The sequence below is a fragment of the Schistosoma haematobium genome, chromosome 1 (genome assembly GCF_000699445.3).
Source record: "Schistosoma haematobium chromosome 1, whole genome shotgun sequence".
In the NCBI taxonomy this organism is placed as follows: Eukaryota; Metazoa; Platyhelminthes; class Trematoda; order Strigeidida; family Schistosomatidae; genus Schistosoma; species Schistosoma haematobium.
The window spans coordinates 29,197,700-29,341,878 of NC_067196.1; the positions used below are offsets into that span (position 1 = coordinate 29,197,700).

The 144,179-nt window shown below is 34.4% G+C and overlaps 5 protein-coding genes across 8 annotated transcripts in view; 2 read left to right on the plus strand and 3 right to left on the minus strand.

The window, feature by feature from the left end:
- Positions 1-92: 92 nt before the first annotated feature.
- Positions 93-16,534, minus strand: MS3_00006923 (uncharacterized protein). Its single transcript, XM_051215163.1, has 3 exons — positions 10,305-16,534; positions 5,605-5,754; positions 93-3,924 (listed from the first exon to the last, which is right to left on the minus strand). The coding sequence occupies exons 1-3, from the start codon at positions 10,416-10,418 to the stop codon at positions 3,790-3,792; spliced, it is 399 nt and encodes a 132-aa protein (XP_051073645.1). The 5' UTR covers positions 10,419-16,534; the 3' UTR covers positions 93-3,789.
- Positions 16,535-23,706: 7,172 nt separating this feature from the next.
- Positions 23,707-68,680, plus strand: MS3_00006934 (uncharacterized protein; the record flags this gene model as incomplete). Its single annotated transcript, XM_012940458.3, has 18 exons — positions 23,707-23,958; positions 23,994-24,228; positions 24,262-24,348; positions 24,798-24,885; positions 27,935-28,013; positions 28,232-28,313; positions 30,707-30,792; positions 34,259-34,390; positions 37,315-37,557; positions 40,527-40,774; positions 48,830-48,938; positions 53,147-53,209; positions 56,652-56,729; positions 58,888-59,049; positions 62,277-62,561; positions 64,311-64,592; positions 66,794-66,952; positions 67,786-68,680. 18 exons carry the CDS (start codon positions 23,707-23,709, stop codon positions 67,945-67,947), a joined length of 2,832 nt encoding a protein of 943 aa, XP_012795912.2. The 3' UTR covers positions 67,948-68,680.
- Positions 68,681-68,786: 106 nt separating this feature from the next.
- Positions 68,787-81,212, minus strand: WRAP53 (Telomerase Cajal body protein 1). Its single transcript, XM_051215182.1, has 9 exons — positions 79,628-81,212; positions 79,462-79,577; positions 78,455-79,418; positions 76,288-76,411; positions 74,718-74,806; positions 73,220-73,310; positions 71,405-71,540; positions 70,389-70,722; positions 68,787-69,483 (listed from the first exon to the last, which is right to left on the minus strand). The coding sequence occupies exons 3-9, from the start codon at positions 79,027-79,029 to the stop codon at positions 68,928-68,930; spliced, it is 1,905 nt and encodes a 634-aa protein (XP_051073646.1). The 5' UTR covers positions 79,030-79,418; positions 79,462-79,577; positions 79,628-81,212; the 3' UTR covers positions 68,787-68,927.
- A 13,913-nt stretch (positions 81,213-95,125) lies between these two features.
- Positions 95,126-105,504, plus strand: MS3_00006956 (uncharacterized protein; the record flags this gene model as incomplete). Of its 2 annotated transcripts, XM_035731445.2 has the most annotated exons (11): positions 95,426-95,518; positions 95,552-95,858; positions 95,890-96,152; positions 96,187-96,280; positions 96,318-96,550; positions 98,882-99,240; positions 100,762-100,945; positions 101,560-102,218; positions 103,365-103,821; positions 104,104-104,256; positions 104,687-105,504. In XM_035731445.2, 11 exons carry the CDS (start codon positions 95,426-95,428, stop codon positions 104,795-104,797), a joined length of 2,913 nt encoding a protein of 970 aa, XP_035586880.1. In that variant the 3' UTR covers positions 104,798-105,504. The 2 variants fall into 2 exon arrangements, with proteins under 2 accessions (XP_051073647.1, XP_035586880.1); XM_051215198.1 differs by having other exon boundaries at positions 95,126-95,518; positions 101,560-105,504.
- A 29,139-nt stretch (positions 105,505-134,643) lies between these two features.
- HAT1_1 (histone acetyltransferase 1) overlaps positions 134,644-144,179 on the minus strand; it is a 9,958-nt gene continuing 422 nt past the window's right edge. The window contains exons 1-10 of one of the 3 annotated variants that reach the window (XM_051215213.1): positions 143,407-144,179; positions 143,292-143,369; positions 141,093-141,183; positions 140,986-141,058; positions 140,822-140,945; positions 140,629-140,770; positions 140,431-140,593; positions 140,163-140,380; positions 138,373-138,671; positions 134,644-137,264 (exon numbers count right to left, since the gene is read on the minus strand). The exon at positions 143,407-144,179 is cut by the window's right edge and continues 422 nt beyond it. In XM_051215213.1, the coding sequence (XP_051073648.1) occupies positions 137,052-137,264; positions 138,373-138,671; positions 140,163-140,380; positions 140,431-140,593; positions 140,629-140,770; positions 140,822-140,945; positions 140,986-141,058; positions 141,093-141,165 (1,305 nt within the window). In that variant the 5' untranslated portion in view covers positions 141,166-141,183; positions 143,292-143,369; positions 143,407-144,179 and the 3' untranslated portion in view covers positions 134,644-137,051. Of the gene's footprint in view, positions 137,265-138,372; positions 138,672-140,162; positions 140,594-140,628; positions 140,771-140,821; positions 141,184-143,291 lie in introns of all 3 variants that reach the window. The other 2 variants (XM_051215214.1, XM_051215215.1) reach the window with 2 other exon arrangements.

Genomic DNA, 144,179 nt, shown 5'->3' on the forward strand with positions numbered 1-144,179 from the left:
TAAAGATGGTGGTGACTTTTTGACTAAGGAATTGACGACGTTGTTTACAAAGGTTTGGGAACTAGAGTGTGTACCAACGTCATGGAATGAGTCGATAGTTGTCCCTATCTTTAAAAACGGTTCACGTCGTTCCTGTAACAACTATCGGGGGATAAGTTTACTTCCGATTGCGTCCAAGCTATTGGCTTCCGTCATTCTTCGTAGGCTGTTCAAAACCCGAGAAAGATTGACTCGCGAGGAGCAGGCTGGGTTTCGTTCTGGTCGAGAATGTATTGATCATATCTTCACCCTCCGCCAAATGTTAGAACACCGCCATACTTACCAAAGGCCAACAATCGTAGTGTTTCTTGACATCAGGGCTGCCTTCGATTCGTTGGATAGGACTGTTCTCTGGGATTGTCTATTGAAGAAGGGTGTGCCTGAGAAGTTTATTAACATCCTAAAAGCCCTATATACAAACACCTCAGGCAGAGTGAGGGCATACAACCACCTCTCTCCATTGTTCCATTCGAGCAGTGGGGTTAGGCAGGGTTGCCCAATCTCACCATTCCTCTTCAACTTTGCCATCGATGACATTCTGGAAACAGCTCTGATGAATGTAAGTAATGGGGGTGTGGATCTGTTGCCTGGAGAAAGACTTCTCGACCTTGAGTATGCGGACGATATTGTCTTACTGTGCGATAATGCCCAAGGCATGCAATTTGCACTTAATCAGTTGGCAATCAGTGTCCGTAGGTATGGTATGTGCTTTGCACCTTCGAAGTGCAAAGTACTTCTACAAGACTGACAGGATTCTAATCCTGTACTCACTCTGGATGGTGAGCAGATAGAAGTAGTCGAGAAGTTCGTGTATCTGGGTAGCTGCATAAGTGCTGGTGGTCGCGTGAGTGATGAGATCAATTCACGTATAGTGAAAGCCAGAGCGGCTTATGCCAATCTGGGCCATCTTTGGCGCCTTCGTGATGTTAGTCTGGATGTGATAGAATTTTTACATAGAGATAGTGTGAAACAATGGACATAAATGAGTGTAAATAACTGAATTACAATAATAACTATATATATAGGACAGGTCAGAGATTAAAAAGGGAATCAATTTAGGGTGGGTGGTGTAATAGTTTAGTGAAATTCATAAATTGTGTGATAATTTTAGCGATTAATGGAATTTAATAAGGATAAGATAGGTTACGTAATAATAATTAAATAGAATTTGAAAAGTTAAGATAATTTAAGAGGATCAAGTGGTGGAAATATGTGAATAAAATTTTTAGTTTAAGAATTAGGTAATAGGGGAGGAGTACAAATATTTTGAAATAAATAAATGAATAAAATAACCAAAACACAAAAAAGGATTACCAGGGTAATGATAAGTTTATTAAAGTATCTTTTTGAATGCATAAGTCCGGTTTAAGTTTTTTGATCGCAATGGCTTCAGCAAAACGGAGAGTGGTCGTACTTCTTTGTCTATTGATAATTTTAAAAGCATGCAGAATGTCGACGGTATGCCCGGTGTCAAGTAGATGCCGAGCTATTGCGCTGTTGAAAGTCTTAGTCCCTCGCAGCCTCAAGTTCTTCGGAACGTGCTCAGAAATGCGAACATGTACTCTTCTCTCAGTTCTTCCAATGTATGTGCTATGGCACGTACATGTGAATTGGTAAATGCAGTTGGAGCTACTGAGGAAAGAGGACTTGTCGATTTTAGTTTGTTTCAGCGAGCAGTTCGTTTACCATAACGTCGTCAGTTTGGCTGCCGGGTAGGCCACTTTCAAAGAGGAATTTATTGTGATTGATAATTCCGGTGACTTCATCTCCTTTGAAGCGCAAGTATAGGAAACAGGTTTTCTTTTCCACTGTAACATGCTTAACCAATTGCCTACGTGAAAATGCATATCCGGAGAAATTCATCCAAAAATATGCTAATACCAACCCTCCGATTAAGCATGTCAGTTGTTTCACACTATCTCTATATAAAAATTCCATCACATTTTTGGTTGTAAGCAGCTGACGAGAAACCTCGAAATATTATGAATTCATACTATTCTGCATCAATGTTTGTTCTAGATCTATTTAAATATCATTGTTATTATTACACTACCTTACACTAATCTGGTCGTTATTGTTCTTTTTTTCTCTTCGAACTCTGACTGTTTTGTGTGGCGCATATATATTTGGTGCCCTCTCGTACCAATATTTATGTGTTCAAATAAATAAATAATGAATAATCAACGTTTATTTTAAAATAAAATTACAGTGGAGATAATTACACCAAACAGTCATCCACAAAAACTGAGAAAATTCACTACTACTAACCGGAATTCCTAGTTATTTTCGAACTTTTTATTGTCGTATAGCATAATTTAACGATTAATGAGTAGATAGCTTGACTTGATCAAATGCTTCTATAACACCGACCACATTTAAAACGATTGATTCAAAACTAGAAACAGCTTCACATCTAGGAAAACCCTTACTACACTTTAGTTTAACATTGACCTATTAGGTGAACACAAATACTTGTCAAAATTTGATACGTAAAATATGATCTGAATTTTTATGGGCGATTATTTTGGGAGTTCACCGTAAAACCTGTAATAATAACACTAGGAAACCTTTGGATGAGCAAATGATGATTTTATCAGTGTGAAGTTGAACGGTAAGTGAAGACAGTTCATGATTCTTTTTCAAGCCATGAAATAACACAGCTGACTCACTAGTTTAATTATTTACATACAAGTAGGTAATTCGTTCACAAAATTTAATATTGCTGTATCGGTACCAAGACAAGAAAAGGTCTCCAGAATGAAACATTTGCAAGAGCGACTGAAAATGAAGCATAAAAATAACATTATAAGAACTTTGAATGGGTGACCTTTGTTGACACCAGCTATGTTAAAATGTATGTTGTAGTCTTGCTTACAAAGAACAAATTCATATTTTACAATCCCGTTCAAAAATCTAACCAGAAATTTTTAAATCTTCTAATAAAGTAAGTAAATTCAAATAAAATTAAGACAAACCTCATGTTTGGCAAAGAAATCGGAAACTTCCAATATAGTTCTCAACTTTAATAATCGGATTAAATAGTTTTGCTATACAAAAAATACAAAACAAAAAGAGCGGTAAATTCATGTTGATAACTCCGAAAGTATGTTGAACATCACCAAACTGGTGTTATCCATGCCATACTTTAAAAAAAAGTATATGTACAATAAAGAAACTAAAGAATGTAAAATCTAATCCATGCCCTGTAATACCATAAGAGGTTTACGATGACGTGTGCTAATAATAGTGATAATCATTATCTTGCAATAAGAAACACTTACGAAATAGAAGCTTATTATGTAAATTTAAGTATCTCAGTGGTTAAAACACTCGGGTTCCAATAATTACGTTGGAGGTTTAAATCAAATTACGTCCACTTCGATATGAGTTACCCAGTAGTATTATTAGTGGTAAGAGTATAGCATATGGACGAGCTTAAAGTAACCGCGATCAATTTTAGCCCGTTGTTAGCAAATCACAAAATAGTTATCGTAAATAAATACTTTATGGAGGGAAAATAGTGACATTACAGAGAGTACACAGATTTCGTATAGTAAATCAGAAAAACTAAAGCATATTAGTTGGTACATAAAAGTGGAGAACATTTTCTCAAACCCTTTTAAGGACGCAAAAGATCTTTAAGAGTTCCTACATCGTTCATAGTTAAAGTAGGTTAAAGCCAAGAATCTAGGGTTAAAGTTTAGAGTTAAGGTTAGTGGTTTAGTATAAAAAACAACCATTCCTATATATTTAAAAAAATGAAACAAAAGCATCTAAACTTACAGCAATTATTTTACGGTGTTGTATGAATAATTTAAAGTGATTTATTATTTCATTCCATGTATGAGTGTGTTGAAAATCTTTTCGAGTGGATTCACCAAAAGTCTGAAATAAATATGAAAGAGCAGGGTCTGATGATTAGTTAACCTCAAGAACAATATCAATATTACAGTAAATCTGGAACCATGTAAATAAAAGTGATAGCAAATCAGTTAATGACATAAGATATATTTTTTCTACTTGGCTGAAGCTAATTTTAGTCCCTAGTTAAAATGAAAAAAACTGGGATGGATCGAAAAAACAATAAAATCACTAGTTATGAATGATAGGAAATGACTGGAAAATAATAAGTTATTTAATTTAATATGATGACATCATGTTAATCAGAAAAACGCAGACAATATACGTCATTGATTAGTTGTACAGTAAACTGATGACAAGTTATTACGTTTCTTTTATTGATTGCCCTTACGATGACAGTTAATTGAATTAAATGTGACCCACTAGAAATTTTAGCATACTATGTAAATAAGCCATTGAATAAATAAGAGGATGAACTTGCAGGAATTTCCCAAAATACTTTGATATATGTCAGCTAGTCAGCCATAGACAACATAGAGACTTGGCACACATGTGCTTTAAATCAAACTCCTAAGCAGAATCAGCACAGTGAGATTAAATTAATTAAATGAATAACAATGGTAGTATCAATGACAGCTGGAGAGAATAAACCGGTCCTAAATGAAACAATGAAATGAAGGAATATATGTAACAATAAATTAAGAAAGCCTTCACGAAACTAGATTGCTCCAAGTAGATGTTCAAAGGCATTTAAGATTCAATTATCAGACTTTTCATGACACTATCCAGACGTAGTGGGAAACGCTGTGAAATTTATAAAGAAAAAGTTTACGCATAATCATAAAACAAGATTTATTTATTTAAACTGTTAAAGAACAGTGAATTAAATGTCTTACTAATGAAGTATTTATTTCTAACCGATAAGATTGTCATCAAGAAAGATAGGTTTGATAAACTTATATTGGAAAATGTAATATATGTAAAACAATTATGGAACCATAAAATGTAACTGCAAGACTTCATTCAAACATATTGATGGTATATCTTACTGACGATCATCTAACATTGATATTATCATATACATAATTTAATTTTAACTATCCTACCAAAAGAATCGAAACTCAATTCAAGTTTACAAGTGCAGTAATAAATATCAAAGATTCTGTTAGATTTGATGCATTTGTACAGGTTAACATAGCAAGTATCAATGTTACTCTTCGGGTTAAAATCCATACACTCATTATGAATGGTTAAAGCATAAACATGTGTTTAAACTTAATTAGATTAATGAATTTCGGTTAGTTACGTAAAGGCTTGTATACTGAGCTATGAGAAACACTGTAAGTAAATAACCAATCACAATTAGCTACTCCTGCTGGAGTTACCATACTTAGTTTAAACCCAATGGTTGAGGTGAGGGTAAGAGATTATGGTCGGTGGTTGGAGATGTTAGGTGGCATACTCCAGAATCAGTCGTAGTGGGGCGGATGCACTCACTATGTGTATTCACATAAACCCAGTTTTAAAATTATTTAGAAACTTTTATTCCGCGAATTTACTTTTCGGTTTAAATCATATCCTTCTATATGACATGGCGATTTGGACCGATATACATATGTGTCAGGTGTTATGTTGTTTATGACTGATTAGTTAAGATGTAAATAACGCAAAAACCACTAAACCACAAGACATGAAATACTATACCTTGATTGCTTCAATGCGAAAACCATACTCAGCCGTTGAGCTAATTGTATCACGCCACTGCAAATAGCGTACTTTCGAAACACCTTTTTCGCGATGTTCTCTTTCAGTCGGTGCATTAGGCGAAGTAGACATCATTTTCAAGTAGAGATCCTATTTTGTATTTTTAAAAACAAGGTTAATAATCCCAGAAATAATAGATAAGAAAAATAAAATTAAACCTGTATTGATTATGAATAATTTAGAATGGTGCCAATTCAAAAGAAATGTTTTGAAAAGGTCTCAATATATTGTATCTAACAAGTATTACCGAGAACTATTTTTTGGAAAAATATGGATTATTATTGCTGGATTATTAACTGTTGATATGTCTAAGAGGTTTATTAAACACACAGCATTTCATTGCATAATTGTAAAAGATGTGGTGTTAAGCGATAAAAAAACATTCAGTTTCATTGGCTATATTATACGGGATACGAATCAAACAATTTTGAGGATCCTGACTAATAGAAGATATAGTACTTCAATAGTATATCAGGTTTATAATATTAGTACCTCCAACTACGATGCTGTAAACAATTTGCAACCCGTTTGGTATGCCCTTCTGAAGTTGGAAAACTACAACCATCGTATTTGAGTATTAAAACAAAAATGTCAGTTTGTGATGCGAATTCATACAGGTCGATTATTTGATTTATTTTATTTGAGAGATACGAGAGAAATACGTTTCAAAATATGAACGGTTTGTTGAAGATTTTGCCCCACTCCTACCATACTGTTAACAGTAAGCGAAAATACTCATTAACGAAAGACCTGGAGCCTCTGCCAGGGAAGTCCTACTCATTGCCTTCTCGTGGCGGGGGTATTGTTTACGAAAATGAGAGGACGAAAAGCGAATGTCCGGCGCTTTAACCGGATTCCAAATCAATGGTGCACATGGGCTCCAGTATCCTGCGGGAACAAATGGCGTATGAACCAATCGTTGGTCACCGGCTACCATGGGACTGCATCTCCTTACGATGCTCCACTGCCTTGTGGGTTAGACCTTTAGGTCAAAGGCTCGGGGAGTGGCCCCCTAAGATAACCACCTGCTTCGGTTTGGGCACCCGGGCAGTATCACAGCCCACACACAAATTGATGAACTCTTTATGCCTATGGAAATTACCTTTCTCGCTTTGAAAAACAAACAATTGATTCAGATTATTATCATTACAATTATTGTCATTATTAATACTATTATTATTATTACTAATATTATTGTTATCATTACTATTATTATTATTATTATTATTATTATTTTCCACATTATTCACCCTCTTTTATACTTATACAGCGGCTCGTCTTCGGTGGAAATTCGACTGTATCTAAACGTTCTCGAGTCACTGTCCGGTTGAAAATTGTATGTTACCACCAAATATGAGTACTGAAGCAGTTTTTCTGAAACCACGTGCACCATTCAAACCGGCTGCCTTCAACGTTCGCACATTTATGCAGGTTGGACAACAGATAGGGCTGGCTATGTCTTTGGAAAGTCTTAATATCGATGTTTGCTGTCTATCCGAGACCCGTATTCAAGACTCTGGCGAAGTACTACAAATTCGATCTCCATCTGTCACTTCGAAAAGCTTGTTTTACGTGCGCTTATCCGGGGACCCTGTGGCATCTTCGTCTGGTCTTGCTGGCGTTGGTGTCGCACTAAGCGCTAGAGCTGAGGCAGCACTAGTCGATTGGATCCCCATTAACAGTCGGTTATGTGCTGTTAGATTAGAAAGTTCCATCAAGGCGAGAAGAAATCGGCGTGAGAAACGATGTCTTTTCGTCATCTCCGCCTATGCCCCGACAGATTGCAGCCCGGATGCAATCAAGGATGAGTTTTACCACCAGTTATCTGTTCTTCTCCAGAAAGCGCGTTCGACAGATATTGTAGTACTAGCCGGAGACTTGAATGCTCAGGTCGGGCGTCTAGGCACAGAAGAGAGTCGTTTAGGTGGCCGATGGGGACTCGTTGGTCGCAGGTCAGATAACGGGGACCGTCTACTGCAACTTTGCACAGACCACAACCTGTTTCTGGCTAGCACTAACTTTCGGCACAGTCATCGCCGATGTGCCACCTGGCGTCCTCCCTCTGCATCTCAAGCCTGGACTCAGATTGATCACATCGCGATCAGCTACCGCTGGCGTGGTTGTGTACAAGATTGCCGCTCCTTTTGGAGTACCTATCTGGACTCTGATCATACCATGGTCTGCGCCAATCTTACCTTACTTTTCAGTGGACAACGAACTGACCGCCATCAACGGATTGATGTTAGCAAGCTGGTTGCAACTTCTGTTGCCAGTAAGTATCGAATCGAGCTAGTTTCTAGGCTAGCTACCATTCCACCGAAAAGTATAGATGAGCATTGGTTGCAATTGCATGACGCCATGAAAATGGCGAGTAAAGCCGCTTGCGGCTTCGCGAAACGTCCCGCTTCAGGCTCCATACAATTCATCAAAGCCCGTCAGTCTACTCCGGGTGACCGTGAGTTTGACAACAAACGAAGGATGTTACGTAAGGAAATTGAGCAAAGCTTGCGTAAGGACCGAGAAGCCTGGTGGTCGGAGCGTGCTAATGAGCTGGAAGCAGCAGCTGCATCTGGTAACTACCGGAAGCTCTTCCAGCTCATCCGAGCCACTGGCAGCAAGAAGTCTGGTGTGAGCGAAACAATCTGCGAGGATGATGGGATGCCAATCACTAACATCCATCGACGTCTTGGACGATGGGCAGAATTTTTCGAAGGGCAGTTCAACTGGCCTGCTGCTCCGGCAACATCGGTCAGACTGTCCTGCCCTCCATGGCCGGTGACGACTGATCCACCAAATGAGGAGGAAGTCCGCAAGGAACTCCAACTCTTGAAGCGTTACAAATCACCTGACCCAGATGACTTACCTCCGGCTCTTTTTAAAGATGGTGGTGACTTTTTGACTAAGGAATTGACGACGTTGTTTACAAAGGTTTGGGAACTAGAGTGTGTACCAACGTCATGGAATGAGTCGATAGTTGTCCCTATCTTTAAAAACGGTTCACGTCGTTCCTGTAACAACTATCGGGGATAAGTTTACTTCCGATTGCGTCCAAGCTATTGGCTTCCGTCATTCTTCGTAGGCTGTTCAAAACCCGAGAAAGATTGACTCGCGAGGAGCAGGCTGGGTTTCGTTCTGGTCGAGAATGTATTGATCATATCTTCACCCTCCGCCAAATGTTAGAACACCGCCATACTTACCAAAGGCCAACAATCGTAGTGTTTCTTGACATCAGGGCTGCCTTCGATTCGTTGGATAGGACTGTTCTCTGGGATTGTCTATTGAAGAAGGGTGTGCCTGAGAAGTTTATTAACATCCTAAAAGCCCTATATACAAACACCTCAGGCAGAGTGAGGGCATACAACCACCTCTCTCCATTGTTCCATTCGAGCAGTGGGGTTAGGCAGGGTTGCCCAATCTCACCATTCCTCTTCAACTTTGCCATCGATGACATTCTGGAAACAGCTCTGATGAATGTAAGTAATGGGGGTGTGGATCTGTTGCCTGGAGAAAGACTTCTCGACCTTGAGTATGCGGACGATATTGTCTTACTGTGCGATAATGCCCAAGGCATGCAATTTACACTTAATCAGTTGGCAATCAGTGTCCGTAGGTATGGTATGTGCTTTGCACCTTCGAAGTGCAAAGTACTTCTACAAGACTGACAGGATTCTAATCCTGTACTCACTCTGGATGGTGAGCAGATAGAAGTAGTCGAGAAGTTCGTGTATCTGGGTAGCTGCATAAGTGCTGGTGGTCGCGTGAGTGATGAGATCAATTCACGTATAGTGAAAGCCAGAGCGGCTTATGCCAATCTGGGCCACCTTTGGCGCCTTCGTGATGTTAGTCTGGCTGTAAAAGGCCGGATCTACAACGCGTCGGTGAGAGCAGTTTTGCTCTATGCTTGTGAAACCTGGTCTCTCCGAGTTGAGGACGTTAGACGACTCTCTGTGTTCGATCATCGCTGTCTACGAAGGATTGCTGACATTCAGTGGCAACACCATGTCAGTAATGCAGAGTTTCGGCATCGTGTGTTCGGGCACAGAGATGATAATTCAATTGGTGTCACCATCTTGAAACACCGACTTCGGTGGCTTGGACATGTTCTCCGAATGTCGTCCCAGAGAATTCCACGTCGTGCATTATTTGCCGACTCTGGGACTGGTTGGAAGAAGCGGAGAGGTGGTCAGTGCATGACATGGTGTCGTGGTATGAAAGAAAGCTGCAAAGGACTGGCTTCTGTTGGTCCTTCACGACTCCCTGGTTGGGGTCTGAGAGATGGTGCTACACAGTGGCTAGAGACGTTATCAGTTATGGCTCAGAATAGAAGCCAGTGGCGATCCTGCTGTAACCTTCTTTTACTTTCTTCATAAAAAGTGGTTGTGTCTCCTTTACCTGAAAGATTTCTTCTGATTGTACCTTTTCGTTCCGTCGTTACTACCACACTACCTTACTCCAATCTCTTCGTCATTGTTCTCTTTTTCTTTTGCGCTCCTTAGTTTTTTTTTTCTACTTCTCTTCGAATTCTCATTGTTTTGTGTGGCGCATATATATTGGCGCTCTCTTGTACCAATATTCATGTGTTCAAATAAATAAATAATACATTATATTCACACCACATAAAATAATAGAAATGAACTTACTTTTCGAATATTTTCTGAAGAGTCTCCAATGACCTCACTTTCTGAAAAAGTACGTTGTCCAATCTTGCAGTCCATTATTGATGGTGATTTAAAATTGTACAGTAAATCCTGCATTTTTACGTAACCTTTGAATATATTGTGTTAAGAAATGAACACAAGTAATAAAATACACATGTTTGAAAAGAACTAATAATTTATTTACCTGCAACACTATGAGAGCCAGCTCTCCCTCTTGAAATGCTCTCACATGTCCATGAGTATGCAGTCACTGCCGGGGAAGTCCTACCCACTGCTTTCTCGTGGCGGGGTTGTTGCTTACAAAATTGCGAGGACGTAAAGCGAATGTCCGGCGCCTTAACCGGGTTGGTGGATATGGATGACCCACCTAGGGAAGTTGAAAAACCCTGATTCCAAACCAATGGTCACATGAGCTCCAGAGTCTTGAGGGGACAAATGGCGTATGAATCTTTTGTTAGTCACTGACTGCCATAAGAATGCATATTTTAACGTTGCTCCACTGCCTTGTGGATTAGAACTCTAGGTCTAAGGCTCGGGGAGTGACCACCCTAAGAAAACTACCTTCTTCGGTTTGGGCATCCGTGCAGTATTTCAGCCCTCACGTGAATCGAATGATTTGTGTGGCATTTATGTATTTGGTGCCTCCTTGTACCAATGTTTATGTGTTTTAATAAATAAATGTAGGTTTGCACCTTAGATCGACTTGTACCTATTATTCGACGACTACAGATAATATCAAACCTAAATAGATGGTGGAGTAAAACATATCAATTTATGGTTAAAACTGGAGCACCTAACAAACTAATCAGCCGAAAACTCAATCATAAGCACATAATATAGCTTCTAATAAAATCCTCTAAGAGGACTGGTTTAGCTGGGTGAAATTACTGAAGTCATTAGTTTACACAAACGTATAATAAAAGAATATTAGTGAGTGAGAATAGTGACTCCCTTTGATTATTTAGTTTGCTTTCGTCAGCAAAAACCAATTACACCAAAAAGGATACGTTCACCATCGAGCAGCTTTTCGCCTTGATATTTAGGGACAAATGATCTGAGTATATCTAGCTGGAGCTGTAGTAAACATTGGGCTTCACTTTGGCAATAACGTTTTAAAACGCTTCCTTTACCATTAGATATTAGGCTACCTGAAGAATCATTAACAAAAAGTAATTGAAAGTAATATGTATTTGACCTTCAATTACTTCAGTGTTATCTAAAGCATATAAAAAACACGAAGAGGTCAATCAAAGGTGTTCTGCATTAAAAAATTGACAGATTCGCTTATTTTCCGCATTAATTAGATGAATGAGGTTTCTTATTAAGTTCTTCGAACGGCAAACATACAAGGTCAAAAACGATGACATATTATTAAACAATGTTTGTAGTAATTCCACAGTCATTACTTATTTCAGTGTATGACATGGTGTCGGGGTACGAAAGAAAGCTGAAAAGGGCTGGCTTCTGTTGGTCCTTTACGACTCACTGGCTAGGGTCCGAAAGATAGTATAACACAGTGGTTAGAGACGTTATCAGATATGGCTCAGGACAGAAGCCAGTGGCAATCCTGCTGTAACCTTTTATTTTCTTCATAAAAAGTTGCTGTATCTTCCTTAACTGATAGAATTCTTCTGGTTGTACCTTTCCGTTTCCCCCATTATTATTATTATTATTATTATTATTATTATTATTATTATTATTACACTACCTTTCACTAATCTGGTCGTTATTGTTCCTCCTTTTTTATTTTACGCTCCTTACCTTCTTTTTTCTCTTCCCATTCTCATTGTTTTGTGTGGCGCATATATATTTGGTGCCCCCTTGTACCAATATTTATGTGTTCAAATAAATAAATAATTTCACTAAGGAATTTCAACCGATTCGTTTATTTTTATTAGATTCGTTTTAGGTTAATTTCCAAAGTAAAGAATCCCACAAACTGAAGCAGTTTCTTGGATTAATAGGTTGAAAAATATAGTTTGTTACAGTGATGTAATTGCTTTATTAAGGTATTCACCAAAAACAAGACAAAATTAAACCTTCAGAATCCTTTGTAATGTGAAGTGGGATATTGGAACTTCATCACACCATAACAATATATGTACGTAATATTAAACCTCGTATTATTAATTCACTGAAATGCCAGTTGTTTATCAGTGTTTTTATTTGAGTCAATTTCATGGCTCCAAATTGATCAAACCTGAAAAATCACCAACTTACAAATAAATTACAGACACAAATTAGGAAGCTGTACAAAAGTTTACACAGGCTTACTTATGCCTTGCATCTAACTTTCATGATATCAAGAAATCTACCAAATAAGAATTCAAACCGCATCACATAGAAACAAGATGGTATAAAATAAACACATTTTCAAAACAATTTAAGTACAGACAATAAAAGTAGATATATTTCCATATTGCATTTAAAAATACAAAATTTATAAAATTATTAAGAAAACGAAACAAATTCCCTTGGAACTATGATAACACTTCTAAAACTGAGGAACTAAACCCGTTTGTTATTATCAAACGAGTATCTAAGTGTGTCTGATAACAATAAGCAGGATCAATTTTTTTCATGTCAAGTACTCATTTCTTAGTGCAGCAAAACTCTATGTACGTACTTTTTTAGTATTAACAGTTCCTAAAAGGAAGGATAGCAAATAAAAGGGGAATTCTCAAAAAAGCGATATTTATTCAAAACACTGACAAACTATCTCGCTGTTCGAAACTAACCTTGATGACCAGACAGTTGCACCCAGCAGGTATTTGCTTGTTTTGCTTTACTATTTGGAGTCCATGATAATGGTTTCAACAAGTGCGTCTTCCAGCTCCTCTTACCTAATTTTACCTGGATAAAAAGTCGTAAATAAAATAATCTAAGGACTGATAACATTTCTGACATAGAAACCACTGATTACTATCTATACCAAGTAGGGCACATACGTACATCGGTCCAAGTTGCCATACCTCATTAGTACAACAAGATAAACACCAGATTCATAGTAGTTAAATCAATGGTGGTAATATATAAAAGAAAGATTGCATATATGGATACAGTACAGGAAGAAAGAATTAGTTAGTAAAAAGAAAGATATAAAGCGATTTTAATCTCATAATTTAAGTGAAGACAAAGAGTTTACACACCTACGCCATTGTGATCGATTCTGAGCCATGTTACCCAGAGCCTCCAACCACTGTTTACGATAGTCACACGGACCCCAACCAAGTAGTCTGCATCTACCAACATGGCTAAGACTAGAAAGTAGTGACTTCAAGCACTGGTGCCATGTTTTGGCTTGCCCGCCCCTAACTTTTTTCTAACCATCACTAAGACTAGTCAGCATTGAGCGTCGTGGTAATCGGTGTTCAGGAATACGTAACACGTGACCCAATTATCTCAGTCGATCAAGATTCACAACCTCACCAATTGATTTACCATCATTCCCTAATAGCTTGCGTCTAACCTCACTATTACCTACCCGGTGATCCCAACAAATACGAGCAATATTTCTAAGACATCTGTGATCAAATACTAGTAACTTACGTGTATCCTCCATTATTAATGGCCACGTTTCGCAGCCGTAGAGTAGAACGGAACGAACTGTTGCGCAGTATACTTGTCCCTTAATTGATAGACGGATATTTCGCCTTCGCCATAGGTCACGTAAGTTGGCAAAAGCCAAACGAGCTTTTTGAATCCGTGCTGAGATTTCGTCAGACACCAACTCATTAGGGCTGATCAGACTTCCAAGATAAGTGAAGTTGTCGACGCGTTTGACTACTTCACTCCCTATCCTTAGTTCAGGTGTTGACGCAGGCCAGTCCTGAAGCAACAACTTGCATTTAGAAGGGGAGTAATGCATTCCCGAACACCCTAACATTATTTCTCAGTGCTACCAAAAGACACTGCATCTTATCAGAGTCTTCACCAAACAGGACTATGTCATCTGTGTATTCTAAGCTGATAAGTGAACCTCCTGGCAGATCAATGCCCAAAACTTCAGTCAACGAGAACGTTATTTCCAACATTATCTTTGTGATGAAATCGAACAAAAATGGAGATAGTGGACAGCCTTGAACGGCACCACTTGAGGTTGCAAATTCATATGACAGTCCGCCATAAGCTCTGACTCGACTAGTAGTGTTCGAGTAAAGAGCCTTCACAAGGTTTATGTACTTCTGAGGTACGCCTTAAATGACAGATATTGCCGCAGAATCTCGCGGTCTACGGAGTGAAATGCTGCTTTTAAGTCAAGAAAGACCACCATTGCCGAGCCACTCCCCGAACCTTTGACCTAGAGGTCTAATCCACAAGGCAGTGGAGCAACGTTAAAATATGCATTCTTATGGCAGTCAGTGACTAACAAAAGATTCATACGCCATTTGTCCCCTCAAGACTCTGGAGCTCATGTGACCATTGGTTTGGAATCAGGGTTTTTCAACTTCCCTAGGTGGGTCATCCATATCCACCAACCCGGTTAAGGCGCCGGACATTCGCTTTACGTCCTCGCAATTTTGTAAGCAACAACCCCGCCACGAGAAAGCAGTGGGTAGGACTTCCCCGGCAGTGACTGCATACTCATGGACATGTGAGAGCATTTCAAGAGGGAGAGCTGACTCTCCCCACCTTCGGCCGTACCAGGACTTTTGAGGGAAACTTACATTTTGATCGCCCTTATTGACTTCCTTCATTATTAGTAACAACAGAACTTCACAAATCTGCTCGGCTATAAAGTCACGGTAAAGGAATCATAAATGTTACTAATAGATTCAGTAAAAAGTTCGTTACCTACGAAGTACTTATCAATGAAATTTTATCATAGCGGAACAGCAAAGCAGTGGTACAACTTGTGTAGCATATACAGCATAATTAAACGTCTATCAAGAAACATCTAACAGTTCATTTTGGATTTCGTTTTCCAATGTCTATTTTACTACCAATGTAGAAGAAAAAACAAAACTATTATGGGATAACTTTTAGTTCTGGTTGAGACATGTTCTGAATGAAAACTTCATGACTATTAGATTCTAATCAAGCTGCCACTATGGTAGGCTAGCAGCCATCGTATATTTCATTCAGCCATACATTAAATGATCACCTGCCTCCACCATGTGACGATAACAGATAACACAGAAATTATTTTCCTCACCAACGACAGAAATGGAAAAACCACAAAGTGGAACTTCGCTAATCCATGAAATAATTCAAGTTGAAAATGGACTGTAGAACTAGAGCTTGAGTATTGAGCAATTTAAAGTGTTTACTGAGCATACTATGATTTCATGTTAACATTGGGAATAAGAATCTCGTAAATTTTTAACCAGTGTGCGAATACACAGAGAAAGCATTCTTATCCAATAACTGCATGTTGATTCACGCCCTCGGCTTTGAATCGGAATACCAGATATTCTATACATCAAATGAAAAAACTTCTTGAGGGATAAGGATCTGCGACTGGACTAGTCCAGACATAAGATAACTGGACATCTCGAGCTAAACAGCAATAAGAACACAAATATTGGAGTCGTGACACAGTATTTTTTCCGAGATAAGTTGGAACAATGATTTCTTAAGTCGTCCTGTTAACGAGATGCCGGTCTTCATGACTATATGATCACACATTCGAGATACCATTAATAACAGTGAAGTCACCAGTCGTTTATACGAACCTAACCCCACAATTAATTTCAGACAGACGACTAACTATTGCTTGGCCATCCATATACTAACATATACAGTCTCAGTATGAAGTTTATATTATATTACGAAAGCTCCCAAACTATGTTTACATGTGTTAAAATATTCTTCACTTTGAACGAATTAACAGAGAACAAGAGTGAAATTCTCTACAAAAAAATTGTGTTTCCAGTCATTAATTACTAAACAAATAAACGAAACAAATCACCATTTATAAACTGTTTATAAATGGTATAACTACTAGTAGTCGTGACTACACAAACAATGTCAAAACTTGCCATTTGTTGTGATTCATCAACAAAACGCCCATTTACACCCATAAAATGCACGATCAGATCAAGGGTATGATTTCAAAATGTCCGCACCACTAGCATGATTACGCAACAACCCAAAACTTTAAGAAACGTCTACCTCGAACATTGCGCTGGACAATATACAATTCAAATTCATTCAAATGATGATGGATCAACAGTTCCTCACTTCAATCTCTTGTTTGCGAAATGTCAAAAAAAGACCTTTTCAGTTTCTCATCTCAAGAAACGTATATGCGGTTAAAAATATTTAAGCTTTTGGATTAATATAACAGGAATTTGCAAAAGCGAAGAATAAATGAAACTTGATAAGAGTTTGCTTAGAAACTGACTGGCATCCGCAGTAAAATCCCTTGTGATAATTTATTCTACAACTTGTATTATCTCTTTACAATGTACTACCCATTATAGAACGTTCGTTTAAGACCTATTTGAATTGAATCTTAGACCGAGTTTATTAAAATGTAAGAGATAACATCTGGTATTCTCCATCACAATCTTATTTCTTTTATCCCTCTAATTCTACTGCCTATTTTCCTGGGTTGAATCCTTGTGAAATAAAGTGAGTTTTAGACGAATGACACTTTCAAGTGTATTGTCTGTTTCACTTCTCCAAACTGCAGGGATTGGAGTATGACTTATTACAACTATCTATCTTCGATGTCATTAGCTTTTTAGCGGCAAACAAACCCCCCAAAATAAGTAGCTCCGTAAGTCTTGGACATTTGATGATGACGATATAGGTTTTGATGGACTCACCTAGCTGAAGGTGCTCGGTCATATACCCGCACCAGATCACGAGTGGGAACGCCGTTCTCAACTTCACCTGTAACTGCTAGCCAGTTTAGATCGGTCATTTCGCGATATATTTATGGTCTAACAAATATGTCTTTGAACGTCCTGGCTTCTGACTTTTTACTTTAACAGGTGGGCGCGATCCAATCATAGTGTTACAGGTTAAATTGTTGTCAAACTACGAATACCTGAGGCGTCTTCATTGATGAGCCAACGTGATCCGGTACATGGACTTGTAAACTGTGGGTCTGTTCCTTCATGGAACTTCACATATCATTGCTTTACTTTAATTTTTATATATTGTGATAATTTTCCCCTGTTTTCAGGCATTTTTCCCTCGTTCATTCTTGTACTTCATATTCGCCATGACCGAACAGACTTCTAAGGTAATCAAGTTAAAGACTATGACTCCACCTTCATGTCAACTAATGCCTTCTTGGCCGGACAACATTGAAGCCTGGTTCTGTTATGCAAAGGCCATTTTTGCGAGCATGGCGTAAACGACACACGTACACAACTCCTCGTAGTAGTAAAAGCACTACTGCGCGATTTCAGCAGGTACGTTACACCTAGTGTGTTTACTAGTGATGTTTCGGAACCTTATGAACACTAAAAAGATCTATTCTTAAACGCGGAGATCTAACCGATCGACGGAGGTAAGATCAACTCCTCAATAACATCGATCTGCAACATAGCTCAGCAACGGACATGGTATTACGAATGAGAGAGATAATCGGTCAAAGAACTTTCGATGATGGCCTGTTTAGATCATTTTTTCTGTCTAAAAGTTTTTATAGACGGTTCATACCAAACTGCGCATTCCTTATGAAATCTCCAACCGACTAACTTCGTGAAAATGCAAAATCCACCAACTTGTTTGATACTGTAGAACTATGGTCTACTATGATATTAGTACTGCTCTAATAATGGACCTAATCCTAAAATTATAGACTTGTCATGATATAACTGCCTAATCTATAAGATCTTACGTGGAAGTTACATCATCGTCTACACCAACTCATTGCATCATAACAAGTACCAATACATGGTGAAGAACAAGCTTAGGCTAGAGATAGGACAATATATTTAATATGGTTAAAAGATATAAGATAACAGGGACCACGCCTGCATGGCCGAGCCATGCCATTTGATCAACTCCAACCCATTCAATACATCCTTCCCGCCTTCTCCATCGTTAGGTATTTCTCCGCGTTAAATATTGAATATCTATTTTCTAAGTTGTCACGTGTTCAGCTTTGTGGATTGTGTGGTTATTGTCCAATGCCACTACAATACCACGAAAAAAGCATTCTCCACAATTAAGGAGCTTATCGCAAATGCAACCATGCTTGCACACCAGGACACCCAAGCACCTATTAGTATCGCAGTAGACGCATCCAACTCTGCAGTTGAAGTTTTATAACAATGGGTTAACCACACTTGACATCCTTTAACATTGCTGTCGAGACGATTGCTCGACAACGAATTCAGGTGTGGCACTTACAATAAGGACCTCCTAACTATATACTGTGCTGTATGGCACTTTCGACATTCTGTTGAAGGCTGAGATTTTACCCTTCTGACTGATCATAAACCGCTTGCCTTCTCTCTAAGCTCATCTTCAGACAAATACTCATCTCGTGAGTCCCGACAACTGGACTGTACTTCGCACTTTACTTCAGACATACGACACATTTCTGGAGCCCTTCAACCATCACTACAAATCGCGGACGCCGGTTTGAATTTGGACTTTTCCGTTGTCTGACCACACTTTTAGGAATCACTCGCTCCCGAACGACTGCCTATGACCCATAAGCAAACGGATTAGTAGAACGCTTTCACCGACAACTAAATGCTTCACTATCAGTTGCAAACATTCCTCAGTGGACTGACGCTCCTCCAGTCGTCCTAATAGGTATTTGCAGTGCAGTGCAAGCTGACATTGAATGTACTGCAGCTGGACTCGTTTATGGAACGGCACTTCCAGGAAAATTGTTGATACTTCATCTTCAATGAATATGGATCTAAACTCATACGTGAGCAAGCTTAAAGACGCAAGCGTTCAGTTAGATCTGTTTTCAATGATGTTTTCGTTCAACCTGAATTACAATAAAGTACACACGTCTTTGTACTTCGCGACTAACTTCGACGGCCTGATAAAACAACACACAAAAGACCCTTCAAAGTTCTTCAGCGTAAACCTAAGTACTATATAACGCATAAAGACTGGACTAATGATAGCATCAGCATCGATTGCATAAAAGCAAATTAATTAAAAGGAAACCCTATTCACGTCGATTTTACTTCGGTACAATCTGAAGGCACGGGTCCGAGACTTACGATACCTCCGATAGCCAACAATCATGATGGTACTTTGCCAGTACCTGAAAACAGACTTCTAACAACGCGTTCCGGAAGAGCAAGATTCCCAGAACATCTAGATGATTACTGCACGTAATACACTACATAACTCTCTGTTGCGTCTCGACTATTTTTGTATTATTGCGTCAAAAACTGGTTATTTTAACATGCTCATGTGCATAGTTTTATTCCAAAAATGTTTTCGTTCCTAATATGCTTGCTTATATGTGTATATCATTATTTTGTAAAAAAAACCGATAATTCATTCTGCTGTAATCGTTTTCACGCTTTTGCATAGTTACGAAACGCATGCACTATCGCTCTAGGTGGGTAGTGATCAGCAGTGATAGATAAATCCCTAAATCAATAGCTCTGTAAGTCCTTGGAATTTGACCTTGACCGCATTAGTTTTAATGGATTCACCAACTGAAGGCGCCCGTTCATGCATCCACACCAGATCACGAGTGGAAACGCCGTGCTCCACATATGTTACGACCGCTACCTAGCGTAAATTGGTCCCTTCTCGACATATGTAGTGCATTGGGCCCTAGACACACAATCCCCAAAGCTGAACAAAGGATAAATGGGACAACATATTATAATATTATAATTACTTCCAGGTCCAAGTTTGCAATCACGAATTCTTAGAGACCTTGCATCTTAAAACCCAGGGTCGTTTGCACAAAAGAAACGGACTTTGTTTTATTGACAAATTGGACCGTAACTGACGGAGATTGTTTTGTGAAATGATAATAGGCTTCATAACACTGTCCATCAGAATGTCCAATCTAAAATTTCTGTCTCAACTGTGAAACTATTAAGGTTCTATACAACTGGTGGAACAGTACAATAATTATATCTGGCATCTCTCATTTGTCAATGACTTATTAGGTTTTCTGCACTACTATCTACCCCTCGTAAATAAATCAAGTCAAAAGTGATCTACAGTTTGGTCACATTGGTTTTTACAGAGTAGGAAGAGCAAGTGGAGCTCGGGTGTATATTGCTGAAACGGAAAATCATTCCGCCTTCCGGCCAAGGAAAGTGGGAAATATTATCTCTTGGTAAAATAAGTAAAAACATACTTCACGTTTCGAGATATAATGTATTTGTTATAAGTGCAGCTTATTGAATGATCTTAATACCTCCTGATAACTTTGGCTGCTACATATTCAAAACCATTAATTTTTTCTAAATGAATTGATTTCAAATAAAAATATCTTAACCCCGAGATAAAGATCCAACCAAACAAGCTTACATTCCGCAACCCGAATAGACACAGAACCAAAAATGTCACAGTTCAAATAAGTCAGCTCAACGTCCAAGTCGGTGTGGTTTACATTTTGTATATCATCCGGTTAAAAAGTAGACACTCGTACTTCCCATAGATGAATTTAAGATACAATGGTAAGATTTGGTACGGTTAAAGATACAAAGATTATACATATATATAATGCGAAGTACTTCAACAAATTACGCTCCTAGGTTATACAACCTAACTGCTTATTCCATAGCATGTAACATGGTCAAGGTCTCGATATATACATCAATTAGTTTCTCAAAAACAGAAAATACCACTTCAATAAACAAGTGTATTGCTGATGAACAAGTTGGCTATGAATCGAACAACTTAATCCATTTAACCATCATCAACACAGATTCAAATATTTTTTAGAGTCATCTTAAACCAAACTAATTCCAATTGTCTCCAAATACTTCTTTGGAAAGCCCCTAAGGCCGAAGAGTTTGATCGCTTTCACTATGAAATAATCCGCTACGAAAGTATCAACCACTTTCAAGTGCAAAATTCTTATTTTTGAGTATTGAAACACAAAATATCTTTCATGTTTTATTGTAATGAGTTCAAATAGTTGACTTTCAGTGATAGTAACGGATGAACACGTTCCCCCACTTTGTCAGATGTTGCTCCAAATCATGCGAAATAGTTCAAGGATGCTAATTACAATCCAGGAAGCAAAGAATACTGCACAGTCGCCCGTTTCAAACTCAACCTTGTAGCTTGTAGTGTAGATTAAATCATCTTCATCATAAAAAACGTAACGAAAGTGAACCTGTTAGCCTGTAAAGCAAAAAAGTATAACAATAAAAGTCCTTGACATAAAATAGTTAATAAATACTATTGACTACCATCTTAAATATTTCGCCAAAGGTACCTAGATAATCACAAGGATAATGATAAATTTATGGCAAGGAATGGCGAACAGTCATAAACTAGGAGTAAACGGACGTTGACTGACCTGGATAGTGAATTACCAAATGTAAAAAGCGTTTCACAACTGAATTCCTGATCAATGGAGAAAACGCTTGCTTGAGATCATAAACCTGTTGTATCAGTGAAATTTCACTAGATACTAGTCACATCATCCGGCAGTCGGGCTGTGAAATTATATTCTAATTCGATTTTAATATATCTATGTTGCTGTTATGATAGACATGATCCCAAAATTGTAGATTTGTCGTGATTAGACAACCTAATCTATAGGACCTTACTTGCAAGTCATAACGTTGCATATACTGATTCGTTTTACGTGGCTATCAGCAGTGTGATGTTTAGTACTGCTGAAAAACACATTTCGACTGAAGACAAAATAATGTACTTAATGAGGGAAGGTATGAGTTTTGTAGAATGATGACGCCAGCAAGGCTGAGTCATGCCACATCGATAAATTGCCCCAGCGTTCACCATCTTTGACCTCCTCTAAGTGTCTCATGTTGAATGTAAACCTTCTCAGTAGATTTATGTTTGGCTTCAAAGGTCATGAGGCTCTGAATCAATGGCAATAAAGTGTCTTTGAATATTGTATAGCTCAACGATTGTCGTCACGATCAAGGACAACCAACGCACGTCAGTTAGTTGCACACCGTAGACTATACCATGTAGCGGTGGTCGCGCTATGTTTATTGTACCTACTCTTACATGAAAAATATGAGCGATGTGAAGAATTATTTTGTTTCAGTTCTGAAGAATATTATGTAGGTTTCACTACTAAATATAAATACACCAAACAAATGGTGGTGTGTTGTTTTAACAATCTCGTACTTATTTGGCAACACATCAATAACAAAATTAAAATAAACTTTGACATGACTTTGCACTATCAGAAAATAACCACAGATAATCACACAAGCATAATAACAAGAAAGTCTGTTGAGTTTAAAAAATTTGGGAAGCAAGATGGTAACTAGGTAGAAGTCGTGGTAACTTTCGAAGCTGCACAAACGTTTTTCATAGTGAATATAACGACCGAACTGTCAATATTCGTTCAAACACAGGACTAACGAACCAAAATTTATTAGATCAAACCAGACTACGTTTTTCTGTATAGCGAAAGAAACGTTTCTGAGTTACTCCTATTAAGTTATATCAAAGCACAAACGCTGTGCTCAATTTAAACGGTTCTAATTTAGTTACTATTACAAATTATATCAAAATACAAAATACCTCAAACGGTACAGCCTGTGCTATACAGTCAAAAGTTTATCTAACACAAATTAGCTTGCTAAACAACAAAAGAACTAGTTAATAGAAAAGAGTCCAATAAATGAGAATTAGTAAAAATATTCTAACTACATGGGATCACTTTTAAGGCTATTGCTACATATATGGTTTCGGTTTTGTAAGCTGACGGTAAGTTTCATGGACTTCTATGGACGACTTTATAAGCTGAATTCTTATGAACTGAGCGACCAAAAATACGAGACAGACAAAAATGTAGAGTCTCCTGATGTTTTTTCTGTTGTCTTACCAACGATGAGTGTTGGTATTCAAGATAAAATTATTCATTTGTTTGTTGAACGGTGAATACAATTGACTATGCAAAAGTAGTTGGAGTCATAAATATACAGCGGAGTCACACAATCTATCTTTTTTTGATTAACTCACTATCGGCTATGTCTGAGGTATACATATGTCGAAATAGTATTTAGCTGCTTTCAGCTGAAATTTTAAAAATAATGGCTGTTTCCGTATGATCGATATTATTTCAGAATTGTTTGCAAACATATAATTCGTTGCAAACTTTGATGAAAATTCATGTTCACGCTCACAATGCTACATCACAGTATTTCTGAACATCATCCCTCGTGGTTGGACAAATGAACAACAAGTTACTATTACTAACAGTTCAGGTGAAGTGTGCTTTAAATAGTTTAACCTAAAAAATAAAACAACTCTACATTTTAAATGAACCAATATGTTCACAAACACTCTTTGGTTCATTTTTACACATTTTTTAATTATTGAGGATTTTATTCGTTTGTATGAACCAACATCATGCACTTTACTCATTACTCTAAAGGCGGTTACCTTGAGTGTTTTCCGTAAGATGGAGTATGGGTACACAGTCTATCCAGATGAATACTTTCCTTCTGCTCAAGAAGAAGAAGAGGAGGAGTGGGATCGTCAAGCATATTTGGATCCAATGTGGGAAATACAGCAGAAAAAGGTACTTCTCAAAATCTGTTATTACATTCTTTTCAGACTTTCACAGCATGGTGCAATTCATATTTGAGAAAAGTGAAATGCTCAATTGAAAATATTGAGGAAGATTTCACTGACGGGCTTAAGCTTATTCAACTGTTAGAGACTTTATCTGAGGAGCCGTTACCCAAACCCGATAGAGGAAAAATGCGTTTTCACAAACTCGCGAATGTTAATAAGGCATTAGAATATATAGAAAGTAAAGGCGTTCAGCTAGTTTCTATTGGCGCTGAAGGTATTGAATCTTTTCAGTGAATTTTATTGCTAGAAATCGTTGATGGGAATATAAAGATGACTCTTGGGATGATATGGACAATAATTTTACGGTTTTGTATCCAAGATATTACCGTCGAAGGTAAGGATTTCACAATGTGATCCCCCTTGTTTTTATTTCTCTTTTAGTGGTGTTTTTGCAAGCGATCCTTTTATGCTGTGCAAATATAAATAAGGTGTATTAGCGCCTGGTTTCTTACATAAGATGCAGAATGTTGATATAGGTTTATTTCTCGCTAAACAATTACCCATTAGTTAGTCAGTGATCCCTTGGAAAGAACTGGTTAGCTAATTTTCTACTCGTTTGATCTACTTTGTATATTCTGTTAACTCTCAAAAACCCTTTCTTCTCGGATAATATATGACCCAAATTTGTATACTCCATTTGAACTAATATAAATATAGGAAGGTTATTTAACCTGTTAAACTGTATGAATCTTTTTTTGCCGAAGATAAACCATTTTTAGTGAGTTTCAAACTGATTCGTGTGAAGAAATAAATAAAACTTCAAACAATTTTTTTTCATTTTAGAAATGTCAGCTAAAGAAGGTCTTTTATTGTGGTGCCAGCGCAAGACTGCTCCCTATAAAAATGTAAACGTACAAAATTTTCACATGAGGTTAGTTTGTTCTTGAGAATTACTATCTACGTTATTACACTTCTTTCAAATTTTTGTAATTTGGTGTTTATAGGAAAAAGTCAAGGTCAAATTGCTGGTTCTTGCACGACTATGAAACGAAGTTAGTGTATACATGAGTGAGTCGTTCAATGGTTGAAAGCAGTTATTAGAAAACTACCTATCGCGCTCAACTACCTAACGTTTCCATACAATTTATTCAGTGTTGTGTCACTTAGATTTCTGACCATCGAACAGGTGACATTTGACCATTTTCGAATGACTGAGTAAACAATATTTTGGTCACTACTCAGTATTCAATCAATAGTAAAGAGAACAGATACATTTTCCCGCCAGATTTTTTAAACCTCATGTCCAGGAAATTGCTTTATTGTTAGGCTGTGACCGACTTTTTGTCTCCATTTACTAGTTGTTTATTTTCTTTATTAAGTAAATGTAAGTGCAGATCGAAGATTTGGATCATCATATTTTATCACTCAAAAAGAAAAATTGATTGAATTTCATCAATCCATGGGATTACATCTTGGGATTTCCAGGTAGCTTATGATTATATGCATACATCGTCATGTATTTGTTGAGCTACTGTCTAAAGGACACAAGATAGTTTTAAAATATAGCTTGAACATAGTAATTACTGCAGGTGGTTATTCTTTCTTGTCCATTTCGCTCGATTTTAAGAGCTCTGAGTCTTTTCGTTGACAAATATCCGAAAAGTGGTAATTTTCAAAGATTTATAAAATAATTACAACAACTAGCTACCGTTGTAAGCTATCTTTGCGTTTCGGCTTGTGAGCTTAGTTGTTTTAAGACTAGCTTTTGTGTTGTTAGACGTTTTGTTAATAAAAACACTTTCTGCCACATCTCCCGCCATAAACATGCATTCCACTAGAAAACTACGGCTTTTTCGATAGTCATTACAATTCATGTTAATCGCATTATTTGGCTCCATCATTTAGTCATTCAGACATACTGTGAATGTGAATTTCGCATTTCTCAGTATACTACCCGACCGAAGCTGCCACCTTGACGCGGTGGTCGGGCTTGCCTATCGTGATGACCCAACTGATCTGCACTGTTCCGTTCAGTCGGACAGCGCACAAACGACTTTCTACTGGTACCCACTCTAAGAGAGCTAGTTCTGCCCTAGGACTCAATGCTATACCTACGCCGGCGAGGCCACGGGAAGCAGAATCAGGGCTTCCAGTTATACGACGTGTGAATCTAGTCGGTTCTTTATTTTGACATGGTGAGGTCAAATGGATGACGCTACTCGGATCCTGCATGCGCGTTTCGGAGACGCAGCACACATCGATGGCGCGGGATTCTAAATTCCTGGCTAAAGAAGCCTGCTGTCCTATTTGGCACAGTGTTCGGACGTTAAAAGCTCCCACGTGTAGTTTAGAGCGTGGTTTCCCACGACCGCGAGATGATAGCAACCGATGGTTAGAGACCCTGAATGACATGGCTCAAAATCGTTTGCAATGGCGCAGGTGCATCGATTCTTTGTGTTCTCTCAAATTCTAATCTTCTGAATTCTTCATGTCCCTTTCTTTTTTCTCTTTCCAAATTTATTTCACTGGATTATACTCCTTGAATAACATCTTCAAACCCTAATTTTCTGATTACAGCTTATAACTTTACTACATCTAGCACTACGGGATTTGAATCGACCACTGTATCTCTGTGCTAATGTGGTGTGGCAACTCGAACTGATGTACATACGTACGAAGTTCTACGTTGTTACCGACCGATCGATCGACCTCGATATGCTACGATTAACGAAATTCCGAGCTGCCTCTTGCTCTTAATTAATCTCGAATAATAAGAAATTCTCAAACAAAACTAATTAGCTTTTCCAAAATATTTTCCTGTTGTGAAGATAAAACAGAAATGTATGGGAAAATATTGACATCATTATTTAATTTTCTGTTTTTTTATAGTTGACTGAATAAAAGTCGGCACGCAAATGCTAGAAAAATACTTCTCTGTATTTGCTAACTGTCTTAAGTGGTGTAAATATTTTGTACCTTGTTACATTTTGAAAACAGATGATTTTTGAATTTATTTGGCTTTATGTATAAATAAGCAGATATATAGTCAAAGTCAGTTTTGATAACTATTCTGTGCAGTAAATCCAAGAGAGTTTCTAGAAATGCTGTTGCCACACGATAGAAAAATAATTTGTGTCGGTGGAGAATTTTGTTTTTGTTATTATGGTCATAGTTTTCTCTTACTGATAGCTTTGTAATTGACTTACTACCTTAAGAAAATTTGAAGTGAAAGTCCATAAATTATAAACATTGTTAAGGATTCCTGATCATTTCATTGGCTTCATTTATTAGCTGGGCTTAAGTAGTTTAAATTACCTTCATTGGAGAAACCTATTCATATTTGGACCACATTTTAACATTTTGAAGATTCGATTAGCGTGTTTTACATACTAACTAGTAGTTATCGAAGCCATTTTGTAATGGTTGATTTATCAGTTATGAAATTCAGCACTGCAGTTAGCTTACATACCAAGTTATATCAATTTTAAACTTTGAGAAAATAAATAATTTCTCTGGTGCAGACCACAAAATTAGTCTGTAGGCTACCCTCCTATTATCTTGTAGGTAAGTTCAATGATCTTATTTCATGCAATTGAATCTATAAGAGTTGGTAAGTGTACACTGTTGTCAGCTTTAAACCGGGATGAAAAAGCTGTTCAGTGTTTTGCAATTTTTATCAAATCGTCTGGTAGTTGATATAACTAATCACTAAAGGTTATTGGAATAGCTCAATCCCATGAAATTACGTGCTGAAATACAATATTTTATTAAACAAAGATTTAATATTTGTATTCTTTAATGTCACTAGCCCCGCTTGTATGATTCAGATATGAACTAGTTAATTATACTCTATATCGTCCGCAAAAAAGAATCGTTAGAGATTAATCAGAAAGCCGCTAATAATTCTACTTGTTATCGAAAAAGATTGAATAAGTTTCTTTGTTTTAACTTCCAAATGCATGAATGTATACATAATATAGTTGGAAAGATGGTTTGGCATTCTGTGCTCTAATACATCGTCATCGACCAGACCTGATTGACTATTCAAAACTCTCAAAAGTAAGTTGCTAGCTTGTTAAAACTTGCATGCCGAAAACAATAATGCATGATTCTTTGACTTTTACCAACGAATGGAAATGAATATTAATCATGAATAAATAACGCATCCAGTTCTCAGTGAACAAACTGTTTTGTATATTTTGTACTTTGTCATATAATTTGAAGAGATGTACATTACCTTGTGGTGTAACTAATGAATTACGATTTTTGTCTTCTAGGACAATCCAATACAGAATTTAAATTATGCTTTTGATGTAGCTGAAAAGCACTTGGATATCCCAAGAATGTTGGATGCTGAAGGTAGGTAAACTTATAATTAATCGTTTAAATTTACTTGTACATCAATGTTTATTGTATATGATGATGTTTTAGTAAACTTTGTGAACTGCTGGTCATTACAACACGTTTTTATTTCCTATAAAATATTTTTTAAAAAGTAAATCACTAGCCAAATGCAAAAATATCTTTATTACTAAAGAGGGTTTCGGAGGTTGTTGAATTTCATGTTTAACACCACAAACTGATTTTAATTAGACAACCATAAGAGATCAGGCAGTGCATAGGTTGAAGTTAGACATGTAAACTATTGGATGCTAAGTCAGTGGTTCAAAGAATAAGTACTCATAGTGGGACCACTGATGGAGTCGTGGCTGTCAACTACATGATATTATCTTTCCAGTAATTCAGATTCAAATAATTTAAATGTTCGCTTTTATCAAACTCACCATATTATGTGATTATTGTTCAATGTCACTGGTGGGGATCCGCCTAACTCTTGGCTTGATTAATCATACATATTATGGCTACTAACTAAATACCCAAGTATCCATCTCAGAGCGAATCACTGATGGACATTGGATTGTGTCTTATTAAAACAATTGTTTAGCTGGTACCTGTGATGACAGAAATCATCGATATGAATAACTTATTGTAGACCAACTTGTTGAAATGAATGACCCATGAACTATTTTATTCAAAAATATGTATTCAGAGAATTATGGGATGATTGAAATAGAATCGTTCGTTGTGCTATGCTTTTTATGAGTCCTTAAAATTTCCACTTAAGTAACATGATCTATTCGAATAAATAAGTGGAAATAAGAAAAGATAGTTATAATTATTTGCTAGTTCTGATATTTTCATGAAATTTATATTTGATCGGAGTGTTTGAAATTGAATCATCTGGCAAATCTATGTAGTTCTGTTTCGAGATTACGCTTAGTTTGTGAACGACGCTAAATTCGGTGGCAGTCGCGCGATTCCTCACTTACTGATATGTCTGACACAATTACCTTTGACCAAACCCATACATTTATGCTTCTAATACTTTCGTTTTGTTGCACTACTGACGAAATCATATGCTTACTTCACGTAAGTATTGTACAATAACAGAAACTGCTTTAATATGAGAAACGGTATCTTATTCGGTATCAGTAGTAACGATGCAACCATATTCAATTCATGGTTATAACATTTGACAAAACAGATAGCTTGAATCATTTAAAAAATATCTGTTGTATTCTATAAAAGACTAGTATTTGAACGAAGAATATTCTATTCGATAAACTCTCTTCAGGTTCTACAATTATATATCCAAATTAATAATCCGAAAAGTGGTCAGGTTAAGGGCAAAGTAAATCGTTTAAAGCATGTGAATTTAGGATTGTGATAAACAAAATAAAGAGAATTTATCGAAAAGAATAAACTTCGTTCAAATACTAGTCTTTTTGTATTCTATAAAGTTAAATTTCCCTTACCAACAAGTTGTTTACAACAAACAATGCTTCGTTACAATATTTAGCATTTCACTGAAGCGAATATTGAGTAAACAACTATAACAGATTTTTTCCAAACATACGTTAAGCCATCTTCACAAGATAAATTTATAAAGGCAAAATTGATAGTTGTAGTCTAACTAGTCCGTTTAACATGTCTTACATAGATCGCAAAATCCGTGATTTATTTTGTATTTTCGATAAGCGAGTTCTTTCTGTAGAGGTTGGAATAGAGATTTTGCTCATTTGATTATAATCAATTTTACCAGTGTATCTTTTATTCAGTAAATAGATAGTGAGGTAAAATTGATAGTCTGATGTGCATTGAGTCAATCAGTATGAAAGAATATCGATAACTGAAAAGTGTCAGCATGGACTGATATATTTATTTAAAGATGAACTCAATATATATAAACGACGTTCAAACACTCTGTGAACACCTTACCTTTAAACCTCTGACTCGGCGTCAAATGTTATACACATCCAGCTTCAACCGATCCGCCATATTGTAAGACAATCTTTTATTGTCCCAATGAGTAGAAAAATTAGATTTTCTACTCATTGGGATATTACAAATATACTATTTATTTATAACAATCTACCCAATGCTCAATTTATTCGAAATTATGAAATCATACCATATAACTGATTGATTATTGACGTGAACCCCCAGCCGAACTAATAATAGGATTTTTCATAACAAAATAACACACTCCAAATATTAATCACAAGAATAAACACTTAAAAGTCACTTAAATAAATGACTGGGACCATAGGTCAATCACTCTCCAATGGAATTAATACCTAATTATCAGATTTAATTTTTCCCCGTCAAATCACATACAGAAAACGTTTTCCCAATATTTCTCTTTTAGATTATTACCAGCCACTTAGACTATTCTTTTGCTTTTTTTCTAGACATGGTAAATACAGTGAGACCAGATGAAAGGTCTGTTATGACTTACGTTTCAGCTTATTATCATGCATTTGCAGGTGCACAAAAGGTAAGTAGAGATGCACACTCTATGGAAGTAAACACAGTATACAAATATTTCGTGAAATATATATCAAACTTTGATATATAATTGCCAAATGTATGTATGTATTGATAAAATTACAGTTTAGAAATGAGAAATAAACCACATCACAAAGCTATGTACCGAACTGGTAATTTGTGATTTCAACTTCAATCACTATAAATGAGACTACTTCTATCCTATTCCTTACAGTTAGATAACTAGGCAGACAAGTTCAAACTTGTCTGAAAGCTTTACTGATAGAGACTTAAGAAGAACTGATTTATATTTAAGTTTATTTCATTGTATATTAATTGCATTTGGTGACTTTGCAAACGAATTCGGTAAACTGAATATATAATGCTTGAATGGAATTCACAGTAGATTGATTAGTATAAATGAAGGCACTTTAAAGGTCAAATGATTGAAAATCACTTAAAATCGGCATGAGAATTCTAAGATTGGTTTCTTCCTCAAACTTTATATTTGAAAATTTCACACCCCCAAAAATTCGACAGACAGGTATCATTACCAAGGTTTGACATGATAATTTCGAATAAATTTGATAGTTTTTATGGATCATAATGTGGAGATAATTTTTGTTACGGAATGATGTCAGCTAGAATAAAAAGGAGCAATAAATAGATATTTTGTTTGAGCACGAGACTGCCAAGCACCGCGCACTCATCTTTCATGGACTGAAATGAAAGTTTTCAGATATTATCCATTACTAAGGTATTCTAAGCTAAGATGATATAGTCATCTATCACTTTCTAGCTTTGAATGAATCTCAGGCTCCTCCCAGTCCATGATACAAGGTACTGGAATATGAAGCTAGTTCTTTAAAACTATCTATTTATTAAATGTTTCTTCAATCCTCCCTCCATATTGCTTCAAATATTTGGTCGTAGGTATTTGAGCAATCACATCCTTATAATCTAAATATTCTCAGTATATAAAGTTTAAAACTATATCTGAAAGGAATAAACGATTTTAAGGCAGATGGTAACAAGAAGGACTATTATAATATTTGCATAATTTTGTTATGAACAAAATCTTCAAGTAAACTTTTCATTGGTGACCAGATTTTGTCTAATATCCATGGATCTTATTGTTATTTACCAACTTAAGTAGAAGGTTTTCAGTTTTTAACCACTCCATAACCCATTCACATAGTTTTATATATTCAACTATGCATGGTGATAACAGAGCGTTCAAAAAAGAACACTAATTACCAAATGGAATATTGAATAAATACTTATATACAAACTTAGATAGAGAGAAATACTAAAAAATATTTACGGAAACATATGTTTCTATATCCATTATCTGATTACTAATTTTATGAATACGAATGATTAGTTATATGATTCATAAAATTAGATTAGGTAAAATTAGTCACGCCTTATAAACATTTATTTGCACAATAACTTTGGTTAACATTCAAACAGAACAGTTAGACTTATAATGATAAGAATATTTGGTAGTTATTGACTGCATGAATTCAGAATGCTAGTATTTTATAGTTAAGTCCGTCGACCGTTAATAATATGAAACGAATTATTCCATACAGTTTACATCAGCACTACCAAAGGAATTTAACATAATGTAAAACAAAATATTTGCCGAAATAATAATCATAATATCAATGATAGTAAAAAGTAAACAGACAAATATATACCCCTACCACCTAAGGTGATCATAGTCTGCATTTTCAAAAATTGACATACTATTCCTATGTAATATTCTGTATTTAACCGTATCAACCTCTAGTTCATTGTAACATATATTCAAGCAATACCTTGAAGACACCTTTTATCTAATAATAGAGACTCCTCTTTAAATGTTAATATTTTGCAATCATGATACAAAGTCCAGAACAAAATATTATCCATTATGGTTACTCTTTTGGTCGAAAAGCAAACATTTAACTTGTCGCGAAGAAGAAACACAAATGTATGATTCATTAACTATTGATAAAAAATCAGTAGCACTCAAAATATCCTTTTGATATTACGATTAGTATTGCCTTCCACTTTTAAATTATTTGATGAACCCCGTTTTCTTTTTGTACTTAACCTAATCAGTTATCTACTCATCTATGTCAAATTACTTCATAATGAAGATATAGCGATCTTTCAAAAAGTATATATAAATTCAAAGTACTAACTTGTAGGTTTTCGGAATATTAACCCATATAGTGTCATTTTATTTTCTGTCTACCTCTCAGTACGTATACAATATTACATGTAAATGACAATTTTACATACCAGTATAAATCATAAGTAACAACAGTTTGACTTTTATTGATTTTTGTTATTCTTATCATTTTGTGTTAAAATTAACATTTGTGTTAACAAAATGTCAGTGTAACCACATGGGTGTTTTTCTGTCCTAAGATAATCGGTTTAAAATCAGTTTGATTGATTTATTATAGACTAGTAACTGAACTGTATCCTCCAACTTTTCAAATTGTTTTTCATTGCTTGACTCCATAGATTTATATCAGAATTTTTTTATGACTTTAATACAATTAATAATTTTAAGAATGATCTGGACTTATGTTAAAGCATTAATGAGAAAATTTGTATTTCCAAACTACTTTTGAAGTCGCGAATAATTTCTGGAAATACTGTTCTCGAAAATATCATAACTCAACTAACAAATTACCATAAGAGACAGAATTGGCTAGAACCACAAGTAATTGTACATGTGTTCAAGTTGCTGTAATTTGTAACAAGTTAGAAATAAAAGAACATCAAAAAGGAAAAGATCTCTATAAAGAGTTAGGGAAGACATGTATAAAAGTGGGGGGGGTTAAAGGTAGCTAGCATAAAACTCTAGACCTAGGTTTTACGTTAGCTAGGACTGGACAGCAAAGAGCATCAGTGATTTTCAGGAAATTGATGCCTTATGTGGGATGCAAACTCTCATTATCCATCTTAACATCCTGAAATTATGTCACTGAACTGTTCCGTAACATCTTAGACTGTGAGGTTGGTTGACGTGAGTTAGAATCCTGCAGAGAATATCAGTCCCTTTAAAATCCCAGGTTAGCCAGATTGACAAAAGTCAACTAGTACGAAACTTATGTCTTCCTGACTACATCCAAACACTTAGTATTCCAACATAGAACATGTGAAACCAAGTCGCTTAGACTATTATCCACATTGTGACCTGATTGATAAGATTTGATCATCACTAAAGGACTACAAAAATATGACATTAGTCACTCGGTATTTATTCAGTAATCATTTGTAAGCACATATAAATTACAGTATGAAAGTCACTGAAGAAATATATATTATCACAAAATAATTTGGAAATAATTTTCATTTTCACTGATTCTGATGATCATCTATCACCCAAAAGCGGAATACTTATTGTTAAACAAATTTTACCTATCCAATATATATATGGTCATTTTTGCTAATACATTCATTTATTTATTTAGGCTGAATCAGCAGCTAATCAAATTACGAAAGTTTTAAAAAGTAATCAAGACAATGAGAAATTAATGCGAGAATATGAACAACTTGCATCGGATTTATTGGCTTGGATTGAACAACAAATACCATTTTTAAAAGTAAATTATATCTGTATATGCTTTTCTTAAATTGGTAGTTCTGATTTTAACTCATGTAATGACTTAATGTATTTTAAGAGCTTTGGGGTTAATATAAGTATATTAATAGAATAAACAAGTATTACACATTTTTTAAAATTAATTACAGTCTGTTGACGTTACATGGGTATAAGATAGGATTGGACTTTGAATTTATTTACTTAGTGGTAGTAATATTAGTAATATATTCATCTCCAAAGATTGATGAACTGTTCCGTTCTTTGTCTATTTAGACATTTATTTTAATTTGCAGTTATTTACTAGTCATAATAAATGACAAGTTTAAAACATCGAAAAAGACAATACGTTAATGTTATTCCAATGTTATATAATCTCAAGAATTCAGTATTTCTAACACGATTCAACCGCCAGTTAGTTGTTCTTATTGAAACACATCTACAGCTATTTAGAAATATAAGATTATGCTCATTTGTTATTCTATAACGAAGTTTTGGTAATTTCTTATTTGTACTGTATTATTTATTTTTCCTAATACAAAATAATGACGAGAGTAAAGTCAGTTTGCAAAGCACTCAGTTATGTTCATATTATTACACAGTATCAATTTTTTAAAAATCACAGACCGTTAATGTCAGCCTTGCATGAAAATTTATACACTTTAAAAATGTTAAGAATCAAGAGTCAGATATCTTGAAATGATATAGTCTTGAATAGATGACACTAGCTCAGATATATAACATCATACTACTTTTTATTAATTTGTTCAATCATATCTCTAATGTTTGTTATATATCAATTATATGAACAGTTGTTCCCACTACTATCAGTTCCTTAAATAATAATAATTATTATATGAGCGATGGCACAAAAAGTCATTTCAAAAGACCGAAAACAATACTGTACATATTTATGAAAGCTAAAAATCATGTTGATAAGTTAAAAATTATTCACAAATTATGCAAGTTATTCATATATTCCATGTACATGTAAAGTAAACAAAACTTGATTACTGATAAGTGAAATCGATATTTCGCATTGTTGTTTACTCTTGTATCTTTTGTTCTGTTGTCCTCTGTAGATTAACTAGTTATAAAAATCAAAAGGGTTAATACCATATATATATATATCAAAAGAACGGAAGGAGAGAGTATAAACCCATAAAGTTAGGAATAAATAGACATAGAGTTGTAGAATGTTGATAATTTTTGGATGCATTTGGCTTATTGTGATTTCATTTAAATTTTCCCACTGACAGTTTTCAACTACTCACATCTAACACCTTGCGATACTCCATTATTTACGAAAAATATATACCTGTTGCTTTATTTCAAACGTTCACCTGTCAATTATAACTCGAACTGTTTTCATTAAGTTTGATATACTTTTGGTTAAATCAATTTATATTTATACTTAATCTTAAGTTCGTATAAAACTGTAATATAACTAGAGAAAACACTATTCCTTTAAACCAATATGGATTTACTTTAATCTTTCAACAGGCTTTACAACTCTAGTTGAAAATATTTGTTTTAGCTATCTGAACTGTTATGACTGATAGAATTAAAGTACAAGTATATGATCGGTGACCACATAATTGCTTGAACAAGTAATGCTAATAATGACTAATGCAATTACCATTTTCTTGTACAATGTATACACCAGCACTTTAATTCTATAAAACAAAGTGATTTCAAATTTACTACATGTTTATAACTATAATTGTAAAATGTCTAAGGATAACTTTTTTCCAAAATGGATATTTACTGCAATTACATTTCTCAATATATGCATATATACGAAACAATTTCTCCGTTCGGTAAATTTAGATTACGTGAGAGTGGCTGAACACAAATCTAAATGGATATGAAAACAAATGAATTCCAATAAATACCTTCCTCCATTGATAAGCATCTAGGTGAGATCACCCATTAAGGTTCACGTTGAACCAGCCTTAGTGAAATGTTATCTATAAAAAGATTTAAACCCACTTAAACTGTTTAAAGACAGTTTGTTCTTACCTTGAACCTTCCCTGATAACATCGATTTATTATTTTTCGGAGCGTTGTGATTCACATTACTTTCCTCACTATCTTTAATTCTTTTTCTATCTTCCGATATGTCTACTTTGACCTTTCATTTGTCATATAAAAATGGCTTGACAAGTAAAAGTGTGGTCATATTGATTGAAATATACGGCGCTAATAGATCACATCGTTTTGATGGAAATTCGTCTTCTCATTCCATTATGTAAATATACATATATTAGATGATGTAGTACATAAAAACTTACAAGTTAATTAAAGCAAAGATGGATGCTTGTAACTTAAGGCAATACGCACATATACTAATAAGAGACTGATCGATTGCAGTCCTAAACATCAATGGGAAAATTCAAGTAAACAATACCAATTAAATCAGTTTTTTAAATACAAATAAATTTTATCAGGAATTTCTGTCTGAATCATTTGTAACTAAAAGAATATTTTCCAGTAAAATGAATTTCTATTCCGATCTATACTAATTATTTTTCATTGTTCATATAAAAATATTTATAAACGTTGTTCCGCTAGAAATAAAAAAAATTATTTTCCTTCCTTTCTCTTCAGAGAAAAAGTTAGCAAACCAACAAAGTTATTTATGCCATATGATGGAAAAAATCGATTTATGTTAATTAGGGATTTGTTACATTTTCTGTACTATAATAAATGCAACACATTTTCTTCTTTACCAGTTTCGCTTTTATTAATCATACATTTGAATGTCAGTTGACAAAGTTCTTTTTTTTAAATACATAGTTAATGTAGGGACGTGGGTGTGCACATTATTGTCATTTTATTAAATAGTTGTATAAAGTAAAACTATCTTGTTCCGAGCCATATTTGATTGTTCTTTAGTGTTTGTGTATTGATTCTTTAACTATTTAGGATCGAACAACTGATGGAACCATATCTGGAGCCCGTTCAAAATTAGATCATTATAGAGGTTATCGAGGCTTTGAAAAACCTCCTAGATTAGATGAAAAAACATTGCTAGAAAATACATATAATACACTTCAAACAAGATTACGACTGGCGAATCGTCCATCTTTCCTTCCAACTGAAGGACGTATGATCGAAGATATTGATTCAGCATGGCGTCAGTTAGAAAACTATGAGAAAGGTTTTGAAGTAAGCGAATGGAAATAATGTTAAATATCTCAATTTTTTATTCTTTTGTGAGCTTTTTTCAAAACCACAAATCTGACACCAAAAATTTACACGAGCATTTTTGAAACCATTGATATTTATCAATATAATCATTTGCTTAATTCCGTTTGGTGTAAATACAGAACCATAGTTTTTGTATTCTGAAGTCAGGTCTATCGTTGAGGTGCCTTAATGGCCTATGTCAAACTGTTCTAACCAGTTGAGCTAACGAATAATATGCGTCGAAAATAAAAAAATATGAAGCTTTTGGATTGTAATTCTGAGATGTAATTTATATTGTTTTGAATTTTTGTATTTTGATTTTGTTTTTCAAATGAATTTGTAAGGAAAATAGACAGCTTTAGAGCATGCTCAATTTTAGAGACTCATTTGACTTCATAATTCATTGACCCTCGATTTATGAGTCTGGTGAATTTCATGTATATTCTCAGACTTGTAATACAATGCGCTATTAAAAGTCGAGTACGAAATGTTATCGGGAATATTATGTTTTAGAGGAGCTTATTGGCAAGCAATCTGAGAGAGTATATATACGAATGCAGCAGAGAAATTAGCATACCAGCTATCTAACCGAGAAATCTTGCAACTCAGTTTGTATAGGCAAACAATGTGTATTCAAGTAATTGGACAAACGTATACACACCGAATTTCACACATATATGGAAATATACAATACAGTTATGTGAATTATGGAAAGCAAATTATAAGGGTGTACAAAATAACTAATAGGATTAGAACGATTTGTCTCTCATATGCTTGTATCCTATTATTTTAACGACGTTCAAGTAGATAGGTAAATAGACTTGGTCAATGCACATTTATGGCTTCTAACTAAGGCAGCCAATTATTAACGTTGTTACTTAATGTCATTTTTTTTACTAGAGTAAATATCTTCACTTTGATCATGCTTAGCACTTGTTAAACTTACCGAAAGATTTAGTCATTGAAAGAAGTACAAACCAATCAATCTATGACACCTTGCAATAACTTGCGAAATGCACTGAAAATAAGCCAATCAACTTTGACTTCATTTTCAAAGATGTCCTCATAAACATTGATTTACTTTAGTTCTTTTCAATATCTTGACGTTTGTTAGTTCATTATGACATCGTTTTTACACTTGTTGCCGTTAGTCTCTTGTGTGCCAAAATTTACAACACATACCACGTGCTACTAAACTGAAAATAACTTAAGATTCTGTTCCACTTAATCATTGGCATTGGTGGAAATTTCTGATTTCAACACGACGATCCGTAAAGTGTAACTTAAAGTTTACACACAAACGAAACAGTTTAAATAACATTTCTAGGAATATTCTACTTCTCTAACAACTTCCATCGTTATTTCATGTGTTAAATGTTTGATACTTGATTACTTCAATTTGACAAAAGTTTTCCAGTACTAAAATTCTATAGAGCATTCAGCTCAAACATAAACGACGCGAGTTTAAGTTTCCAACACATGTTAACCGCACACATATCTGATAACTTTCAGAAACTTGAAACTTGCCTTCAGGCAACCTGCCGATCCCTCTTAAATATCTGATACGCAAATATTTAGTTTCTAACCTATATTTCATATGAAATTTAAATGATTGTGTTAGTGTTTCGAAGTATGGTATGGATACATAATACAACTTAAAATGTTCCATCATATTTCATGTATCCATAAAAATTAAGCATAACTACTGTTCTCTATAGCCATTTTGCATTTATTTTGCGCATTTTTCGATGTTTATTCATTGTAATGTTTGTCTGATTTGCTAATTTTACTGACTTCCTAGTTATTTTTTGTCTAGGTTCAGTGATGTTTTCTTTCCATAATGGAAAAACTGTTGATTACAGACCACAGTTTTTCCAAACCCAGCTGAACAACGAAGAGACATTTTCATTCATTATGTAGGACTGTTTATGTGTAAAAAATTATCTTGGGGAGCGGTTTTTTTCCGGATTTATTCATATTCCCAGTCTTCTTCGTTTAAATAAATATATAATAAATATTATTTATGAACAAAACACATAATTTATACAACCTTTGTTTATAAGAAATATTAATAGACAAGTTTGATAGGTTTTATGGTACTAGTGTTTATAAATACTATATTCTGTATAGATGTACTATGTAGACTTTTTAAAAAAGATTGATTGCCATGCACTAAAAGTGATGAATATTTCTGTAACTTAACATCTAGACACATTTAATGTACTGGTGTTTCTGTTGTTTTTTAATTCCAGAACCATCCGACATTTAGATACGCTGAAAACAATGTCGGGTGAATATTTGTAATTTTCTATAAGTTTCAGCCCTAAATGACGTTGAATGTGTTCACCGTTGAACGGACTCGAACTGTACAAAATTTCGAGAATTCATCAGCTATTGTTAAAATGTTGTAGGAATTACCATATAATCATGAAAAACTGACATGACAATCAGATAACAGATTTGTAATAAGGTTGCCTAGTGAATTTCAGTTGATTATTCATAGCGATCATTTGTATATTAAATGGATTTGAGTCATTTTAATCTCTCATGATTTGCTGTTCAATATAAAACTATTCAGTCTATTAGAATTCGTGATTAACTATTGGTTCATAGCTTTTTTCGTGTTCTAAATAGTTATACAACTGTGGCAATTCATTACATTACATTACATCATTGTACGATTATATATATATATATCATTATAGACAACGATTTATAAACAAACCCGAAGTAGAAAATTTTTATTATCAAGTATAATTAAAAACCAGGCGGTTCTGATTACCGGTCCAATCATGTGTGGAGTTAAATATGCGAATTGATGTACAATAACCATTCACTCTTTATAATATTTATAATATGTATTTTTATTGATATGATTAAGAACGATATGTTATTAAGTTTATTATTTTTAAACTTTATTGAAATTCTATTTATTATTTGTGTTATAGGATTGGTTAGTTGCTGAAATTAAACGACTTGAACAAATCGAATATTTGGCGAAAAAATTTCGTTTAAAATGTTTAACTCATGAAGCATGGGCAGATGGAAAAGCAAATGCACTTTCGTTAGAAGACTATGAAGGGGCTAGTTTATCGGCTTTGCGTGCTTTAGCACAAAAACATGCTTCATTTGAAGGGGATTTGGGTGCTCATCAAAATCGAGTGGAACGTATTGTGGCTATAGCTGAAGAACTGAAGTAAGTAATGGGTCATTTTAATAGGTTTTTATTATAGTTTTGTTTTATTAAGAACCTTTATCATCAACATTATATTTTTACGTTATAATGTACCCTAATGTATATAATACAACTCTTAGCTTGAAATAATAGAGCGTTGTCTATCGATATGTGAATTAATACGAATTACTTTCATCCTGGTTTAGTCACTAAACATCACCAAATAATATTTCAATTTAATGCCTAACGACATCATGAGGTTGGTATAAAAAACCCTTATTTTAACATAAATACCCACTTTAATTCATTAACACGGTTAATGATATGATACGGTATCATGGTCAGTATCAAAATCACATGACGTATCCCAGAAACAATATACAATGTTAAATTCTAAAATATAATTTAACTCAATATAATGATATGATATTAGAGTTTAGCTTATTTTTAGCTTTATTATATGATCTATCTGGTTCTCCGTAGTGTGGTCCGGTGAGATTCATGTAGCTTTGTGCATGCGTTTGCGTGGGAATATTGTGCTGCATATTACCATTTTGTCGAATGCATATAAACTTGGAAATCTCTCGCCATTCTCGTTCCTTTCTCCCAGTCAATCCATGTCGTCCCGTGATATCTTCATATCCGTTGTTGTCCATTCCGACTTTGGCGTTTGGATCTCCCATCAGGATGGTGAGGTCGTTTCTTGGGCACTTCTCTATGATTGATTGCAGCCTCTCATAGAATTGATCTTTAATGTTGTCGTTGCTATCATTGGTGGGTGCATAACATTGGATAACAATCATTATAATTCCCTCCTTCTTTGTTTCGAATGATGCTTTGATGATTCTAGATCCATGACATTTTCATCCAATAAGTGCTTTTTGTTCTTCCTTGGGCAGCATCAATGCAACTACCTGAGTGTGTGTAGCGTTTTCCTCTTCGTGACCGCAGCACAGCAGCATCTCTCTCGTACCTAACATTAGCTGTCCAGCTTGGGTCCAAAGGGTTTCGCTGATTCCGACAACCGCCAAGTTGTATCTCATCATTTCCGTAGCTATTTGACTGGTTCTCTTGGCCTCCCACATTGTCCGGACTTCCCATGTACCTATAATAATTGTTACCCTGGTTTTTAGAAGGGGATAGGGCCTTACAACTTTCGAAGAGTCTCGGCTTTCATCTTGAGGCGTGATAATTTTTCCTTCAACTTCCATGACAGAGTTTAAATGTTTAAAATTGTTTGTTCTGGTTAGCGTTTTTTTTAGCAAGGTTGTTTTTTACAGAATGGGGTTGCCGATCCCAGGGACGGGCAGTAGCCCTAGAAAAGCTAAGGGCGGAGTTCAAGTTTACTAAGTTAATATGAATTAGAGAAATGTCACTGAGATTATTTTTTGAAGAAAGTATTGAGATATAATCATAAAAACCTAGATAACTTAGACTCTTTAAGCAAATTGTTCCTCAAATCATCTTCAAAATGAACTAACCTGTACACATTATTATGTTGTGTGTTTTTAACCTGTTTCAGTTTATTTAATTTATTTACAAAATAAACCTCCAACTATATCATTATTCTGCCCACTTGTATGTTTCAACCACATCTTTGCTTGTTGAATACAACACTAAATTTAGAAATTCATTGTTATTTAAGTTACAAGGGCATTCCCCATCCCAGTGATTAAACTAACATTCTCATTGGTAGGCTTCTCTGATAATACATTTCAACAATGTACAACATATTTGTTTAGTAAAGAGTGGAGAAAATTTCTAGTACGTAACAATCTATCACAAAGTGTACTAATCATGTTCGAGTCTTTCACAAGCGTTAGATAGTGTCGATAAGTTAGAATCGAAACGATTTTATCATACTTGAGCGCCCAAACCGGAATTCACTGATTGTTTCATTTTTAATTAATCAGCTCTAGTAGACGCACAGCAATAATACTAAAGGTCTCTTATTTAAATTCTTTGTAAAATCACCACATTTTAACCAATGTATATTGTTGTTCTGGCTCCCTGAGATATTTCTTGTCTTTAGCTCACTCCTATTTGATTATGTCAAGTAGAGTGAAGTTTCATGGTTAGAGAGAAAGAACACAAGATAAGAGGTTATATTCATAAATAAACGCATAAAACTTCGAATGCTAAGGAGACTGTTGTCACTATAGAACACAGTTATCGTTACTCGTATGTTTAAAAACTCAGCATTTTCACCATGTTATTGATATCTTGTTGTTTCTCCCTTAGTGAAATACCTACTTGGGAAATGTTTTATCACAGTATAAAATTCGCGATCAGTAATCGATTGTTTTGATGGAGTTTAAAGATACCTAGCAGTTCTTTTTTATGCTAATTAAAAAGGTTTAACTTAAACTACATGTAGAAGCGAGGTAATAATCATACAATTGATGGAAGTGTAACAGGTCATAGTTTTTCTAACTATTTACTCATTATATTTTGTGAATACGTAACTTTACTCTAATTTTGTATCACCACAAACATTATGTTGTCAAATCGAAAAATACGAAATGTCAACACCAATAGGATTATTATACACTACACATTGAATTACTTAACAAACTGTTTATTGATTAGTACATACAAAAATATTTTGGTATTCAATATAAATAGTGATGTAAATCATTGCGTAATAACAAGTTCGTCCACTTAAGATAGAGCTACGGTGTTTTGTGTGATACATAACAACACTTAACCGGTTCCTCAAGTTAAAATAAGTCTAGCAGGTTTAAAACTTGTAACCTAATAATTTTAACCAATAAACTTCCAAATCACTAACATCTTCACATAACTAGTATATGAATTGTATACATATACAACATGTCACCACAGTTTGTTAGTGAATTTCTCAAATAATTTAACATAAATTTCAAAGTGTATATGATACACAATGAAATGTAATGAAATCAGGATGAAATGATTTCAGTTAGAAACAAAAAAACAGTAAAATAATTGAAAAATTATAAAATTCGATAAATTTTTCAGTATTGTGCTGTAATGGTTTTACGGAAAGTTTATAAATTTTAATTACTTTCATGTGTTAAATCAGGATAGTTATTAGTTGTACTTTTTGTATTTTGTTTTCCTTGGAGTGTAAATAATTTATTCATTCACAATAAATCACACAATTCATCTGTGTAAGTTTACTGACGGAAAACTCACATTTATTTTTCTTTTCTTTTCCTGTACACATTAAACAGAGGAGTTGTTGAATATTATTAGCTAAGTCATTCATATATTCATAAATGTTAAATAATGATGATATTTAGTGGATATCATATGATTTCAATGAATTATTTGTAATGCACTGCACTTTTTTAGTTTAGTCAGTTGAAAAAATAATTGTGCATTTTATAGCGGGAGAGGAAATATGACAAAATACATGTCTTAGTATTTTATTCCTTGGAAACTGTACATTATTCGATAGTTTGTGGAATATAATTTATTTTTCACTAGAATACATAGACCTCTAATAGATTGTCGTTAAAATAATGCTTATACATTTGTAACCCGATGATATCAGTAGTCCTCACACAAACATTATAGTTCAAGGTCTATCCTTATTTCAATATTTTGCTACCATATATATCATGGTGAAGACAACTATAGTTTGTTGTCAACAGCGATTAGATAACCTTTAGATTGAACACGTTACATATATATGCATAGGGTTATTTATTACCTTTCACTTTTTGACATATCACATCATCAGGGCACTTGTTGTTAATCGGCTTTTTTATAATTGGTGTATTGTGTAACGTAAACCCATAGTCAAGTTAAAAGAGTAGAGTACTTCTATTTGGACTGGTTTGAAAGTTTCCACTTTTGTTTATAACGTTATGTATGTTTAGTTAGCTTGACTGAATTATAAAACCAGGTGTCGAGCTACGAAATTTTTTATTATAAAAGTTGACTTAGTAGACAGTGTATGTGTAGACGACATATTTCCTCTCTGTTGTCTGTATAATTTCTATTGAATTTACGACAATTCATTTTCTAGTGTTTTCACTGGGGGCTTTTACTTCTTTGCCCACTAGATTCCATTACAGAACACTAAAATCCCCCAAACTTTGTTTATAATAATTAAAAATACAAATTATTGTACTTCAGTAAACAACATACTTACCATGATCAAGCATGAATCGCTTAAATGAATTCTGAGATATGTGGTTTGTGTGGATAGTTGTAAATTTCTACATTCAAGAACGATAACAAGCTGGTAATTGCATAGATAACACAAGTCATCCACAGAATACTCGAGAATGCGAGACCTTAAAACAAATTAATCACTTAGATAGGTTAATAAGTAATCAATCAGTGATAATAATGAGATAAACTCTGACTAAATTATAAATGAAACTTCCTATCATACTAACTTCGTAGTGTCCCGTGTATTGACTATAAATAGTTGTAGTTGTCATTACCAAGGTTTGACTTCTTCTTTGAAGAAGTGGCTTACACTAAGTCACGAAACGTCAGAAAATCTAGTTTTTCTACTCATTGAGATATTACAAATATATTATTTATTTATATAAGTAGTTGGTTTGTTAGCTTCATATTTTTAAATGATAAGTTTGCAACGGAAATTATAGGTTTGTAGAGTATTCAATTTTATGGCAAGACATGAAGATTGTGCACTTGAAGATGGTTTCATCAAGTAAAACTTATAGAAAGTTATCGTTTAATTTTTCAGTTAAAATTTATACATAACAAGTTGTATCCAAATTTTAACAGGTAGCTGCAGATAACTTCACATGTTTAAATTTAAGCGCATTTCACATTGAATGACTTATTGTGAAACCATATTTAACATCTTAATATGATTAGATGATGGTTTAATTTATATTTGCTTTGTGACCTTATTTTGATTCCGATTATTTTCTTAAGGAAACCTAGACAATATGAACAAGTGAAATTCGGAAATTCCAACATCCAAGATACAGATATAATTTTATTTCTAATATTAAGGCTATTAATATGAACATTTTCTAAATTTATCTCATGATTAACCATCCTAATTTCTAATCACGTTACAAGCTGTCATTGAACAAGAAAAAGAGAAACCAGCAAAGAAAATTTTCTTTTCGATGAAATTATTTACTTAAGCTGTACATTCGTATATGTATGGTTATACGGAAAATATATGTCTATCAGTCAGTCAATCAGTAACAACGTAGAACTTCGTACGTACATACATCAGTTCGAGTTGCCATACCACATTAGCACAGAGATCCAGTTTCGATTCAAATCCCGTAGTGGTAGAGTTAGTAAGAGTATAAGCAGTAATCGGGAAGATTAGGGTTTGGAGATGTTATTTAAAGAGTATAATACAGTGAAATAAATTTGGGAAGAGAGAAAAGAGACAAGGAGGAATCAGGAGGTTAGAATTTGAGAGAACACAAAGAATGTATGCACCTGCGCCATTGCAAACCATTTTGAGCCATGTCATTCAGGGTCTCTCACCATCGGTTGCTATCATCTCGCGGTCCCCGACCAGGTAGTCTACACCTATCAACATGGCTCAGTTCACTTGTCAGTGACTTAATGGATTTGTGTCATGTTTTAGTCTGACCGCCCTTAGCTTTCTTAGAACGTACTCCTACACCAGAAAGCATCTCACGTCGGGTTAGTCGGTGGTTGGGCGTACGTAACACATGTCACAGCCATCTCAACTGATGAAGTTTCACTACTTCATCAATGGATTTGCCATCCTTGCCTAGTACCCGTTTCCTAACAACTGCATTACTTATCCGGTGGTCGCAGGATATACGAGCAATGTTTCGAAGACACCTACGATCGAATACTAGTAACCTACGAATATCCTCTACTCTTACCGGCCACGTTTCACTGTCATAAAGTAGGACGGTACGAACTGCTGCGCAGTAAACACGTCCTTTGGTTGATAGACGGATATCTCGCCTACGCCATAAATGACGCAAGTTGGTAAAAGCTAGTCGAGCCTTCTGTATCCGTGCTGAGATTTCGTCACACACCAGACCACAAGGGCTGGTGAGACTTCCAAGATAAGTGAAGCGGTCGACACACTCAACTACTTCACTCCCTATCATTAGTTCGGGTGTCGGTGCAACCCAATCCTGTCTATAGTAGGAAAGAAGAGATTACATCATAAAGTGATTCGAGACTAAATAAAAATGAGGTTACGTACTAATCAAGAGGTAAGGAAGAAAATAATTTACGTGTCAGATAATTGTTCAGTTGACAGATATGAAGAAAAAACGACAAACATAAAGGTCATAATAATCGAGAAAACTTGTATAAGGTATTAGTAATAATAATAACTGATTAGAGTTTAAAATTGAAACCAAAAATTCAATAATAATCAAATAAAAGTGCAGAAAGAAAGAAAAAACAACCCAGAAACATACCCATTAAGGGAGTTATAGCCAAGGAAGAGTGAGAGGTTGGACGAATCTTTTCTGCACCCAAAGTTCGGGCTTGAGTTCGTGAATTGTCAATTCCTCAACAGTGCATAAAATATTGATTCGACAACCCTTCGATCCAATTCCTTTGACTCTATAGATTATTTTAAAAGAATCCTTTGGAGCTCTGTGTCCACAGTTGATTAAATGCTCCTGTATAAAACTAATAATTGTTTTGCATTCACCTTTTAAAAGCAAAGCCAAATAGTGTTCTGAGGTGCGTTTGGATAGTGATCGCTTTGTGCAGCATATACATCATACCCCACATTAGCAAGTAAATTTATAGATACACATTCATGTAGCCCAAAGCGGAAATTTATCCTTAACGCATCCAAGAATGGTAGGCCGGCTTGAGCTTAGCTGCGTAGAACGTTTTATTCAACGATTTTGAAGTCCGTTTATTTAAGATTTCAGAAGCCGTGTCTTCTTTAAACTCCATATTCATAAACAACATTTTTCTTCTGTACTGTCGATGCTTTTTCATGATGAAGTCCAGGTGGATAACCGTTTCTAATGAGAGTCTGTCGAAGTTGAAATAGTTACTCATTTATTGTGTCAGTGGAACAGATTCGCTTGATCCGATAGGATAAAGAGTGGATTAAGTTTCTCTTTGTACTCAGTGGGACCCAACTATGAAAATTCGTTTAATGTCCATTCCATGTAGGTTTTTTATATATAGGTCTCTGCAAAAAACTATCCGGCATTCTCTTCAATCGAACATCAAGAAAATGGAAATCATTGTTTGCCTCTGCTTCTAAGGTGAATTGAATTGAGGAGTGACCATTATTGAAACTATTGAAAATTCCATTGAAGTCCGTGACTTCTTCACAAATAATGAAAGTATCATCCATATATCTCTTATATAAATGAAACCTCTCAATTATTGGTCGAAGTATAAAATTTTCTAGATTAGCAATGAAACAATCAGCCAAGAGAGGATCTAATGGAGAACCCATTGCAACTCCATCTGTTTGTCTATAGAAATCATCATTAAATCTAAATTGTACGTTGAGCGTACATCGTAGAAGTAATTATTTTAGATAATATTTTGAGATACACATAACAAGGTTGCTGTTTTCAATATAGTCACATAAAAAGCAAATGGTTTCTGCAAGACGAACATTTGTAAAAAGAGAAGTGACATCTAATGAGATCATTTTCATAATAATTTCCATAGTTCGGTCCCACTGAGTAGAAAGAGGAAATTAATCCACTCTTTATCATCTAGGACCAAGCGAATCCGTTCCACTGACACAATAAACTTGATTTATCTCACTTATTACATATCTGATTAATATTGATATTTTTTAATTGATATCGTAATTCATCCCAATAGCCTTCGTATGGTCTGTTTAAGACCTTTTCAATATTAGATATCAATAAAAAGAGAAATTAAAACTAATAAAATTTATAAAAATTGTTAATTATTTCAATAACATTATAATGTTAGAATAACATTAAGAATTATGAACCTGTTACTAATGTCCCATGTAACAGCTATTTCGTATTGAAGTATATAATCATAGTTACATTTGTCTTACATTTTATTTCATCATCGTTGCAAGTTCATTCTAATTTATTTCTCTTTGTTTTCTCTTTCTTAACATTATGTACGAATATAAAGTCAATTGAATTATGATAAAGTTCAGTCCGTGAATGAACGTACTCAAAATATTGTAGAACAATGGGATAATTTGGGACGATTATCAGAAATCCGGAAGCATAAGATTCAGGTAAATAAAATTAACAATATTTAACCTATTTTCTTAATGTATGTATAATAAGCAGTTTGTATGATTGATGTATATGTAACCTCTCATCTAGTATTTACGTGTTACAGTTTAATTTGAAATCTAAGTGATATAAAATTTGTTTTTCTCAGAGACATATAAATGGAATTGATCTAATTTTATAAAATTTTCGTATTTCCACTTCATATCAATGGGTTAGGTACTAATATTTTAACCGATTACTTTTTTTAAATCGGAATTTGTTCAAATAGAAATCCAACGATGATAATAATACTTGCTTTGTTCAATATTATATATGTTTGATTATAGTACAGAACTGTCAGCATAGAATGTGCAACGAAACTCTTTTGTATAATCATTTAACTTGTAATTAGTCAGAAAATTCATGCATACAGCTTTTAAATGGCGCTTATTTGTCATTTATATTCATCTGCAGGTGCTCACTATCAGTCTTGTTCCCATGACATCTTTTCCCGTTGCCGAAAACACTTGATGCACAAATTCCGTGGTAATTACCCTTCATTTTTACAAGAAACAGATAAGTGAGAAATTGTGAGAACTACTCTAGTGGTACTTCATGAGTTTCAGAGTGATCAAAGTTACAATAAGTTATAAGCACTTTATCATAGTATGAAAATACACATGGCTGACAGAGAAATTTAAAAGAGAAGTATTCATGGCATTGAACGCACAATTCGAACAGGCATCTGATATTCTGTTATTTCTAATGTCAATTACTAAGTTTCTGAGTGCAATTTGTCTGCAGCTTCTGGTAGTTTACAATAAGTTGAACTTTGTCCACATTTATTAACATACTTCATTCTAGCTTTGTAATAAATACCAACAGTCAATCAATCATACACAAAATAGAAACTGAAAAATCCTTTTCGGGATGTCTGTTGAATCCCAACGTGATGGAATAACATCGATGATCGCTCGCTCCAAATTTACTGCAACCTGTTTCCTCATTTTCTATCAGGGTGAATGTGAAAGCTACTCTGTCACTGAATACGTTTAAAAAGATCGAGCAAACTTAATCAAAGTTAAGTATTGCATCTTGATTAATTGATTTTTAATCTTTTTAGAGAATTATGGTTTAAGATAATTAATTGATCAAATTACGATACTAACCAAGCTACAGTAGTCAGTGACAGCTCCACCAAACTTTTTAAAATAGACTGTCATCCCACCTCACCATAACCTTAGGGTTCATGTATATCTAGCATATAAATACAGCCCAGATAAAGCGGATTCTGCCTAATCAATTAGATAGTGACTTGTTCTGGATTTTGAAATAATACCATTGCAATTAAGCTATATTTATTCCCTGATAAACGATATGTGAATCTGCAGATAGAGATTCATATTAGTTGTGTTTTTTAAAAGAGTCCTCAAAATTTATATCACGCTGATGATAGCTCTTTGTGTTTACCCACGAAGTTTTGTGAAAGCTTCTGAAGAGTTATTACTGATTTACTTTCATCTTCTTATCGACTTGTCAAAATGTTGCAGACAGATTTTGTGACATCTTTTATTCAGAAACATTGATATAACCTAACCAGATAAAGAACATTAAAATATAATTTTAATACTTCTCTAATGTGATTAATTTAATACATCCCAGTGTAATTTACTCAGTTATTTGGAATACCTAATATAAAGTTAGCTTTCTGAAAATTCTCTATTTACTTTTTGTATCCGCGTTGTTACTCTTTAGCCTTAGTGAAATGATGCTAAACACGATTTTGAAAAATTAGAAAATTGACATTTCCCATCCTCTGATATCTGTCATCCAGTTGACTTATGAGTCTTCTTATTATAGAATAAGTCTTATTAACAGCAGCACAAATTAGCCTTCGACTAAAATACCTGTGAATAAACCTCTTCAACGCGTATTTCACCATCCACATGGGGTTTAACAATTTTATTTATTTCACTCCATCATTTAGCTTAAATTACTATATCAACCATGGAATTTTTCGGTTTTCTGAACTCATAAAAATATCAATTCACAGAAATTTATAATCTTAACCATGACTGTTTTCATGGTGTCTTCAGATTGTGTAATTATAAATCGTAGGAGGGAAGTTTCATTTCTCTACCAAATTGTTTTTAATATTTATCTATGCTGTACATATTACACATTCTATTTTGTGAAAGCAACATAAAATGAATGTGTAATATTTAATTAAATTCAGTTACATGTATTCATTAAAGATTGTTCATTAGAGATAGACAAAGCTATAAGTTATTTCTTCTTTCTTGTTAAAGTTGACGAACTACATTTTTCTTTAATCTCAATATCACTTTAGCAAGCATGCTGATTAGTACATTTTTGGTGAATTCACTTATCTAAACATAGATAGATACTTTTTTCACGCATACTTATATTTGCTAATCAATCGGGAAGTTCAGACGATAAAACATCACACGCACCTGCACATACACAAACACTTAAATATATTTTCTTATACTTCAGGATAACCACATGTATATAAGTATACTTCATTTAAGTGTTAAGTATTTCTTGAAAGAAGAGATAGTATGGGTAAAAATAAAATCATATTTGCCTCACACATCTAAGAATAAAAAGTATTTCTGTCAAAAATAATTATTTCTTTCCCTTTTCACATTTTCGATTGTAATATACATGTCAATTAATTTATTTCAATATCTGTTTCTATCATCTTTTTCTGAGAAATAATGATTTTTCTGAATGTAAATTTTCAAAAAAATTAATTTCGGAATCCACTCTCTTCTTATCAATATAATAAATACCGACCACGCTGTGTTGTATTTTTTCTCCTTTTTATATTGATATTGAAAATAATGTTGTATTCACTGTATATTATAGGACAGTTCAAAAGTACGCCAATTATATGTAAATGTTACAATAATAATTTACATGTATTGGTTAATCTACTTTAAATAAACCCGCTTGGTTGTCTGTTACTGTAGTTGTAAGTTTATTGTCACTGTGAAGTATCAGGATTAGACTTGAGATTTGGTGATCGATTTTCTATTTTTTTGTGATAAGAAAATTTTCAGCGACTAATAAATTAATCAAAGTCAGTTCATCATCAAATATTTTGCTTATTCCAACAAATAATCTGCTCATGTTATTACTTTCTGAGTACTTCTTGGGAGTTTCTTGTTATCAAAAATGGTTTATATCCTAGTTTAAAGTATTTATTTCGTTAATAATATAACACACGAAAAGTTGACTCTTTCCAGCTAACAAGAGGACATAATTTTTTATGTTTGCATATGCGGTATTTCATTTAATACTTATGTATAAAAAGTGTTGTTATATACAATCATAATAAAATGCTCAATGATCTTTTATATAATCGTGGTTTCACGCTGCGAAAGATTCCTCTTCTAGGATGAAACATCTTTCCAGTACTTTCTGGTTTTCAATGGTTTTTTAACTAAAGTTAGTCTGTGATGTAAGCTATAAAATTCAACATTTTCCACAAACTCTCTACATTAGTTTCCAACATAATAATCAAAACTTTATACATTCTAGTAATTAATAACAACAAATTCTTAAGTTCATCAAACTTAATTCGTTCAACTAATCAGACAAACTTGTGATAGTTCAATTTACTTGGCCCTGAGTTAACAAAACTAGTGAAGAAATTAACAAGATAAAAGAAAGTAGTAATATGTATTCCGGTGAAAATATAAACCTAAGAAATATAGTTCCAAAATATGAAATAGTATTAATATAAGAATTTCGGAGAAAATGAATTATGAATACAACTGAATCATTAAAAACAATCATGAAATATGTCATGGATTACGACTATTACACCGGCACCTATAAGGAAATCTGAATTTTTCAAAGACAGTCTAACAATAAATAACTTTATAGTCTGATTCCACATATTTGTTTGGATGTCCCTAGCTTTTTCCAACATACTCTTATCCCAGTCAACATAACGAGTTGGGATATCTAGGTTTTAGACATGTATAAATATACTTTCAATATTAATAAGCTCATGAATCTACTCAAACTGACTATAAATGAACTAGGCTTCAAAGAGTCGGGACATCTATCCGGAGTTCAAATTACTTTTATCATAGTTTTTAATTACTTTTAAAATTTTTTAGTATATATTTTTTTGTTGAATAATTATTCTGTGTGTTTGGACGAAATATTTAACCATTTTATGCACTTTTCTTAGGGCATCTTGGATTTGCTTAATCAAATTGATCATTTGCATTTATCAATTGCCAAACGCATAGCGGTACGTTTCTTTTCCTTTTTCACCTTCTTGATGTTCATTACTGAAAATAATGTTTAAGCTATATGTTTTACAATCATAAAATACTGAAGTAAAACATTTTAATGACTGTTAATTATCGTGTTTTCGTTATTAAAGACTTGTAGTTTTCTAAGTTATGACTTCGAGACCTGAAGTAAAAACAACTGTATTCGACAAAATTCAGCGTACATCAATCTTGACATCTTCAACACACTCAAAAGATTTAGGAAGTTACATTTGCTCAAACTCTGTTTCTATCCGTTGAACACCCTTGAATGTCTTCCAAACCATGCTACTCAGCTAATTTAGCTTTTCTTTTTTTCGATACATATATTCAAATAATCAGCCACGCAGTGACTAAGTGGTTTAAAAATCTCAAGCAACTGCTCATATCTGATGATTTTTTATCATCACAGGAGGTTGATTGCCCTTCTATCCTTTCACCCTTCATGGTCCTCACCGAGATATATACTTGTTAAATAGAGATGTTTTCTTTAATGTGCTATCGCTAAAAACAGTTCTTAATACTTCAGGTGTTGCTTAGAAATATTGGCTCCACTAGAAACCTCAGTTGGTCTGTTCCTGTACTCATTGAATAGACCACTATTGTACTGTACTGGATCGACGCTAATTAAAATCAGCTGTCATATCAACCAAAAGCCCCTAATTCTTTGATGTGAAACATAACTTTCTTAAAATTAATATTTATAGTTCAGGCCAGTGTTTTAGCTAATGTTGAGTTCTCTGAGAGTTTAATTCATGTGGAGGTTAAACACTAGTGATTTTGCGTAGATAGTGAATGACAGTTTTGCAATTAACTCATTGAGCTCCAAAAAACTAAATATTATCAAAAGATATGTCTTTAACATGATTCAATAGCTTTTTTATTTTATTTTCACAATGATAACACTTTAATATTGAAGACTTTGCTTAAACTGCATATATCATTGATTTAAACCTTTCTGATAGAATTTTATAAATATTCTCTCCATTAAAGAAGTATTTTACTTGATCTGACAGTTTATAGGTGGTAGTAAACTGGTTAATTTTGCTCTAGTTTTCAGAAAATAATTTAACTATTCACCCATATAAAGTTGATTTTACTTTATTTAGCATTTTCTAATTAAAAGTATTCCCACAAAATAACTAACTACATTTGTACAAATTAATTTTATGTCATCATAAATGTTTACTTGGCAACTTTGATCGTTTACATCCATCTTTCTAGCTATCATGTGTTTGATATAGATATATTTTCATTTGAATGATTTATTTGTTATTTACCGTTTCTCTTTTTATTGGATTTCAATAATTGACATAATTTCAATCTATACTTTGAAAAAATATCTGTTTATATATTGACTTGGGCGTCAAGATATATTTATTATTTAGTCGAATAAAGAAATGAATCCGTTGTAGACAAAATGGTAAACAACTAGGATATTTTAAGTTTCATATATCACATTATCTAAAAACATCTAACTTTCTAGATCCAAACAACATGAATATTATCTACTTTGAAGAGACAATCGGTTAGAAAATGTAGACCTAGGTTTTATACTACTTTACACTCGTCGGCAAGAGGTTCCTATATTCTTTAGATAATTTATGCTCGTTGTTGAATTCAAGCCAACGTCATCTAATTTCACAGTATTTGGCCCCACCACTGACCGAATGACTTGCTTTTGGGCTAAGATGCCCATGGTGATTGATCACTGATGTCTAACACTTTATAATGATCACCTCAAGTTACATGACGTCGGAACATAATGGAAGAAATATTCAATCAATTAAAGTGCTGGCTACATCGTAACTTGTTTGCTGAAATTCAATCAGCACTGAGGTCCAGACAAACATGATATTAACTGTCACTTAGTGATCAATCAGTGTAAATTCTGCATAAGTTTATTTAAGTTTGCTAAGACCGATTTACGGCAAAAAACAGTGTTTTAAAAGTTTTAAGCATTTCCCTATTATGAAAGTTAATCCGCTTGGTATTAATCCCCACGTTGCTAACTTCATACGTAAAAGATATCATGAGAAATTATAGACTGATAACTTCAAAACAAAATGAAACATAATTCCAGTACTCTATAACATGTTTCAATGATGTTCAATAAAATTAGTTTTTAACAGTCTGAAATCTTTAATGGTTAAATGTAGTGTCACAACTAGATATTTCGACTATAAATATTATTTCATGACAATTTCACAGATTTGTCAATATATGATGAGTCCTATGCTAGGACAGAACAGCCGTTCAGTGCTCCCAAGTTTTCAATGGTGGTCTAACATTGATCGGTTCGTGATCTCAATTAAAACTCAACAATCGACACAACCCTATATTAATATAAAAAATAGATAAATTGGAATTCTACATAAAATTTCTTTCATTCACCCTATTCATTTACAAAGTTGTTTAAATTCCGTTGACGTTTACCATTTAAACTCCGGTATTTACCCAATCGATCTCAACTGAAAACCTCTATATTCTTCTAAATCTCACAACTGATTTATTACTCGTCATCTATTTGTCACACTTTAGTTGTGTCATTTTTCAATTTATTTCTTTTATACCATTACAAAATACTCTAATTTGAATTAAATAACTTTAGTTAGTTTGTTTACTTTGTAAGTTTTAATTACCAAACTAGTTCATCATAACGTAGAGTTATAAATGGCCTAAATTGCCAGACTACAATACAGAGAAATCACACTGACAATTCGGATACTAAAGGAGCAGAAATAGTTGTAATTGAAACGGTAACAAGAAAAGCCAAGTATTGACAACATGGTTTGAGAAGAAAGAATAAAAAGGTATGTATGAGGCAATACTGGAACTCAAGATTTAGAATAAAGTAAATGGCAAGTTCATCTGTGTCACTGTGAACTATTCTGAATCGTTCCACTCAAATTTCCCTATCGCTGATCGCGATTATTACCTAGATCCCGACCAGATAGTGTACAACTATTACTATGGCTCGAACCAGAAGTCAATGATTTTGTGGATTGATTCCGCGTCATTGTTTGACCGCTCATAACTTTGTTCTGCCTTACCTCTACTGCAAACAATATTGCACGTCTAAATAGATGCTAGTCGTCGATAAGTAATACAATTCCCAGTCACCTTAGTCGACTAAGTTTCACCGTTTTATCAACGGATTCACCAAATCTGCTTAGTACCCGACAGTGAACATCTGGATTGTTCATTTCGCTGTTCCATTATGCTCAACCAAGGATAAGCAAAAACTAAAAACAAATCGACCACTTTATAAATTACATATGCATATTGATACATTCAAATGTCATTTTCTGTCCATGACTCCACATACTTATCCCACATGTTTTAATCAAAATTGGATAGAAATTTAACTTCTAGATTTTTTTCTGCTATGTTTATCTCTTCTAACTTTTTTCTATTTAGCCTTTTAATAATTGGTTAGAACAAGTGCATGAAGATCTTCAAGATATGTTTATTGTGAATAAAGTTGAAGATGTAATGGTAAGGAGAGAAGGAAACTAAATATTCATGTTTTTTTTCAATTAATTATCTTTTTTCATAACTAGACTATTTTGAATGTCTGTGTTGTGTTTTTAGACGATAACATAAACATCGTAAGTTTATAATTCTGAAGTATGCTTTAATATAAAATGATAGTTTAATAACAACTCAGCAATTTTGATCAACTATTTAGATTCTGTTGCCCAGACTACTCTAATTACATTATGTTGTGGTAACTAATAGGTCGATAAAAAGTTTACAGTAAGATCTATATAAAAACACTGGAAGATTTAACTTTTTATTTATTCCTTCTACACATTTACGAATTATATGAATAATGGACAGCTATCCAAGTTTCGTATTTTTCTTTTTTGTTTCTGTTATTTAAAGGTTATCCCTTGAAACTCGGTATTTTTACTCATAATCACAAATGAAAACATTCATATTTTTATCTTAAATTTTATATATTATGAATTTTACTATAGTTCTAGTGATTTAACTTGAGACTTTAATACCATTAGAACACTGAGGAACAAGGGTTGAGAATAGCACACAAATAATAATAATAACTGCCAATTTATTGCAGAACATGAGATACACTACTCGTTATTACTAAACTGTTAAATTCTCTACTGACCTCCAGTAAGACTGAACTGTTTATATTATTCACTCACTCATTCATAACTAATGTCATATTTTCTAATTCTTAATGCTTATCTATATGAAGCAAAGTCGAATAATTTAGTTTAGTAGATCACATTGAAAAATTGGAAACTAGTGCTCCGTAAGCATTAATGATCACGCACTACTCATTGATCGATTGGGGTAATTTTTGTAGGAATTGCAAATCGAATCAATAATTAAAGAAATTATAGAGGACGGTTGAAATTTTGTTAATAATGTAAAATTGATTTGTTCATTTTTAAAATATGAAATTGTTTTTTGTCTAATTTTTGCCTACACTGTATCTTGTTAGTTCGATCAGTAAGCTGGTGAACAATGTTATTTTTTGTCAGACTGTGCAACTATGAATGGAATGTTACATTGGATGTACTTTTCACTAAAGCAGAAAAAACTTCTTACTTATGACATTTTACTATATGTATAAGATAATTGTCCCTATACAAAAAATTACTGTCCAGCCTATTGTAAGGAATTTGGAATTCTGTCGATCTTGGGAGACGTATAGTCAGCTGTTCAAGATATTTAGGTTAATATTTAAAGGATAATATCATAAGACTATTTAAAATGCTTTTATGTCTATCATCTTTAGAAGTTAGCACGAATTCTTCTGTCTAAATTTTGTATATTTAAGTACTCACTGATTTGCTAATAATATTTTCATATATATGAAAGCTCTTAGCGTTTTACGGAATCGAATTCACACTACACAACGTCTACGAAGACTGCTAGTACTTGTAAAAGTTGGAAACAATCACTTATAGTTTAGAACCATGTATTAGAAATGATTGATAAATATCAATCGATACAACGTTCTAGTTTTACGACATGACAATTGTAGTCTAATAATTAAAGAAAGACATAAAAATGTATGTCTAATGGTTAACAATAATTATCGCAAACTCTCGTGCAAAGGTACTATTTTTCGGATATTTAACAAAAAGTCACATATTCAATGAGCAAAATAGTTAATTTGAATGTCTCATTTTAGAGAAAATATTGTTTGCTTTAGACACTGGATTGTAATCGTCAATATTCACTTACTTATTACTCTCCAACAGTCTATAGTTATCAAAATATTTATGATAAAAACTACTCTCTTTAATAATGTAGAACATGTATGAAGTTTGTTTCAATTTGTAATTTATGTGACAGACCGACTTCATCCACGAGGCCTCAAGAGTTTGACTTTGATGGAATTTTGTTCTCCAGCTCAGACAGCAAAACTATCGAAATCATCCACCTGACCTACAAATCTTTTCCACCATCTCGAGTTTAACTTAAATCCCTGAAGAGTTTGTGAGTGCGTATTGCTGTAACGTTCTTCAGTGTTTTCCAGATCTCAATCATTGATATTTTTAAATGATATTATGTTTACTTACCATGACATATTTTACAAGATAAAAATGCCGTAACTCAATATCTTTAATTTTGTTTTTGTTTTTCCAATACTTTAATATGTCTAATCCTACAATAGTCTCTTATTAATGGACATGAAAATTTCAAGAAAACTCTTCCAGCTGCACAAAAAGAATTGAATGATATAATCACAGAAGTAGAACAAGTGAAAAAACTGATTAAATCACATAATTTATCATCAGAATTATTAAAAAATCCATACACCATGATTGATTGCTCTGTAAGTTTTTTATTCATTTTTACTGGGAATTTATTCTTGACTAAATTATAACATCATGATGGAAATGAATACCTTTACTATGATAAACGTCTTCTAGTATTTCGGATACAACTATGAAAAGATTAATAAAATACACGGTGATTTTTGGAATGTCGTACTAAGTATCTAATATTTAAAGATAAAAAACTAACTCTACACCAATGGGGAAGATTATTAAACTGAATTTCATGTCGACAAATCAAAAACTAAGTTACTGAGATATAGATTTAAATACATCTCTGATGTATGTAATAATGACCATATAGTGGATGTGATTGATTATTTAATCATTTTCAAGCTAATTGTTGTAAAATTATTGAATTGCTCGGATCATTTGTTATATTTTAATCAAGGTAGACAGATAAAAGAAAATTTCAGTGGATAGGTAAAATTTTATGACATTTGATTTAGATAAATATCATCATTAGATTATGGTGTAATCGATAACTATTTCTTTCATGATCACTTCCTCGAGAGAACTAAAAACAGTATGAAAGGTTTATGTTGATTTAACTAAATGTCCTTAATATTTAGCCTTTGAGTTGAATGCATAACGAACTATTCCACGTCGATTTAATTTATATTCTTTTAAACAAGTCATCAAAACTCAACGTTTGGTCTCCCTTTTTTGACCTTTCAGTGCGTTTCTATTTTCTAATCATTTCTGAACAAAAGTGATAGAGATGAAAATCACCAAGCATTGCTAACTTATGTGTACTTGGCTATAAGCTAATATTTGTATGTGCCAAAATATTCTGATATAAAATCGTAGATAATGTTTATTTAACACCTCCATACATTCATTCCGTTGCTTTGGTTAAAATTCTCATATTTAATTTTTGATCTGGAACTAAAAACCGAACACAAATTCAGAGCAGATAAAAAATTCTTTATACGCTAATTCTATGAATAACTCTTCATATACCAAGTTTTATAGTAGTGATCATCTAAAATATCCGACAGTCATGTTTAGTGACCATATGAATGAAATTGCATATCATTATAGTTCATCTGTTTGACATTTTCACATTACATCAATTTAGAGAAGAAAATTCGTAAAAAAATAGAAATAAAAGATAAATAAATTATCTTTGAACTCTGTTTTCAATACTGACTTATGTCATATCTAATATTTCCAGCATGTAACGTCAGCCGTTTCTGGGAATAGTCAACAAGATTTCACTATTGTACAATAGAAGTCTGTGAATATACATAATTAGGTGCTTTACGCATCTTTAACTAATATGTCTTTTCCGCGGAACAGCCAAATGATAAATACACATCTGAACTATGTTTTCAGCTTTGAATAATATCGCTAACTGAGAAACTTATCAATGAACAATCGTGAATCTCGAAATTCTATTCAAATTGACATTTCTTATTATTCGTGTCGGCGAAGAATCATTATAATTGATTCTAAGTGAATGTATAACGCATTTTTTTTAACTTAAATAGTCTACACTAGGTTAAATTAAACATTCTTTCCAGAAATTTTTCCAACCAAACTTTCTCATATTCTTGGCTATTATTACCAAATTAAAAACCATATCTAAATTCAAATGGAAAATAATTAAAAACCAAAGGAGTATTGGACAAATATTTCATCTTATTTAAAACTCTTAAACAATTCACACCCACGACCTTAGACATGACTGAACCAATAACTTTCAAGCCTTGTTTAAAAGTAACAAATTATTCTCCGAAGTATAATATTGTTCTGTGAATAAAATCAATAGTTTAACGCCTCTTATATTTTCGTTAATTTTCCAATGGCTATCAGATCTTACTGTAAATTCCTTCCATAGTATACAAATCCCTCAGTATAACTGTTATAAATGAATACTATTTTAAATTTTTCCGACAATTTATATCCCCCCCTCTACACATATAAGTACATGATCACTAACTAGAAATCATTTATACTATATAACAGACATTTGAATGACTCATTATCTATTCAATATTTGTTTACATTTATTGAATATAAACACTTATTCTCTGACAAAATTTTACAAGTGTTCCTCTTTATTTTTTATATCCAATCCCCAATTTCATAAGTAGTATACATGATCATTTTTATAAAAAAAAATGTTTATATCAAACAAATAAAAATGATTTACTTAATTTTGATATTTAAATAAAACACTAAACTTTGTTCAGTATTAATAATAATAATACAAAAAATAATTCTTTTTCAAAAACAGTAATAACTTTCATACTGTTTTAGATATAAACTGGTGATATTCTTTTCTTTAGTATATAAAAAATGTTGTTTCTATCCAATATTGACATATTATTTGTTAGATATTTTCATAATATGATAAGCAGGAAAGAAAAAGGCATAGATAACTAGGTAATATAATAGAGGGGGGAATATGAATTGTTTGACAAAATTGTAACACTGAAAATTTAAATTAACATCTCTTACCTCTTTCTATTGAATTATATTATCGTTCTGCATCTCTTATTCTTGTGCATTTGTAATTGGAATAGGTTATGGATAAGGTTATTTTGTTTGATCGAATGATGATTTATTGTTGTATTGTGGGATATCCTGTTTTGATACTGACGTACAAGCTTACTAGGTGCAATCCCAACTGGTTATTTGAACGAGAAAATAGGGAGCGAAAAGGAAACTTTGTTGGTTGAACCGAATTTAGAAATATCCATACACTCATTCATTCATATATATAGTCCACATGTTCAGCCAGTAGTGTATATCTCGTTGCTACGAGAAAAGCCAACTCTTGAGCAATAACGTACGCTTATCGTTTGACCGTTACCTGATTTGTCAACTGTATCATTAACATAGTGAATAATACAGAACACTGACAAGTCTTTTTTTTAAAGCAGAAGTTATCTTCACTGTGGTATTGATATTCATTTCCTGATGAACTCTCGGAATCATATTCATTTACATATCGATTTATTGTTGATTGATAGTATTTGGAGGCTATTTGAAGCCACTTGTAGTAAACGTAAAATTCCCTCTATAGGAAAACTCACTACATTAACGTTATATAATATCAATTTGTTTCGTAAATCTTAAACTAAATAATCTATACAAAATACATTTTCATATAAAAGATAACAACTAGCTAGAACTAACATAAATTTATTTATTAATGTTACTATGTTAGATTTTAACTGTATGTTTGTTTTTCTGTTCATTTACATTTATTAAACAGACATTACAAAATAGATGGGATGCAATGTATTCATTGATTAGTGGAAGAGATGATGCATTACATCAAGAACTTATTAAGCAACAAGAAAATGATAAAGTCAATACTCAATTCGCTCAATTAGCTAATCGGTTTGGACCATGTTTAGAACATAATCTGGAAACAGTACATTCTATTATAACAAATCAAAAACTATCACTAGAAGATCAATCACAACGCTTAAATAAAATTGAGGAAGATTTAGAAGGATGGAAATCAACAATAACTGAATTAGAAAAACTCCATCAAGTATGGTTTAAATTGATAAAATAAAATGATTTCATTTCTCGTCTCATCTATTTGTTGTACGTTCTTATTTTCGACTACTGATCCTTATACTTTGCGAATTTTTAGAATGATGAAGTAATGGTTTAAGTGGACACCGATATTTACTCACACTTATACCATATGGTCAGATGATTAGTCGACTTCTGACATTTAAGTGGACTTAACTATATAAAGTTAAAGATATTTCTATTATATTTACTAATAAAAATCTATGATAGTTTAGTAGCAAGTACCAAGCGCATAATCCCGTCAAAAATATTTGTATACTATAAATAAATTATTATTAATATTCGAAGTTTTATTTCAAGTTTATCGAAGTATCGTGAAAATTTATGTTATTCCATAAACCCTAAGTTCGATTTCCTTTATGTCAAATCTACAAAAATGTGTCTCAAGATGTATTAATCAATTTGTAATACTCAAGTCTTCTAGAAAGCATAACTGATTATTGTCAGGATTTTCAATGACACACCATCAATGATTATTATATTGGTGTAGAACTTCCAACCAATCACCAAGTGATATCTTGATAAAAATTGAAACTTTTTTGTAACTATTTAATATTTAATGAACTATAAAAATCCTTGCTTTTTTTCGTTACACCTTAAGTTAACTAGTTCAATATATGATGATATTTGATTAAAAACATTAGGTGTTTTCTAACAGGATGTCAAAACTTTTCTCATTTCATATTATATTTCCTTTATTTAGGAAGGGAGAATTATGTAAATGAAATAGTCACTTACAACTAACTAGTACATAGTTTTTAATCAGTGTTCTACTTTTGATTATAATGTATAATCTGACAAGTCTATTTGTAATCTAAACTCCTGAAACATAACTTTCAAACAATCATTCATGACATCAAATAATTAATTGACAATTCAAAGATGCATATACATTTTTTATCAAAACTTGTATTACCCTATCACTGACAATTTTTTTAAGAAATAAGACCAATCAATTCTCTTGTGATAAACAAGCTTTTCGTTCATTTACTTCAAAATTGTTTATCAACTTATCAATGATGAAGGATTTAACCGATTGAAAAGTTTTTAATAATTGAATTCATGAGTCAGTTGAAGCTAGAACATCATGGACGAAACTGAAAAATGTTTATCAGTTTCTTTTTTTTTTCTTATTAACTGGAACAATCATGACTGATTTTATAAACAATTTATTTTTGATTGAGGTTATGAACCGATTGATGTTAGACCACCTTTAGGAACCTGGAAGCACTGGAAGGCCGTTTCGTCCCATTGTGGGACTCCTCAGCAGTGTGCATCCGCGATCCCGTTCGCGGGAATTCGCTGAGTTCTAGTGAGAAGCCGTGACCAGTGGAGCTAGTCCATGTCGGGTAGAGACAGGTATCTGCCTCAGTACAATGGAAAATGGTCGCGCAATTTCGTGGATTGGTTGATGTTAGACACTATCACCACTGGATGCCGGCTCAGTGGTCCAATGGGTTAAGCGTTCGCGCGCGAGATCGAAGGCCCTGGGTTCGAATCCCACAGGGTGCGGAATCGTGGGTGCACACAGATGGGGAGTCCCACAATAGGACGAAACGGCCGCCCAGTGCTTTCAGGTTTCCAGCGGTGGTCTAGCATCAATCGGTTCATGATCTCAATCAAAAACTTAATAATCTCCATAACCCCTATACTAGTAATTTATTTTTGCTTAATTATTATTAATTTTTCTTTCGAATCATAGAAACAACAAGAATTTTTAATTACACATAATCCTCATACACGATATACAATGGAAACGTTACGTGTTGGATGGGAACAATTGAAAACTAATATAAAACGCAGTCAAAATGAAATTGAAAATCGTATAACAGCTAATGATTATCGTGGTGTTACAGAACAACAAATTGAAGAATGTCGTAGATGTTTTAATCATTTCGATAAACATAGAACACGTCGATTAGATCCATTAGATTTTAGAGCTTGTCTTGTATCACTTGGCTTTACAATACCGAATAGTTCACAGGTAAGTTAACCACTTTTTTTCGTTTACAAAAAAAATACATCTAAAACTCGGTATCCCGACTCTAATTATTTTAATAAAACAATTTTTCAGCGTTTCTCGAACTTTGACATTCATTTGTGAAAAATTTAAATAGCAACGATTAAAATCAAATCAACTATGAACTTAGAAAGAATAACGTATTTAAACATCGAAAGAAAGAATAAGTGTAAGAATAACTCTTCCCATTACAGTTTTATTAATCTATTCCAAATAACAATACAAATATAAATTTCCTTCTCTAAAGTACTATGGAAGTTGTTCAACACGAACATTAAGCGTGTGTCAGGTGATTATAAGTAGTCAACAGGAATCATAGATCCAAGTTCCGGGCTGTTTAATACTTATCACTAAGATGTACCTGTTATCTTGATGTAGCTGATACTCCCTAGTGAATTCGAACCAGCTAACCCATCTAACCACTTAAAATCTCAAGATATTACACGCGACGTCAAGTCGTACAGGACATAATCCATGTCACAACTTGTTTGATGGACTTCGATCATCTCTAAGTACTAGAAAAAATGACTGAAGTTGAAGCATAAAAGTCTCAGTTGGATGGTTTATTATCACATTCAATCTCTTATAGGAGCACCAGATGTAAGAGTAACCTCTAAAATGATATTCTGATAAAATCACCGGATTTTCCTACTTTAGTCAAATTATGAATTTAAGCACTTAAATGAGCATATACAATTAAACCACTAACTCAATAAAATTCTCTTAAAACTAAATAATTTACTACATGATATTAGTTATTAATAAGTGATCAGTTAGTCGTCCTTTATCGCCTTGTATGATTTTTCTCCTGGTTTATTTCTACCTACTTTGAATGCATAATCATTCATCTATATAAATCTGTTGATTGTTCACTATTGGATATAAACTTCACCATTGGGAAATATGAAAAATACTGCTGCTGTAAGTTTTCTTATAAAATGCTGTCAATGTAATAGTATGCAACACTTTCTTCGAATTATGATATGTATCACATATACTGTAAGAAATAATATAGGAAAATACATTTAGATAGGAAAAAAGGTTATTTTTAATCACCCTGCTTATACTACTACACATGTGTTGTATCACTTTACCAAACAAATCATAATTTCTGGGTTTTTTCATGCATTTATCTTTCTTAAAAACTTATTCGATCATGCACAATGGATACATTTGTTTAAGAAATCAAGCTAATCTATCTTAGGTGTGTTTCTGATATTCAACTTTCTCAATCCCAATGTTATATATTTCTTAGGTAAAATGAATAAAAACTTCAGTACTATTATGTCAACAATTTTAAAAAATCTTCTGAAGTGTCTAGTAGAAACACTATGAGCATACATTCAAAGCTAAAGCATTTCAGGCTATAGGAGACATCACAGATTGATATCAGTTGGGGTACCGTCGAAAACCGAGAAGCACTGGACAGCCGTTTCCTCATAGTATGGTACAACTCAACAGTGCACACATAAAAGGTACCAAGTCACAGGTATTCATCTTTTATGGCGGACGCTAAACCATTAGTAATAGATTCATTGAATTCACTAAATGATATTTTCAAAACTAATTTGATCTGTAACAGTATAAAACGAACCAAAGATTGTTCAGGCCAAGTAGCAGAATGAATCAGAACCAAAAGTAGAATTTCTACCTCACTAATCATTAGTTAAGTATCCATTTGTGCTTTATTCGCTTCTCTTCACATTTCATTTGTTCTTCTATTAAAACATTACTCTTTATGTCCAGTTTTTATCTTGTTAATTTGTTCTTCTCGTGGCGATTCGATGTGTAATGATTTGAATTGATGCTATTCCTAACCAGATTCTCCATTATTTATTAACTAACTAATATGAATTATTTATCTTATCTATTGATAAGATTCGGGACATTCTGACACAGTTATTGTTAGTGTATATTATTACATAAAATTTTCTACGTACATCTAGTTGATATTCGTTTCGACTGTCAAAAATGAATGAATCAATATATAAATATTGTGAGTTTGCTTAAAAAACACTATCTGAATATATTCTGATCGTTACTTTCTTCCTTTACTAGGCAAATTCCCTCACTTTATTACAGGAAAATAAGTACATTTAATTGCTTTTCTCTTTTTATTATTTAATTGGATATTAAATTGCATTTATATTGTTGATTTATCATAGGGTGAAGCTGATTTCATGCGTATTATGAAAACTGTTGATCCACATTGTACTGGCTATGTGACATTTGATGCGTTCATGCAATTTATGTCACAACAAACAATGGGAGCTGATACAGTTGAACAAATGGTTAATTCATTCAGAACTTTAGCAGGTGATACAGTAAGTTCGCCGTTTTTTTTTCTTTACTATTTCATAATTGTAATATCAACGTAGATAACTTCACTTTCCTAGTAGACAAATATATACGTACCGAATAGTATTTTATATTAAAACTTATCTAGACCGATTATATTGGTTCTAGAAACAAGCGATCTTTACTAACTCCGACTAAAATTCGTAAATTTGTATGTACATCAGTCACTTGACAGACAAATATCTAGATTATAATTAATTTACTTCTGTGGAAAAACTGAAGTATAGCTTTGTGGAACTTATCATATTGCACTCTGAACTAAATCAAAGTTATTGACATTAAATCCTAAGTATTAAAACAATTATTAATCTATTTCACAAATCTCCATTTGAAAAATAAAACACCATTTCATATTTTGAAGGCTGTGAAATTCATCGAATCTGCTGTTAAGCATCACTTATTTAGCCAATAAAGGTTTTATTAAATTGAAAAGATTTGTAGTTGGAAAATATGTATGATTTTAAAAAAGGAGAGGAAATCACAAAGTGCACTGGACTTTCACATATTCAATAATAAACTCTTTTTTTATGAGAATACACAGTTGTTTGTCGTCGCTCTTATTGCGTGAGAATATTAACATAAATTAATTAATTCGGAACACTTGTAAAGTAGAGTCAAACATTCTCATTCAATGTTGTTGATTATTCATGTTATTTAATTAGCACCTACAATAATTATCTTACAATTTATGTAAGTGATTTGTCATAGTCGCTTTTTATCAGGCTTTTAATAGCCCTTTCCTACACATACACACACAATATTTCTACAACTTTCTCTTTTTTTTCTCGTTTGTATAAAGCCATACATTACAACAGAACAATTGAAACGTGAATTGGAACCTGAACTAGCTGATTATTGTATTAATCGTATGAAAGCATACAATGGACCAGGTGTCGCAAATGGTGGCGCTTTAGATTATACCTCATTTGCAGCAAGTCTATACGGTGAATCTGAATTGTAAGAAAATTAGTCGGACCATATATTAGCACAGAGAGATATGTCATTTCTATGTTTTTAAAAAAAAAACATTTTATGAGCTGGTAGAGTTTGTATTTTCATCATTCAAATATAGATAGATTTAGTTATATATAAATATAATTATATATTTGCGTAAAACATCAAAGTAGTCTAATTCTAAAACTGAAATGTGTTAGAAATTCCTTTTTCTTGAAGATGTGAAATAATTTGCATGATTTTGATGGAAATTAACATTCAGTACATGCACTCGATTTTCAGAAATAAAAACCCATATCATTTTATTTGGTATTTTCTTCCATTTGAAAAATATATTGGGTTGTACATGACAATCAGGGTATATTGAACCAAATATAAATTAACTAAACCCTAATTCTATTCTATCTATGCATCTTAGTCAAAATAAAAAAGGATTATAATTTCATATTTCAGAGACAGTAAATGATAGTTTGTTAATAAGAAAAAACTAGCGAAATTCCTAAGTTTAGTTCTTTTTTAAGTGTGAATACGCCTTCGACATGTTTAACATGATAACACTCATGTCTAATTACTTTTTTTTAAAATAAAAGATCAACATTTCGATGGTTGGCTTCGTAAATTCGATTTGAATGTGATTTCATTTAGCCAACTATTTGATTTTATCAGTATGAGGTTATGGTAATTATTAAGTTATTCATTAAGGTTATGAATCGATCGATGCTAGACCACCATTGAAAACCTGGAAGCTATTGATTAGGATAAAATATGTGATTGTCGATTAGCAAATTGAAAATTGTCGAGTTGAAATTATCAATTTAGTTTAAATAAGTTATGCAATACATATATACGCTGTTTTACAACTTTAAAAACTTGACGCTTAATATAAATTAATAACATTAGTATATAAAAAAGATAAATCTTTTTTCTTCTTATATATATACAAAATAAGAATTATAAAAAAAAAGAAATTAGAAATTAAGATAAAATTTATGTAGTCACTAATAAAGGAAATGTCCATAGATTTAAACGATTTTCTCTTGGTAACAATGTTAGTTTGCCTTTTAAAGCTAAAGGAAATTCTTCAACTATTGGATTAGTTTCATTTTCACCGGATGATATTGTACTACTACCAGTAACTAAAATTGATGGTGTCATTAAAACAGCTTCACTATCACTTAAATCTTTCTCATCACAACTACTATTACTAATACTACTCTCACTGTCACTGATGTCTAATGCTGATTGATTAGATGAAATATTTTCATTCAAATGAGGGTGTTGAACTTCTAATGTTGTTTCTATTGTACGTTGCTTTTTACATACATTCTTTAAAGTTGGTTGTTTAATTCTACGTTGACCTGAGGAAGTAGCTATAATAGGAAGGCTAGGATGTACACTAACACCATTTGTACTGTCAGAATGTGCTCGCCAATTTGAAGAAGAGCAGGTATGTCCATTTTCAGAAAATTGATCAATACATTGAGGTAAATCGTATACACAAACAACACCAGTTTGACTGCCAGTAAATAGATAACGACCAATGCTATAAATAAAGGGAAATAAATTGCAGATGGAAGATTTGGAATGCATTTATTCAAACATCATGAATGTAAACAGTTTAAAGTATGGTTAAAACGTTAATAATACTTTAATGTACTAAACAGAAAAATATTTTTCCCTATTTTAACATCGATAACGTTTAGTTTTTCTGTAAGCAAGTGAATATTATCAAATACCAATCCATACATGTATTCACGTTGATAGTTACGGAAAAAGCACACCTATTTTGGTAACTGTTACAGTGGAGTGTTATCTCCTTAAAAACAAGTAATTTGACCACTTGAAACTGAAAACGTGAGAAAATTTGCACTCAAATTTGATATTCAGCACTAGTTAAGCGGCTACAGATTTTAGATTGGAATTGGTGTCTTAGATACAGTAGTAATTCATTAACAGATAAAAATCGCAAACCTAACTCAATACAATCATCACTTCGTAATAGACTTTCAATGTATAAAATCTTATGTTTTCACTTCAAATATTACACAAAACAAAGTTATGAGCTATCAGAACGATCTAGAATCGAAATAACTAAAAACTAATTTTGTGTCAAAAATATCCAAGTGTCCTAGTGACAGTGTTTTATAAGTAATCACTACAGCCTAGTTTCGCTCTTTCGAATGAATGGCTTTTAAAGTAACTTGAGTTAAACTTTTGTGACAAACGTATACTCTTATATTAAAGATAGCTTATTATTCTTTTACCTAAATAACATACAGATAATAAGTAGGCATTAAAAATTAGACTGGTAAAGATAAAGCATTTATCTATTATCATAGAATGATCGAATATTTTAACCAGAATAACAGTTCTGATAACATTTACTGTGCCAAAAACAGCAGGAGAACGGAATATGGGAATCTCAACAAAAAAACATAACAGACTTACGGTTCTACATCAAACTGAAATTTCTGATGATTTTCAATTCGTCGATGAAGTATTGTGATTGGATTTACTAGATTTCTTGCATCCCAAACAAATATACGCGAATCCATTCGACCACCAACAAAAACATACCATGGTGCACCATTTTTTCCTGCAAATGTTTTTGTCAACGTCACTTGGGTAACTCCAGATTGATGACTAAATAAACGTGTTATCAGATTACCAGGTTCAGAAAATATACATACAGTCCCGTTATAGGAACCTGTAGCGTAGATATTTCGACTAGGATCATTCAAAACACCAATACATGATATTATACCACCTTGGAGTGGTTTTTCTATTCAGTATTAAAAAAAGTTGTAATAATTTACAATATAATTTAAGCAAAGATTAACATTTAACTAATAATGAAATAAGGTAACAAATATTCAGTAAACGCTTGATTTGTTAGATATATTTTTCAATTAATACTGACTAAGAGAGTAACATTCAATAGATGAACTACTTAGTACTCACCAAACGCTACACATATTATCATCGAAAAAAATAACAATGACAATCTCTATATAAAGGTAATTCATAAGATATCTGTTTAAATACTTTATAAAGAAAGGTATTTTGTTTGTTTGAATTTAAACTTACAACGACAAAGTAATATTTATGTTCCTATTCAAATATTGAGATAGTCTGTTGAAAATTAATTATACAGATAGAATGTGTTGGAATTTTTAAAAGTGTTTACTTAATTAAGAGAAGCTGACTTTTTCAATGTTCTAAATTACATTTATGAGGTGCTCAATTTTTCAAGAAAAAAAATGTCGATGTTGTATAAATGTTCCTTATGAGCATTTCTTTCTACCAGTGCTATTTGAGTCTCAACTAGTTCAGTTTCATGCACTCAGTTACAAATACACAGTAGTTAGAATGATTACAAATATTTAGTGAGAAACTTTTAACGATATATATATTAACTAGTGGTATATTCTGTTAAACAAGGCTAAAATTTATTTATTCCTTACTTCCAAGTTTTGGTCGCCTGACTGACTCTGTTCCTGGACGAGAAACATCAAACACTTGAATGTATCGGTGAAATCCAGCGTATAAACGTTGACCATTCGAAGAAAATGATAAACTGGAAGCGGAAACAACTTCACCCTACGGAGTAAAAAAAATAAACAGTAACAACTTTATTAAACTATGAACGCTTGGATCAAAGTAGCTTCAATCAGCTTATAATCTTAAAATTTTGTAAAATGCTCAAAATGTATTAACAGAGTTAATATCAGCTTGGTGTCATCGATGTAAAAGAAAAGAAAACCTATCGCTTGTATATTTACTTGGCAGATAATTTCCTGTTTATACATTTAAGATAAGAGCAACTACTAATAAATATCATGAATACTTTATTCTATTACTCTCATTTAGTTTTATGTTTACTGATGGGTGTTGATATCAGCAAGATACAAAATAATAATTCGAAAATGGTTCAAATTTAAACATTTAGGTGTAGAAAGTTAACATGTGTTCATTTCTTTTTCAACAAAATCTGTTAGTCTTCGTAACGAACAAATTCTCGTTAAGAGTAAAAAGACATCATTCAGAAATTATTATCAACTCATAATATTTAAAGGACCGACAGTAAACTATTCATAAAGGAATGGCTATAGTCTACAACAACTGAATGGTTATAAGCAGTGATTGTTAGATATAAATGCTGTGAGAAATGTTACAGTCACTCAGCTATCAATAGCGTTAAAGCACTACTAGCAGATACCCAAAACACTGAGTATAAAATATTGAGGTGAAGTGTAGTACTAAAAAAATAAGCCAAGTTAGCCTTGAAACTGTCAAGACTAATATGCTCAGTCTGTGTGTTACATATTGCATATTATAGTCTGTCGTTAAGCTTGATCATAACAATAAGGACAAATAACATTTGAGAGAGATATAATACTAATAGGTTAAAAAGTCACTAAATATCAGTTTTGTTTATTCCCTCTTTATATATTGTAAAGAGCTGTAATTATTTTGTGAAGTAAAACACTTTGAATAAATTCTACGATATTGAAGTTATTCACATATAGTTGATATTGACAAATGACTCTGCTATTCTTAGGTTAATTGATTTTTACAACGTTTAACTCGAAATAAAAGTTTTAGTATTGATTGAAAACAGTCGAGCAATTTCGGTATGTAGTTAGACGTAACTAGGATTTTAACTACATGGAAGTCAACTACCCCGTAACATCCACTCAAACACTGACAAACTAAGTACCAAAATGTATTAGCAGTAACGCCTTTTTAAGTATAAAAATGTAGAGACTGTTGAATTTCATTAAAATCATGAACCAATCTAAGTTAGTCAATCGTTGAAAACTGGGAGCACTGGACGGTCGTTGTGTCCTAGTATGTGACTCAGCAGTGAGCATCCACAACACTACATGCGGAAATCGAATCCAAAACATTCGGTCTCGCGCGGACACTTAACTTCTGGACCACTGCGGATCCAACAATGTTAATGTCTAACGCCCTTACAGCTACGAAGTTGAATCATGTATGGATATGGATTCCTGAAGGGACGTGAAATTTCTTTTTAAAGAGTATTTAACAAAAAGACACAGAACTCAAGCCGAAGATTCTCACTAGTTGCTTGTAAACTTTTTATGTTTTAGTTTGTTTTAAATCTGAAACTAAACCGAATTCTTTTTAAAAAAGTAAAAACGGAACTTTGAACAAATTCAGTCTACTTCTAAGTCAATTTCCTACTCATTCAAACTTATTATCAGTGAACAATTAGCGATTTCACATAAGTACATTCATTATATTAAACTTACCAAATGATTAATAGGAATATAAGTTGCCCGTATCACTCCGGTAAATGCATCCCACAGTCGAATAGGATTTCGGCGACTAGTACTAGCTAAACTTTAATCATGGTTTATATATTTTACAAAGAAATAATAATAATGTTAAACAAACGAAACCTAACATTCATCTTTATCAAATGAAAACAGATATAAAAATTAAAATAATAACAAAGGAAATCTTCATTTTTATGATAGAAAATCGACAAAACTGAGCAGTAGCTTAGTAATTAAGCGTCATCCAACTTTTAATCATAAAACCTCAAGTTCAAACCTCCTTCTATCTACTTTCATTTGGATAACTGAGTAGCATCGCTAGCCCTCAATATTTAAAGTGTGACTAGAAGTGAAGTATAAAAAGTTGTACCTAATAAATGAGTTAATAACCATATCATATAACCAAGTAAATATCGTACGCTCTAAACAATTTTATTTATTATCCGTCAGATTATTTTTTTTTAAAGTGACCACGAAGTTAAAGTGGAAATAAAAACAGAAAATGCCTAGTTAAATGAACGATTATATTTAATTTATGTGAACGTAACAAGTACATATGATTTCATATTTTTTATTACATTAATAAGTAAGTTATCTCACATATTAATTATGAATCAAATAACAGAAGGAAACTTATATGGTGAGTGCCAGTTAAACAATCCAAAAAATTGGTTATAATACGTTATAAAATTTGTGTTCTTACGATATTACTCATGAGTAACTGGTTTTTATCGTACAATTTTCTTTCTTGCATTTCATTAGTGAACCATAAACTGACAGTTCCATCAGTTAGTATATCTTTTTATCAGTCCACGATATTGAACTGCGTATTTTTGTTGTTGCATGTGCTGAGAGATAAAAGCTGTTGCTGAGTTTGCCATTGTGAATTGAAATTCTGACCTAAGTTAACTATTATTTAATGCAAAGGCATTTATTTACATATATTTGTAAATAAATATTCCGAGAAGCTAAGACAGTCTTCTGACTTCCCAGTGAATCTGACAGTAGAACTATCTGTTCTCATACAAATCATATCTTGAATCACAGTTTAACAACCTTTTTGGACGACCTATTTTTGTTTTTGTACTATTTTACATCAACCTGAATGGAGAACTTTTACCATATCCGATGTTTCTCACTGTTCTGTATCTTAGCCTGTCTTTGCAATGAAATCCAGTATCATAATATATGAAACTTCAATACTTCGTCAAGATAAGTAGAATTAAATCAGATAAACATGAAAGAAACATTAACTCATTTATCTAATATCTAAATCAAGTGATGTAAAACAACACTGGATATTTATTTGTACAAGAGAAAGTGACTGAGAGGTGATGAAAGCATAAATCCTGTTCGAAGTAACAACCTTGGATGCCTAATTAATGTTAGCTGAACGAAATTACAACTAAAACTTCCTATAATTCATATATGAAACAGATAAACGATATTAAGAATGATCGATAAAGCTTACCAACAACTAATTGGATCAGCAGAGCACATTAATGGATACCAACAGTAGTCGTAGATTAATTCTTTTTCACGCATCACGAGAACAGATCTCTGAAAACAATAACATCATTAAGTTTTTAACTGGATTGGTTTACACATCAAACCACACACAATAATAACACCAGTCAGATTTGTTTCACTTTCACAGTAAAATTAGATCAATATATATTTTTAGTATTTGAACAATAAAAAAATCATTGCAACTGATTTCCAGTTCTGCAACATAAATCATTTGACCGTGTTTTTAGTATTTCGAGAAATTCACTAAAAAGCTGGTTCTCTACACATCTCATACTCAAAAACTCCTACCCTTGTTAGCAATATATATTAGGATAGGCAGTAGTTAAGCAAACCCCACACACATTATAAACGTTTCAATTAATGAAGATACACTACTCCAACACCTGACTTATCTTTTTTTACCTACGTCTTTACATCAGAACTTGAGATAGACGATCCAATCGTTATATCAACAGCACAGATGATTTAAGAAGAGTCGTAAATGAAAACCTGGACCCTTTTTATTTTGTCTATATTTAGTCTAATGTAGTTAAGTATCCCACACTAAGATAGATTGATGCGAAGTGCTAAACTTTATTCCTATTCATTGTAGATAACTATTATGGAACCACTTGGATGAAATAGTGTAAGACGACATGTAGATCACATTGTCAGGTGATTATACTAACCACAATATGTCTCTGTCAGTATCCCTAATATCGACTCTACTTGAGAAGTAGTGTAAATCATAATCAGTAATTAAGGCATGAAAAGTGGCAGTGAATGAAGTACAATTCAACAATAATCAGGAAGTTTTGTGTACTAAACTATAAATGTAACTTAGTGTGTAAAAAATACACAGTGAATTCAGAATAGGCAAGGTAACAGATTTGAGATACCATTTGAACCAGTCATCATCATCAATGCTTTCGCTCATTTTTGATAAACAATCTTACGTTAAAATCGGACAATCATTTTTTGAGGCGAGAACATGTATAAAAAGTCAGTAACAGTCAGGGTTTCTCGGAGCTGCTTTACCATTTTTGCACTGCACAAAAATTAGTTCATAATAAATAAGACTCTGTAAATAAACACAAATGCTTTATAAATGACTGGCAAATTTCCATTACCGAAAAATTGCAATTATAATCTTAGGATGAACAATATATACTTACGAACAGTAGCCCAAGTTATACTTTTTACACTAATTACAATAGGTGTATACTATTTCTGTGACAATAAAATCAGTGAACTAAGATAAGTGAACGTCACGATTGAAAAATGATGCAAATAGCAATCAGTATGAGCTTGGTTGTCGACAGTATTCATTCAGTATAAAAGCAGCTAATGCTGCTAACACCATGATACTATAGTTAAAAGTTAATTGCCAAAATCATTGGGTTTCAATAAGAATCAAAAAACAACAAAACGTTAATTACTTACTTCCTTAGATACATAATTTGAAAATTTAAGCGGCTAAACATCAAACCAAAATTAAGTGTATTAATAAACAATAAACGAATAAAACGTACCATTTCTTCTGGTTCGGAAAAGGAGAGTTCTGCACTGCTATTTTCGAAAATTGAAGAAGGGAGATTGAAAAGACGAAGAATATTATCGTGACTGTTTGTCAAAATACAAGAACCGTCTGGAGACCTAAAGAAATTTTAATAATAAACAAATTCACATACTATTATTTACATAGTGGATGAGTAATAATGACAGACTGTTAATATATTGATAAGGTAGTAGGAAGTCGGTGAAAACGTTATGACTGCTTTGTGCTCCACACGTGCGCTCATATCAATACGCTCACTATCAGAATTAAATCTTTAGAAGTATGTTAGCTTTTGCAACGGATGAGATAGATGGACTTTTAAATGTGGTTTCTAAAATCAAAGGACGTGTAAAATTAACTAATATTTGACCACATGTTTATTTAAAACATGTTGGAACAGCCGTGTGAACAGTCCCAATTTAGTTGTAGTGTACAATAAAGATGGGAGAATCAATGTCTGAGACTGTGAATAGGTAGGATAGGACATGTGTTATACATAATCAGTCACTGTCTATCGAAAAGCTAGTTCGCGGGGTAGGTTGGAGGAAATCTGGGGACTCCTAAACCAAAAACGTAGGATTATACCGCGAATTCAGTTAACGGTGTGAACCATGTTGGTAGATGAGGATTATTTGGTTTGGAACAGCATAACGACAGTCATGGATGGTTGGAGATGTTAGGTAACTTGACCCAAAATTGATCGTAAGAGCGCACATGTACTCACCATCTGACCTACAGTCTTGATTTAAAACTTTATTTCCTACTATTTACCACCTTATTTCACACCTTTTAATCAAAGCGTACTCCCTATGTTCATAATTTGTAACGTCACCGATAACCCTATTGTTAGGAGTCCTTTAGTATTTACCTCATTGATTTCGTTTGTGCTGATTTGATGCGACAACTTGTGTTGGTGCATATCTTTACCAAACCTTGGGTTCAGATTTTAATAAATGCACCTTAATCTTTGAACCAAATACAAATCCCCAACCTACAGCTTGACTACCTTAGAAATATCCTTTGTTAAAAATAATGACGTTAACTGCATATTCATTGTGGAAAACAATGTATGTTTTCTGAAAAAATATTTTGTACGCATTTTAAATGTTGACAACCATCAGAAATATGTAAGTTTACACTAAACATTACGTAATTCAACATTCAACAAACCCAAAACTTTTTGTAAATCAATGACCCAAGGCTGAGCCGTGATCTAAACAGTGGGAAAACGTTACTATTCATTTGTGATAAGAATAACTTAGCAGAAAGAACCATCAAGAAAATGCATAAATGAATTAAAGTAGAATTAAAATTCAAACTAACACGATCATACGCAACTATTTATTAGAATATTTCATCAACATACTTAACACAAAACAAACTATACCGAGAATAAACGTAAGGACATAACTTTTAGCCATCCCACTACAATGAGTCATTAAAACAAACTTGTTGCGACCACAGAAGTTCTTGTATTCTATTTAACGAGGAAATGTGATAAAGTTAAAACACCGTTGCGAGACAAAGAAGTTTTTAGATGAACCTTTCATGCTACTCAAAAACTAATCTTTGGACTTGAATGGGACATGAAGGTAGTACAGAGAATAACACTTCACACTGCATTTCTAACTTGGCATCGTCTGTAACTGTAGCATAAAATAGCACTGAATATTAAGTAACGTATAAACTCAATTTAATGCTACTAGAAATTAGTGATATTGTCAACTCATTTATTTCTGTATGTCTTCGGGATTCCCTGAATTTGATCATTTGGAATAACTTAAGGAAACACCACGTTTCCTTTTTTAGTCTTCGTTTAAACTAATCTGGTAAGTTCAAAAGAAACCAATCGGAATAGCGATAAAAATTAGCGATTTCAGATAGTGAGGCTGAGTTATATGAATGGTCAACATTTTAATTAAACCCTTCTCAAAATTAACATATGAAGGAAAAATCAGAGTGTAGGCTATGACTGCAAAGATTACTCAATAACATATACACTCTAATTGTATAGGAAGTAGTCTCAGCAATTTTGATGTAATATAAAACTTATTTTCACAAATAAAAAGAATTTTTCTGACAATAAACTAGAATACTCAAAGAGTAGATCATTTTAAAAGTATTAAGGAGTTCAAGCATACCATAAACAACCTCGAAGGTAATTATTAAGTAAAGGCAATTTTTCCGACATTTGAAACTCAGAATCAGCATAGGCAATCACTTTTGGAGAATACATCCAGTTTACTTTTTGACGTTCAAGAACCATAATATTTTCTGATTCATCAGCCTGTACATTGGTGCATTCATTTATTTCAAAATTATCCGGTTTATTTTCTGAATCACTCTGATTTGTCACGGCTTCGAAAAATAATTCTTTTTCTGATTCTGTACCAGTTTGAAAAGAGTTATTAACCTTGGCAAAGTTTTGTATAGCTAGTGAGTTTGGACAAAACTCAGACGACAAGGAGCTAGAATCCTTTGGTGAAATGTTACTTACAACTGAAGCATCAGTGGGAACGCCGTAACCATCACCCTTTTCTGTAATATCCCCAATTGGTTCAGTAGACTTTAGTTTTGAAAACAAAGAATTAGTGCATTCAAAAGCTTCTTTCAAAGATAAACCATTATTTAACACGACAGTGTTTGCAAATTCACAGTTCGTATCATTTTTAGGGAGTTCTTTTATCATCAATTTATTTTCTACAGGTGAATTCATAACTTTTGTCCAGCAGAAAGAACTGAATTCAGACTAGATAGTTCAATGATGCTATAAAAGGAAAGAATCTTGCATGAGAATGATTCCCCTTCAAATAAACGTTAAATTTTATTTAAAATGTAAAACTCTTCAAGATATTTGGTAGTTACTATATTCGAAGCAATTTACAAGTGCTAGACAAAAACGTTGATTAATTAAGAAAATAGTTTTGTCAGTCAAGTTTAGTACTGAATGAAACACCGCAAGAGCAACTTTTGTCAACTTGTGGATTGTTAACAACACAGAAACCAGATCGAATCAACTCATCTTCATAGTCGATTGTTGAACCCTTGATAAATTCGAGCGAGACATCATCAACAACTACAACGACGCCATCTTGTTTGACTACTCTTAAATCCAATCAGATAATCCTTTTGGAATTATAAAACATACTTGTCGGTTTCTTGAATTTTATCCACAAGTTGAAATTTATACTGGAATCCTGAACAGCCTCCACTATCCACTAAGATTCTCATAAGTGATCCCTTTGCTTCGATTTGCTTTAGTCTCTGACGACAGAATGGTGAGTAAATAAATAAATATTTAGACTGTTACCTACCTGTATAGAACTTTCAGTTAAAAATAATAGATGCTTCGTAGAACACTTGCGGACTGGAAGCGGTAGCTGGCAGAAAAGCTTCCATGATAAGGTTTGTAAACTCCTCTGTATTGAAGGTTGCATGAGTTAGCTTACTGACTACGATAAAATTTACTCGGACGCATAAATGTATCGACTAGTTTCAATGGCAAAAGTCAAACAAATAGGCCAACGCTGGCAATATTTTCATAATATCTGTTTCACAAAACGAATAGACATTGAGTCATTCATACAGTAGAAGCATTCAAACAAACAACTGGTAAAGGAAATATTTCTTATATTGTTTGCGAAAACCCACTTGTCTATTATGCACTGTCTGACTACAGGGAGAGAGCATTTAAAAGATTTTAGAACGAAGCAACTGACGTAAATAAAAAGCTTAAATTCAAATGCAAAAATGTCATAACTATAATGAGAGTTGATTATACTTATCTTAAAAAGACATCTTTGATGTGGACACACAACCCACTGCTTAGTGTCTGAGTTGCATTATTAAGCAAACCAGTAGTAGCTTTATCTAAAATAGAATAGACGAGAAATTAGAGACAACTCATACTTCGGCAGTCTAAATTAACATTAGTGAATACAACTAGCATCATGAAGCAGTGACAGGAATTAGACAGACTGTATGTCTCTTGAGGAATGTGAGTTGAAAAGTGAGGTTTTTTTAATTTATATAACACCTGGGTATCACTACACATCAGAACATATGAGTTAACTGTCAGCTGAGGTAAATTGCCCATATACAAACCAGTATTGAATTGGTCGTAGTATTAAGCAAGCTTTTTCTCCACGATAAAAGTTTATGATCCTTGATGACAGCCAATACAACTTTTGGAATAGTTTGATTAATGGTTCAAGCCAACTATGATTTATGTTATTTACGAAAATGACTCAGAAAATATTACCTAGAAACCAAAGAGCGTTCATAATTAGTTATTCGACAGCTTAAACTAGTTTCATAGCACCATGTCAGTGCTTGCCTTGAGAAATCCCTCAAGAATTGTGATTTGTAAACCGAAACAGAGAAACTGATCGATCTACAGTATGTAGAAAAAGCAGCCGGATTCAGATGGGGCCTCTTAATTTTCATGTCAAATGTGTCTATATCTGTGCTTACCAAGCATTTCTGCATTGTGAACGATGTCGGCTCATGATGATAACCAGACCCTATTTATTACCCGGATTCCTAACCCTAACCCTAATCCCTAAACCCAACTAGCAAAACTAATAAAAAACGCAGCTCAGCAAGGTCACTTTTGAAATGACTGAAGGTCGTGTCTGTTGAAAAAGTACAGTCTTCAGTAATAAGGATAATAGGTTGGTTAACCTATGTTAATTCCGACGTATTGCCTTCCAGTGAAGGTTCAGATTCTCCTGGAAAATATTCACTGATAGGGCTGATACCACTTGTTCAGGTAAGGCGTTCCAGTCATTTACTACTCGTTGAGAAAAATGGGACCCAATTTTAAATTTATTATTATGTCACGGTTTGTTAACCTTCTTGCTATGACCTCGAAGATTATTAGTGTTGTAGGGAGCAAACAGAAAAGGCATATTAGCACCCGAATCATAATTAAAGATACGAAATGCAAGTTTAAGGTCACCTCGCGTCCTACGATAGGACGAGGGGAAAATGTTTAGGCGTTTTATGCGCTCATCGTAGGGAAATTTAGAAAGGCAACTCACTAATTTTGCTTCCACACGCTGACCACGCTCAGGTGAGTTAGTATTTTTTATCAGACATGCTCTAGCTGCTTGGATACAGTACTCTAAATGTGGTCATACATAAGTGGGATATAAAATTAGAGACATGTCCTCGTCAAAGCATTTGAATGCTCGGCGAAGTAACCATAACGCACGATTACCTTTGGCAGTGGCTGCGTTGCAATGCGCAGTTGTTTTCAAGTCATGATTTATTGTTGCTCCTAAGTCTTCATGTTCTTGAACGCATGGAAGAGATGTACCATCAATAGTACAATGGTTACTAATACCGTGTCTGATACACATTAGCACATTCTTCCTAGAATTAACTTCAAAGCCCCAACCTCGAGCCCATATAACTAAATCGTCCAAGTTAGCTTGGAGATCGAACTGATCAGCCTCAATTCTTATTGTTCTCCGGATTTTTACATCCGCAAACAATAATATCAAAAACTTAAACAACAGCTGTAATTCATTGACGTAGAGAAGGAAAAGTAGAATGCCTAAAATGGCGCCTTGAGGCACACCACTTCTGACTCGCTTCCATTCGGATGGCGTTCTACTGACCCTCACTCTCTGTCTGCGGTGAAATATGAAGTTTCCTATCCATCCCTATACAGCACATGTTAATCCGAAGCTCTAGAGCTTCTGTATAAGACCTAATTGTGAAACCTTGTAAAATGCTTTGCTAAAATCTGTGGATTTCACATGGACAAACAGACCGTTATCTAAGGCTGCTGTCCAATCCTCTCTCGCAGTAAGTATGTAAGTCAAGCATGAACGCTTGTTACGAAACCCGTGTTGGTCGGGAGTTAACAGATTGTTTGAATCTATGTGACTTAGAAACTTAACCCGAATTATCTTTTCAACTAACTTAACGACTATGCTGGTTAGACTGACAGACCGGTAGTTGGATACGATCTGCCTCTGACCATCCGTAAATATAGAACTGACTACAGCGTCTTTCCAATCTCTAGGGAGTTGGGCAGGTGGAAGTGACATGTTGAAGAGCGTCGCGAGCGGTCGTGAAATAATATCCGCAAGAAGTGCCACTAGTCGTGGATGTAACCCGTCCGGGCCCTGTATCTCACAAAGTTAGAGGTTAGTCATCGATGGAAGAACAGTTTCCTCAGTCACGTGTAGAGATCCTATGGCTCGTATCTCGGTGTGTTTGGAACAAGTATTTGTAGCAACGCACGTAGAGCAGACTTCGCTAAGTCTGAATTTTCGTGTAACAGTAACGGGAGAATACCATTACTACGTTTTGTTCGCCGTTTAACACACGAAAACAATCATTCCAGAGAAGTACGGCTATCATATACCAACTTTCGTTCGTAAATAGTACGGGATATAGTTATGGTATTTTTACATAGATTACGGATATTTTATATTCACACTTAAACAGTGCGTGTCCTGTCGATAAGCATAATTCCTAGAAGTGCTTCCTGAGCTTCAACTGCTTCCGAGTTTCCTTATTATTTCATGGAGAACAATGTGGTAGCTTACGTGTTGACCATGGGATAAACGGTGATGTTACGAACTCTAAGGTAGCCTTAAACATATTCTATTCGTCTTCGAGTAATCCAACTGCATCGACCGACCAGTCAGTCAAGATAGCAAAGTCTCGGATTATCGAAATATTAGTTCGCCGAATATGGGGACCGAGTGGAGCAGATACAAATTGCGTAATGTGTGTCCTAAACATAAAGTAAAGTACAACGTATCGGATACATTGGACTCCAAGACTTGACAACCCGAAAACCCTTAATAGTAAGGTTCGTTTTGCCATTTACCTTTCCAGTTCTTAACTCCGTAAGAGCGTTCTTCCACTTGATTTGACCCTCAAGCGACCAATCAGTTCGGATACGAATATTTCAGTCACGAGTTTTGTGTGCGTTATTCAGTATTATGTCTCTTTCTTCAAAGGTCCCGAGTACCATCTTCAAGATCCTTTTTAGTTGGATCTCGCCTCTAACCTATTTACCGAGTCGTATTACTTCAGTGATATGTACACCGGAGACCTCTTCAGGTAGTACATTTCTGATTACAGATTCCACTGACTGCAGATTGTGTACGTGTCTTTTAGCAGGGTCGTTATCTTCCAATTACTCTAGACTCCAAAAATTTAAGCTTGGAAGGGGTTTAACTTCTTTGAAAGTCGTGCTTACGGCTTTCGGCCGTGACGTCAGATAACAAAACAGCTGTAACATAAATAATAAATTCTTGAATGCAAACTGTTATGGTTTTCATTAGTGACTCATATTTTGCACATATATGTTTCTATGTTCCACCAGCTCATTTTTTCTGTAGGTTTAAAAGCATAAACTGAGTTAAGGTATCTTAAAATTTGTAGTGATCCACCACAATGCGCTTGTTACTCACTTTTTATCACAGTCGAGAAGATTCCGATTTAGTAGTTATTCTTCATCTGCGGGGATGGTAAGTAAACCTTAAGCTGACTATTCAGGCCATCCAGAACTGGGAAAAGCAAAAACATGGTGTTAATCAGTTCTCCGGTAGATCATCGTTAGATTATTCGAACAATTCTAACTCTGAGTAACTATTAAATATGGTTGATCACGTTAACGGGCGTCGACTTCTACTTGCTGATTAGTATAGTCGATGAGATTAAGTGATGGATTTTTGTTAAACACTTTATACGTTTCTTAGATACGACTTTGAGCAATTCTAGTCACTGTCGAGTTGCGTTGATGTTGTCCAAACAAGCACAAAATGCACTTATAGGATGGGAATCTCACAGATCCAGAATCATCAAAGCATCATTCAAAACAAAGAAAGGGGGCATATCAATGTACGTCATCCAATGCTATACCCCTATCAACGACTACAATGAACACGCTAAAGATCAATGCAACAATAGGCTGCAGTCAATCGTCGAGAAGTACCTAACAAAGGACTTGACTATTTTGATGGGAGACCTTAATGCCAAGGTTGAAATGGACAGCATCGGATATGAAGACATCATGGGACGACACGGACTGGGAGAAAGGGACGAAAATGGTGAGAGATTTGCAAACTTATGTGCCTTCAATAAACTGGTCATAGGCGGCACTGTATTCCTACATAAACGCATTCACAAAATCACATGGACTTCACCGGATCACACTACACAGAACCAAATCGACCATATCTGCATCAACAAAAAGTTCAGGAGGACGTGAGAAACAAAAAAGCTGATATAGCATCAGATCATCATTCGCTGGTCGCCAAGATGAAATTGAAACTCAAGAACTACTGGACAACGGTGCGGACAACATCACAATAGTTTAATACAGCTTTTCTTCGGGATACTGACAAACTCAACAAATTCAAGACAGTCATCAGCGATAGGTTCCAGGCCTTTCATGATCGAATCAATGGAGAGAGAACTACCATGGAGAGCAACTGGAAAGGGATAAAAGAGACAATCACTCCATGTCATAAGATTTTGGACCACAAGGAACGAATCACTGTTGATACACTGGATAAGATTCATGAAAGGAGGAACAAGAAGGCAGCAATCAATACCAGCCGAACAAGAGCAGAGAAAGCCAAGGCACAAGCTGAATACACAGAAGTAAACAAGCAAGTGAAGAGGAGCATCAGAACTGACAAACGTAAATATGTGGAGGATTTATCAATGACGGCGGATAAGGTTGCAAATGAAGGAAACATGAGATAATTGTATGACACAACAAAGAAGCTCGCCGGAAATTATTGTAAACCAGAGCGACCAGTGGGAAGCAAGGAGGGCAAGGTAATCACGAACATTGAAGAACAACTAAACAGGTGGGTAGAACTTTCGTGCCTTAAGGTAACCCTCGTGCTATTGATAGAAGAAACCAGAGAAGTAGTAAATAGGTCCTTATTTCGATCTTCACGCAGTCACAGTGGAGCGTGGGACTACCTGTGCAGACAAACAAAGGCTCTCAACATTCAATATAAGATAATAGGAAATATAACGCTTATAAAAATAAGGAAGTGAATGAATACTTGAACAATACTGTTTTGGCATATGCTTGGTTGTTTGGGGTCAACTCAACCAACCAACCTGAGCTGTTACATTAGCTTCCCCCTAGAATCGACTTCCGTAGGAACGTCGGTTCGATTAACTTATCTATCGAAAACACCTTAGTTCTATTTCTCATCCCAAGGGAAAATTATCAACTCGCTCACTTTTTGACTTACAATCAATTACGACTAACGCTGTCAACGATTGTCCATGGATGTCTCTTCATTTACTAGCTTGTCATCTTATTTTAATAATAATTTTATTCTCAAATAACAGTTTGTTACATGAGGCATGCCAGTTTACAGGCAAGATCAAATTGATACAAATGATACAATATCCACTGTAGTAAATTACATAGCTGGGTTGATAATTTATAAGATATGAATGTTGATGGTTTTAATCAGTACTACAGTTGGCGCGCTTCACGAAAGTTGCGTTGCGAATGTGCAACTGATGGTCAAGGATAGGTCCATTGAAGATTGGAGCTTCTAAATGTCGCAACCTTATGTCCCTTTGGAATGTCTAAGGCTTTGAGGATGGTGCAGGATGAAATCTTTCGTTCCATATCACAAGGGGGCTGAAAGAGGGAGCAAGTAAAAGAAAGGATGAGAGGTAGAATAGCCAATATTCATGAAGAAATGTTTAAGGTATGATTACTCAGTCTAATTTTCTTTTATTAAGGTATTTGTTAAGAAAGAGCATTTTAATAGGTTAAAGAAAATAAGTGTTAACAAGGTGTGAGTGGACATACAACTGACAAATTGAGGCGATTCCGAAAGGAGCTGAGAGTATGGGGTTATGTGTGATTATAAAATAAAATATAGTGCTAGAAACAGTATTGTGATATACAATTGGCTGTCTTCCCTTTTTTTATCGAAGCTATTAGAGCCCCTTTTTTGTATTATTATTTTTTTCAGGTATTATAGGGTCCTGATTAGGCTTCGTATATTCGCGAATTGTCTAGTTTGCTTGTAATAGGATTACTGGGTAAGAAGTGAAACCAATTCAACGTTCGTAACACGATTTAATGAGGTATTTTGCGTGATAAATCAGCATCAATACCATAAGTTCGTGACATCGCACTAAACCATAAGGAGCCGTAATTAAACAAAATGTTCTGCCCTACAGACATGGGTGGATTGAATTTATCTCCCCACCATCATGTTTGCTGGTCAGTAACGCCACCCTCCCTCCTTTTGTGATGTTAGGCTCTCTTACGTTTGCGGTAAGTATGAATACTGCTTTAATCAAAGCCGATAGTTGGAATACACTGTCCCTACTAGGTCCATGTTACAAGCAAATCAGATAGTTGAAAAGTTTGTTTTATGGGTTAGATGTCCATATAGTATATCACACTGCTATGGAAATAACTAATGGTTTAAAGAAGTAAGGGCTAATAGCAAATCAAAAGATATGAGAGGGTATAAAATTGTAGAAAAAAATTTCAGGGTAAGACAAATAAAGCATTGAGAAACTCACAAGACTTTGTGGCCAAATTTTGGGCTTTGTATGATCGGCCTTGGTAGATCAGCATCCATAAGATTGAGCTATCTATCTACTTGCAGTAGAAAAAAAGCGTGACTTTTAGGAAGAATAATGTACATTTAACCTGTAGAGATTTGGGAACTGAAAGCTAGGGTTAGGAGCATAAGGCCATGATTAATAAACAATGAATAATAGGAAAGGATAAGCCATATATTCTGTGATTTGGTTATATTCGTATTAGTAACAGTCGAACTTGTTATAATCTTGTTCTTTCTAGATACTAGGCGGTCCGTAATAAAGTGCCTCATCGGTGGGCGGGAGTTCAAGGAAATGTTGAAGCTCTTTGGAGTCTAGAAATAGGGTTGTTAGCTTTTGAATCTGGTAAACGTATCACAGTTACGGATAGGCATTGGCAGCCTGTTCCACAATAAACTATACCGTACTGTAAAAAACTTACAACGCATTTGTTTTTGGTGTTTTACGGTAAGTAGTGTATATGCGTTGTTTCTAAGTCTATAGGCTGGGTCGTGGGTGATAGTCGGGCAGGAGGTTAGAAAGGAGAGCCCATATATCGCTTTGTAGAGAAATATTAAATTGTTTTTTAGCCTACGGTGCCATAAAGGTTCGAAAGATAGATGCTTACATCTGTCTGTGTAATCGATATTCGAGTTACATCCTAGTAGTTGACGTGTGAAACGTCTTTGAACATCTACTCTTATCTTGTCTGCGATATTCATATTAGAGAAGACAAAAGAGCAGTATTCAAGGGAGGGTCGTACACATATTTTGTAGAGAGTAAGTTTACCCTCTGTTGTGAAAAAGTTTTTCATTATAAAACCAATTAGCCGTCTAGATTTAGAAATAATAGAGGAGGCATGTTCTTCAAAGTTCAGGCTTCCTGTGTAGTTAATTCCTAAATCGTGTACTGATTCGAGTGTTTGGACTCTACATTCATTTAAGTGAAGTCGCGGTTTATAGGGACGCTTTCCAAAGTGCATGATCCCGCACTTGTTGAGGTTAAATGGTAATTGCCATTTTTCACTCCATATAGTTAAGTTATTGAGGTCCTTTTGGATCTGGGATACACTTTCGCTTAGTGTCTCAGGCTTATAGCTGTATACTATTTTAGATCATCAGCATATAAGTATGGTTTCCCAAATTCTATGGTGTTACATATATCGTTTATATACATAAGAAACAAAAGTGGACCTAATACGCTTCCCTGGATGACTCCACTGGTGATTGGTTTAGGGGACGAGAGACAGTCATTGTACTTTACCATCTGTTTACGTTCTGTTAAGAACGAAGCAAACCATGAGTACAGTGGGTTGTGTATTCCGAAGGACTTTAGTTTGACGAGTAGCCTTTTGTGTGGGACCTTATCAAAGGCTTTCTTAAAGTCTAGGAATAGGACTGATACAAGGAGTCCGCTGTCTCGTTTCAGAGTTATATCATTCAGGTAGTCTACTAGGCATGTATCGCATGATCTGGACCTAAGAAATCCATGCTGGGAGGTCGATATGAGATTATTAGTTAGTAGATGTTGGACTACAGCCGCCTTAACTACTTTTTCCATCATTCTGGATACCACTGAAGTTATGTTTATAGGCCGGTAATTTTCAACGTTTGCTTCAGGTCCTGTTTTAATTTTGGGAATGATATGTGTAGTTTTCTAGGCAGTAGGGTAACACGCTGAAGAGAGTGATATCGCGAATAGTTTGAGAAGCAAAACACACATATCATCACCTCCACGTTTTAGCATGCTAGATGGAATACCATCTGGTCCATCAGTGTAGGAGTGTTTCAATGTACTGATTGCCTTGGAGATATTTTGTACACTGAATTCTACATTAGTAATTTCACAGGGAGTTACTGGGATTGGTTCTGAATCATTAAATGGTTTTTCGTTAGTTAGTGAGAAACAAAAATGTTCACTAAATAATTCTGTGATAAGTTTGGGATCTTCGTATACTTGTTTGCCTTTAATGAATATACTCCCTCTCGATTTAAAGCGTTTAAGTTTATTTTGGAGTAGTATGGTGAGTGCAGAGGAGTTATTATTAAGTTCAACTGCACGTTTTTCCTGTGCTACTGCTTTTTGTTTACTTATTGCCTCTGTTCGGACAAGTATTTCTGTCATCGTTACTAAAGAGGAAAAGTCATTTAAGTTGTGGAATCGAGTACAATGTCTTTGAAGACGTCTTCTTGTACTGACCGGTATATAGAGGTCTTTGGAGAACGTAGGTTTACAGTATTCTAAGGGTGCGATGTTGTTGATGATACTTTCGATGTTGTGATAAAATATATTGGTTAATGTGTCGGTATTGTTTGAGGTAAAGAAAGTTCTCCAATCAGTGCTTCTTAAGTAATTGTGGAAGTTATTCCAATCAACCTTGCGATAGTTTCTACGAACTGTTACGGTTTTACTTCTATCGGTTGTGGTATTTACATTGAGGCTGCATATGACAATGTTATGATCACTACCTGGGAAATTTTTTCCAATATACAAAGTATTGGGGATGAGGCCACTGGTAAAGACTAAGTCTAAGATGTTTTGATGTCTGGTAGGGCTATCGACATACTGAGTCCATTGTCCAAGCTCTAGACATTCAATAAATGATTCATAGCGTTTCGGCGCTTTGACTGGCAGCCAAGAAATTTCGGGCATATTGAAGTCACCACAAATGAGCTTGCCTGTGAATGAGAGTGATGATGCTAGTGTGAATACCTCCGATAATACTGCTGTTTTACCTATTGATGCGTTAGGTTGACGATAAACACAGCCAAGCAGTAAGGTAACGGAATTCGACGGCTTTAATACAATCCACACCGAATACTTCAGTTTGTTTAGTTCAGGCATATCACATAGCAGTGAGTTTAGGCTAGAGTGAGCGTAAATAAGGCATCCTCCGCCTCGTCCATTCAATCTATCGCTTCTATATAGAAAATAGTTATCAAGAGATATACTTCGGTCGGAAATATTACTGTTAGTCCATGCTTCAGATATCATAATAAGTGGTGTCAAAATTACAACAGAGCCTGCTCACAATTGTTCGTCTTTTGATGTAGATCGGTCCCTTAATCTCTGCATCATCTGCAGAGAGTAGAACAGACGACTGTGCTAAATTAAGTGATGTGCGTAAGGCATAAAAGGAAGAGGGCTAATGATTATACCTTGTGGAACTCCACTTTTTACAGATTCTCAATTTGATAGTGTGGTGTCTGCAAATTATACGAGCAAATAGTAATATATGTCGATGAGTGGAAGTAGGATTCGTACTGATAGGAGAGGAACATGATGAGAAGAGAAAGAAAAACAGAAGCGGTCCGAGGAGCAACAGGAATGAAAGAACGGACGGAGTTTGTAAGAGACAAGTCAAGAAAGATGCGCAAACGGTGTATTCGATGTGTTATTTCCAAAATTAAAAAATGCAGTATATGATTCTACTTTGTTTGCTGCAAGAGTCATATTTACCCGTACCTTCTGTCCACTATACGGTTTGCGATTTCGCAAAAGACCTCGAAACTTTCTAGATATGATTTAAGATCCAGGTGTGGGGGTCTTAGTCAAAAACTTTACTCAGATATATGAAAACTGTAACTACTAGAGTATTACTATCTTTCGCTGCAGCCCAATCTTATATTTCAGTGAGATTTACCAAGCATGAATGGTGTTTTTTAAAACCACATTGTTCCCCGGTTAAAAGATTATACCCTATCATATAGCTCAGAATGGCTATTTGGATAACCCTTCCCATTGTTTGAAGACTACAGTGGTTAGACTAAATGGTCGATAGTTACCAACTAAGTCTCTACGCCTTGCTTTATAAATCTGACCGACAATTGTATCTTTCCTGTCTCTTGACAGTTTGGACTTCCGCAAAGTCATTTCAACCGGTAATGTCAATGAGTTAGCGATCACATCTGCCAGGGCTCTCAAAATCATAGGATGAGTATAGTAAGGGCCACTGGACCTACCTGGTATGAGATGTTCAAGTGTTCGTAAGACAGCTCTTTTCTCAATAACCGCTAGATCAGTCACCATTATGATTAACTGTTAGTCTTCCACCGCCGTCGATAAAAAGCACTGCTAAAATATTTTGATAAGGCTTCAGCTTTTGCAACATCATTTCTTGCTAATCTCATTGAATGTTTCCGTACCAAAAGTGGTGGAGAACAAAAACATCCTTTTCGAACCATTTCCACAATCCCTGACCAATTGTTTTTCATAAGATGGTCTGACTGATATGGTAAGTCAACCAGAAGTAGCCTAATGAGGAGGCTAGTCAATGGCAGTCAAAAGTAACCTGAAGGGGAAGTGCATTTCATTGACTAGGGAATTAATTAATTTCCTATGGGGTAGAGTCAGATATATATAAATGAGTATTTGTGCGTTTTATTCGGTAGCCTAACATACTTTCTCTTCCAGTCTTGTGTTCTCTCTCAAATAGTCGGTTGGAGATTAACATATGACACGTCATCTATCTATCGGACACTGTCCATTACGACACTGGCCTTACTTATCAACGCTTCGCATGCGCACTTGGTCTTACAATACGTGGATTAGTATTGTTCGGAGCCAGCAGAGACAAGAACATTCCAACGCCATCCACATATTTCCTCAGGGTACATTCTGATCATACACTGTGTCACTAGCCCTAAACATGAATAACAAAATATGATCGCTGCTTGCTAACGGTGGGAGAACATTTAGATAGACAATATACTCGGTCTCAACAGTTATTGCTAAGTCTAGCTAAAGAAATCGGTTGTTTAAACCAGGACGTATGGACTCGAAAACATGCTGTTTTTAAACATGCTCCACTAGTCATGAGGAGCCTACCATTAAAGGATTTTTCGGGCCACCTCTATCCAGCTAACAGCAGATGCACAAAAATATCCGTTATTTTTATTTCAAACTGTTACGTGCTCTAAAATGAAATCGTCAAACAAGCAGAGTGAGCTATGGTAGATGACACCGATTATAAATGTACAGTCTTCAGAGGTGAGTTCTCAGCTAATGACTTCTTAAACTCCACCATAACGAGGCTCGCAAACACGGGAACGGTCATTTATATTATACGTTGTGTATGTAAAAACCTGTAGCGTGGAGTCGAGTCGAAATTGACTATGAACACCGCTACAGAGAAACACGTGCCAAATGACTCCAAAATATTTGCTGGCGATCTCGTGGAATCGAAAGGATACCGAGATCGTGCCAGGATACAAGCTTGGTTACAGAACGTAACCGAATTCGCGCGAAGTCACAATCAAAGTGTGTGAATAATGGAGGCTTTTTAGCACAGTTAAACAAAAGCACATTGAAACAGTCACTGGTACAATTGGTTATAATAATAATTGTTTTCAATAAACCAACCGTGTTCTCGTGATAAAAGTGAGTCACTACAAACCCATCACCTCTCATGGATCTATTCCTACCACTTCTCAGGTAGCTTTGTCCCGATAATTCCGTTAGATTTACAATCGAAACTGCGAAACTATCTATGGGCATTAACTTTTGTCTCTTTTGATCGGTAATAATAATTCGCTGAGAAGTACTCAATGAAAGAGGATGATACATATTTGAAGCCAATACACATTGTCTGAAAAAGATATCCCACAGTTAACAGGGTGACAACCATTTACAAATATATAATGTAGGACCTGTGCCATCAAAATAACGTCGGTGCTTCTCAGCAGGCCTACAGATAGCCTAGTACATAAGAACTGATTCGGCCAGACTAATACCTACTTATTTATCCACCTCATATCTTTTCGAATGCCTGACGCACAGTAAACAATCCTAAATTTTTTTAATTTTTCAAGAGGAACATAAAATTTTCATTAGCTTCAAATTACAATTGACAATGCATATGGAATTTCCAAGTAGAAACATAGATTTGACTTGGTGGCAAAGCCAACCATGAAAGTAGACCCCTTATGTTCCTTCATGTATTAGTCATGTATGATTTTAAGTGAATCGAAACCCTTACAGTCCAGAACGGCTTTGCAAGAGAAAGAGGTTGAATAGGGAGATGGTCAGGTTAATTCAGCTGATATTCGTGACTTTAAAGGTCATTACATGCCACCCCTAGGCAGAAGTGATCACTCAGTTTTAACTTTTGACTTCCATATAACTGTCAATCACGAGTACGCGTTAGCTCAATCCAGACCTAACGTCTGAAAAGCAAACATTCCAGATATCATGCATTCAGCATAATTAGTAGATTGGACAAGAGACCCAGAGTCTTCAACTGAAATGGCTTGGGACGCATTCCGAAATGTATACTTGAAAGTTACTGCATCTCACATCCCTTGGACTATACCAAAGGGGTCGAGAAACTCTCCACCATGGTTCAGTAGGGAGGTCCGCATCCTCCTCCGTAAGAGAAGAAAAATGTGTGATAAATTTAGGTTACTGGGGGCTGATAAGACAAAACCTCAGTATCGAAAAGCTCGGAATATCTGTGCCTCGACCCTCGGTAAGTTTGGAAAGTTGTACGAAGAAGAAATTGTTAAGGAATCCATAGAATGTCCTAAACGCTTGTATTCCTATATAAACCAAAGGACCATAAGAAGAAATATTCCTACACTATGGGGAGACATTACTGCCGCATCACTAATGAAGGACGACTTTGGTAAAGCTCAAGTGTTCTCGAACTACTTTAGCAATGTATATACCATAGAAGCACCCTTCGCGTCAGCGCATACAAATCCCTCCACACATACACTGGATAGCGTGACCACTACAGAACTCGATGTCTTTGGTCTGCTAAATAAGCTTGACATGGGTGAATCCACAGGGCCCGATTAATTGCACCCTGTGCTACTAAAGGAATTACCTAACTTCGTTGCAAACCCTTTAAGTATATGCTTTAATCTATCCGTAACGCAGGGTCGTTTACCGAAAGACTAAAGAACGCCATTATAAGTACTGTCTTCAAAACAGGTGCGAAACATAAACCTGATAATTACCGACCCGTTAGCCTAACTAGTGTGTTTGTTAAAATCTTAGATGAGATTATTCGGAAGGAGCTGTTTAAGTATCTCGATAAAAACCGGATCCTCTCGGAGAAGCAGCACGGCTTCAGAATAGGTTATTCTTGTCTCACTAACTTATTAGTGGCTCGTGAAAGCTGGTGCGCTCTTAGGACCAAAAGCTACCTGTAGACGTCGCCTTCATTGATTTCAGTAAAGCTTTTGACAAGGTTCCGCACAACCGGCTGTTATATAAGTTAAGAAATGTCGAGATTGGAGGCAATTTATTGATGAGGATAAAAGACTTCTCAGTTGGGCGTCAACAAAGAGTGAGGGTGAACTCAAAGTTATCTAGCTGGGAAACTGTGCTTAGTGGAGTGCCCCAGGGTACAGTTTTGGGGCCAGTGTTATTCCTCTTGTATGTAAATGACCTTCCTTGTCTCCTATCATCATCGGTCTTGCTATATGCTGACGATGTCAAGATATGGAGAACGATACGATGTAAAAGTGATAGCTTGAAAATTCAAAATGACCTGAAGAAGTTATCTGAATAGTTTCAAACCTGATAGTTGCCGATAAATACTTCCAGGTGTGTTGTGACACATATTGGTCATCAAGGTACAGGTACATACACGATGAATAACACTGAGCTACCTGTCTTCCAGACATATAATGACTTAGGAGTTATCGTTAGTCAAGACTTAAAGACTACTGCACTCTGCCGTGCAATAGCCGCCAAAGGTTTTAGAACCTTATGGTCAATACGTAGGGCTTTTAGTCATGTCGACGCTAAAAGGTTTTTGACTTTGTATACAGTGTTCGTTCGTCCTAAACTTGAGTACTGCATACAAGCGGCTAGCCCCTGCCTAAAAAAAGACAGTGAGCTTCTGGAAAAGGTTCAGAGAACGGCGACTAAGCTGATTCCCGGAATAGCAAAGCTTCCGTATGATGCTCGACTGGCCAAGCTAAACCTGCACTGCTGGGGAGTCCCATAATAGGACGAAACGGCCGTCCAGTGCTTCCAGGTTTCCGAAGGTGGTGGTCTAACATCAATCGGTTCATGATCTCAATCAAAAACGTAATAATCTCCACAACCCCCATACTAGTAAACCTTTTCCTGTTGTCATATCATAGAACTAGAGGCGACTTGACTACAGTTTTCAAATTGCCTAGTGATGAATTTGCACCTGATATGCCCTCGTTTTTCTTGTCCTCCAAAACAGATAATTTACAAGGACACTCAAAAAAGTTCACAAGCCCTGAACAAATTATTTGTCAGTTGACTATCGACTTTCCCATCGAATCATCGAGTTGAATTCATTTCCTCAGCACATGGTTGAGGCTCTGTCCGTCGACTCGTTCAAAAGAAAGTTGGACCAACTGAGAGACCACCATTGCCAAGACTAACATAGGCCATCGGGCCTCCTGTCCTTTCTGAACTGAAACTGAAACTGATTTGGGGTCGTGTTCTAGTAGCGCGTAATACGTTGTTGGCGTGTCGTCACGCCGTTTTTACTAATGATACTGAATTGGTCACAAAGCCAAATTCGTGTTCAAATTAATTATTAGGAACTGCTGCGATGAATGAAGGACTTCTGAATGGTCTGCACATAGTGGATAACGAATGGCCAGCTTTAAATGAGTTGAACAAAAACTCAGGAAGTAATAAAAGAGTATGTCTTTATGATTCATATATTTTAAAATAGTTTGTTACTAGACTTAAATCCAAACAAAAGTGGGAAGATCTGCCCGTTCAGCTTACTTTTTCTAAAATCCAAAGTTCGTTACCTTCAGAAAGCAACCTTCCTCCAGAAATCGGGTATCCTGCCTATAAGGATTTAAATGATGTGGATAAATTTGAGGCTCCTGAATGCACCGAACCTATAAAGAGTGTAAATCTAGATAAAATCCGAAAGTTTCAAAGCAACTGCTCAAACTCTCAATGGTGTCTATACGTCAACCCAAATTTTGCCGGAGTGGAGCTATGCTACTTAGTGCCTCGGCCAGGATTTAGTAAGTGTGTGTTTGCTGCATTTCATTTTAGACCCTCGCGTATTGTCACACTACCGACACCATATTTCTCAAAGCCAACCATGTAGTTATGATACAAGTGAATGTGTGGCCTGCGTATCTGAGAGGCTTTCCAGGATCAGAAATCAAATAGAATACTACTTTGGTGATAGGAACTTCACCCGCGACCGATACCTCCAAGAAAAAATGACTGTTGATGGATATGTGCCTTTAGAAGTTATATTAAACTTTCCCAGGATGAAGCAGTTAGATGCTTCGAAAAACCTTATTATCCAGGTAACACCAATCTCATTAGTTTATTACAGTTTAGGCTTGTTGTAACAGCAGTGTTGTAGAAATTGATGCTGGTAGAGGACTTATAAGACGTCGGCTAGCCGTTTCTGAAAGTTATGGTGTGTCAGTCGGTAAGTTGAGTGTAGTTTAAATATGTTCAAAACATAGAATCCACAGTTTTCACTCAACATGCTCCTATTTCCACCTCGGCCACTACAATGAGTTCCTCGACATACACATCTAATGCACCTCCTTCAGATACTGTTAGTATGGAAGTGACAAACTCAACATCCACCATCGCGGGAGAAATAAACGATGTTAATTGGTTGAAGGTGGAACGCCGTCAACGTAGTCGTCTCAAGACTCTGTCTTCATCCAATTCAAATATCCCTGTTACAACGGTAAGAATTCAAATTTTCCAAGATGTATTAATAAATCCTTGTCAAAGCTTAGCGTTCCCATACACATACATACTATTCATGCCTTGTACATAGTTTTAACAATACAAGGTTTGAATGCAAACAAGCCATTGTATTCTTTAAGCATTGTAGAACAGTTATTTAGATATAATAATAGCTAATTCAACACTGACTTTAAAAAAGATTTGTGTTGTTCCTAGTCAAAAATTGGTTTTCCTGTCCATTTAAAAAACCCAAAAGTCCCTCTTCGGTGTCAAGTCACAATGCTTATTCAAAGCAAGTCTGGTCAAAATAGTCACCTATTTTTTAATTTTTAATAGAGTTTATTCTTCAACGATTGTTAGTTTCTTGGTACATAATATATGAAGATAACATCAGTTGACCCCCAAACGCCCTGGTATGGCCGAGAGCAGGGTGGGTTCGCCCTCCCTCTCAAAATACTCTCACACGGCCGCGCGTATACAGCCTCTGCCAGGGAAGTCCTACTCACTGCCTTCTCGTGGCGGGGGTGTTGTTTACGAAAATGAGAGGACGAAAAGCGAATGTCCGGCGCTTTAACCGGATTCCAAATCTATGGTGCACATAGGCACCAGTATCCTGCGGGAACAAATGGCGTATGAACCAATTTTCGGTCACCGGCTACCATGGGACTGCATCTCCTTACGATGCTCCACTGCCTTGTGGGTTAGACCTTTAGGTCAAAGGCTCGGGGAGTGGCCCCCTAAGATAACCACCTGCTTCGGTCTGGGCACCCGGGCAGTATCGCAGCCCACATGCAATTAATGAACTGAAATTGTGTGGCGCATATATATTTGGCGCACTCCTGTACCAATATAAATGTGTTCAAATAAAATAATAAGTAACATCAGTTTAATAACATACAATAGTGAATGGACACGGTAGAAATAATTGCTTCCAATTGAGATTTCATGGAGCTTGTATTTAACATAAACTGGATGTAGCTTGTCTTTTTGATGCTGTATGGTACCGACAATTTTCTGTAAATCGAATGAACGTGGTCAACTAGATATTACGGCTTGCCTTCCAACGTATACATACTAAACTGTCAGATAATTTCATCTCTAGTTCCTTATGTTCGAAGAAAGGTTTGTATTCTGTTATCGAAATAATCAGTTGTAGTGAGACTGAAACGTTATGGGCAACGGACCACAAGCCTTATGCTCCATGAGTATAGTCACTTAGTGTTTTAAGCCTGATATGAAAATCTTACTATATGTTTGCAATATTTACGTTTACAAATTTCATCACAAAATCGGTCTTAATCCCTACTCAAATTTGGCTGTGTCAGATTAATTATCCATGTTGATGGAATACATTATTTTTCTTCCAAACTGTTGGCATTCAACAGTAAGGGCTATCAGATAGTCAAAAAGGAAGAGATAGAGAGACAATAATATTGGTGAACGTAAGTAGAAAGTAATACTTCATCCAAGAAATATACTTCACAGATAAGCGTAATTTTACAAACGCGAATGGTTTTTGGTAAGATTTCTATTTAAAATTAAGAATACTAAACATAACTTTTCTACGTTGTTTCTGATTATGAGTTTTTGTTAAATCCACTATTCATACTTCCCTGGATCCAGTTCCATCCTAGCAGTCTGATGCTAGGAAAGCTTCAACTCCAGTGGTTTAGTAGCTGTAATTTAACACATTCAGTAAGCGTAAGAAATCGTTCTGTGTAATATTCCATTCAACTGTTGTCCACTTTAGTATCGTGTTTATGTTCTGATCAGGAACCTTATAATCTTCCGGAACAACTAAGATTTCATTGTAGCGCAATTTATACACGATGTACTTGTCGCAAACGTTATGGTCATGAACATAGTTTTTTCTTAGTATTTTCTTTCCACTTACCCTGGTAACATGTAATTCTTAAAACTCAATTTTGGTCTATTTCAGGGCTTGGTCATCTTGGCTTTTTAGGTTTGTGAAAAATAAGTATTCATAATTTTAGTCAAACTATGCTAACTCTCAGCCGTCAGGTAGTATCATTAGTCCTGACACATTAAACGTGATCCAAATCTCAGTGCCTGAACCTCTTCTTAATAAACAATTTTGTCGAAAGTCTGTACAGCTCGAACATATCGGAATCAGATTTCTTCGTGCGTCGTCATGATACGCCAATGTAAATTATCTAATGTCTCACCAATGATACCGGACAATTTTAGGTTTATCTAGTTATTCTTAATGACTATATAGTCCTAAACAATCTTAACAGTGGAACTTGAATAACCAGTAATAGTAGTTCAAGGCATGCTTATTTATTCATGCGTATTCCTAAATTTTTAGACTAGTCATCGTCAAAGGAACGAATCTTCGTGTTCTGAGTTCAGTGATATTGATGAAGATGACCTCTTGAATTATCTAATTGTTATTGTCCCTGAAAGAGCGGGTGGACGCGCTTCTGATCAAAGCACTCTCAGCGCAAAAGCACATGTATCAAAGCCATCTCGAACATCTGAATCGTGGATTGAAAAAGCTGATTTCGAATCCGGTCCATTGAATACTACACCTTGTAATATTACAATTGACAAGAGTCAAACAATACATAGTGGATACACATCTTCTGAACATGCTGCCAATTCTTCCCGCCTTTTGGCTAAACACCCATCTGGTGATCGCCACCCCAATCCAGATCATCAGTCTCGGTAACTAATTTGTTTTTTATGTACATGTTTTGTTACTCTGCTAACATTTTCGACCTCTAGTCTATTTATGTCGTAAAAATGTAAAGTCAGATAATAGCACTTGTTCAAAGGTTATTACGATATCTGTTGTGGAGTAACGATAAATATGGTATTAATTCTAAAATAGTGGTTTCACTTGGTATAATAATGTTTATTTTTAATTCATGTCTCATGTTTGCTATAGATATTAGCGATATGTTTCCGGCCTATTTTAAGCTCACTTAATGATTTGAAGTAATTATTTCTTGTCACTTCTCATTATGTACTAGTCATGTGAATATATGTGTACTTTTCTATGCGTCACATGAATGATTAACCAGGTTTTATCACTGACCAATGCTGTCCATACGAAGAAAGCAACCTTTTTTGTACATACTTCAAAAATTAGCAATATTCCTAGTTTTACATCAGATTTTACTACAAAATAATAATAAACGATTATTCTAAAGTTTGTATTTTCCGGTTGTTACTTAAAACTGAATTCCAACCATTCTTTGTTGAAGTATGTGAATCCTGAGCAAATACCTTCTTAGTTACAAGCATAATTAAATTGTAGCCAGTAGTAGAATCCGGGATGTGCGCTTTTATTTGGTATTTGCTACTCATCGGTTGGTATAGTCTCGATACAGATATCAAAACTGGAATCTCTGTGCATTCTGTTGACAGGTCCTGACGAAAAGAACGTCCTGAATTCTACTTCTAACGATAATCCAAATATACTAAAGGTATACTATGCTTAAACAACATGTTTCCATGGTTACTTTCAGAACATGAACCACAGTAAAGTAGCTTTACCATAATTCTTTAACTTTAATTATCAATCACGTGCATAAGAATCAGAAATGTTTGGTTTCGAGTAAAGTATACACAAGACTGGTTCAGTTTTCAGGTCATTAATGCGTTCACCTTCCGATCATCAATTCTCAGGTTAGAGCCTCGCTGCACATAATTTTCTGGAGGAATCCAAATAGTGTCATTAATTGTTAAGGTAGCTCCGCAAGTTGGTATTCACTGAACAAGGTACAACACAGGAAATCTGGTCGTTGATAAACACGTATTTTTAATCTGCAACAGTCTGCTATTCATGAAAAGAAAGATCAAAAGTAAATGTTTAGTCTCCGAGGGGTTGATTAATGACTAAACTGAACTTTGCATTGTATAATGGAATGGTCACTCAGTAGTAGTAACCCTAGTCAGTCAATCGTAAATATATCATTTCCACAAAACGTTAGTCGCTGCTTTAATAGTTCAGTGGTAAGATTTTTGACTATGAAGCTGGGTGAGACAGAATCGAGTGCATCAGGAAACATAAGTTCTCAAAATTACAATCACATCTTACTGACCAGTGCCAATTAGCACGAAATCAATACCCAAAATTTTCTTCCAACTGCCTCCAATCACCACATTATTTAGCAGTTTTGTCGTTTGCTTTCTAGATGATAATATTTCTCTACTTAGTTGACACATTTTTTACTCGTTTAGTGCCAAGATTCATGCAGATATGCTGCAAAGAATTCGACTGGGACTTGAGGATTATGAACAAAACGTGAAGCGCGAACGTTACACCTCTATTTGTGAACTTGGTTTTGAAGATGATGTTGAAGAACCGAATATCTCACTTTTATCTGATAAGTCATCCAGTCAGTCTCTTACTCGCTTGGAAAAAGTAAGTCCATTTAATCCAACAGAATCAAGTCATTTCATCATATCTACTTTTTGCAAGTTTCTGAAAGTTTTCATCAGCTTTATTACCTTAATACGTCTACAAACACTAGCATGTTTGGTGTTATGGAATTTAACGGTCAAATGAAGTAAACCGTATATTATCAATCACATCCGTTTTCGCTCGTTTACTCAGAAATTTTGATATGTCCTCAAGGATTTCTGGAGGTTAATGCCTAATGTGAAAATAATCTCACTTTTCGTTTCTAGTTGATCACTAACTAAAATCTTATCTTGGTACTTCACATATCATTATGATATGCAATCTTGTCATGAGTGATATATATATATATACCATTTTTGCGACCATCTTTTAAAGTCACGTTCGGGCATCCATACAAATGAAACTTTTTCTGTCCAACAGTGCTCTCCTGCATAGTTGACTCGAATTAAAAAGTACAGCAACGCTAAAGAATAGCCTGAACGTACACCTCATTCTCAAGAGTAATATCCATTAACGTGCTAAAAACTACGCTACTAACGTTTATATGGTTGTTAACTTATGTATAGTTTATTTAACTAAATGGATTAATTTTTCCTGTTTATTCGTCTCAACAGATCAATCTTGTTTCACCGGAAGATTTTGTCAGCCTTAAAGAAGCTGCTGCTTCCGGTTCAACCGAGCGACCAATCTATGTTTCTCATGAAAATGTCAACATATCAGAAGACCCACGCTTAAATTCGGCTCGATTAGAAAAAACCAAAACCCAGTCTGTCGAAAATCCCTACCCAACATTTCCTTTTTATTTTCCTAACGTGTTACCCCCTGAACCATCACCCTTGGTTGCTAATTCCTCATGGATTCCCTCATATCCTATTCTACCACTTTACAATTCTGAAGTACTTCCGTGTTCGTTAGACATGGGGTCATTAACACCCAGTCAAGTTGAACAGCAGTTGGAAGCAGAAAACGCGGTGGCAGCACTCGTTGCTGAAGTTTCCAGGGCTGCTGTAGCATCCGCCTCTCAAAAATCTGTGGTAACTGACAAACCTAAAAACAAACATACCGCAAAGCGTCGTATGACCGGCTTTTATCCTGCAAAAGTAGGATCTACTGGTACTCGAAAACGAGATGAATTAGACGTCGGATTCGCGTTTGATCTTTCTGCCCGACCTTCAGCTAGAACCACAAGAGGTCAGACCTCCAGTGCTACTTCACATGCTACACTTGAAGACAGTCGTAATCGAACTCCAAAGACACTAATATCTATGGCAAGGTATGTGAGTAGCGTTTCCCAACGAATAATTCATTTTTTATATATACTTAACCCCCAATATAGTTTCGGAAAATCAGTTTTAAGTAACATCTCAATAATTTAGACCGTCTTTTCTTTGACATTATTCAACCCTTTTCTATAGAACGTTTAGTTTTCTAACGAATTTTCGAAAAGAAACGTACTTAATATTTGTTATTTGACTCAACCTCTTTTGTAGAATACGTACTAACAAATAAAAATTGTCAACGTGTGTAAATGATTGACGGTCTGTTTACCATCTTGACTTATAGACAACTGCGAAACGCAAGCTATTATTTCTATTAAAAGCAAATGTAAATCTGATATATAACTTATCGGCAAACCATTTTTACACGTAAAATTATCAATCCATCATATTATTCACTTGTTTTCTCATTATTTAACTCCTGAAAGCAATATTGCACAAAACCAGTTTATTTTAAACAAAATATCTAATATCAAATAACACGTGTATCAGCTTCTTTTTTAGACGTATAAATGTAAATGTACTTGTATTTCCATGTTAAGCCTCGTCTTTCATCATTCTCAGTGACTCCAGTTATCCTAAACGTACACACTTCTAGTTCAGGCGTTAAATAATTTTTAAGCATATTTACATTTTTTGTACCTCATTGACTTAGGTACTCGTTTTAATTCAGTTGCCAGACAGTTGTCTATCCACCAACTTTTCGACTGTATAGTGTATCATATAGCTCTACAAAAGGCTGAGTTCGAAGTTCAGTACAGGAATATATGCTGTCGTTAAATCACACCTGTTTATCTTCGCAAGTGGAAAGTCATATTTCCAACAGAAGTGACTTACGTAATATTGCTTAATTTTTCAATATTGCAAGTACAACAATTGTCCATAATAAATACATTTTCCTGAGTACTTTTATTGCGTTTCACAACCACCACAGTCTCGGTTACTCATTTGTTTCATACCCCAAGGCTATCTTCAATCATAGTAGTAATAATGGATTAAGTTTGTTATATTGTCTGTTACTCTCAAAACCACTTTCGCACAAATCATTTTAATTGTGAATAATATGAATAAGCGCTGCCCTCATTCATCTGGCGTAACGTTTACACTTCGTTTAAAAGCATTTTTTATTATTTTTCCGTTAGCGATGTTAGTACATCTGGAACTACTGTGATCATAACTACCGAACATGCAACTGACGAAGATAATAAGCCGAATTTCGTGCCAAATGAACCTGTGAAAACTAACCAGTCCCAGTTTTCTGTTCATAAACAAACTCCTTATACTTTTGGAAATCATATGAGTCAATCATACCTTCGAGATAGCGGCCTAGCATCTCGTGAGTATTTCCGATATCGTGCTGCTTGTCTATTAGATCGTGAAAAATCGGGCGCAGGACAGTCACAAGAAATGAACACATTGTATAGGTTTTGGTCATTCTTTTTACGAGACAACTTCTTCCATGGTATGTACAAGGAATTCAAACGTTTGGCTCTCGAAGATGAAGCGTCTGGTTATCGATATGGATTGGAATGCTTGTTTCGATTTTACTCGTATGGTTTGGAACGTCGTTTCAAATGGTCTCTTTATAAGGACTTCCAGGTAAATTTTGTAGTGCAGTTTCCTCTGTTTACATATCCCGTTTTTACCTTTTTATGATTTTGAACACTGCTTCAACTTCATAAGGAAACTATTTAATGTTACTGTCACATCATACATATATTTCAAAATAAATTTATGTCATAACCAGCTCAACCACATTACGTCTCGTGTACAAGTAATGTCCTCTAATTCACACATTCACTAATGCATATAATACGTTTCTTGAACATTTGCACCCTTCACTTTCCACTTGCTAACCTGTAGTTTTTATTTACCCCATAGGAACAAGCCTTGAGAGACTACAAAAATGGACATCTATATGGGTTGGAAAAATTTTGGGCTTTCTTGCACTATAGTGGACGCAAAGTAGAAGTCAATCATGCACTAAAAGAGCTACTGCAGAAGTACAGGACTATTGAAGACTTTCGTGTCAATGTAAGATGTTTACAGTTTGACTTTTTCATTTGGTATAACCTAGTTCCCCTCATAAAGTCTTCAAATCGTTAAAAAATCTTGTACTAAGTGAATTTACTTGTTTTTAAACTTTTTATGTTCTGTTTTTAACTGTATAACACTGCTTAATTAGTTATCATTTCTGTCCAGCTGTTTTAACGTACAAACATGTTTTTACTATGCAATAGAGCTTCCAGAGTAAAGAGTTAGCTATTCACAAAGAAACAATCATTATGACATCTGAATTTTGTCAAATTAATTTTCCAAAATAAGTTTTCTGCTGAGTTGTAGCTCACATACTTGGTTAGGGTTAGCGAAGAGTACTGTTTGTTGTATAGAAGCAAATAAACGAAGCCTTTTCCACTAAACTGCACAATTAATAAGTTTTCTTTTTTTTTGTTTTTTTAATCAGTTTGAAGTTCCTGATGGATTTTTTGGTTATCGCAAAAGACTTCCTTCTACATCAGCTTCTGTGCCTTCAAATTTATCCTCCGATTTTCCTATTCAACCTACTTCTGTTTGAGTTCTATATTAATTATTATATTCCCACTGCAACCAGTTGGGTGACTAATGTTCTAATTGTTAAAGATACCTTGTTCATTTTGTATTTAATTAATTTTCTTTCTAAACGTATCATTAAACAGTTTCCAGTAATTTCAAACAACACAGTAATCTAATGCGACTCACTATCAGGAAGTTTTTGAAATTTATTAGTATTTCCATGGGTTATATGGGATAAATTAATATTTACCCCTAACCAATATATTCAGAGCATTTTTTTCAATATGTGGTTTCCACTGTTTGAACTTTGTGTTTAAATTTTTGTGTACACATTTTTTTTACCTATGTGATAATAATACCGTACATTCTCTATTCTGAAACTTATCATGTTTTTTGAAACAAATAAATCCTTAATGCGTAAATAATAACAGTTACAATGTAAAATGATGTTATTTTTCCTTACAAAATGTCAGGTTAAATTTGGCTTTTGTCTGGTAATAAATCGTTTAAATACATAGCTATTGCACATTTTAACTTTTTATTGTTTCTCAACATCATTGCAGAGGTCAATCTTCAGATATATTATTTTCCTCTTGAGAGCTGTTTTGATAATTGCATGTAAGTAATTTTGTAAATTCGACCTTAAAATACCATAGTATTGTGGATGAACAGTTCTATCTCACTCTCACAGACTTATAGAACCTTTAGTAGTCCATGTAATGATTCAATGTCGTATTATATTTCAAATTCATTTTAGCTAATGTTTATCACAGGTTGACGAAAGTATTTATGATTATAATGTTGGTGGGCCAACATTAATTGAGAAGTCCGTGTGTGCTGTTTCGATGTTGGGTGGGTTCAGTGGAAGTGGTCGATTCAGGAGTTCATTGAAGTGTTCTACCCACCTGTTTCGATGTGGTGATTACTTTGCCCTCCGGCGAGCTTCCTTGTTGTGTCATACAATTATCTCATGTTTCCTTCATTTGCAACCTTATCCGCCGTCATTGATAAATCCTCCACATATTTACGTTTGTCAGTTCTGATGCTCCTCTTCACTTGCTTGTTTACTTCTGTGTATTCAGCTTGTGCCTTGGCTTTCTCTGCTCTTGTTCGGCTGGTATTGATTGCTGCCTTCTTGTTCCTCCTTTCATGAATCTTATCCAGTGTATCAACAGTGATTCGTTCCTTGTGGTCCAAAATCTTATGACATGGAGTGATTGTCTCTTTTATCCCTTTCCAGTTGCTCTCCATGGTAGTTCTCTCTCCATTGATTCGATCATGAAAGGCCTGGAACCTATCGCTGATGACTGTCTTGAATTTGTTGAGTTTGTCAGTATCCCGAAGAAAAGCTGTATTAAACTATTGTGATGTTGTCCGCACCGTTGTCCAGTAGTTCTTGAGTTTCAATTTCATCTTGGCGACCAGCGAATGATGATCTGATGCTATATCAGCTTTTTTGTTTCTCACGTCCTCCTGAACTTTTTGTTGATGCAGATATGGTCGATTTGGTTCTGTGTAGTGTGATCCGGTGAAGTCCATGTGATTTTGTGAATGCGTTTATGTAGGAATACAGTGCCGCCTATGACCAGTTTATTGAAGGCACATAAGTTTGCAAATCTCTCACCATTTTCGTCCCTTTCTCCCAGTCCGTGTCGTCCCATGATGTCTTCATATCCGATGCTGTCCATTTCAACCTTGGCATTAAGGTCTCCCATCAAAATAGTCAAGTCCTTTGTTAGGTACTTCTCGACGACTGACTGCAGCCTATCGTTCATTTTGAAGGAGACTCTGATGATCCTTGGTCCATGAGATTTCCGTCCTATAAGTGCTTTTTGTACTTGTTTTGACAGCGTCAGTGCAACTCCTTGTGTATGTGGAGCATTTTCTTGATGGCCGGAGCTTAACAGAAGCTCCTCTGAAGCTAGTCCTTGTCCAACCTGCTTCCAATGTGTTTCACTGATTTCGTTCACCTTCAGTTTGTACGTTTTCATTTTTCAGCAACTTTGATGACTCCCGGTCTCCTGCATTGTACGAACATTCCATGTACCTAAATTAATTGTTTACTCTGGTTGTCAGAAGGGGCATGGGCCTCGTGACTTTCGAAGAAACTCGGCTTTCATCATGAGACTTTATAGCTCTTCCAGATGAAGACTTAAATCCCAGGGTAGAGTTCAAATGTTTTGAATTATTTTTTCTGGTTAACGGTTTTTAGCGAGTTAGTTTTCTACGGGATGGTGTCGCTAACCCCATGACCAACCCTCCTGCTTTATTTGGGTTTGAGACCTGCAGTACCCCCAGAGGGGCTCCAGGCAGAGTTATATATTGAACATAGTGAGACCTAATTGACAGTTTCTGTCGAATTCGTCTTGTGTAAACGATATTCAAACATTGAAATCTTCATAAACAAATAACGACTAATATGCCCCCACACTAACTTATATCAAAAGAAGATTAAATTATAGGTAGTTCCTGGGACCTGTTTATAGACTTTTGATATATATATATATATATATATCCTTTGAGATAGCAATAAGCTCATCGAGTTCAAGATTGCTCTCGACAATAAGTTCCAAGTCTTTCAAGATCTACTAAATGAGGAAATCACTACATAACACAACTTGAAAAAGATTATAGCGGCACTAACTTGAGTATTTCGGTAGGCACTAAGCCCAAAAGGGCAATATCATAAAGAATGAATCTCTGTTGATAGTCTGAGGAAGGTTTAAGAGCCAAGAAATAGGAAGGCAAAGTCAGAAATACCAAAAGAAATTACAGGTTGAATATACTGAAGCAAACAAACGCGTGAAGAAGAGCTAAAATGCGGAAATATGGGGAAGGCCTAACAAAAAAAGGAAAAAGAAAGAGCTATATTGTACAATAAAGCTAGCAGAAAAGTACAGTAACCCAGAGCAACTAGTCAAAAATTAATCAGTGAAGATTTAAAGGACAGGTACAAGTGGGTGGAGTTCTACGAAGTAGCATACACAAGCTTCCCTATAGATGTTATCGTACCAGCAATCGAAGAGTTCAGTAAAGTTGTTAGCAAAATCAACAACGGTAAAGCAGCAGGATCCGACGCCATGCCAGCCGAAGTACTGAATTCAAACAGTGATGTAACTGAAAAGATGCTCCATGTTCTCTGAAGAAAGACTCAGGATAAAGAACAAGTCCCGACTGAATAGAAATAGGTATACCTCATTAAGGTGTCTAAAAACGTAAATCTTAGTAAGTACGAGAACTATAGAAACTTATGACTACCATCAGTACCAGAAAACATTTTCAATAGTGTTGCTTAACCGAATGTAAGTTTCAGTAGACGCCTAACTTCGAGATCAACAAGCTTAATTTCGTACGAAAAGATCATCCACTAACCGAATCGTGGCACTGCGTTATAGTTGAACAATCTTACTTACGCCAGTTACTCCTAATGGAGCATAGGTCGCCGACCAGCATTCTCCGACCCACTCTGTTCTGGGCCTTCTTTTCTAGTTCCATCCAATTCTTGTTCATTTTTCTCATGTCTATCTCCATTTCTCGGCGTAATGTGTTCTTTGGTCTTCCTCTTCTCCTTTGGCTTTGAGGATTCCATGTAAGGGCTTGTCTTGTGACGCAATTGGGTGCTTTCCTCAATGTGTGTTCTATCCACTTCCAGCGCTTCTTCCGGATTTCTTCCTCTGCTGGGATCTGGTTTGTTCTTTCCCACAGTTGGTTGTTGCTAATAATGTCCGGCCAACGGATCCGAAGTATTTTGCGTAGACAACTGTTAATAAACACCTGTATCTTCTGGATGATGACTTTCGTAGTTCTCCAGGTATCCGCCCCATACAGTAGAACTGTCTTGACATTTGTATTGAAAATTCTGACCTTGGTGTCGGTTGATAGACAGTTGGTTTGAGTTCCAGATGTTCAGTCGTAAATATGCTGTTCTTGCTTAACCGATCCGCGCTTTCACATCTGCACCAGATCCACCATATTCATCAATGATGCTGCCCAAATATGTAAAGGTTATTACATCTTCCAAATCTTCTCCGTCAAGTGTGACTGGATTGGTGCATGTTTTGTTGTATCAGAGAATCTTGCTTTTCCCTTTGTGTATATTGAGACCTACTGCTGCTGCTGCTACACTGGTCGTTTTCTCTTGCATTTGTTGTTACGATTGCGATAGGAAGGCCAGATCATCTGCGAAGTCTAGATTGTCCAGTTGCATCCTAGATGTCCACTGTATCCCGCGTTTCCCTTCAGATGTTGAGGTCTTCGTGACCCAATCGATCACCAGGAGAAAGAGAAAGGGTGAGAGTAGGCAACCTTGCCTGACACCGGTCTCTAATTCGAACGAGTCTGTCAATTGTCCTCCATGCACAATTTCGCAGTTTAATCCATCATAGGAATTCCGTATGATAGTGACTATCTTCTGAGGCACGTCGTAGTGTCGAAGAAGCTTCCATAGTGTTGTTCTGTTCACGGTATCAAATGCTTTTTCGTAGTCAATGAAGTTGATGTAGAGTGATGAATTTTATTCAATTGATTATTCCACAATGATCCGTAGAGTTGCGACTTGGTCTGCACATGATCTATCCTTACGGAATCCTGCCTGTTGGTCTTGAAGTTGGGCGTCTACCTGATTGTTTAGTTGAACAATCAGTTAAACGAATTTCGTCACTATATATCCACTTCTTTGATTACGAAATAGTGCTTGATGGCTTGGATAAGAAAGCCTTTTGGAATCTTCCTTAATACTGTTGATTAATTGAGAGGACCATCACCATCACATGGAATTCTTACGACGGATTACACTGAGAAGTCATGCATGAAGGGCAGTTCATAGATACGTTCACAGTGAGAGGTGATGTCAGACAAAGCTGTCTACTCTAGACTATGAAAACCTCCACATCTCAAAAGAAGCATGGAAACACGTAACACCTTAGAATCAGCTGGATGCCATGAACTTTGCAGGTGATCTATCACTGCCGTCCTACACATAGCATCAAATGCAGAAGAAAACAGCAAGTGCACCGGCAGTTTCAGCAACAGTAGACCTCGACATTCATAAGGAGAAAGCAAGATCCCGAAATACGGCATAGTGAACAGCAACCAAATTACACTTGATGGCGAAGGTGTGGAGGATCTATAAGCCTTTATATACCTAGGTAGTATCATTAAGAAACATGGGGGATCTCAATATAGAGATCAAAGCATGGACTGCGAAGGCAAGGGTAGTATTTCTATAAATGAAGAATATCTGGACTTCAAAGAAACAATCATTCAAGGTCAAAGTCAAGACTTTTAACACAAACATTAAAATAGTTCGGTCGTGCGGATTTGAAACTTAAGGAACTATCTCCACCATCACTAAAACAGTACGGTTATTTATAAACGGTTGTCTATGCCCGGTACCTCAGATACACTGACCAGAGATCATCAGCAATAACCCACGTTATCAGACAACGAACAAGTTGAAGAGGAAACTAGGGAAATACACTAGGAGGTGGACATGGCACACTTTCAGGAAACCATCAGGTTGCATCTTATGGCATGTGCTTAGATGGGATCCCCAAGGTAAAAGAAGAAGTAGACTAATGAACACATGCCTCCAAGATTTAGAGTCAGACGCAAAGACCCTGAACTTCACTTGGCAACAGATGGAAATCAGAGCCAATGATTGAATCTCTTGGAGATTTGTGTTCGATCTAGACAATTTAAAAATTCTTCGGTCTCTAGAGTTATGAATGCAAAATTATTATTGTATTACAATAGGCAAAGTATTTAAGTTGGTTTATTTCACTTTGTAAATTGAAGGTGGCTAATTTCTCATCGATTAGGTTTTAAATACCAGAAATTACTAACTAGAACAAAATATCATTGATAAAGCCAAGAAGAGGTCATACATAAAAAGTAAGAAAAATTGTTTGCCACAATGTGATAAGTTCTAATCAATGAGCTAAAATCGTGTATGAAAAAATCCATACAAAATAGGAGTTGGTATGTCGTAGGCTTGATAATAATAATAATAATAATGAGTGACGATATTAAGAATAATTATTAACAAGAATATCATGTAAAATAAGAAAGATGGATGTATAATTGAGGATAAGAAAAAGTATCTTGGATCGAAGTACAAATCTCAATGAAGGGGACGAACCGAAATTGGAACGAACAATGAAACGACTATAATATGGACCAAGATAAACAAAAGGTTGTATGTATCTTTTTTGCATTGAAACGAATGACTTTAAATATTTAGAGTAAGCGTAACTCTGTATCTTTTGGTAGATTACTAGTAAATTGATATTTGACTGAAAAAGAATTTTCAATTTTAATGTTATATTCATAATCAGTTAGATTGTAAAATGGCACTATTCATAGATTTCGCAACACCATTTCCTTACCACTCTGGTGAGTATTTACAAAGGCTTAAAAATAAGAACTTTTAGGTACGACCGATATAACACCACAGGAACAGTAAAATTAATAAACATACATAGATGAGACTATAATTTGTGTCTTAATTTGCTGGCCTAGTATTGGCTTCGTTGAGAAAGTTACATGTGATGTAGTGGTATTAAAAATTTTTTAATGGATCTGCTTATTCAGCTCATTATAATCTCATTTTCAATATCGCCTTTGAAATCACGTTGTAGGTATCAAGACTTAGTTTCAACTAGAGAAGTCTATGTTTCGCCTTTAGATTCAGTTATGCATTTATTTATGAAATTACTAGGGTACCTTTTATTTAATAACCGTACCAAACCATGAAAGCTCCAATATATTGGCAATCGTCAAATACAACTTCTGATCTCCTCGATTCTGTCTTTTGATTTCTCTTGGTGGGTACGAGTTATATTAGAAGGTGTTACTGGTAAAGGCGTGGTCAAACACTGAATACCTGTGCCATCTTTAATTGTATCGTGTCCATAAATGACAAATGTACATAGTTTTTGATGATTGAAATGATATCCTTATTGGAAATCATTCTCTTATACACAGCTTTTACCCATAAAATGAACGGAAATATGATCAGAAATCCTAAATATTACACCTTTATTAAACGTTGTAAAATAGATAGTTAATCGCATATATATTTACTCATTTTATATGTTTCATTAAACTGATTGTCTAAATAACTTTTTTTCAGTGACAGTTAATTCCAATAATAGTGTTTAAATCTCGTGAGTTGTTCAGTAAAATTCAAGTACTCTTCAGAGTAAATCACACACACACAAAATGTTAACAATTATGAATGAGTCAGTTTGGGTGTTTGAATATGTACAATTTTGACCTTGACACAAATACATCATCGGATAGTATTTCTTTCATGTTACAAATTATGAACTTTTGAAGATTAGTCTGTTTGTTATATAGAACCGATATAATAAATCAGGATGAAACAGTTTTAACGGAAACTGTTTTCCGCATTAACATGTCTAATTTTGGGAAATGAATATACAATACCCAAAAGATTTTAATACTGAAAATTAATAAGGATCTGTTTCATTAAATACAGTTGTATTATTTGTTTAAGTTTTCCTAGTGATGTTTAAGACTTCAATTGGCCAGTCTGTGTTTCATTAAATATTGTGTATATAGTAAAATGAAATCAAAATATTGAAGTAAAACCTAGTCATCTGATGTGGTGAACCCAATATTACTGAGTTCTCCAATAGTTTCATTACCAATACACTAAATTTTTAAGTCTATTCAAAAAGAACGTAATAAATATTTTAGCCTTATTTTAGTCTTATTCTTCCAAGACTGACTGATTATTTGCTTTTATCTTCCCATTGTTGTTTAGGCCTGCAATTGATAAGTCTCTTATTGGTATATGTGCATCCTGTGCGGACTGCCTCGAGTTACAAGCATTATAAACAAAGATGAATGGTGGCTAGCAATGGAATCCATGATGCGTGTTTCATCCTATTTGGGACTTTGCCACATTGCACAAGCAGGTGGCTATCAGAACTCAGTAGCTAAGTGGATAACGCGATGACGTTTGAAGCGAACGGCACTAGGTTCGAGCCCCAGAGTGAACACCAACTCTAAGATGCAGGTACATCCAGCTGACGAGTCCTAAACAGGATGAAACGCGCATCCTGGATTCCATTGCTAGCCACTATCCATCTTTGCTTATAAAATTTGTAATCAGCAACAAATGTTTGCATAAATCTTTTTCAACTATTTACTGACTTTAAACAAAATATATTTGTAAACCGAGATTTCCAACTTCAAAATCCGACATTACAGTTAATTAACAAAAGACCTCTCATCTGAGTTTTGTCTACATTGGTATTCAGTAATATTAAAGAACCATATGATCTCCCAAGGGCAAACTCTACTTACTACTAAAGTACAAGAATTTTCTCTGGAATATTTAGGCAGTGATTTAGTTTCTGATATTATTGATTACTATATTTGATGGCTTTATTACAAACTTCATCAACTGTCTACAGCCAATCCTGTTAACTAGGCAGTAACTCTCCATGTATGACGGAGCTGTGTTCCGACACTTCAATCATTGTATGTAAAATACGACAATAGAAAAATAATAGATATCCAGTCACGTATTTTCTCGATAGCTTTTCAGATATAAGCTTATTTTATATGTACTAACTTTCAATAATATCTGAAATGTCATATGACAAATATAATGTGGTGTGATGTGTTTAGGTGTCAAGGTCATAATTGTTAATGTAAGCATACAAGATTAGTTCAAAAATTTTCTTCACTGTATCCTCTTTAGTTTTATTTAATGACACAATGAGTTATTTTAATTACATAATCTTTGTTTTAGTAAATGGTAATATTTTAAATTGATAAAGTGACTAGTTATAAGTTATACACTAATATCATTGATCGTATTTTCCTATGATATTACTTTACTTTCTCACTGTTATGACATAAATGATACACATTTTAGGAGATGAGAATACAAGGGTGAGTAATTATCCATGTTGGATTAATCGAAGCTCCCGTTATTATTAATATCATTATTATTATTCAAAAAATTTGTGAAATTCAAAAAATCTTTAATTATCAGAAGGGGTTTGTGGAGATTTTTAGAAATTTTCACAGATTGAAATCATGAGTCAGTTGAAGCTAGACCACCATTGAAAACCTGGAAGCACTGGACGGCCGTTTCGTCCTAGTATGGGACTCCTCAGCAGTGCGCATCCACGATCCCTCACCCCACGGGGCTCGAACCCAGGACCTACTAGCTTCGCGCGAGCACTTAACCATTAGACCACTGAGCCGGCATCCAACGGTGTTAATGTCTAACTTCAACCAATCCACGAAGTTGCAGGCCTAAACAACAATGGGAAGATACAAGCAAGTTAGATATGATATTGTTAGGTATGAGCGGTAAACTGTGCATTCTGGTTACTTAACAAGTACTAAGAATATGAATTGTTTTCTTCTAATGAGTTGTTGAAATCCTACCAAAAATATACCTAAAATTCTGTTCAGTTAATTTTTTTAAATTTTTTAGTAAAATCGATGGCTAGAAATGGTTATTAAAAGCTTTTTACAACTATAACAAAATACAAAATTTACATTGATAAAATAGTTTTGTAGTTGATGCTATAATTTCATGTGTTGTCATCATGGTGACCAGTTCATCTGTTCCATAATTGTCCAAATAGTTCCAGTAAGCTTTTCTGTTTTAGATTTGTTTAAACTGCATGAATACGAACTGCGTACTGAAGATGCCACAGGTACTTGGAGTTTGACAACGCTTTAACCAGTAACACTTAATATGAATCGTACCCATCAAGTGAAATCAAAAGACAGAAGCGCGAAGGTCCAAAGATATATTTGATAGGTTATCAATATATCGGGGATCGTCTGATCTAATCTGGCTAGCGATTGCAGTAGATGTTGAGCACGACGTTCCCACTCGTGATCTGGTGCGGATGCATGACCGAGTGCCTTCAGCTAGGTGAGTTCATTAAAACTAATGTGGTCAGAATCCAATGTTGAAAGCTTACAGAGTTATCTATTTTGGGGATTTATTTACCGCTACAGTACTTACACGCTTATATGAAAGATTTGTTATACATAAGGATGTTTAGTACTAGAAGAATTAAATGAAAACATTGAAATTTTTGATTAATTTTCCTTTTTATGCATCCCTTAAAGAAACATGAGATAAATACATTGGAATTCATGTATTTTATTTATGGTGAATGGAAAAAATTATTTTAGCAGTTAAACTGGTAAGAAACTCTCCTGAATCGAGTTAGGTTATAGATATTGACCACTGAAAACTTTCTGAAAATACAACTTTGAATGAGTAGAAATTGATTGCAATATTGCAAATTACTTATAGTAACAAAATTTATGGGATTAAGTAAGTTAATTTTCCTGTTTTAGTTGAATAAGAACACGTAAAATCCAACCTCTTATTAGTTGTCATTAGAGCAAACTCTCAGACAGATAACACTTTCACTTCAGTTATCAAGCAATAGTTTTAGTTATTAATCACTTTAGGTATATAGGCACATAGTTATAACCTATTCATTTGTAACATTATGGAGGACTGGTTATTAGAATTTTCTGGAAATCTGTAAAAATAGTAGAGACAAATGTGGCTCAGTTTATTTAATCAAAACTCAACTGGTAAGTTAACTTTTTTTCGAAAATTTCTATTTAATTATAAGTAATCTAAATGTAATATTCAAGGTTGATTTAAATCATCAAACGAACCACTGAAGGCCAGTGTAAGTGTAGCAGTTTCGCCCTTTTTTATTCTTTATCTACGAGCACCCACAACGCCACATGGAATCCAGTAAGAGATGAACTTCTGAATACTCCTCAACCGATGTCTCCTATATATTTGTGTTTCATTGATGACATGATTAACACTGTCTTATGGTTTCTAAATAGAAGCTAGTCAGTTTTTGGTGAAAATAGACCTGGAATTACATGAAATCTTTACAAAGCCACCCAAATTAATATATATATTTTTTTATTCAATTAAACGTCAATGAATTTATTGATAATCGATTCGAACCTTCTTCTTTATTATAGGTAAACATTTGACCTGTCTACTAAACAGTCTGATTTTTCTAGCCAATAAAGTTTACTTGTTATTTTCTTATCGTTGACGTCAAATTTACCTTTCTGTGTTTTAGTTTGTTTACGACGTGATTTGTTTATTATGGTATTTTATGGAATTTATGTTGTTTTCATCACAAACTGATAAAAGCTGGATAATCAAAGGAACTCAGGAGGTGTTGGATAGCTGTTTCGTCTTAGTTTAAAACACTTCAACTGTCAAGACCAAGGTCTTTGTCTGTTCATGATCGGTAGAATATTGACTTTTTTGATAAAACTGTAATTTACTTAGTTCATAGTAAAAACGTGAAGAAGAATTGTAACTGGAACAACTGTACTGATCAAAATATCTAAATACAACTGAATAATCCTCCAATAGATTACTATACAATCACCGAGTAATAAATGTTCCTTAATATGAAGTTTTGTACTTATTTACACTGTCTCTCCATCCAAGCTCTTCAGTATAACGATTACAATTAAACAAATGAAATCACAGCTACTCAGAGAACAGAATTGAGTAAATTCAAACTTTAAATGTTATCAGTTGTATAAGTGTTCAACAAGTATTCATATCAACAAAAACGAGAACATCAACGAGTGTTCATAACTGCATATACAGGGCAGACTAAGCAATTTCAAATTTCAGCTGAAACAATTATACTATTAAGAAGATAAATTGAATGATCAATAACTCACATTTTCAAGCCCGTCTGATTTATATGTATAGAGAGATCTAACTTTGAATGTTGCACCTATTACGTAACAGGTATCTATTTTGTCCTGACTTCTGATTTAGCTATAACTTTTCCCTTCCAGCATTTTATCATTTCCTTAACTGATACATGATTATTATATTATACATAAAAATGGTGTAATTAATTCTGTTGTCTATTTTTTAACTCAATAATCATATGATATAGTTTCGTATCCTTTTCTTCACTAAACTAATTTATTGGATATTGATGACAGAAATGCACACCTACGATTCGACCGGGGGGGTAGCCTTACAGTGAGTCTAATACATTTAAACCATTAAGTTGGGATTTAAAGTTTCACATTTCGAACTTCGGTCAGTTCGCCCTATTGTACGATCATTATTTATTATCACTACTGATTACTATCTCATGTTCAACACAACCAAAATCCATGTAAACGTTTTGTCACCAGAACTTCATGGGCATTATTTAAGGTCAGCCATCAATCTCCACATAATACTGTCATTATCAATATGAGACCACATTATTTCCTTTAAATATAACTCAATAGATCATATCGATTTTTTAAACCTAATTAGCATGTCCTTTCATTATATTGATATGTACTTTTGTAGTGGGATCATGCATAAATCTACCAAAGACGTGTGTTATAACTAAATATAAAAAGTCCAATTAGTATTTGAACGTAAGACTTTCGATAATATTTAGGTACAAAAATCCAAATTAAGTATTAGTATTAAACCCTGTAACCTGGATGATAATCTGTGTATCAAATAAAATTATTCTAAGTTTGGTGATACTGATCAACGTTGAAAAACAGTCAGTTTACTAAACAAATGCATACAGCAGGAATTCGTTGAGCACCTTCAACCCAATGAGTTTTTCACAACATTTTAATCGTTTAAAGATCTCTATCACATTAAAAGACTAATATTTGAACGAAGAATATTCTATTCGATAAATTCTCTTCAGGTTCTACAATTATATATCCAAATTAATAATCCGAAAAATGGTCAGGTTAGGGGCAAAATACATCATTTAAAGCATGTGAATTTAGGATTGTCAAACAAAATACAATAAAATTGTTAATGTTGATATGACTCATATAGAATGTTAACTTGAATCTGCATATATGTTAAGTGAAGTTGAAGATCCATGATCAGAATAAATATAGGTCAGATAGAGTGAGAGAAATAATAGTACAATTACAATTCGATCAAATGTTTTGTGAAAAATTAATACTAACTAACTTGATAAACTAAAGATTGATCACTATTCAATGAATAATCAATGGAGAAATACAATGATTTGTTACTTACCAAATATATTGTTTATTTACGTTTATTCATCACACTAAATGTTTATTGGGATTAAAACTAGATTAACACAATTTTTAAGAATGCGAATAAATATAATCAAACACAGTGTTTTAAATCTATGAAATCATCTCCTTCAGTTTGTATACAAATAAAGTTATTTTCCATGAAATTAACTAATTCAATATAAAACAAGATGGAACCTATACATTCAACTGAAAAACTTGTATTCTAAGAAGGGACAACTAAATTTGATCTTACTGGATCGGTTGTGATGAAACAGGTCATGCTTTTAAGAAGAACTATATTCATCTATAAATAGCAATGACCTATAATTTCAAGAAAACACGTTGAAAGAAGGCCTATATAAGTGAACAAAGTAAATAAATGCTAACAACCAGATAACCTTGATACATTTTAGACAAAAAGTACTCTTAAAAATAGACTTTGAAAGGTCACATTTTTGCCTTCAATCATTCTATCCTCAGATAAATTAAGTTATGTGTTAAATCCTGGCTGTAAATAGTTTTGTGTAAAAATTATTATTGAATAATTATTAATATAGTAATTGTAATTATCAACAACATAATGAATTTAAAATCACAACTAAACAAAAGAAAGATGAATTAAGGTAACTTAAGTAAAACATGCAGATTGCAGTATTGGTGAAATAGGTGAATGATAGAAAAAATTGAGAATGTTAACAACACCATTTTAAGCATAAATCTTTGTATACAAGAATTTGACGATGTGGAAATGAATTACAACAGCTCTTTCAAAATGTGACAATTTGTCACTGTTATTTGATATTATCAATCCTTAATAAGATTATCCGTCGTCTTATCCATCAATTCAAACTATAGATACATCATCTATTCAATGTTTAGTTTATATACGAGTCCAAAACTTTTCGTTTTGAAAATAATTTGATATGAGCACCAAACAGGTATGATGTCACTGTAAAGAATCGCACGGCAGTGAATGCTCACACCAATTTTCGGAATCGAAGCGAAGGGCTTTAGATACAGACGCAAGAACTATATATTTAGATCGTTTAGATGGACTGTTTTTTTTCTTTTTTGAGGACTAGGATTCTTCTAATTAAAATAGAGGATGTGTTGTCCATGAAAATGAACTTAGTATACAGTTTGATCGATGTTTTTCTTCTGAATTTCAAAGGATGAATGAATGGTTCATTAAATAAATGATAATTAAATTCATGTTTTCCGTCACTAGTATTAATCATGATGAATCAATCTAATTACTGAATGAGGGAGTGATCTTAATTATTTAGAATAATGTACTATACTATACTACATGAGATTTCTGAACCCTACATTTTATAATTAGAATATATAACTTGATCGAATTATGTTGGTTGACACTGAAAACAGAAGTATGATGTAAACTTATTACCTGAAAGTTATATTAAATTAAGATTTTAATTCGATTAATAATCAGTCATAACCGGGGAATTATAGAAATAAACAAGAGTCAACTCAAAATTAAACCTCCATATAATGTCTAATTACTATTAACAGAATATTATATGTAATATATCATATTACTTGTAGTGGTAAATAAATCCTCAAAATAAATAGCTCTGTAAGTCTTCGACATTAGATGCTGACCACATTAGTTTTAATGGACTCACCTAGCTGAAGGTGCCGTACTCAACTTCTCCTGCAACCGCTAGCCAGTTTAGATCAGTCACTTTTCGATATATTGATGACCTATCAAATATATCTTCGAACCTCCTCGCCTCTGACTTCTGATTATAGAAGGTGTTATTGGTTAAAGTGTTGTCAAACTACAAATACTTGTGGCATCTTCATACTGTTAAATTATTCTTGTCTTAAAACTTCAGTGAAACGCATTGACACAGGAGTACTGTACTGCATGGAAATATTTTGCCATTTATACTATATTAATAAATAACTGAGCCAAGCAAATCTGAACAATACCAGTTTAGACATTGATTTATTAAGTTAGTTTAATAGTGATTTTCATCTCAACTAATATAGGTCAGTGAAAGAATTTAAAACTTGACAGAACTAGGCCACCTGGTGGAATAATAATTTTATGTCACTAGTAATTAGTTTCCAGATTGTTTTTTTGCGAGGTTTTTGTAGGAAGCCATGTCTTATGAATTTAATCAAGTCACAATGATATTAGATGAACATCAACTCTGAGGTGAAGGTACATCCAGCTGAAGAGTGCCAAGTTGGACGAAACGCGTGTCCTGGATTCCACTGCTAACCACGATTCATCTTTGGTTATAGAACTTGTAAATTCAGACAATATCGAGTCAATCCGCACAGAATGCACATATACCAATAAGAGACTGATCAACTGTAATCCTGAACAACAATGGCAAAATACAAGTAAACAATACCAAGGATATTAGACGGTAGTTGACTGAAATTTAAAAAAAAACCCAGGAATTCCTAAGTTACAAACTAGGCTACAATGTTTCATCAATGCATTTTGGACATCCATTCAGTTTGATTAAAACCACAAATAATCCACTCTAAATATGCTATAACCTGTTATATTTGATTAATCTGTACATTTTATCAAATGACTCATTTCATCAGTTATCAATGAGCTACAATCAGTTAACAAATTTTTTCACTATTTACTCTCATGTAAGTTGACTTACAATCATTTTACATTAAGTTTTGTTAATTAACCTTAACACTTAATTTATTAATCAGGTCACTGAAACTATCATCAATTTTTAGTTTCCATGTGTTAACAATCATGTGATATTATGAGAACTAAAAATTCAATCTTCCTATAATGTATTTCACCTAATATATACCTACCATTTTATGATTAAAGAGATACTCATATTTTGAGGTAAACACATATTTTCATTTACGCCTGTTACCCCTCAACAAGGAGCACAGGCCGCCCACCAACACTCTTCATTCAACCCTGTCTTGAACAGGCCTTTCCAGTTCTTTACATTTGCTATTCATCCTTTTCATGCCTGCTTCCAATTCTCAGCACAGTGTGTTCTTTGGCCTTCCCCCAGGTTCGCGCTTGCCTCGTGATGCAGTCTGGTGATTCCCTCTATGTATGTCCCATCCACATCCAACGTCTTTTCCTAATTTCCTCTTCAACTAGAAGCTGGTTTATCCTCTCCCACAAAACATTCTAGTATATATAATGTAAATTTAAGACTGTGGGTCAAATTTTTTTTATCAGAGTTGGTTAGTGGCTAGTAGTGAGATCCAAGATGTGCAATTCATGCTATTTAAGACTAGTCAGCTGGATGTACCTGGATCCCTGTACCGATGTTCATACCAGGACTCGAAGCCAGTACGGTTTGCTCCAAACACCTAATAGGTTTTTCACTAAGTTGCCAAGCCCAAAATGGTCAATGGCTTATGCAAAGGAGTAAATTTTAATTCATTTTATTGGTTGTTTGAAGCGAAAGGCATTGGGTTCTAGCCCCGATGTAGACACCAACACTGGGATAAAGGCATATCCATCTCACAAGTAACAGATGAGGAGAAATGCGCTTTCACGAGTTCACTGTTGTCCACTATCTCACTATCCTTAATATGAATAGGAATATCGACACAATCCACACAGGATACACACGCTAAAAGAGACTAATCAATTGTAGTCCATAACATTAGAGGGAAAATCCAAATAACCAGTACAAGTGAAATGAATATACTAGTGTTCCTAAAGTTTGAAATGACCAGTATTTTAAAGATATGTAAATTAAATTACAATTCAACCAAAATTTTCAAACAAGTCGAAATACATATATGTGAAGTAGGATGAGAAAATAATAGTAATAATAATAAATGTAATAACCATACTAAACGTTCGGCAAGAGGTTACGTAATTCATGAGACGATACAAATTAAACGAGAAGTAGTCAGTTGATGATGAGTATATGAAGATAAAATTTATTTAATCAGATAAATTTGAGTTTAAAGAAATGTGGAGGCGAAGAGGATAATTAGACTAGACGTTGTGAATTACCTTGTAATAGAGATGACTATTGACTTAATTGGACTGATGCTACCTGAGGTAAGGAAAGAGACTGAATTTACTTCAAATTCGTTTGAAAGATTCGAAGCCTAATAGCTTTTTGTAAGATAATATTAGCACGACAGATTATTTGAAATGAGTGGTTGATATCCTTCGTAAAAAACATTTTTTCTCAGTGAGTTAAGACCTAATAGTTTGTAGTTTTAACTGAACCTTTATTCATTCTCACCACAGAATGTTTATTTGGGTGGAAAGAAGAGATTTTATCACATTGAACAATCTGAATTACTCCATAGCATTAAGTTAATTAAAAAATATAAAAATAAGTGGCTGTTTTAAATAAACCAACTTTCAGTTCTTGTATTATTACGCAATAACATTGATTATAGTTTTTCCAAATTTTAAGTTTATATCCTAAATTTAAAGGAACAATTTACTTCAAATTTTATTGGTAAACCGAACTGTAAAACTTGAAGAGAATTTATTATTAAGAGTTTTAAGATAATTTACCAAACTTAATGTTCTTCATTAACTTAAATCTAAATGAAACATTTCAATATCACCAAAACACAATCTCTTTTCGACTAATAAATAAGTCGATTTAAGTTCAAGTCTAAAAGTAATAAACTGATGTCAAATTCGTGAAAAATACAGTTAACAAGTTAATAAATGAAACTAAGTAACCATATAAAGATTTTCATTATTTTTGTTACACGATTAATAAGATTGATTGGTAGACAGTCCTAGATTTTGGGGCTGTGAATGTTGTAACTTTACGAGAATATCAATTCTTTACTCATAACAATATAACACTAAACAGTATATCACAATTGCCTAGTTTAATATTTTGATAAAAGATTTAATCGATACTATTCGATAGACAAGAGGACCTAAACAACATAACATTGATGACCACTTCGTGTAATCTTATTCATACCCACGGTCCACATTGTTGTAAACATTTTATCTTGTTACATGTAAAATTCTGTTTGTAATAATATAAACGATTGGAATTTAGATATGAGTTTGTTTCATTTTCTGTTACAGTGAACTAGTGATTTGTGTGTCGTTATCAACTGAATGTGACGGGTCAGCAGCTATGTTCAGTATGGTTTGAGAGTATTGTATTCATTACTAAGCTGTTATTTACAAACTTTGTAACCGACCACATTTTATTCCTAATATAGCATATGAATTCAAAACCATATGTTCGGCCCATTTCCCCTCCCACCACTTTCTCATTTGACTTAAATCCAACTGATGGTAAATCAAGGTGAGTATAACTAATTGTTTGATCTGTACTTTTATTCTTATTAATAGTATTATCGTTTAATCTAAGGTTAAGCAAAGTTGACCTCTGTTTTATATCTGGTTCTTCATGATTTTTCTTCCTCCATATATGAATGCTGTTATCACATATTCACTTCTTATATGGACAACTATGAATACTATGTTAGCCGACATGATTGTGTTAACGTTAATAAACTGATGAATTAAAATGCTTCTATTGTATCTATACTCATATTAATTGGTTTAAATGTTTACATTAAAAAAATGTTCAGTGTATAGTTAATTAGTGCAATGAAGAGATATGAAGATGATTTTCCACATGAGTTGATATCAGCTGGAGAGTCATTTGTTTCAGGTCTTTAGTGATCACTGCTGACTAGTTGCAAACGGGGATGAAATAGCTATCTTGTGTGCTCTGGTTTCCAATTAATTTACAATTGATATCAGCTCTTGACGGGAACTTATGCTTACGAAATCTTTATTTAGGGAAAACATTATTTTTTATAGTCCATTTCCATATAGTACTTAAAGAGACAATGTGTTTGTGTTTTCAAAATAAAATTGTGTCATTTTATAAAAAGGCCTTCACTCTACTTAAAAATGGATTTAACTGCCAACAGCGTAATTCATAATATCGACACTATACTTTAATTCTCGATTATCATTAACCAAACTGTGACGAATTTTTGTAAATGGTAAGAAAGTTATCTATAAACTTAAGTGATTAATATTTCCAGCTATCTGCGAATAGTCGATTCTGAGTTAATTTCATAACAATAAAAGTGAATCAACAAATAGTCAAATACTCATTATTATTTAAAATTCACATTTTCAAATGAGTGACAAAACGAATTGTTATTTATTGATGTTACGCTATTCAATGATGATAGCTTTATCAAAGTAATGGTAAACTAGAATTTACAAGAATTTTCTGCCTACATGTGGTAACTTCATCAAGAATCATCATGAATTAAGTAGTGAAATATAATAATAATAATTATAATTATAATTATAATTGTAATAATTATTATAATCTCTATCAAAAACTTGATAATCTCCACAACCCCTATACTAGTAATCAACATGTGCACACTAGTGAGGGAATTCTCGGAGTTCTAGTGAGAAGCCGTGACCAGTGGAGCTAATCCATGTCGGGTAGAGACAGGTATCTACCTCAGTACAATGGAAAATGGTCGTGCAACTTCGTGGATTGGTTGACGTTAGACACTATCACCATTGGATGCCGGCTGTGGTCCAGTAGGTTAAGCGTTCGCTCACGAGGCCGAAGGCCCTGGGTTCGAATCCCACAGGGTGCGGGATCGTGGGTGCACACTGATGAGGAGTCCCACAATAGGACGAAACGGCCGTCCAGTGCTTTCAGGTTTCCAGCGGTGGTCTAGCATCAATCGGTTTATGATCTCAATCAAAAACTTTATAATCTCCGCAACTCCTATACTAGTACTACCAAAATTGTTTTATTATACGAGATGGAAGGTGGTTAGCAGTGTAATCTAAGAAGTATGTTTTGTCTCATTTAAGATTCCTCTGGGACTGGAACCTAGTACTGTTCGCTTCAAACAACATCCTATTATCCACTTTATTAATGAATCCAAGTTGTCATTGGCTTATTCATCTTAGCTTATAATGTTTATAACTGAAGGTAATATCGAGGTGATCAGCACAGAATACACATATGTCAATAAAAGACTGATCATTTGCAGTCCTAAATATCAATAGGAAGATTCAAACAACCTATACAATTTTATTTAGATTTTTTCACTCATCATTAGAAAATAAAAATTCCTAGTAATAATTATTTGTATATTGACTAAGTTTTTGTTTCGACAGTTTTTTTTCTAGTTAAATGAATAGTCATCAGATATTTAAAAAATTTTTTTTATTTGAATGTGAATATGTACAAGTTGAATTAAACCATGCACTTTCTGAATAGAAATCAGAAATATCAAGTTATAATAATCAATATATGAACTTCATGAATATCATTAAGCGATGGGCTATTTTTGTATTATTTTTTTAACAAATTTATTTTTCACCCCATTCAAGAAGTTTTATCATCCGATTTTCCAATATTTTGGTTAGTTATGTCTTAAAATTGTTATAAAATGTCAGTACTTGTCGACAAACTACATTTCAATCATCATTATGGAGGAGGGTAACGTGCCATATCCAAGCGCTGTTGTTACTCACGTTGTCACAGAAACGGAGAACGTATTTTTGACTACATTGTTTCTCGTTGCATTCCAATCAGTTGAAGCGTTAAAGTCCGCTATCAGAACTTATGAAAGATCTACGTACTGTCATTATGTGGTGAGAGATTCTCATTTGGACAGAGATCAGAACTCGTATATGAAATTTGTATGTTGGAGAAATGACCGTAGAAGATCTAGCGGTTCGTCACAGCGGATTAGACGAAGGAGGTAATTTGATTAGTGTTATTACATTTTTTTAACGAAGGGCTTCCATGAACACTCAGTGTCCAGCCTTCATCGTTTGTAAGTTGATAGAAGGTTACTGGACTGTTGTACGTGGGAATGTGCGTCACAATCACGAGTGCAATTCCCTGAGGTACGACGGTAATTCTTGGGTGCGCAGGTTAACGGAGGCAGAGTTTGAAACTGTGCGACCACTCCTGATACCTGGTACCGCAACATTCGACATTAAGCATTTTGCTTACCATTCTTATGGAAAACGTTTGAATCATCAAGATATATTTAATATGCGGTACAAAGTGTTCTCACACGCCAACCTTCCTGGTAAGCAATTTGCCAATTTATAACGTAAATGATAGGTGATTACGCTAAATTAAAAGCTCACATAACATCTTTGGGTGGACTTTGCGAATACGAATTGTCTGTCGTATTTTTTCTTCACGACTGCTGATCAAATGAATTTGGCAGCTCGTTTCTTTGATGTCATTGGTTTCGACGGGACGTACAAGTCAAATAACGAGAACATATATTTATATCACATAGTAGCCCTTGATATGAATTTTAAGGCAATACCCGTTTGTATTGCATTTATAAGTCGCGAAACACTGACTTGGATTTCTCGATTCCTGTCGTTCTTCCAACGGCTAACCAACAATCGATAGGTGGTAGGCATTGTAACAGATGATTCATCTGCAATAGCTGCTGCCATCCAAATACTCACCACATTTCTTGTCGTGTACACCTTATTCGCAATGTTATAAAAAGGGTAAGTGTTTCGTTCATTAACATCAACCCATTAACCGTCATTGTAGAGGGTACGATCAGAAGTGATACGACTGGTTTTTCGCTTGATGTTCACTCGAACGGTTGAAAGGTAAATCGAAAGCTACATAACATTATCTTGTAGTTTTAACAATTTATTATCGTTGATCGAAATATCCGACGAAACGTCTTCCCGGTATGTGAGAGACCACTTACTACCAAAAAAACAAAAATGGTCTACTGCTTTTCAACCAGCTGCGACGCTACTTCAACAAAATAATGCCAACTTCGTTGAGACAACTCATCGAATTTTGAAGATGCATAAGCTGAATCGAAAAACACCTGTGGTGAGGTCTATATTCAGTGTGCTACTTCGCACTGGATATTGGATGGAAGCAAGACTACAGAAATATACATCGGACTGTCGGATGAAAGCCAATATTGGTCGGGAGTCACAGATACGTAGACTTCAGAAACAACTGACACCAGCTGCATGTCACTTACTGAAGCGACACCTGCGCACTCCGATAATAGAGTTTGTAATGTCTGTCGATTTGTTCACGGCTATGGACGCAACAGGCACTTACACTGTAGACCGCAATACCATCCGCTGCTCGTGTACTTTTTTTATTGAAAACGGAATGCCATGTCGTCACATATTGGCTTACTGCACACACAGTAATACTGATGTTAACGTAAAGCCAATTTGTGACAAGTGGTTACGGTCAGCTACTTGGGTTTTTTGTCCTTGCAAAGCAACGTTCCATTGGTTGTGACGCACATTCCCACGTACAACAGTCCAGTAACCTTCTATCAACTTACAAAAGATGAAGGCTGGACACTGAGTGTTCATGGAAGTCCTTCGTTAAAAAAATGTAATAACACTAATCAAATTACCTCCTTCGTCTAATCCGCTGTGACGAACCGCTAGATCTTCTACGGTCATTTCTCCAACATACAAATTTCATATACGAGTTCTGATCTCTGTCCAAATGAGAATCTCTCACCACATAATGACAGTACGTAGATCTTTCATAAGTTCTGATAGCGGACTTTAACGCTTCAACTGATTGGAATGCAACGAGAAACAATGTAGTCAAAAATACGTTCTCCGTTTCTGTGACAACGTGAGTAACAACAGCGCTTGGATATGGCACGTTACCCTCCTCCATAATGATGATTGAAATGTAGTTTGTCGACAAGTACTGACATTTTATAACAATTTCAAGACATATCTAACCAATTAGAAAGAATTTAAAACTAGCCATTTAATTGGACGAAACGAGATGAAAAATTTTGGAAAATGGGATGAAGAAACTTTTTTAATGGTGTGAAAAAAAAACTTAAAAAAAAACTAAAAAACTGTCGGTCACTTGGTGATATTCGAACTTAATGATGTAAGCAGTGATTTCCAGTAAAGAAAATACTTTTTTCTTCAATACCAAATTATTTCAAGTTGTAGAGATCACTTAATAAGAATTCCTGACTTACGCCTGTTACCCATCGAAGAGGAGTATATACTACCCACCATCAGTCTCCATCCAACCCTGTCCTGAGCAATCCTCTCCAGTTCTTTATAGTGGTTATTCGTCATTTTTATATCTGCTTCTATTTCTCGACATAATGTGTTCTTTGGCCTTCCTCTTTTCCGTTTCCCTTCAAGATTCCAAGTTAGGGCTTGCCTCGTGATGCAGTATGGTGATTTCCTTAATGTATGTCCTATCCACCTTCAACGTATTTTCCTAATTTCCTATTCATCTGGAAGCTGGTTTGTTCTCTCTCCGCCTGTAGCTTTTCTAGAGTTACTGCCCATTCCAAGCCCGGGTAAAGAAGGAGGGTTGGGCATGGGGTCGACAACCTCATTCCTTCGAAAAAAATCTTTCTAAAAAGACGCCAACTAGAATAAACAAATTAATTAGTAAAAGTCATAGAGAAAATCATAAAATGTTGGGTAATATTTAACATACTGTTTGAAATGATTTCAATATTTGTCTTCATATTCTTTTTTTTATCCACAAATTCATATCTTGATTTAGATCTGAAAGAGGAATGGCTGTACTGTCTAACCATTAGCATTCATTTAGTTTACTTTAACAACCTATCAAGCTAAGAAGTTTAATTGTATTAAGAGGTAGTTAGTAAGAACAATGATGGTCTTTTTGTTATCTTTACTCATATTGTTGTGATTTACAAATCAGATGCAACTAAAAATCAATACTGTCACCAATTGCGTTAGCTTCTTAACTAAATTCATGTGATAAATGTACGTAATCTTATCGAGAACACTAATTAACAGACTAAAGGTTTAGATACATAGAATGTTTAAACGAAGCGAAAACAATGATATTTGCAAAATACGATAAATTCATTGTATTTCGTGGTTTCTTTTCAGCTACACACAAGCCAATAATGGTAGTTGGTTCAAAATATTAAGACGGAATTTTCAGGAAATGAGTTGTTATCAGAGATTAGTAAAATTGTTTAAAAGTAAAAATCTTAATGATGACTAAAGCTTTCGAGGGCGTTTTTATAAATAATTATGAACCTATAAACTGGGTAGTGTATCGATCACTAAGCTACAAAGATACCTGAAACAATAAGGCGAATACTGAAAATTCAGTATTTTGTACTTAAGCGTTTCTTGTTTCTAATTGAACTAACAATATTAAAACCAAGAAGGGCTGGTTGTTTCCAAAAAGCAGTGAATAAATTCTGATCATCGAGGTCATTATATAGTTGGTAAAATAGCGGCTGAATGAAGACATGATAAACAAAATCAAACCACTTCAAGAATTTCGTCTCGTATTGCTAAGAATGACGTAAATTACGCATCTACAATAAAAGAAATGATAACTATGCTACATAGTATAAAGATAATTCTAGAAAATAACCAAATATTACAGCATTCGAAGTAGATAACAACTTAGAAAAACCAATCAATGAAAGTTATACAGTATTAAATTAAGAAGCATGTGAACTAACCAAGTCCATATCTAAACTCAGCAGGGAAGATACATAAAAAGAATGAGGTACAAGGATAAAAAATTTCAAGATTATCTCACAAACCTTTCGTAGTATACAAAAAGTACTACAAACGCCTATTAAATATGATGTGTAGGGTTTTTAGCTTGAATTGACATCATCTTCATTAACTAGAGATAACGAGTATTAACTATTTTTAGCAGATATTATCGGATATGATAAGTAATATCAAATGTTCTGCTTCTACGTAATATACTAGAGACGTTTTATAAAGTCCAGCTAATCAATGAGCTAATTATTTCCATTTCCAAATCAAGAAAGGATAAGCTCGATAAATCATTGACTGAGTTGCATATCAGTACGTTCGCTGCACCCTTCTCGAGAAAAAGAACTGAAACGGTAGATGCACATAGAGATGATAAAATCAGGTCACTTAATATTTGTTTTAGAAATCGCAATTAGTCGACTAGTGAATGATAAACAAGGATTTTTCTCATGAAACTTCCTATTTACACCTTTGCTTAATCTTTTGTCAAGCGAACCCTTGAATATATCCACATTAGCTTAATGCTATAACAATAATTGATTCTTATGAACAGTGGTCGTCAATAATACCCTATTTGTTTTATTTTTTTCTACAAGGTTATCGAAACAATCTACTTTAATCAACATATCGTTAATGAAACGTTTAAGGACATAAATCGGCCAGATATAGACAAAAAATCCTACACGTATAATACTAATAATAATCATGACAATTCAATCATTTTTCTAATAATTCACACCTTAAACCAACTTATTGGTTATGATCTATTAAAAGGTAGCCTATTGAATTACCTGTTAGATTAAACTTTTTGAGTGTGAAAATGCTCTAGTTGGGATTAAAATTCTAATTAATCAATTAATTAATTTATGGTTAAAGCACCCATGGCTTGAAATCGATAACAGTAGGATAAATGTATTTATTCTTTATCGTTCCTGAAAGCCTGAGTTTGATTATTATTATTATTATTGTTCCTGGATTCCATCTATTGTATAAAATCTATAGAAAAAATGGTTATTTCTAGGCAACCCACACACTATACTCATATACCAACAAAGGCTGATCGAAATTCAGGCTAGATTGTCAACAACGAAATGATTGAAATTCTTGATCGGCTGAGATAACTAGGACATAGAGTATGTTACGATTGCTAATTTTTAATTGCCAACTCAACAATTTATTTAGTTCACTACTACCTACATTGATGTACCATGTCTTTAATATTTGACCCTAATTTAATGAGTTCCAATAGAAACTATATGGTAGTGAAGGAAATCCATTTTGACGAACGATGACATTCACCGCTTCGCCTACAATTTGCGAATATAAAGTTATTTACTAATTTTATCATTATTTATTGACAAGTGTTCATCTAATTTGATTAATCATCTCCACCTGTACCTCTTCTGTAGTTGCTGCGGTCTCAAGCCCGGGTTAAGAAGGAGAGTTTGGCATAGAGTTAGCGCCCCATCCCGTAGAAAACTAACTCGCTAAAAAAACGCTAACCGGAAAAAAATAATTCAAAACATTTAAACTCTGATTTGGGAGTTGGAAGGTCTTCATTTAGAAGAGTTATGACGCTTCATGATGAAATCCGAGTTCCTTCGGAAGTCACGAGGACGATGCCACTTCTAGCAACCAGAGAAAAATTTTTTATAGGTTAATGGAACGTTCGGACAATGTGGGGGACCGAGAAGACCAGTCAAATAGCAACGGAAATGAGGAGATACAAATTGACAGTACTGGGAATCAGCGAAACCCATTGGACCAAGCTGGACGGTAAAGGATAGATATCGGAGAGATGCTGCTATGCTCCGATTACGAAGAGGAAAATGCTCCACACACTCAGGTAGTTGCTCTAATACTGTCCAAAGAAGCACAAAATGCACTTGTAGGATAGGAATCTCACGGATCCAGAATCATCAAAGCATCATTCAAAACAAAGAAGGAGGGAATTACAATGAGTGTTATCCAATGTTATGCACCCACCGACGATAGCAACGACAACAATAAAGATCAATTCTATGAGAGGCCGCAGTCAATCATAGCGAATTGCCCAAGAAACGACCTCACCATCCTGGTGGGAGATCCAAACGCCAAAGTCGGAATGGACAACAACGGATATGAAGATATCATGCGACGACCTGGACTGACTGGGAGAAAGGAACGAGAATGGGGAATGATTTGCGAATCTATGTGCATTCAACAAATTGGTTATAGGTGGCACAACATTTCCACACAAACGTATACACAAAGCTACATGTATCTTACCGGACCACACCACACAGAACCAGATAGATCACATTTCCATCGATAAAACATTCCGAAGGACAATGGAAGACACGAGGACCAGGAGAAGAACTGACAGTTTCAGATCACCATCTGGTTGTGGCCAAGATGAAAGTGAAGCTAAAGAAACACTGGACAACTGGGGGAACAGCATTACGAAAGTTCAATACAGCCTTCCTTCGAGATACTAACAGGCTCAACAATAGGTTCCAAGCCTTACACCATCTACTGAAGAAAGAAGAAATTAACATGGAGGACAACTGGAAAGGTATCAAAGAAGCATCAACTTCAACGTGTCAGGAGGTTCTGGGCCGCAACAAGCATCATCATAAGGAATGGTTCTCTATAGAAACACTGGACAAGATAAAAGAAAGGAAGAACAAGACAACAATTACCAACAGCCGAACATGAGCAGAGAAAGTCCAAGCACAAGCTGAGTACACAGAAGCAAACAAGCAAGTGAAGAAGAGCATTAAAGCCGACAAGCAGAAATACGTAAAAGAACTAGTAACGACCGCGGGAAAAGCTGCAAGAGAGGGAAATATCAGACAACTATATGACACGACGAAGAAACTAGCAGGGAAATATAGTAAACCAGAGAGATTGGTCAAGGACAAAGAAGGCAGGACAATCACTGAAATTGAAGAACAGCGGGACAGATGATTGGAGTACTTCGGGGAACTCCTGAATAGACCGGCTCCTATGAATCCACCGAACATCGAAGCAACACACACAGATCTTCCTATAGATGCCACTCCACCAACGATCGGAGAAATCAGGATGGCCATCAAACAGACAAATCAAGGTTGGGGAAGCAGTCGGATCTGTCAATATACCAGCTGAAGTACTGAAGTCAGACATCGAAGTAACTGCAAACATGCTTCACCTCCTATTCAAGAAGATTTGGGAGAAGGAACAAGTACCGACGGACTGGAAAGAAGGACACCTCATCAAGATTCTAAAGTAAGGAGATCTGATCAAATGTGGAAACTACAGAGGCATCACACTACTGTCAATACCAGGGAAAGTCTTCAACAAAGTGCTGCTGAACCGGATGAAAGACTCAGAAGACGCCTAACTTCGAGACTAACAAGCTGGATTCCGTGTGTCGGTAGTGCACAGACCGAATTGCGACACTACAGATTATCGTGGAGCAGTCAGTTGAGTGGAACTCGTCACTATACACCAACTTCATTTGACAGTGTAGATAGGAAAACATTATGGAAACTTCCTCGGTACTATGAAGTTCCTGAGATGATTGTCAACATTATTCGGAGCCCATACGACGGACTACAGTGCAAAGTCGTGCATGGAGGACAGCTGACAGATGCATTCCAAGTAAGGACCGGAGTCAAACAAGGCTGTCTACTCTCTCCCTTCCTTTTTCTTACAGTGTTCGACCGGATTATGAAGACCTCAGCATACACAAAGGAAAAAGCACGATCCTCAAATACAACCCAGAGAACAATAACCCAATCACACTTGATGGTGAAATTTTGGAAGAGGTGGAATCTTTCACGTACCTGGGAAGCATAATCGATGAACAAGGAGGATCTGATGCAGATGTAAAGGCAAGGATTAGCAAAGCAAGGGCCGCATTCCTACATATGTTAAGTAGATAAACTACCTGTAATTAAATGAAGTGTTTTTCAAGAAGATTTGAACCTGTACGTTTTCAATTAGAAACATGTTGAAAAATACAAGTTGTGGATTAAGTCAACTATAACAACCTGTTCGTCACACGGCATATTTGCTAGATAAGGTATTGTAGAGCTTTCGTATCTTTGCTTCAGCGCATGGGTTCTAATGCATTTACGTCTCGTTCTACCAGAAGATATGCAAGGAGAAATATATGAATGAAGTGGATAGTTAGTACTTAATAACACAACACCTGACAGGATTTTGTAAGACTAGATGTCGATCTACAACCTTATTAATAAGGACCTCAAAAGATTCACCATACACCCTGCTAACTGCCTTTAGAACTCTCCTCAATACAGCAAAGGCTTTGCCCAAAAGCCTGGGAAAGAATAACGGAGAACAGTAAAGATTGGTAAGTAATATGTAAGAATCGACAAATTGTAAGAGTAAATATCGAGTAGTGCCAAAATTATGTAAACTCTTTATTTAGTCAGTCAGATGGAACAACAGCAGCATGTAAGGTGCGTATCTTGCATTTGTAAGCAAACTGATACGGATCAATGTGCATTTTTAGTGGAGGCTGAGGTGGGAGTATCAATAATTTTTCAATTGTTTTGAGAAAAGGCGAAGTTGTTGCTATGGTTCTAAATTTCACATTCTAATCGCCAGATACTTTCTTAGGTATTGGGATTAACTTTATCTCTCGCCACATTCTCGGTATGAAATTAGTTGCGGATGATCTGTTAAAGACGCTCGTGAGTGGATAACACAGAACGTCAGCAAACTTTTTGCAAAGGAGGTTTGGGATTTCAATGAAGGCGATTTAAAGAGCTGCGTTTCTAGCAATAGAAATTCAGATAAATTCAACAAAATCCGTAAATCATCAAAATTAATGGTTCCATAGAATGTGTGATTAACAGAAATCAATCAACAGATTGCCTGGTAGGATGAAATATTAGAGAAGCTGGTCTAGAGAAGTATTTATAATTCTTAACTAGTTACAATATTCTTCCGCTAGTATGTAATTTGGAAATTGTTTTCTTTTAAAGAAACCTTGTTTTTCTCTAGCTATGCAAAACACTGAATAGAACTACTTAAATGTATTTCACTATAAAAAAATTAATAGGTGATGTTGGGTTACGAACAGTTGCTTGATACATTCCACAACATCAATGATTGCCTTAATTGTAACTTAACATTTTAGGTAATCATTTGGAATCCGATATCCATTGAGAATAAGAAATTAACAGATTTTAACTGCTGATTTTCGTGTTAGGTTGCTGGAGATAATCAGCAGGAAATCCTGGACCTAGGTGTTTTGCTAGTTAATACTTATCAACAAGGTGTACCCTCAATCTTCAGAGAACTGGAGGTGACATCTCAGACTGTAAATTGAGTGACCCTTATTCGAATTCACAAAGGAGAGTCAGCTCCCTCGAAATTTCAGGTATATCTTGCCAGCGAGCACCAACTACTTTCGACCACCTAGCTTCATAACACATCACATGATGTCAAGTAACATAGATTAATTATAATAGTGCAGCTTGATCGACAGAATTCCATCATCACCCAAAACTAGGCAAACATGAAATTGGTTGTTGCCCAACAACCAACTAATCTAGATAGTTTCAAATTGGAAAATCCAGTAGACGTAAAACAAGCGTTCAGGATTTTAGGAAAAAGCAATAGAATCTGACTAACAACCAAGTTTACTCAAAATAAAGAACATAGCCAAAGTGGGATCTCTTCACAGTCAATTCGCAGAGTAAAAAATGACTAAACCTTGAAGAGTTAAAGCAGTTAAACACATGTCGATTCACAAATATAATTGGAAATTCAATATTTAAGTGTTAGTTCCACAACTCAAAACAACAAAAGGACTAAATAAAATATCAGTAGCAATGGAAAATAGTACGAAAATAAATTTGCCAGTAAAAATATGTGTATATACGAAACGACGCTAATTTATGGATAGGTGGAGTAGATTTAATAATAACCGTAAACTTGAAAGATTTTCTTCCTATTCAAGTGAAAGGTAACATTAACTATAAAGTGAGTATTCTTGAAAACCATTCTATGGAAAATCTCAAATTTATGAATAAAAACACTTACTACTCATAAGTAGTAAGCGGTAGCTTTCAAAATATTATATACATCAAACAACGCAAACCATCTCAAAGATGCCATGCTGTAGGATACCAAACATACTTAACTATCTTTTTGTCCAATAAAGCGCAAAAATACTTCTTAAGTGAGAATGAAATATTGTAAAATGATGTTTTAGGACTTAAATTTGATTGGGATTGCTGTGGAGATACATTTACAAAGTCGTGGTAATCATGAGTGGCGAATAATAATAACCATTTCATATACAGTACAATCAGTTAGCTCTATGTATTTAAATAAATCAAGGACAACAACTGATTCGGAATAAGAGAAGCTCATTTTTAGTTCATGGTCTCTTATCGGTTACTTACTACTGCGTATTCATGCAGAAATAAAACAATATTAAGCAATAAACAGCGGCGACGGCAAAATTGAAATGACCAAGATTATCAGTACCGTATATATATAAACATGTGTAAGGTCATTTGAAGACATAGAAAGTATAAGGAGGGTGGGGTAAATGTTATATAGAATCAGAAGGTCCATAAGATAAATTACGTAGTACTTATATATTTGAAGAATTGAGTCTTTTGTTTAGTTATTTTGAAGGACTAAAGAATATAAATAATATTCCTATCGGTTAAATATAGGCTGATTGGGCTCTTTAGCGTTGTGTGAACTTTTAGTTCCAAATTCTCTGAAACATCGTCAGAAATATAAACATGTACACTTCTCTTTTATTTCAATGTAAGTATTTGGCAAGTAGATGTAAACTGAAAATAATGGTTAAATGCATTGAGAAAAGAGGATTTGTCGACTTCCAATACGTCATCTGTTCTGATTAATTAGTCCTATAATTTCATTCCTAATGAAAACAAAATGTGAGGAGGTGGTTTCGAAAGGGCCTCAACTGTATGAGTTGATTATTCAAAAGCAGACTCCCGCATTGACAAATATCTTAACTATAGTGACTTAGTCACATAGTTGATAGACCAGTTACATTGGAAACATAAAGAATGCAACTATGACTGGTGAATAACAGTTATTAAATGGCCTTTATAGTAGATTAATATATCAATGTAACTTAGTTAAACTACAGTAGTTGGAATGTCTATCTTCTTGAATATGACTGGAATATAGTAAAGTGATGAAGTTAAGAAACGCAGTACACAGAGTAATCGAAGCAGATATGATCGTTTTACCATTGACAATTTTGAAACCAATAAGTTAAACAATAGAAAGCCACGTGCATATATATAAAATATCAGTAGTCACGTATACACAGTTTTCATATACATAATGCCACAGATCATCTACTCGTAAATTTTTAATTACTATAAGGCTCGAAGTTAAATCTCAAAATCTCAAAAAAAAGTTAAAAGATTCCCTCAGCCTATTTTAACTTTGAGCATACGAAATCATGACGATTACAGCTCCTAACGAAGTTATCCAATAACTTTATGGTTATCGTACATAAACATGCGAGGCTCATCATCGTAACGATTCTAAATTGGAACATGCTCAACAAAATACAATTTTTACTGAGTAAAAATCTTGGTACAATACTCTTTTCAGGAGGAAAAACAACACAAGGGAACATCTTACACAACACTAATTACGACTGTTTTTTAAGTGAAGAAATGAAACGATCAAGTTTATATACAATGTCTTGGTAGTTTTTCAACAAGGTAGAAACTTCTTCATGCAGTTGACTTTCAAAATATTCGTCTGCAGCTTCATCAAATGCCTTTTTCAATGGATTATAAGAAGAAGGACCACTTGTTTTAGGTACCAAAGAAGACCCTCGCATAGCATCTGGTCGAACCCGCTGAATCGTATTTAAAAAACACAATACAAGTGAATGAGGAGCTATGATACATGACTAAGTACATAATAATAACAATAATAATCATACTCGTTTGACGAAGAAGCTGTAAATTATAATAATGAAGTAAATAAGTATAGACAATACCATATAAGATGTTATTCGGTCTTATTTTTAACCGTCTATGGTTTTTATAACATCAGGCAAGGAATTTACAGAATATTAGATTTCAATTCAAATGAGTGCGAAATTACTAAATAACTTTTGTGAATTAAACTCTCGTTGGTACTTTGATCTTACTATACCATTGTGATACTGCGGGCAATAACCAACACTCATATTTGAAAGGTCGTCTAGAAAAAATAGTTTGGCAAATCATAATAGACGGTGAATACTGAGGCAAGCTTTAGAATGATAAAACGAAATTTTTTACCAAACTAGACTGCTAGCATATTTAAGGACAGCTTTCATTAAAAGTTCATACGGGATACTTGAACTGTCTAATATGACGTATAACACTCTCTAATTCATGAAGGAAGCTGGCGTTTCTAAGTTTTTTATTTATCGTATTCAATTTGTGGTCTATAGCAATTTACATTTGAAGATCAAGTCAAATTCCAATACTAAGTGGGATCACGATGACTATTTAGTGTTCTAAGAGTCAAAAATTTAAGTACTACACAATAAAATCATTATGAGGGATATTGAAGAATGTGGTAGAATGTCCTTTATGTTGGAAATTTACAATTACTGAGTAGATCCAAGGCTTAAAAAAGTCATAATAGCTATAAAGTTCGTACTTGTTTTTGAAAGAAGCTTTGTTATATAAAACAATAACTTCGTCATTAGCTACTCAATTTTCTGAAAGAACAGCTCTAAAATGGAAATTATCTTTATTGTTTAAATGGCTACAAAGTAAACATACCAAACTTTACAATTATACAAATCCTAATAATGTCTATTTATTGAGAAAAACCAAGTGACTGTAGTAAATAATTTGATATTCTAGTGTACCATATCTATTTCATCATGAATACATGGGATAACCATCATTAACGTTGAATTTACTCAAGGATGAGTTCAAATATACAAATACAATAATACAACATACCTGAAAGTATGCAGTGGCACGCTTAGTTAATGCGTCAGAAAAAGATTTTACATATTCATCTGTACGAGGCAACAAAAACAATCGAAGAATTTCATACACTCGTCGACTTTGACAACGATTTAGTTTTAACTTTGTCCTTGAAATTTCTCGGAAGCGTATTGCAGAAGACTTCTCACTAATAATTTGTCCGTTCACACAATTAGACTGTGTTATAGTTTGCATTACTTCTGGGGTTTCCAAGCACCGTTTGCAGTCCAATAAATCCCTAATACGCTGAAATTCAGGTGATGGGTCTTCAACTATAATAGAACGAATTAATAACATGTGAAAAGTTAGCACATTTCATTAAAAACAAAAAGCTGCCACTACTAAGGGTAAAATTAGATCATATCTATGCAAAACTAGCTGTTAATTTAATTCTTCTATTTTGTCTAAATGATATTTCAAGTCTGCATTATCAAACAAATGATTCAGAAACAAACTAAAATACTACAATTAAAAATGTTAATACTAAGCAGTACCCTCAAAATTATCAAGGACCAATCAAGCTAAGGATTGAGAGGCAGAATAGTCACATGTTTGATGGACGGTTGAACTGTTTGGTGGCTCCACTCAATTGCCGATAATCTATCATTTCTCTCGTGTTAAGATTCCGCTGCTACTAGTTGCTATTCCATAAATATGTTTCCAGTTATTTTTAATGGCTTACGTTTCTAACCGAAAAGAAGTCCTACATAATTCAACTGAAGACACTAATTAGCTTGTACTTTATTTTGAACCATACTTTTTTATGTGAGGTAGTAACGATACTACTCAACTGCCTTTACCGAAATAGGTGAAGAGAGGTTAGAACCTGAGATCTATTGGTTGAAACCCGAGTATTCTAAACACTAAACCATAGATTAACCTGTAAGCTTTGCTAGTCACGCACTGATGAGTTGACTTTACAACAATCATATTTACCTTGAATATATATTGTTAAGTTAAATAGGTTTTTTTGGAAATAAGATGAACTAAGAATACTTGCTTTGTTCGTTAAAGTTACGAATCAGGTGACAGTTATGTAAAATGGTAGTCAGTCAGTCGGCTACAGAGTAGGACAGGGCACATACCTCATTAGCACAGCAGGATAAAGACCGGATTCATAGAAGCAGTTAACTCAATGGTGGCAGTATATAAAAGAAAGACTTGGTATGAGGATATAGTACAGAAGGAGAGAATTAGTTCGTAGAAAGAAAGATATGAAGCGATTTTAATCTCATGGTTTAAGGGAAGACAAAGAGTGTATACACCTACGCCATTGTGATCAATTTTGAGCCATGCCACCCAGAGTCTCCAACCATTGGTTACGATAGTCACGCGAACCCCAACCAAGTAGTCTGCATCTACCAATATGGCTACGACTAGAAGTTAGTGACTTCAAGCACTGATAATTATTAAAATGAATATAACTTAATTACATAATATTCTACACTACTACTGATACTGTTACTATTTCTAATACTTTGGAATTTATCTTTATACAAGTTTATCTTGTTGTGCTAATGTGATAATGGCAACTTGAATCAATACACATATATGTCAGGTACTACGTTGCGTATAACTGACTGAATTTAAGTGAGTGTAGTCGATGGTGTCGACGAATGAATCACATGAATATATATGACTGTTAAGTGAGAAATAACGACCTAAATTTGCACAAGTTTTGTCGATAACTCTGAATAATTTATCACACATCGTTTTTTAAAAACTAGTTACGATGTTTTTTTTTATACAAATAATGATCTCACCTGCTATATCAATGACATTCGACATTGGTACAAAATCACGATAAAAAGTTTGTAAAAGTTGTGTAGCATGGCCATTGTTTCTAAAAGGCGGAAGGATCAGAACTTGGCTAACACGTGGTCGAAGGTTTTTGGGATAAGCATAAAACTTATAAACTGTCATGTAACCAATAAATCCGTATTTGATTTTTCCGTCATCTGTTTGACCAATATTTTCATAACTAAAAAGATCGTTATTTAAACAAAAACGATAATAAACTTAGTAATTTACATCACATAATAACACCACTGAATATCTTCCGTAGATATAGCAGATGCACCATCTATGAAGAAAAGAAGGAAAGATTCCATCCGTTTATGATATTCAAGGAATTTCTCAAATCCAGGCATACCATGCTCGATAAAAAAAACAGAAAACTTTTTTGGACATTTATCTGCAAAAAATTAATATTACTTATTGAGAAAATACCTTTCATAATTTGATAACTATATCTGTTAACTCCGTATGGAGTGAAAGTAAACTTTTCATCGAAGTTTTTCAAAAAATCATTCAGGTTCTTACTGATGTTATATGGATAAACATCAGATAATATGTGCATGATATCGTCAGGCTAAAGTATGAAAGACAGAAATGAATTAATTACCGCAAGAAAAAGACTTACCATAACACCTTTGGATAGTTGAGGATCAACTTTTGATGTATAAGAAATATCTATACATGTTGATAGAGAGTCTGCTGTGTAAAATATGCCAACTTTGAGATCACGATATCCGAATATCTGTTCACTAAATAAACATTGTTTAGCAACACTGAAAGCTAATAGACCTTTCACCAAATATTTGGTGAGTGAACTCAGGATTGAATGTATCTACTGAATCGACAGTTTCCTTGTCCCTAACTTCATATGCAATTAAAGAGGTTATTGAACAAACCTAGTTTGAATTGGATGGCATCACAAGCATTCACACGATAGTCATCAAGACTTCTTGTATTTAAACTGTCCATTATATGGATACTGAGTTACTAAAAAGGATATGGAGAAATGAATTTATTGTTTAAAATTAATAATCGAAATGACCAATTAAGCCCAATAAAAACCACAATTTGATTTACAAATACAAATGAAACCATAGATTATTAGACATAAAATATCCTGGGTAAATGTGCTGTGAAATAGTTGAATGCATTGTATAAGATTGTTTGAAAGATATTTGATCTCTCAGTTTAGTGAATGAATTTGATTTTACTACCCTCTTATTATTTATTTTCTATTCCATGTTTTTGAAATAATTTAAATAATCGAGTTTTTATGACTACCATTGTATAAAAGTTATTTATCACGAATAATGGTTGTTGTGGATAATCACAAGTTATGAACATAAGTGATGCTTGTCTATCCTTATTCAATCACTGAAAAGTCCACTCAAATTACGAACAATTAACATCTTTGATAGATGTTGATTTTCTCAAATTCGAGAGTATAACACTCAAAAGATATTTGAACTTTGACTTTTAACCGAGTTACTTGATTCATATCAGGCTGAAATTTGTAGTCATTCAAAAACTATCAGCAGCACATAATTTACACATTAATTAGATTGTATGGAATTTAAAGAGGGGAGCTTATTATTAGACAGTAGACTGTTAACTGACCCTCGAAATAAAATAACTTCTGAGGACTGAGAAAGCTGATACTTCATGATTTGATTTGCTGAGTGTCTAACTTGGAGAGCTAGACAGGATTTGTGGGCAGTCAAATCTTTAGTCTGAACCAGTTAAAATCAATACACGGAACTTTATCCTACTACAGAGCTAGCAATTGAATTAAGGGGTCTGATTAAGTCTTAATTTCATGCCACTGTACTGACCTACTCGACAATGATAAAAACAATATTAATAAACTGCTGATAATAACCATTACTTCAACAAAGAATGTGAGACAACAGTGCGCTACCTCAAGCCACTGCATGCCACAGTGAAAACTATCAAGATATGTATCCTTTATTATGTCTCAGTACTTGTGAATAATTAACTGCCATAAAACTCAGAAATAGCAGAATATGTCAGGATCGTGATACTCTAACGATAGCAAGCATCTGATAATCAGCAACATGAATGTTAAGTCCTAATTTTGTTGTGAGGCGGTAAGATTTTAAGGTCAAATTTACGGGGCAGCTTTTCGAGATTAACATGAGAGCTATGCCTGGTATTGTATAAAACATGTGTCAAAACATGATGTCAAAAAACGTTAAACGTTTACCACTAGGAAAACTTTCGTTGGTTTCGCCAACAAATACCTAGTGAATTCGATAGCCAAAATGGTAATACCAAAGAAAGTAATGTTTAGCTACAGAGGAGCAATGGCATGTGAGATCCTTGGATATTTAAAATTATTATGCACCAATACTGGCCCTTTTTTGGATATGTACAAAGATGTAGCCAGTATGATTGTAGTCAAAACTAAACGGTGATAAAACATTGACCAGGTCTTATTATTTTAATAACTACGCACTAAATCTCAGTTTATCATACAATACCTTGTACGTGATGGAAAATTTAAATGTAAAACCAAAACAGTCCTTCCATTACGACTGTATCTATTTCATTAGAAACAAATATCGCATCGTCGAAATTTACATTGGAGACAGTCCACGGAAGAAATAAGAGTCCAAAAAGACAGATCGATGACTGGATTAAAATCAATATAAAACAAAGAAATTTTAACGAAGTGCATGACCGAGTAGTTTGAAGCAATAGGATTCAGTCTGCTAAGTTGTTTTGACAGTGTAGTACTACGATGAAGTACGACGATATTATAAGAAGATCCGATCAAGTAATTATTGCAAGATATCTCCATGGAGATACCTTGCACATACATATGTATACGGAAACACTAGAGTTCGTGAAACATATGGACAGATTTCACGAATAAAATAACAGGGGCTTGATTTCATTGCTTAAAGAACAAAACCTTGTCTCAAATTCTCGAAGTATCACGGAATTAACATATCCAAAGGCATGATATATAGCATATATGTCTAAATACATCACTAAATTTATATCACTAATTATAAAAATCTAAACTTTGGAAGTAAAAGGTGGGGACCAATATTCGAAATATACACACTAACATGCTATATCCAGTAATTCAATCACTGAAAAACGAAGTCAAGCCTTCGAACCTGAACCTCAAGGTCAAAAATGCGTATCTAAACATAGCTGGTAATTGTGAAATATGCTGTTTACAATGATGTATTTGTAGGGCCAGTGAAATGTCACTGAGCCCTAGCCAAATCATCTGGCAGTTGGATCACTGAATGTCGAACAGATCGTCGCTCCCTGCCAAGGTCATGTACAACAAACGCGCATTGGTTAATCATATGCCATGGACTGGCCCATGCGGCAGTGGTCTTACTTTCGCTTGTATCTACCTTAACTAATATATTTCTGTAATAACGTCCTCTGTGTTGTACAGTCTTCAAAGCATCTATGGTACCTTGATACGTCAATGGGGTAGTCCACGTAAGGTGCTGACCACGAGGTGTGACTTCGACGTTAGCTACTTTATCACACCATTCACGTCTAACTCGAGTAGGCCTCCAATCATTTCGACATAGATCATCTACGTTGGTGATCAACACTGGTGAGCAAGACTTCGAGTAACGCAACCTATCTTTATTATTGTATTCTATACTTATTTTTTTTCATTTTTATCATCGCCTATGTTAATCTATCACTGTGAACTTTCGTTGCTTCATGTCAATGTTGATTAGTATTTAAACTTAAATACTTAGTTCAATCGACAGAACTAACCAATCAACTACGATTATAATCGGCTATCGTGGTTCTTTAACAAGCATTAGCAGCATGTAAATGCTCCTGTGTAATATGTCTGTTAAAATATAAACCACTCGTGAGTATAGCCACAAGGCAACACGAACGCATATCTCTTTGTAACTTATCCACTGGTATAAATAAGACAAGATTAACTATCGACTATAAATTCATGTTTCTGCTTA

What these genes read in the sequence shown, in the direction of transcription:
- MS3_00006923 (XM_051215163.1), bottom strand. Translation starts at nt 10,418, where the DNA reads ATGCAGGATTTACTGTACAATTTTAAATCACCATCAATAATGGACTGC. An exon ending in CTTCAGAAAATATTCGAAAA is followed by an intron (nt 5,755 to 10,304) that starts GTAAGTTCATTT and finishes AATACAAAATAG; the next exon opens with GATCTCTACTTGAAAATGAT. An exon ending in TTCGCATTGAAGCAATCAAG is followed by an intron (nt 3,925 to 5,604) that starts GTATAGTATTTC and finishes TATTTATTTCAG; the next exon opens with ACTTTTGGTGAATCCACTCG.
- WRAP53 (XM_051215182.1), bottom strand. Translation starts at nt 79,029, where the DNA reads ATGAATTCACCTGTAGAAAATAAATTGATGATAAAAGAACTCCCTAAA. An exon ending in ATATTCCTATTAATCATTTG is followed by an intron (nt 71,541 to 73,219) that starts GTAAGTTTAATA and finishes TTTACTCCGTAG; the next exon opens with GGTGAAGTTGTTTCCGCTTC. An exon ending in TTTCAGTTTGATGTAGAACC is followed by an intron (nt 69,484 to 70,388) that starts GTAAGTCTGTTA and finishes CTTTATTTATAG; the next exon opens with CATTGGTCGTTATCTATTTA.